A 144,179-nucleotide genomic window follows, 5' to 3' on the forward strand; every position below is an offset into this window, starting at 1 on the left:
ATAGATAGATATCCAAGACGGAGTAGCACTAATCAGAGCAGACTGGGCTATGGTTTCAGACAGAGTTGAAAAGAGGTGCTGCGGCAGTATGAGAAAAATAAAGACATTTTTGAACATTAAAGCATGTAAACATGTCACAGTAGAGGCCCAAAATACAAAGATGAACCTGAAAATGAGAAAAATAGTTCTTCTTTAATTGGTAATTTATTATAAAATTGATGAAAGTGCTGGTAATGTAACAATGTGCATAGGCTATGCCAGTTTTGTAGCAGGTACAGAGAGATGAGATTGTACCTTCTTTGAGTGTTCTTCTTAACAGGTTTCTGACGCCGCCTCGTCGATTGATTTATTGGACCCTGTCAAAGGTAGTCAACAATAGCACTCATTCATTTTTTATATTGCTGAGAGCCTGAAAGCCCAGGGTTTGATCTGAAGTGACAGCATCAAATTATGCGTTTTACAGTTAAAAATATATCAATGTAATATATTTCCTGTGATATCTTTTCAGAGGAAATACTTCCTTTTGATTTAACTTGAAGGTCTTTCTGGGTTAAATGCTCTGTGTAGCTCCATCTCAGCATGGTGCACGCAACAACTGGAGCATCTGACTGATATCACTGAACAAAGAGCACTTTCCACTCATGCCTTGTATCATATAGAAACGTGCCCTCTAATAGGACAAAGAGAGATTAATGCCACAAGCAGTTAATACGTGTGAGAACTGACTCTCAGCTGAACAAATAACTCATATACATTATGGAAAGTACACCTCTGTTGATGAGTATATGAACTCTATTCTCACTGACACTGAACACACCAATCTTCTTTCATTTTTGTTTTTATATTTTATGACTAATTCTGGGATCTGTATGTGTGCTTTGTGCTGGGCAAATTAATTGTCTGTCACTCCTTTGCGAATTGTGAAGGTGGGCATACAAAGGTGAGCCATGCAGGACAATTAATTTCCCAATTTTACCACATAAATACTGGAAAAGATTATATCTAGTGTAAGGGAAGAGTTTATGAATATTATTTCACTCTTGATTCCCTCAGCATATTGAAACTAGATCAAGTCTGAGGTTGTGTATTCAGAACGTTTTGCAAGCCTCAGGCATTCACTTTGGGAGTTTTTTTTTTTTTAAAGAAACATTTAATTTTCACCCCTGCCACCCTGAAGCTGTTTGAATATTTGTCCTCTTTTTCATTAAAGTCGAGACACTACAAAACATTGTTTTTTCGTGCAGTTGCCTACGACATATCTTCTCTCAGATAGTGTCAAGAACACATCCAATAAGTACATTAAAGTGTTTATTTTACTAACTTGGTCTGTTTGCATCAGTAGATCCTAAATGTACCCTACAGATATCACCAGATAAAGCAACATTTGTATATCAGAAAGTGTGTAACAAAAAGCAATTGTCATGGTGTGAGTGTTTAATTGATAAGATAATATCTATTTGTTTTGTTCACCCCAATGCAAGGTATTGGCCTGCAAAATGTATGGAATTTACAATAAATATCTCAGTTTAAAACCTTCCACAATAATATGTGAACAAAATGATAAAATCTTTTTGTTGCCCTATTCACATGTATTCTCTCCCCCTGCAACACATTCAAATGTGCATAAATAATGAAACTAATTAATACTGATCTCCAGCTCCTCCATTGGAAAGGAGCATGTCAACTCGTATTTCCCTTTAAAATGTGACTCCTCTGACTCACTGCATGTAGAGAAAGAAATGTTGGGCTCCTTTAATGTCTAGTATGTTTGATTCATTCAAACTTGACTGGCTACATGTAAGCATTTGATCCAATAACTTACCCCATGGTTTATTCACTAAGCTATAACCTCAGCTGCAGGACAACTTATCACTCAACAGTCTTTATTTGAAGTTATTTCACAGTATGAAAAAGTAATAGTTGTACTTATGAATATTACAGATTTAACAGCATGATATTGGCCCCGTTGGAAGCTTAATCTTGGCTGCTAATATGGAATAAGTAATCAAGGTTAATAGTTTTATTTAGAGTCCCAGAGAGCTGCGAATAGGGCCAAAATAGGCCTTAATATCTACAGCAGCACGCACGTTTGTGGCTGTGGTTTTTTGGACATCACAAATGGCTGGTGATATTTTATCGGCATGCGTGGAATCATTTATCATCTGCACTGCAATCAGCCAGCCAACCCATAAATTCTGCAGGTCTCAGGGAGGAGTGCAGAATACATAAATGAGGTGGGGAGAGTGGTTAAGGAGTCCCAACTTTTACAGCTAGGCGCTGCCACAGAGCCCACCAGGAAGGGAGAATGTTTATGGCACCCCTGGAAAGAGGTTTAAAATGACTGGTGAATAGCCTACTTAAGTTTATTGAATTCAAAGTTATCTATGGGGAAATTCATACATACCAGCCTGTGCGGCCAGTTGCAGCCACAGAGCCCACAGGGAAGGGAGAGAGAGAGACCCAACAATCCCACGGCCAAATCCCACTGTGACATGAATAACAGTCAGTACACCAGAGGAACTAAGCTGAAGGTGAGAATACGGCAGACAACGGCAACTCACCAATAGTTGCAACACCGCAAGACCGGGAACCTCCGGAGGAGCCAATCCTCCTCAAACGCACCGGGCGTCAGCTGCACTAAGACAGAGTAGTGTCAAGCCGGGTGTCGCTCGAGTCGTGCCCATGAATAAATGACAGAATGCAAGATGTTTTACCTGTCTGGTGGAGAGTGTGATGTGCGAGCTGCCACGCCAAACAATCCACGCGGCCACAAAGGAGAAGCGGAGGGGGAGGGAGCAGATTTGTCTCCTCCACTTAAATAGCAGGTGCGCAAAATAGCAGGTGCGCTGGCATGGTGCCAAGCAGCGTCACAGAGGGAGGAGACGTGACGTCTGGTCACATCTACCCCCCACTTTTGCATCGTCGACCCGACGGTGAATATGAGAAGGCTAATACTAGCACCAAGGCCTGAAAACGGCAGATTGGGAATTAGACACGGGGGCCCCGAAGTGGACTCGCTACGTTGTCCTGAGGGCCTGTAGACCGAGGAAGATGGTGAACATTTGAGTGGTGGCCAGCCGTAGGGCGAACAGTTCGACGCACAGCCTGATGGTTAGTACTGGGCTGATCGGTTGGGGACACTGAAAGACCTGGGAGGAGGCAACCTGCAGGGTGAGGCGCTTCCTGAACAGGCCTGGCCTGCAAAGGGGTTGCAACAGAGGGACAAGAAGCACCTGGAGATACTGCGGGTAGTGAAGAGTGAGTCTCCGAAACCAACAGCCAAAGGTCGCTATCGGCAGAGGAGTGATCTGTTAAAACAGTCGACACGGGTGGAGGTGGAGGAGCAGGTGCGCAAAATAGCAGGTGCGCTGGCATGGTGCCAAGCAGCGTCACAGAGGGAGGAGACGTGACGTCTGTTCACACATGGATGTATAATAAGAACTGGATACAGCGTGGGAGGCGGGGCCTCATTAATTCCTATGAGAGTTGCTCAATGGCGCATGATGACAAAATGGCCCAACTTTTGAGAGAGCGAAACGTCACAGATTACCCGGCATGCCTGAGAAGTACCCGTATGTGCACCATGGCTGTATAATAAGAACTGGATACAGCGTGGGAGGCGGGGCCTCATTCATTCCTATGAGAGCTGCTCATTAGCGCATGATGATAAAATGGCCCACCTTTTGAGAGAGTGAAACGTCACAGATTACCCAGCATGCCTGAGAAGTACCCGTATGTGCGCTCATAGAGCATGCGCAACTTTAACCAAAATGCTCGTTCACATCAAGCACGTCAATTTGCGTACACGTAACAGCACCGCGCGTTCATGACAGCATGGTAATGGATTGTTGTCATCATGGATTTGATATGAACGAGGCGGCAGTTAGCAGCTAGCGGCTAGCTAGTAATTATGCTAATGTACACATCAATCGTTATGTACTTATATTACGCTGTAACGGTGTGTCCACACAGCAGCTTTGACCAAATCTTGAAAATCCTGGAGCTGGGCGTGTCTGACAGCTTGGGGATTTCGCGACCAACAACCACATGATGAATATCACATGAATATCCCGCCCCCGACATACAAAGCAAAAAAACCCGGTTCTTCTACACTATTGTCAAATAGGAAGGGCTATGATGAACATTTATTTTTTGAACATTTTGAACATTTATGAGATTAATGTTTATGGTGCTATTTTATGCTACATTCCATGCTGGCTAATGATACTGTCTATGCTTGCTAGCAACGAAGTAAACTAGCAACGAAGTAAACTGGATATAAAATCCCCAAACAAGCGAAAACCTACCAGTTTCACCCACTGCCTCTGCCACCTCCCTCCATGCCTGGTTCCTCCGGTTTGTATCCCGGTAAGTAAATAGGGACTGGTCATAAAGAACCGGGTGATTTGCTGCCGCAATAACTAAGTTCTCCTCCATTTTTGTGGAATATAGAAATGAACTGCGGGTCTGGTTCTCCCAGCTTGCACGCGGTTTGATTGGCTAGCGCTTGAACTGTCAGATTTGCATAAACGGATCTGATTGGCTGTCGCTTCCAGCTCAGCCTCAAAAGTTGAACATTGTTCAACTTTGGAATCCTGAACATCCTGGAAATCCTGGAAATCTTCGCCTCGCCCCCCCACAATGCAGTTCGGCGACAAGCGAGGGAAAGTGACGTCATCCCCATTCAAAGTCAATGGGCGGAGACGCGCTGGAAGCGGTGGACAAATCGCCAAAAGCTGCTGTGTGTACGGGCCGTAACAGGATCTAGTGATATCCAACAGAGCTTCATTTAGCATGAAATAATTATTGCACTGTATATATATATTTATATAGGCCTACAGTGCAATAAGCTTCTTAGTGCAATACGAAGCTACAGGGACGTTAATAATGTCGGTAATATTAACTATATTTAATACAACATTTACGGTACAAGATTTAATCATACAGCCCATGTAGTATGATAATGAATTACAACAAACATGTGCAATATATCCATTATTACAGCTCCGTGGGATGGCAGTAAGACGATATGGATCCGTTCTTATTGTGCATCCATGGGTAAAGATAAACGCAACTCACATTGGTTTCTCATACAGCATCTCTGTAAACTACGTGTATTCACTGAATTTCACTCTCTGCCTTTAACGGCTCGTTGTAGCTCCAATAGCTCCAGCCCCACCCTCCCTGTGAGCACAGTGTGCTCTGATTGGTCGGGACACGTAACATGAACGTGCCGGGTGGCGCGGTCCCGTGGGTTAGATGCGCGTTCATAATGCAGAGGGAAATAACTCTCAGAATAACGTTATTAGCAAATGTTTACAACTTGAGGAACGAATGTTTTTAATAAGGGCTATACAAGTGTTCATATTGGGTAGTTTATTTAGTTTTTAAAAAATTATCCAACGAGTTACAGACCACTCTTTCCCCATGTAAGTCAATGGGAAAAAGTGTTTCCGGGCCTGGCAACCAAACGGAAGTGTAGTACCGCCGTTTGGCCAGCACGAATATTTTCATCTGAGTCCGGCGCACTTCCTGGGGGCTTGATGTGCACTCATAGAGCATGCGCAACTTTAACCACGCCGCCCAAAAGGCTCGTTCACATTAAGCACGTGAATTTGCGCACACGTAACAGCACCGCGCGTTCATGACAGCATGGTACTGGATTTATATTAACGAGGCGGCAGTTAGCAGCTAGCGGCTAGCTAGTAAATTATGCTAAGTTACACATCAATCGTTATGTACTTTTATATTACGCTGACATCAGGATCTAGCGATATCCAAGCAACAGAGCTTCATTTAGCATGATACTTGTGTGGGTTGTACATGAAACCACTTGGTAATATATAAAAATGTATATGTTGAAGCCTGTTATGATCAATTGTGAGTTAAAACTTTATCTAAAAAGTAAAGCTGATGATGGATTACTGTGGTGGAGTTAAAATAACAATAGCCTATTTCTTTTTTAAATGTGATGGAGTAAAAGCACAGTAACTGTGATTATTCATGTTAAGTAGCCCACAAGTAACTAAAACAATTGCAAGTGCAATAAGAAGCTACAGGAACGTTAATCTACGTCGGTAATATTAACTTTATTTAATACAACATTTACAGTACAAGATTTACATCATACAGCCCATGTAGTATAATATTTTACAAATGATGAATTACAGCAAACATGTGCAATATATCCATTATTACAGCTCCGTGGGCTGGCAGTAAGGCGATATGGTCCGTTGTTATTGTGCATCCATGGGTAAAGAGAAACTCATGTAGTACTGAACACGTAACATGAACGTGCCGGGCAGCGCGGTCCCGTGGGTTAGATGCGCGTTCATAATGCCGAGGGAAATAACTCTCAGAATAACGTTATTAGGACATTTGTACAACTTGAGGAACGAATGTTTTTAATAAGGACTATACAAACGTTCATACTGGGTAGTTTATTTAGTTTAAAAAAAATTATCCAACGAGTTACAGACCACTCTTTCCCCATGTAAGTCAATGGGAAAAAGTGTTTCCGGGCCCAGCAACCTAAAGGAAGTGTAGTACCGCCGTTTGACCAGCACGTATATTCTCATCAGACTCCGGCGCACTTCCTGGGGGCTTGGTCCGGAGGACATCATTCGGCTCGTCACCTGCTTCAGGGGGCACAGCGCCCCCCATTGACTCGGAGGAGCCGATGCAGCTCGGCAGGGCCAGAATCTCACCGGAGGAACGACGTCGCCGCCTAGTGGAGGCAAGATGTTTCTACTGCGGTCAACAGGGGCATCAACAAGCCATGTGTCCAGTAAAAGAACAGGCTCACTGGTGAAAGGGAAGACACTGGTGAGCCAATCTGACTTTTTTGACTTCCCTCCACGCACATTAACTCAAGTTATGCTATGTGAAGGTAATCAGGTTATTGAACAGGGGGCACTTGTAGATTCTGGAGCCGATGAGAGTTTTTTGGATAAAGAGCTAGCTCTTAGGCTTAACCTGACGTTGACGCCATTACCTTCGCCGTTAAAAGCGAACGCGTTAGATGGGCGCCTACTATTCACAATGACTCATTGCACCACACCTGTAAAAATGACAATCAATGACACTCATGTTGAGAACATAGTTTTTCATGTGTTTAAATCAGCTCAACACCCGATCATTTTAGGTTACCCTTGGTTACTTTTGCACAATCCTGTCATTGATTGGCGGTCAGGGAAAGTACAAGAGTGGGGAATGTTGTGTGTACACGATCAGAGTAAGTTGATACTGAGGAAAATCTCCACTTCTAAAGCAGACTGTCACAACGAACCTCTTTCTGACTATTTTTCTGATTACCCTGATTTATCAAAGGTCCCCACATGTTATCATGATCTAAAGAAAGTCTTTAGTAAAGCTAGGGCGAGTGCACTACCACCCCATCGGCCTTATGATTGTGCTATAGACTTGTTGCCAGGATCCACGATTCCCAAGGGCCGTCTGTACTCCCTGTCAGCTCCAGAAAAGGGGTCCATGAAGGATTACATCGACACCTCACTCAAGGCAGGACTCGTCCGACCGTCTTCCTCTTCTGCCGGAGCGGGTTTCTTCTTTGTGAAGAAAAAAGATGGTTCTCTCCGTCCCTGCATCGATTACAGTCCACTGAATGACATCACGGTAACAAACAGATACCCCCTCCCTCTCATTGACTCTGCTTTTGACCTATTGCAGGATGCTAAAGTGTTCACAAAACTGGATTTACGCAACGCTTATCATCTGGTAAGAATAAGGGAGGGGGATGAGTGTAAAACTGGATTTAATACCCCAACAGGACATTACGAGTACCTCGTAATGCCTTTCGGGTTAACTAACGCCCCAGCAGTTTTCCAGGCGCTGGTCAATGATGTACTCAGGGAGTTTTTGAACGTGTTTGTCTTTGTGTATTTGGATGACATTTTAATCTTCTCTCCTGATAAGGAGACTCATGTGCAACATGTCCACCAAGTACTACAGCGCCTACTGGATAATCACCTGTTCGTAAAAGCAGAGAAGTGTGAGTTCCATGCATCAACTGTCTCATTCCTGGGGTTCATCATTTCTCCTGGACAAATCCTGATGGACCCTGCAAAGGTCAGTGCAGTGGCAGACTGGGCCACCCCCACCAATAGGAAGAAGGTACAGCAGTTTTTGGGGTTTGCTAACTTCTACAGACGATTTATTAGGAACTTTAGCTCTGTTGCTGCTCCCCTTCATGCACTGACCTCACCAGGGGTTAACTTTGTGTGGGGCCTCAGGGCCGAGGAGGCTTTTAATGAGTTAAAAAGAAGGTTTACCACAGCTCCCATACTGACTGTTCCTGATCCTCAACGACAGTTTGTTGTGGAGGTGGATGCCTCCAATGATGGGGTGGGGGCCATTCTCTCACAGAGAGCGGCTGGGGATCATAAGATGCATCCTTGTGCCTTTTTGTCTCGCAAACTATCTCCCGCAGAGAGAAACTACGACGTCGGAAACCGAGAGCTGTTGGCAGTCAAGATGGCTCTGGAGGAGTGGAGGCACTGGCTTGAGGGGGCGCCACAGCCGTTCTTGGTTTGGACCGACCACAAGAACCTTCAATACATCCGCAAAGCTAAGAGGTTGAACTCACGCCAGGCCCGGTGGCAACTTTTTTTTAACCGTTTTGACTTTACATTGTCTTTCAGACCTGGGTCCAAGAATGGCAAACCTGACGTCCTCTCACGCCTCCATGACCCAGAGCCCATGGGCTCTGGGTCATGGAGGCGTGAGAGGACAAGGACCCAGAGCCCAGGGCTCCAATCCTTCCACTCTCCCGTGTGGTTGGGGTGGTGACATGGCCTATAGTAGATCAGGTGAAATGTGTCAATGGTGAGGGGCCGAAACCTAGTGGCTGTCCATTGGACAGGCTATTTGTGCCTGAATCCATGCAGTCACAGGTAATTCATTGGTCTCACACATTACGGCTCACTTGTCATCCAGGGGTCAAACGGACCGTATTCGTCGTTCGACAGAGGTTTTGGTGGCCTTCCTTGGTTAAGGATGTCTCCGAATATGTGCCTGCCTGTGTAGTTTGTGCCAGGAACAAGACGTCATCAAAATCACAGATGGAACTGCTGCAGCCTCTCCCCGTTCCCAGCAGGCCCTGGTCTGACATTTCGTTGGATTTTGTCACGGGTCTTCCTCCATCCAAGGGTAACACCACTGTCCTCACTGTAGTGGACAGGTTCTCTAAGATGGTCCATTTTATTGCCATGCCAAAGTTGCCGTCAGCTAAAGAGACTGCTCAGGCGTTATTGACTCATGTTGTCCGTAATCATGGTATTCCCAGAGACATTGTGTCGGATCGAGGTCCTCAGTTTTCCTCCAGGTTCTGGAAGGAGTTTTGCACCCTCCTGGGAGCGTCCGTCAGCCTCACCTCAGGTTATCATCCCCAGTCCAACGGACAGACGGAACGGCTTGATCAGGAGCTGGAGACGTGCCTGCGCTGCCTGGTTTCTCAGAACCCTGCAACCTGGAGCGAGCATCTGACATGGGTGGAGTATGCACGCAACTCTTTGCCCACCTCTGCTACCGGTCTGTCTCCCTTTCACTGTGTCTTTGGCGCCGAGGCATGACAGGGGGGGGGGGGGGGGGCGCGAGAGACCAGGAGGAAAAATGGTTATTTAAAAAATAAAAATAAAAATCATATTTTGAAAAATTATTGATTCGAAAATAATATGATACAGTACTATTACGTCTGGGTCTCTGTGTTTCATTAAAGTTCGGCTCTGTGTGTGTGTGTGTGTGTGTGTGTGGAACAAGCCATTTTGTAGCGAGCTAGCTAACGGATATAAGGAGTTTTTTCAACAACAAAGTGGAGGAGAGTCCTCTCCTGTGAGGGACTCTATCAGTGTTATCTCAGTGGGTCTCAAACGTTTTGGCCACGATTAATGTAAACAATTATTTCCGAGGCACACGTTTATATGATCATTATAGTTATAAAAAAATAAGAGAATAAATGAAAAACAGCTATGAAATACTATATGACATTAAAAAAAGAATAACGTTTAAAAGGGTGATTTGTAAAATATCCATAAATAAAAAGTAAATCTGTTTACAGATCTGTTTCAAATGGGTGTTGAGAGATGTATCCATAGATCTCTTCATTTGGCTCTCAAAGTGCACCAGATTGATGCTTTTAACTTCAATATTTAAAAATCTTCCCGGGGGAGCATGCCCCCGGACCCCCCTATGTGAGATCCACACACCACCTATAAAAATAGCACTTTACCTCTGCTTACACCTATATGCCGTAAGCTGATATCGAGCCTTCATTGTAACAGTCGCGGGTACATTGTGTGTGTGGGGAGTGTTGCAGTAGAAATTTCCACTGTAGCGCCCGGTACATTAATGGGAAACCCTAAATGTTTGAGCACCCTCTATGAAACGTCAAGCTACCCCACAGCACCCCCAAAATAAATCTCTGGCGCCGCCACTGAGCCTGACTATTTGTGTTGGGGGGGGCCCGACTTTTTTTTTTCTCCAAAGGGGGGGCCTGACAGAAAAAGTTTGAGAACCACTGGATTAGTGTATTAGTAGTTTTTGTTTTGTTGCTTTATGTATTCAGTGTGTTATGACCTGTCTACATTAAAACACTTTATTTTGATACTTTGTTTGTCTCTGCATCGTGCATTTGATTCCACGCCCTTGTACAGCCCTAACATGGAGTTAGGGTTTCTTTGTTTAAATTTTTCCCATGGAACCAATTTCAAAGTGAAAATAAACTATCATCTATAGTCCAGCCTGTCCTCCTACAAAAAACGACCATATAGGCCGATTGTTCATGCCCTTATTACGACCCAGAGACACGTTTTAAAGTGTATGTTGTTTCTTACACGACCACTAGAGCACGTGTAAGAAACAACATGCTCCCGGCCCATTCATTGCAAACGCTCCGGAGGGACGTTTATTCACAAATAACCCTCTCTGGAAAATCCTAAATTGTGGAATAGTTTGGCAATTAAAATGCTTTTTGATTCGATTTCTGGCGAGAAGTGTATTATATTGTACTCTCAGAATCCACGTCCAGTCGATGTGTAGGATCTATAGTTTGATAGATATTACGAAGATGATTTGAGGTCTCGCCAGGATAACGTGTATGCATGCAGCTTCCATGTAAAGTTAGCGTGGGTGAAAACAGTTTTTCCGGTCTCATTATTTTCATAATAAAACCGGATATCCGTCCGCCTGTTCCGCGGCCGTCTTCATGGACTCCACCATGGCGTGGAACTGGGGTCCGAACAGCCCGTCCGGGCTGATTGGAGCGTCCAGTAGCACTTTTCTGGCCGTCTCCGTAACAGACGCCTGCTTCAGCCAGAGGTGGCGCTGGATCTGTGTCACCCACGCGGAAATCCTCGCCTGGGAGACAGCGACGGACGCGCACTGAATGAGCGCCGTGCTGGCCGCCTTGCTGATTTCCTCTGCCTCGGTGGTGGACCGCTCTACCAGTGTCACCACCGAGTTGGAGAGCAGCGCGATGTTATTCGCCGCCGCGCTGTGGTGACGGAGAGGGGGAAAGCATGTTCGGCCGCCAAGCTGGCACCCTGCTCCGACTCTGTCTCCCCCGTCCGGGGGAGAGGAGAGAGGGGAGAACCGAACGGTGAACCGTGGAGGGAGGCGAGGCAGGAGTTGCTTTTCTTCGGACTCCTGCCCGGCACTCGGCCCCAGGGACACGAGGCCCCGTCCGCGGTCTCGTAAGCCTGGACGGGCCAATCGTCCTCCTCGGCCACAGCAGCAAGAGCGTCCGCGCTCCGCTTCCTGTCGCCCGAGGGGACACGGGCGCAGTGTGTGCAATGCTACCTGCTGGTTTAGTATTTAGTATTTATTTATTTATAGAAGGACCATGCATACAAAAACATTAATCTCAGCAAAGAGAAGAGATGCAATATGCCAGATTATAGCTAATAGCTCATTTCCATGTGGTCCTCAGACAGGTTCATAACAATCAATAAACAAATAATAACATTGCATGATCTCTATCAGTCAAACAATTTTAAAACCTGATTTAAGTACAGCTCAATAAATTAATACATAGTAGGCTACACTTGAAATACACTTAGGCCTACATGATCTCGGTCACTCAAATAATTACAAAGGCTGATTTAAATTCAGGTTACGAACATAACACTTAGTAGCCTACACTTCAAATACACTTAAATACACATATTTAAGATATAGTATGACAATACAGTTCAAATTAAAAAAACTTAAAAAACTCAGATTACAGTGTAATTAATGTTGGCATGACTGGTTGCTTAATATCATTTTTTTTTTGCACCATAGGAAAACGAGTTAAAATCAGTACAGGTTTTAAGTTCAACTGCAAGAGTATTCCAGTGCTTGATGGCCGTAAACGAAAATGCTGATCGTCCAAAGGCAGTGCGCCTCAGAGGGATGGTTAGATCTGCATTTGATGCAGATCTGGAGTTTCTGCAACTCTGCTCACGGCGAAACTGAAAAAAGCCCCTCAACGGTGGTTTTGTAGAATTGTGAATGATTCTGAATACCAATCGAACTCGGGAAAGTAGAACAAGATATCAAAACTGAAAAGTTTGTATTTGGACAGTATATTGCAATGATGGTGTTTTAATGACTTTCTATCCATAACTTTTAAGGCTTGTTTATAAAGAACCTCAAGTGGTCTCAGTCTTAGTTGCTTGGGACCAGCAGGTTATACAGTAGTGAAAATGTGATAGTATCATGGCATGCAAAAAGGTTTTCGATGCTTCTATGGTTAATGAGTTCCTAATATGTTTAAATTAGGGCCGGGACTTTAACGCGTTAATTAAGATTAATTAATTACACAAAAATTAACGCGTTAAAAAAATTAACGCATTTTAATCGCACTTATTTTTGCACCGCGGAACGTTTCTCACTGGATGAGTTTCAGGCGTACCGATTATACTGGAGCACCAACTAACGTTCATGACTTCAGACAACAACAAACCACAGTGAACAACAGTGGGAAATGTTGTTTTAAAAAACGGACGGATGGAAGCGTCGATAAGAGCACGGTTGTGTGCAAATTATGCAAAAAGGAATTCGCATATCACCGCAGCACATCAAGCCTCAAGTATCACCTCAATGCAAAAACATATAGCAGCTAGCGTGGAAGCTAGCGTGGACGTTAGCCTCTTTTATCGCGTTCACACCAAAAAGAGCCGGTACTCAAATTAGTTCATGAGAACCTTTTTACCCCCACGAAAGTCCCTGCTAGAGAGCAGAGAGCTGCTAGAGAGCAGGGACTTTCGTACGGCTCTCTTGTGAGAAAAGAGCTATATTTCTGATTGGCTGGGCGGATTGCAAACCACGCCCCGTTAAACTCCCAAAAAGTTTTGTGAAGCCGCCATTTTATTATCCTCGCATTAGCATTAGCCCAGCGCAGAAACGCAGAGAGACTAACTTATGGCAACACAAAATAAAACATGGGAGCGGTGGAGATGAGGAGGTGTCGGCGTTCTGGCGATTTACTCGGAAGGCTGCTGGGACTCCCAGCAGCTTCTACTGAAGCCAGTCCCCAACTCCGGGGACTTCCGGCCGGGGACTTTGGGCGGCAGTATACGCCGTGAAGTGGTTTGCGGCCTGCCAGTAAACCCAAAGCAGAAGAAGAAGTGACGTCAGCGGCTTCATTTGCCTAATCCACCCCCAGGTTCAAAGAGTTCTCATGAACTAAATGTTCATGAACCTTTGTGGGAAAAGTACTGCGGTGCGCCTAATGGTATACTAAAATCCATGTGAAAAAAAATTGCTTCTCACTGTTCTTAGGTCAAATATGTATATGCGATTAATTTCGATTAATTAATTACAAAGCCTCTAATTAATTAGATTAATTTTTTTAATCGAGTCCCGGCCCTAGTTTAAATTTGAAAATGTTATATTTCAGCTTTCTAGTCATGCTTCTAATATGGCTTTCAAAAGTCAAATTGGCATCCAAGATCACTCCCAAGTATTTGACCTCATTGACGTTTTCAATTATTTTACCATTCACACGAAGCTGTGGATGCGAGGTTGTTTTTTTCTTATTCGTGAAACACATTGTCACTGTTTTGTTAGTGTTTAAAGTAAGACACGAGTCATTTAACCATTGAGCAACTTTGTGCAGCGTCGACGAGAGCTTAGAGGCAACCTGTTCAGCATCTTTCCCATGTGTAAACCACCGTGTCGTCAGCATACATCTGGATGTCCACATCCTCACAAACAGATGGGAGATCATATGCTGAACAACAGCGGTCCAAGAATTGAGCCTTGTGGCACTCCGATTGAGCATGGCAGTTTCTGACAGTTTATAATTTATACGGACACAGGTTTAGAGCCGCGTATGCGTGCTCTGACCCCAGGCAGGATTCGCATACTGCTTTTATCTCTGCTGGTCATAACTCATTATGAACCCAGAGCCACGTGAGGGACAATCACGGACGCAGTTGTTGTTGCTCATGATGATTCTCAATTGCTGTGCTTCAGTAACTGTGCTGGTTTGCTGAAGAAAAGAGGGAGCAGATTGTCGGGCCTCCTTCCTATTTATACCGGAAGGAAGCCCGAGGGTGGGGCCCACCTTGCGGGTGGGCGTGGACTACAAGTGTTTCAGTGCTGCACGGGGGCGCAGGGGGATAACCCAATAGCGATAGCCTTAGAGGGCGAAGCCATATACGAAATAGAACAGGAGGTGAACACTTTTCAAAATTGTCAGTTATTGTATGTAGGCCTAGCTTAATTTATAAGCGATTTATTTGTATCAGTGTGAAATTATATAATATAAAAAGATAGTTGTCTTTTCAAACTGTGGGGATATAAGGGGGTAACTGGCTTTTAGAGGTTATGCTTTTAAAAGCATTTTAGAATATTTACAAAAAGAATATTAGAATATTTCACTAATTATTATTATTCATTCATTTATTTTTGTTGTTAATATTATGTATAGTTTTTTAAATGTTCTATTCATATTAATATTGTTTTGAGAGTCCTTTATTAGTGACGTATATCGGACCATTGAATAATTAACTTGTGTTTGTTTATTTTCTTAACACTAGCGCTCCCTGCACGAGGCGTTACCAGTCTGCCATCACCTGTCTCCTCGGTAGGTTGACCTAAAAAGCTCCTTAAAAGTTCGTTTTAATGCCAATAGTTCATTTTCTTGAGCTCCCTCTTTTAACACTAATTGTTTCTGTGACTTTACTGGCCGTGTGTAATTTATTATAGAGCAATTTGTAGAGTTTATCACCGTCAATACTTTGCTAGCTTAGCTGTTTACACTCATCACTATACGTTAGCTTCACAATACATCTCAATGTGGCAGTTTTCTAACCAGCAGTAAGCTAAAATAAAACGTTTCTAAATGTATTTATGTACATATGATGTATTTATATGTTTCCGGAGCTACATTAGTTGGCACTACATTGGCTTTGGGAAACCTCCTTTAATTCTGCTGTTAATAGAATAAATAACAGTTTTGTTCCTTTTCTATACGTCACACAACTGTGACACATGCTTGATTAATGATGCGTTTACAGGGTTTACAGACACTTGTGGCTGTAGGGCAACTATTGCAAATGCTTTACAATATGCAATATTTACAATTGTATTTTATTCTTATGCATATATTGAGGAAGCCAATATGTTTTCATACGTGAGTCTCTATCTGTAGTTTTACGTTGGTCTTTGAAGCTCCTTTAGGTACATGTGATAATTATGGTGGACTTTACAAATAAAATTGGCATGACTGTAATTCATTGAAAAGGGATCCCTCCTCTTGAGGTGTCTTTTAGTTATTTCCTCATTAAAGTTTTGTTTGGGGTAAGTTTGTAATTATCCGCATTGAGGGTGAGGAGATGGAGGGTGAAGTAAGCTGTAAAGCCCCTGGAGGATCATTTGTTTGTTTAGTTTTATTGGGTTATAAAAATGCAATTGACTAGTAATTTAATCCAGGTATTGACTGTAACATCAATTTAGCCATTAAATAAAAAGCATTCTTCTGCTATGAGTTTATCTTCAAAACTGTCCATGTTCTACCAACTGTTTTGATTCTTAATAAGGCTCATGTAGCATTTTGATAAATTAACAATCCCAATATGTTGTGTCATTACAGCTTTTCCGAGAAGCTGGAATTTCTTGTCCATTGAACCGCATTGTTTCCTCCAAAAATAAACCATCAGCTGTTTTCCTTCAGCATGGTAAGTGTCTGCTGCCTGTGCTAACATTCATATTGTAATTGTATCTCTTAACTCTGTGTAGTTTCCTATATTGCTGGATATATGGCTACCCACACTACTGTCTGTCCAGCAGCTCAAGTGTATGTATTGATGCTACTATTTTGATCTAATCCCTTTTGATTTAATCGAGCATTTGTAGGGATAGATTGTCTTATTGTGGCAGAACTTTGGGTTGTTATTTTTGCATTGTGATACTGTTAATCTGTGCAGTGGGAAACATTAATATTGGTGTTTCAGTAATAAATGTAATGGGCATTATTGTTTTTGCATTTAAATTAACTTCAAGTTGTTGTTTTCTTTTATTTTTAGCGCTTTTCTAAAACTATTGCAAAGTAAAAAGCGAGGGAAATGTACTTACTTATTTTCTATATTATCGGGTTACTAATTTCTATATATATTATTTCCTGTTCCTGTAGCTTGTAGCCTGGGTAGTAATTTCCAGAATTGACTGAGCTGACACCCTGACAATCACTGTTTTACTCAGCAAGGTAAGAGTCCTCTAATAATTAATACCTTTGCTGTGCACACTACAGGTTTTCATTGAAAAAAAAATAATTCAAATTGCAAATAATAGCTAGACAGCTCCCGGCAGGCATTGGAAAAATAACAAAAATACAAATATATATTTTGGAAAACTTTGGCACTTCAAAATGGATGGCACCGATATTGTATAATTTCCTGTTAAAAACACAGAGGATGTTGATTTCTTATACACAAACTTCAAAAACATTATACTATAAATTAAAGTATATAGTGCACACTGTGTATACAGTTAATAGGTACAATACAATTGACACACAATCTAGGCTCTGTTCAGTCGATATTTATGTGCTTGTAAATATGCTGTCTGCTGACACTGCTGGCTGTTTATGCCGCTCTTGTGTTGTTATTGCTGCTCTTATGCATGTACACCGTTGCAGTGGTATCCATTCTGATTTCATTTGTTTCTCTGAATGAGCTAATTTTCCTCTGGCTGTGGTTTGGCACGTGGTTTATTACGCTTTAATGAGGTTTTTTTTTTTGCTGTGTTCAATTATGATAAGGATAAGTATGTCTGAGTAGTGAGTATTATGGGCTGGATAGGCTTTGCATTCTAGTCCCCTCACTTGTTTGGTGGTGTTGTTGTTTTGTAATCAGCCCTGAAGCTAAGAATAATATGTTATGTTTGCTCCAGGGATGTAAACACCAGTGTTTGTTGTTGCCATATAGTTATTTTCTGTAATATTTAGACAATATTTACAGTTCTTCATCATATTGTTCACTTAATTCTGAAGCAAATGTTATTGTCTGTGTAGCTTGGAACGATATTACTTCACTCTTAAAAGACCCTGGTCACTTGAATAAGGTCTTATTGCTTATGTTAACATGCATATCAAGAGTTTATGATTTGGCTCTGTTAATCTGCTTCTAGTTGATTATTCATGCTGCTGTTTATATGCAGGATATTTGTGTTATTTGGTATTCATTTTAAATGAATCTTCTTTTTCTTGTTGTTTTGCACTTTGAATAGTGATTTTGAAAAATGTGATGATGGATTTTGTCATTTTTTCTCGTTTCCTCTGACTGCTCACTTTGGTTGAGGTTATTGTATACACTTCACCCATGTGATTTTTATTTTTTATTTTAGTTATTTACTCAGCTACTTTACTTAAATACTTTTTTGTCATACTTTAATTCAACTTTTTGCTACTTTTTAATTCTAGTCCACTACATCTTTGCTCATTACTACATGTATTTAACAAAAATAGTTACCAGCTACTGTTTACACATAAAACACATTACACTTGATATGATTATATTGCAGTATGGTACCAATATCCATCCATCCATCTTCTCCCGCTTATCCGTGGTCGGGTCGCGGGGGTAGCAGTTCCAGCAGTTCCAGCAGAGAGCCCCAAACTTTCCTTTCCCTGGCGACATCAACCAGCTCTGACTGGGGGATCCCAAGGCGCTCCCAGGCCAGCGAAGAGATATAATCCCTCCACCTGGTCCTAGGTCTACCCCTTGGTCTCTTCCCAGCTGGACGTGCCTGGAACACCTCCCTAGGGAGGCGCCCAGGTGGCATCCTAACTAGGTGCCCGAACGGGCACCTAGTTAGGACACTACCAATATATTTAATACAAATCTAAAATGTTCTTAATACTAACAAACTAGAACATTTAAATGATCTTACATGTATTTGTAAACAATTAAATAAGGAATCATTTAACATTCTATAACAATATAATACTTTCAACACAGCCATGGTGCATAATGGGTTCTTTTACTTTTGATACTTTAAGTACATTTAACTGGCAATACTTCTAATTAGGTAACATTTTGAATTCAGGATTTTCAGAACAAAGTATTACTGCTTTTACTTAAGTAAAGGATCTAAATACTTCTTCCACCACTGCATCTCAGGTGTTTCTGTGTCACAAACCATCTGAGTAGCCATCATTGGAAACTGTTTAGAAAAGGGAAGGCACTTTCAAAAATAAAAGATTGGATTATTATCTGATAGGATAATAACTTAGTAATTAACTACATCTGAAAGCAGAAGTCCAGGGCAAATAATTTCAAGTCTCTTCAGTGCGCATGTCACAAAACGAGATGCATTGTGGGACATGTAGTTTATGGGCAACCTGCTTCTGTAAAGTGGCATGTAAACATATAAGAAACGTATTATATTCTTTGCAAGCTCTTGCAGGGCCACATAAAATGAAGTTGCGGGCCGGATTTGGCCCCCGGGCCTCGAGTTTGAGACCCCTGATCTACGCTAACCTCTCTAGGAGCCGCTACCATTGTTTCACAATAACTGTCTTTTCTTTTTGTCCCATCACAAACACCTTAAACAACGCCGTTCCTGCCAGTAGCTCCTTGCATATATTTGTGTGTGGTCTTGTGATCCTGTAATTCTAGCATAATGTTGTGCTTTTACGAAAATCCACCTGCCAAGCAAGGTAATGACACTTGCTTTAGGGATAAAAACATGTCCATCCTCAGTGGACTGAATCAAGAGTCAAGTACACTTAAACACCTCTCAGCCTAACTCTAAGCATTGGAGACATTTTTAAACTCAATTCATCATGTTTGTGTGACAGCTTGCTTTACTGTTAATCATCTAATCATAAATGTAAGGAAGCTGCTTAGCCAACTTTTTATTATTTACACTTCTGCTCCATTACCAATCTAGAGCCCTAAGCCATGTACTGATTCTCATCTGCTGCTTATCAACACAACATCATCATTTATAAAAAGAGTTTGTCTTATTAAAAAAACGTTTTTTATTTGTTATGTGCACAACTTAAAGGGCACCAATCATGCAAAATGCACTCTTGTACATCTTTTATACATGAATATGTGTCCCCGGTGTGTCAGGGAACTCACCAAGTGTCAGAAAACACAACCCTCTCTCTTTTCCTCTATACCCAAATCTCTAAAAAAGGGGCTGTAACGGATCTGATACAGACTGATCCAGATTTGAATTATTTTCGACGTCACAAAAGGGTTGCTCCGCTTAGTGGTCAATTCTCCACCTATCAGGGGAATGAGAGGTTGGGCCACGGCCGGCCATTGCCGCTTGAAAGTGCTGGAGACGCTGTAGTACATATGCCAGGCCTGTAAGTGGCGCTGTAGTCTGCCACAAAAGCAGCGAAGAAGACTTCCCGCGCATGGTTGCCATGGTTGCCCTTCTGTTTATTCTCCGCTGTGGCTCTTTCTCCGACCAACTCTTTCTCCCTCCCCGAGGCAAGTGTTTGCGCCTCCTCCTTTAAAACAAATGAATAATGACTCTATATAATCATAATCCTTCATGCCGATCTAGATCCCTCCGCTTCGCGTCGGGCTCCTGATCAGCCTGTCGGTGTTCTTTTCCCCATAATGACCGCGTCGCTGCACATTATCCCGCTTATTACAGGGCCACATTCTCAACAAAGTAACGACATGACTCCCAATATTAATTGAAATGCTTTTATGGATTTAGAAAATTATTTTATTGATTTAAAAAATAGTTGTATGTATTGATTTAAATTGACATGCATCCGCTAAGAGAAATAGTCCGTTGTTACTGTTTGAACTAACGTAGCAACGGCAGGAACTGCTTCGATAGTGTTTTTGAGGAGCTTTTTTGATTTCAGATTTGAAAACATCGTTGCTTGCTTTAAAAGTAGCACAATTCATTATGTCAAACCTTGGAAAGTATCTAGATATCCCTGCGCTAATGCCAAAGTAACTGCACACTGAATATGTGTCGCCGTTTGATGTCTATGTCTGGACCGCTGCGTAAAAAGGAGGGTTTCTGCCCCATTACTTCTCTTCTTACTTCTATAAGAATAAAACGCGGGGGACGGAGATCTCTTTTTCTCCCCCTCTTTTGACAGCCCAGCAGCTGATCTCAAAGCACGCTCCCCTCTCCTGCAGGGGGGCATGGTCAGCTGCAGCTCACAGAATCAGCCCCCTGCAAAAACAGCACTGGAAAGAGCAAATAGAGCGAAATGAGGCATGGCTAAAATGCAGGATCTGTTTGGTATTTTGAAAAAAACCACTATATTTATATACTTTATATAGGTCTGGCCCTACAATATATTGGTCAAATATAGCATGATATGTCCCCTTTAATAATTCTCTGCTGCTTTTCTGGATTGTGCTTGCTTTCTGCTGCGTGTCAAGTGAATTGGTGGGTGCAGATGTATCTATCCTATATCACTATAGGCTGTTCCTTTTAATGGCTAAAAACACTCTGTTGGAGCACATAGTGCCCACAGTCTCAATATCATCTTTGAACTTAAACCATATTCACATAATCATCCGTTCTGTGAGAGTTGGCAGATTGAAGTAATAGATTGTGTGTCCTACAGTAGAGAGCCACATTCATTATATCACTGACTCTATGATGTGAGAGCATGTTTAACATATAGATTGAGATGACAGACGGTTCCAAAAGGCCCTTGAGATGACCTTGTTCTTTATTAAAGGGTAGTGTAACAATGATAATACATGTGACACTTTAATGGTTTTCCCTTATTAAAATCCCGCTCAAATTACATGAAAACCTCAGAGCAACTGTGTGGCCGTGGACTTAGAAAATTCATAGGTGGCATGTCAGTGGTTTGATCACAAATATATCTTAATAATTTATCTCTCAATTTAAATGGTGGGTATTGGAATGATTTTTAAAAGAGAAGAAATAAATGTCTCAAGTTGTATTTAGTTTGAGAGGCTACAGTATATTGTCTCCCATAAATCTTTCATATAGCAACACAGATTTAAAAAATCCTTTAAATAACAATCAACAGGCTAAATTCTTATTTATTAAATACTTTTCAACATAGCCTTTTCTTTTATAAGTATTTTTCAGTTTAGTTTACAAAGCCCCAGCTTGTCAGTGTCTTCTCCTTAACATTTAGTTCCCAGGGTATTATTGCACTGATAATTGAGAGCAAACACTCTCAAATACACTATTGGTGTAGAGTTACATTTTTGCTTTAACCAGAGACTGAGTGGAGAACCCCCAGGCATGCCCCTCAGTAGAGGGGCTCAGTTTGAGAGCCTAGTGGAGGTTCAGTAAGGATAGGGGCTCAGACCTCAGACTCCAGGCTGGATACCCTGCCCCAGGGCTTTGGCACATAGGGACTGTTGACTCTGCGTGCCACCAACACCTGCCTCCGCTCTCTGCTCCCAGAGCCTGGGGTTTCCCTCTTCCCTGAACCATCGTAGGGCCCAAACATATTGTTGTGGTAAACCACCTGCCTGTCGCTCATACGAGGCATCATTGCTGCGTTATCTGGGCAGTGACTTGTACAGGGAAACAAGTGACACATGTCCTTGGAACTGTCATAGAACTGGGGCGGTCCCTGGGCAAGTGGCCCTACATACACCGGTAAGTCTGTGTACGAGTTCAGGTAGGTGGAGTAGTGTCTGTGCACCACTGTGGAGGAGGAGCGGCGCAGGGCAGCGGCATTCTGCAGGATGGCTTCCCTGTAAGAGGGCAGCCGGGTGGACTCACAGTACTTGAGCTTCTGCTTGTAGGGGTAGGATCCCATATGTGCCGGGTCCAAGTAAGCAGGCTCAGCAGCCAGGGGGTAGCAGGACAGGTTGTGCCCCAGACTGCCATATAGCTTGTGGGGCTTTGGGTTGGCCACTACCACCCGAGGAAAAAGGTCAGGCATGTCTACACGGGCGGAGGATGCAGATGTTGAGGGCTTTGCTTCATCTACCTGATGGATCCTGTCATTGCCCCATGTTGCTTTGAGGAATGAGGCGCGACGGTTGAGTTTGTCCTTCCCCAGGAGTGGTACGTCTTCCATTTCAGGCTCCAGATAGGACTTCATACAGGAGTTGCAACTTCTGCTGGTGCCTGGATAATGTCCCGCAGTGCAGCCAGTGGCAGCACCCACAGGGGCATGGTTGTTAAGGAGGTGATTGGCCCTCAACTCAGCAAGGCAGGACCGAGGTTCATCGTAGTCAGCTCTGGCTCTGGGATCTGCAGCATCAAACACATAGCTATGGGTCCGCCTCTTCCGGCTCACACAGTCAGGGGGGTAGCTGAACTTCCTCCTCAGTGGTCCTCTATCTACGTAGATATCGGGCACCTGGAACTCTCTGTAAGGAACAAAAGGTGACGTGGGGTGCCGGGCCGGGTTTTCCACATACAGCCTGCTGCTGTGGTGGGGGTTAGAAGTACCAGGGGTAACAGGGTCCCGAATGGCGATGTGAGGACTGCTGAGGCTGGAGATGGGCAGAGTCCTCTCTAAGACATGCTGACTGTTGCGGCTGGGAAGCGTATATCGTAGCGGGGTGGGTCGGGTCACCACTCTGGGCTTCTCCAGGAGTGGCTGGGTGGAGGAGTCCCCATAATGAATTGGAAACGTGGGTGTGAGGGCTCTCTGAGGGTATTGTGAGTGGTTGTCTGAGATGCTGGAGATATACGGCAGACGACAATGAGCCATGTCTGTGGTTGTAACTCTAGGTGGCAGGCCAACCCGCACATTGTCGCCCCCCCGCCTGCTCCAGTGCTCTATTGTTTTGGTGGCATTGTCTAGAGAGTTCTCCACTCTGGCAGAGGACACCATGTCCTTGGCTGTCTTCAGCATTTTTAGCATATTGGCTTGTGTATAGTTGGTAGTGACGTCCGGAGTCTGTAAGCTCCCATTGTGGTCAGTATGTTCTACTCCACTGAAGCAGCTGTAGATGCCCTGTAAAGTAACACATGGTGAAATTATTATCTTAAAGAGGAATATGCCATCATATTTGTATTGTTCTAGTGTGACATTTTTGACATACTTTAATGTTCAAAGAGTGCCTTATTTTTCTCATACTGCCTGTGCTGCAGCACCACTTTTCACCCTCTGTCGTGAAAAGAGCCCAGTGTGCTCTGATTGGTCAGTTGGAACGCTATCGAAGCGCAGGTGTTAAATAGTGATGTCATTATGTTGCAGAAGAAAACAAAGGACTCCGAGGTGTTTCAGAAAGGGGAGTGTAGTGTGTAGTGTGTAGTGTGTAGGAGAGAAATTCCCCCTGGAGTGAACTTTAGGATTTTAACATTTGCAGATAATTTGCACAAACAAAAACCTATAGAAAACACTACAGAAAAAGGAAAACCCCAAAAAGCATAAAAGGGTCTCTTTAAAGCCAAATCAGATGCCAGAGTCCACCAACAATCTACAAAACTCTCAAAAGACTTTCAATCATGTTTTGCTACAGGCACAGTGACCTTTTATTGAAGTTTCAGAAAAACAGCTGTTCCTAACAAGTGACTAAAAAAACTACTGAATATCATCACGACAACACGAGTACACATTTAGATTAGCCGTGGTAATGAGCAGCCATGCGACCGTGTTGTAGTTTGTTTATAGCTTTTTATATCTGCCGATTTTACACTGAAAAAAATCACAAAGTGGTGTTAATATAGGGATATTATCCTACTGAACAAAAAGTGTTACGTATCATAAAGGTGTGTTTGCCACAGCGCTTATTTTTTTTGTCAAGGGACCCCTTGCGATTCTAACTTCTGTGTCGGCCTACATGAATACATCGTCACTGCACGACTCTATTGTATGAAGATAATGAGGGCATTACATAATCTGTAAGAATGACTTACTCTGCTGATAGCTAAAAGGAAGTCCAGGCGCTCTGATTCGCGGACTGAATGTCGTAGTTTCCAGTAGAGCAGATGTTCCCAGGAGAAAACCAGTAGGCTCAGGCCCATGGCCACAAGCAGCATGTAGAAGACCCCCGCCATGTTGTCAATGTCCAGCTTGCTGCTCATCACCTCTTTCTTCTCATTACGGCAGATGCCTGTGAGCCAGACGGTCTGCAGCTTCTGAGTGTCGCCTGTGAGTGAGGAGCACAGTCTTATTTCATGGGATAATTAAATCCTTATAAAAATAAACAGCACCCAACATTCAACTCGATGAGGTTTTACAGTTTTTCTGCTTGATTTAGTGAATCCCTCATCACTTTCTTATAATATATATATTTTTAAGGAGACAGCAGTTGTTTGTCCTAAAGCAAAGCAAATAATAGCTGCACGAAATGTTTCAGCTTGTGATACCTTAAAAGGGACCTATCATGCAAAATGCACTTTTGCACGTCTTTTATACATGAATGTGTGTCAGGGAACTCACCAAGTGTCAGAAAACACAACCCTCTCTCTTTTACTCCTTACCCAAATCTCTAAAAACGGGGCTGCAACGGATCTGATACAGACTGATACAGATTTGAAAATAGTCTGACGTCAGAAACGGGGTGCTCCGCCTATATGGGCAACTCTCCGCCTATCAGGGGAATGAGAGGTTGCCGTGGCATGGTAACAGCATGGTAACAGCATGGTAACATGACGCTCGTGCCTCGCCCACCTCCTTTGCAGGGGGGCGTGGTCAGCTGCAGCTCATTTGCCACAGAATCAGCCCTTGTGAAGACACGGCTGGAATAGAGCAAATAGAGCGTAATGAGGCATGGCTAAAATGCATGATCTGTTTGGTATTTTAAAAAAAAACAAATTTTGCAGACATGTTTTATATATGTATGGCCCTACAATATATTATTCAAATATAGCATGATAGGTCCACTTTAAAGGTGGGGTAGGTAATTCACTTCAGAAACACTTTTTGTTAGGGCTGTGCAATTAATCGTATTTGAATTGCGATTACGATTATGGCTTGCGACGATTAGGAAAACAGCATAATTGACAAAATACGATTATTTTGCTGGGTGCGCTTTTGCCCCTCCCTAAAAGCCCACTCGGCCACGTGGGAGTGACATGTGTTGTGAGTGTTCAGTGTGAGCGAAGATGTCAGAACAAGAGCAGCAACTCGTTAAAAAGAAGGGTCGCGGGGAGATTTCCAGTCGATCGCGGGATGTGTCTAAAAATAGAACAACAATATTCTGTTTTATCGTTAATGTCCTGTAACATAATCTTCCTGTGCCAGAATAATGCACTTGAACGCATCAAAGCTTTGGCCGGCGTCACCCCATGTGTCGGGGCGTGGCTGGTGGGCAGTGGGCACTAGTTTGCTGACGTTGTCCGTGGCAACAGGAGTGACAGTCCGCACACACACAAGACCGTAATTATGGCAGAAGCAAAAAAGCCCAAAATATATAATTTTCACTCCGAGTGGGAGGATGATTATTTTTGTATCTATTCCAATTCAAAGTCCATCTGTCTCATCTGCAATGCGAGCGTGGCTTTATCGAAGAAGGGTCATTTAGGAGCGGCATTTCAAAACAGTGCACAAACGCTACGAGACGGATTTCCCTCCTAATTCTGAGTGGAATATGTTGAATATGTTTTACCAAAATGTTGGCTATGTTAAGGAGTTTTCAGTAGGTTGTGACAGTGCACTGCAACATATTTGATTTAATTTATTTTGGTCTAATTTATTTGTATTTATCATATTAATATATGTTTAGTATGGTTTTGGAAGTGCGCTCCAACATATTTGTTGATCTTGTTTATTGGTAAAATATTATTTGTTTTAAAGTTCAATGAATAATCGTCAAAATAATTGTGATATCAATTATTGACCCAAATAATCGTGATTATGATTTTTGCCATAATCGCACAGCCCTACTCTTTGTTATATTCCATGGAATGCTCTTAACATCCCGATAGCAATGAATACTAGGGGTGCACCGAATGGGAAATTCTTGGCCGAAACCGATACCGAAAATAGGAAACAGTTGGCCGAAAACCGAATGCCGAAAGGCCGAAAATGATTAATAGAAATATATATATATAATGTATACATTTTTTACCAATGTTGTTCAGCTACCTGATTATGGAAATAGACATGATTATGGCAAAACTTAACTTAACTAATAATCACTATTATGGGTCCATAACACATTTATTCAGCACTTTTGAATGCATACAGTACATTTATATATGTCATGTATTATTGCTAAAAAACATTATATCGCAGTCTTAGTGTCGCCAACTCGTTTCTAATATGCAAAGACAACAAATTCGTCTATGATGTATTTTCGATCAGACGAGATCTCTCTCCCCCGTCTGTGTGCGAGGGGGCGGGGCAGTTTACACACACGCAGCTGCTACATGCAGCGGAGCACACTGCGGAGATGGCGGAGAGAACGCGCTCCGAGGTGTGGTTAAACTTTACCTGTCTCGATGTGGAGAATACTTGTTACCATAAGTGCAATAAGAGTTTAGCATGTAAGCACGAGCAATTTGTCTAAACATTTAGCAAAAGTGCACCGCATGCAGACGGAGGAATGTACCGGGTTCGACCGTCTTTCTAGCAGCTCTGTAGCTCCATCACGAGTAACGTTTCCACGTCAGGTGTTATGTATGCTAGCAGCAACACACGGAGTTAACTACATTATACAAACATGGGTTAATGATTAGAGGAAACTGAGTTATTTAGTTTGTTAAAATGTCAGCTATTCTGTTTACAGTCTGTCATCAGATTATTTAATACGATTTGTTAAAGGCTCAGGGCAATCTCGATGACAAAGGTCAATGTTCCCCCCCCCCTGTGAGCCAGCCGCGAGCATGGTCGCCGCGTCTTTATTACGTCATCACAACAACACGTTAGATTACCAACGTAAGCCTGTTCTGACATTCGAGTGCTTTGTGAGTGTATGTATATTGGTTTATTGTAAGGTTAGGGTCATTGTCATAAATGTTTATAAATATCTATTCTTATCCATTTATTCAATTTACTAAGTGGTTATACCTCGATTATAGCAGTGCTGGTAATATTCTGTCAAATGTAATAATAATTGCACATCTATGAATACTTTACCATCAGCCAGGAACTGGAGCAGGGCCAGATCAATTGGTCGTTTCCAGCGTGAGTCCTTCTGCAGGGCGATGCCATAACCAGTGGTGGCAAACACTTTCCCACTGCCAATGGTCACCAGCTTGCAACCCTCATCTTTGCCAGCCATGTAATTCAGCACAGCAGCATCGTAGATAAAGGCATCCAGTTTCCTAGCAGGAAGAGAAAAAATAGTTTTTCTCAAATGGGCATTTTGTAACTGTTTGCACCGCTTTGGCTCGCAGTTCTTCTGTAAATATATTTGTACGAGTGTTGGCTGACACCTACCCTGTTTTGAGGCTGTTCAGGGCATCCTCTACTCCCTTCTGGTTGTATTTGACCATGTGGGAGTGCATCTCAGGGTAGTTACTCCTTATGTTGCGCTCTGTGCTTCCATTTGGGACCGTACCAAAGCGGAACGGAGGGTACTGCTCCTGTGGCTTTTGAAACTGTTGAGAGAGGTAAAATGTCAAAACATGTTTTTGAAATCGATTTATAAAAGTTACATTTTCTATCAGTTAGTAGTAGCGTATGTTACGTGCCGTGTTGTGTTTGTGTGTGTCTCTCTCCCCCTGATTGTCTCCCTCCTGGTAGGGCTGTCCCGAATACCATTTTTCGGGCTCCGGATATTCGTTAGTAATCAGCAGCGAATATTCGTTCCGCGTGGGGGGGTGCATAGTAATCAACAGCGAACCGCTTCGACACGAGTATTTCGATGTATTCACCGCATTCTTTTTGTTATTCTACAGTATTGTTATTTTATAGTTATTTGTTAATGTATACAACCCAATTTGTGTTCTTTGGAATTGAAAAGGATATTGCATTGTGTGTGTTACTTTCGTTGCAGTTGTATATGTCTTAAGTGTAATTTGGCTTGACTTCCTATTTTGTATGGACATGCTTTTATTTTGAAGGAGAGTTAGCGCTGTTGACAGGAAGTTGTTGTTGCTATGGAAACAATGTGACAGAGATTAATGGAGAAAAAGTAATATCTACATATAAAGACGGAGAAAGTCAACAATAACGTGTATGGTTAAGTGTTAGCACCCCCCGAAGAGGCACAAGCTCTTACGTTGATATTGGAGATTTCAATAAATAAAAAATAAAAATAAAAACGAATATCCGAATAACGAAATTGAAACCCAAATAGTAGCCTACTCCAACGAACGAATATTCGGATATTCGGGTACAGCCTTACCTCCTGGTGCAGCCTCTCCCTCAGGTGCTCCCAATCCGGAGTAAAGGACGTCCCATTGGTCTTAAAACTAATTTCCCTGCTTCTCGTGGTTTCCTTGCGTCTCTCCATGCTTCCCTGGTGGGAGGGACTAAACGCAGGGAAACGACGCAAGTGAGGGACACGAGAGGTTTCTCAATACTCAAATTTCCCCTCCTCGACTCCTCGGTCCTCCAGTAGTGACCCGGAAATGAATTTCAGCGTGCCATTTTGAAGGACATCTCATTTCTCTAAATGCACACCGAGGATCGAGCGTCGAGGAGGCTCTCTGGAGGAGCTATAACCGAGGAGACACTGATGGTTCCTCCACGGCTCCTCCGTGGATCCATTTACGGGAACGGTGGAGGCGTGACGCACGGCCAGACTTATCTCAGCCAATGACAGCTCTGCATGCATCCCCTGGATATTATTTTAGAAACTGCTTTCATCGCGTCGTGATGTTTCCAGAGAGAACAGCTGTGAGGTCCGTGCAGAAAGCAGAGCAGTGTGTACAATATATATCACTCAGCATAACAGGCCTACTCTCTTTATTTGCTTTAGTTTAGTAGATATCTACAAACAAAGAGTCGATATTTTTCTAAGACCATTTAGTGCTTCACATAATAAAATACACAACGGCTGTAGCCTGATTATGCTTTAGGAGCTGTAGGTGTGTGTGGTACAGTGTGTAGGTGTGTGTGTGGTACAGTGTGTAGGTGTGTGTGTTGTACAGTACGTAGATGCGGCGGACAGATGGGTCTCAGTTGGTTTGGTGTCCTATGCTTACTTTTAATACTTGTAAATACAACTTGTGGCCCGTAATTTCAATTCCCTATTTTAGCGACCAGAGAGAGGGGGGGAGGATATATCCAGTCTCTGATTGTGTTACGTTATTATGAGAGTGCTCTCATACTTGTTTGATTCTGAAATTGTATATATTTGTATAAATATATATGTGTGTGTGTGTATATGTCCGCATCTGTAGCCTGTTATTGTCTCATTATACCGCACTGTCAATTAATCAAAGTAAATATATAAGTCATCATGAACACATGTGTCCATCAGACAGAGGGCTGCTGTGCCTCCTGTCATCATTAATGGACGTCTCTTTAAAATGACCGCTCAGAGGAGAGGAGTTCTCATTTCTCTAACCGCCTGCTGCTTCCCCTCCTCTCTCCTCGGTTCCCCTCCTCAGTCCTCCGCTCGCAACTCCTGTGGGCGGGACTAAGTATCGAGGATAGGAGTCGAGGAGGGGAGTCGAGGAGGGGACATTTAAGAATTGAGAAACCTCTAAGGATTCCATTTAACCGACCTGAGATGCAGCCTGGGTGTTTCTCAATGTCGAGGAAGACTCCTCCAGAGCCACTATTTCAAGGATGCTAGGTCATCGAGGCCCGCCGAAGGACTGTTCCAATGTCCAGGATCCTTGGAATTCTACAGAGGCCTGCGTCCTTCGTTGCGGGAAATTTCGAGGCTGCCTGTTCCACCATTCTTCGTTTTCCGAGGTTAGGAAGGATTCTTGCCTCGCTTCTGAAGGACCTGACTCGGAAAGGCATGTCCTACGAAGGAAGCGTCCTCGACATTGAGAAACACCCTCTCTCTCCTTCTCCTCTGGGCTGCATGTGTGCAGCATGTGTGGTGTAGTGTCGTGTCTCTGTGTGAGGCCTACTAGTTTAACCTGTATTTTGTTGATTGTTAGGAGATGTGCTCCAGTGTATCTTTGTGTATTGTTTTACTTTAGTCACTTTCTTTTAGGAGAAAGTTGTTCTTAGTTTACCTTTTTAAAGTGGACCTATTATGCTATATTGGAAATATATTGTAGGGCCATACCTATACAAAACATGTCTGTGAAGTATTTTGCTTAAAATACCAAATAGTTCACCCATTGTAACCATGCCTCATACTGCTCATACCCCTCTTTTGCTGTCCTGTTAGAGAAATGCGGATTTTGGGTCCTTAGCTTGAAAAAAAAAAAAAGAGGCGGCGGAGCTAATGCCTGATCAGAATTCTACCGGAGATAAAGTTAAATTCTGCTGTGATAAAACGCCATCCTGTTCTAAACCACATCAAAGATTATTTCTGAAACAGTATGGAGCTCAAATGCTTTTTCTCTTGCGGGTTTATCACAAGGTGAGTTCCTTTTTTTATTTCCTGCTTTTTAAACACGTGCTCTTTAGTACAGGTTAGCTCTGAGTGTTAGCGAGGCTTGCTAATGTAAACAAAGACGAGATTACGTCCAAAACACGTCAGGCATTGTTTCTGATAGCAACTTTGTGTGGGTCCGCTGCCGAATTGACGTCATATCGGCAGTAAATCTGTATCCGCTCGTTGTACACCCTTTTTTAAAAGATTTGGGTACGGAGGAAAAGAGAGAGGGTTTTATTTTCTGACACGCAACAAGCAGCTTTATTTGCATGTCAGACGCACCGGGGACACATATTTATGTATAAAATACATCACAAAGTGCATTTTGCATGATAGTTCCCCTTTAAGTTTGCTTTGCAAATTGGCTGGTGAGCCCTCTTTTTCTTTTATTAATTAAAAGACCATCTTGTGGCTTCACAAATCAGTTTCCTCTCCTTTTTTCTCTCGCCCGGTTATTTTATATTTTGTCACTTCCCTTTGGTACCCCTAGTCCAGGAGGGAACGTAACAGCGTACAAAAGCTTGGTTGAAAACCTTTAGAATACATTCATATAATGACAGCCACCACCTAAGAAATGTGGTGATGTCAGCCTCAACTCCCAAGTGCTTTGTGCTAGTTATCCAGCTGGCCTTTTGCTCTACTACACATCAAACTGTACAATTCAAAGACGAACAGTCAGACACTGTGTTCAAAGACATTCAAATATCCTTGTCTGCTGTAAGAAATGAACTTTTGTTCTTTTGCTTTTGGCAGTGCTATATGCATTTAATTAGGTGTGAGGAGGCAAGTGAGAGAGTGAAAATGCAATTGTGAAAATTGTACTTTTTCATTAACCTTATGCAAATATGTTCTCAGTACAGTAGCAGAGGGAGAATTTGAGTTACGTTTGTGGATGAGAATAGGGGTAATATCGTCTTGACATCAACCCAACATCTTCTGCATTCTGACATTAAACCTTAAGCAATCTCAGAGTTTTTTCTGAAGTCTGACTTTAATCTCAGATCTAGAAAAACATATCACTTTTGCTCAGATCTAATCCTCTCCAATAGATTGTGTTTATAGTGCAAAAAGGGATACAAACCTTGTACAACCCAATATACCCTACGACCTCCCGCTAAAAGATGATGTAGTGCTACAACAACTTCCTGACCTTGACGTTTATTAGGAACGACTAATTATTTGCAAGACCAAAAATGTCTGCATTTACTCTGAACAACTTAAACATTGCTAGTACTGTTCTTTTCAATGACAACATGAAACACTTTTGGCATACACCTTATTGTACTACACAGGACAGAGATGTGGTATGGCGGGCACAAATGGAGGGTCGAAGGAGGTTGGGCAATGTCAGAGTTAACATGATATGTTACCCCATCACAAGGACTTATAAGTAAAGTGTCTCTCCGGTAGGGATGAGGTCTTAACACAGCACACTCTCCTTAGAGTCTCTATGCTAGTCTTCATCACTCCCCTCTCTGATACAAGGTCATTCTCTGTGGCTTCATCTTGTACTTCATTTACATTTACTTAACCTGAAGGGTGCTGCACAGCTGGACAAACAGCAGTACAACCCTGCATCCCCTCCATGCTGCTATGCAGAATACTGTTAAAAAATTGATGGAATCGCTGTTGAAATGGCTCTATTTCTTTGTCTGCACAGCGATGTTAATGTATAATGAGAAGAGAATGACTGCCAGAATCGTAATGAGCAATGGACAGCTTGCTCTTTTCCTCAAATGCCTCTTTAATCCCTTCAGTTGCCTGTGAGCAAAGTTTCTAGAAACCATTTCTTATGCTGGAGGTTTAACATGGATTTACATGTCAATACACTTATAAAACACATCCTCAGGCGAGACGAATATGCATAAGATAATACCAAAGAATTGTAATAACCGTCTGCCCGGAAAATCCACTTGTGTAATACATGTAATTTTTTTACAAACCCCATACAAAGAACCCGGGGATGTAATTCAATTTCACCACTTACTCTACGAACCCTTTTATGTTTTACGGGGAAAGGAAAAGTCATAGCCATGACATTGACACTTCTGGATTTTTGCCTTTCATAGCTGTATCTCACACTGTTTACACACCCACAATAGACCACTTTGTGTTTTTCCTAAGCTGTAGATCAAACACAACATCACGCCTGATAACACACACACACAGCTCTGTCATTGGCAATGACAGAGCTCTGTACCTTTTTGTCACTGAGTCCGGAGACTGTGTCGATGTATTGCTCCTGGATCATGAAGGCTGCCAGGTTGGCTGTGTAGGAAGCCAGGAAGATGACAGCGAAGAAGGCCCAAACCAGGACCATGATCTTACTAGTGGTGCCCTTTGGATTCTCAATGGGGACCGAGTTGTTGAAAACGATTCCCCACAGCAGCCACACAGACTTCCCAATAGTGAAGGTGGGACCTCCGGGATCTAAACAGGACGAAGTAGAGTAGACAGTATCAGTCTATACATGGTGAACAATGTTGGAGGAAATGCACTCGTCTATTTACAATGGTCAAGATCAGAATGGTCCCTATAATGTTTTTATACTTCCGCCTTTTTGTAAAACTTTAGTCAACTAAAAAAACTAAATTAGTTAAGGTTGGGGGCTACTGCGGTTGAACTAGCTCAGCCTGTAAGGACTTGGTTTAGCAACTTAAGGGTTGCCTGTTTGAAGTTGTGATCGGAAAATACACAGTGCTGTCTGGTAGCTGGAGAGGTGCCAGTTCACCTCCTGCCATTGAGCAAGGCATCAAACTCCAGACTGCTCCCGGACGCAGAAACAATAGCAGCACCTTCTCTCTGACACCTCTCCATTAGTGTATGTCTATAGGTCCTGTTTGTCTTAATACAAAGACAGCTAAATAAAAACAGACGCAAAACGTCCTAAAATACATCAAACGGAGGTGAGAAACCATGGAATGAGTTTAGTCCCTATCCTTGCCTTTCTTTATCCATTATAAGAAGCTTTATAGACCACATGGCTTCGAAATGAAACCGCAGTCAATTTGCCGGGCATTGATCCAATATGTGGCCACTGTAAAGAGGCTTGGATTTCACATACTCTCCGAATTCCCTCAAAACTTTCAAGACTTTACTATCTGTGATCTTTCTATGTAGAACTTCAGGGATGACGATATTGAAATAAATTAATTCAAGCACATACAAAAATAATTCCATATCGTCTGCAGTATGACAAAGGTGAATTTAAAAACAAACAATAGTGTGTGGCAAGGAGATACTCCATCTAATGTTTGGTTCTGTTTCATGTGCATACAAATGGAAAATGTAATTTAGTTTGCAGAGGAAAAAAGAGACTCGGCACACTGATTGATTTGCAGCCTAAAGGCTGTTTGTGCTGATCTGAATCTGTCAATCTGTTCAAGTTCAACAACAACAACAACAACAGAGAGGCAAGACTTACCTTTAGCAGTGACCAGGCTGCGGTTGTATCCAACTGGACTGCAGTATTCAAATATGAAGACTGTGATGGCCACAACAGTGAGACACATGACGAACATCATCACCCACACAGCTGGACTGTATGGTTCTTTAGGGGAAGAGGACATAGGACACAGTCAGACAGAAGAAAGAGTTCACAGAAACACTCAACCTTCAAAGCTCATCTGTTGCAAACTGGCAAACAATGACAAATTATTATCATCAAACTATCATACATTTTTTCATATAGGAATTGCAAGCAGCTGCATTCCATCCCACCAATACAAGTCCAATAACACTAATTAGTTAGTAATGCATATTGTATTCATGTTGTGAGGGTACATAATGTGACATTATTAATTTATCAGTTGAACAACTGTAATGAGCCAAGAAGGCCAATTTTCATCTGTTGACCCTGGCCAGAAATGTAGATTACACTGCACCCTAATAATGTATTTTATTATATAAGGAATACAAAAAATAAACATTAAACACAAACACATACAAATACAGTTTAATATAAAAATAAATAACCAGTTATGAAACATTTCAAAAATGAAACATGCCTTAAAGACATATTACTGATTATTACAATTAGAAAGAGTAAGTTGAATTAAACTGTGACTGTTTCAAGCAAAGAGATACATACCCACATATGTATTCATTACCACAGACAAGTAGGAGTCTCTCACCTAAAAAGGCAGATGGTGAGACAGTCCCATTACTTCGGGCCACCATCACACTGATCCCCGTCTCCACAAAGGGCACTGAGAAGTCTATAATCTCTGAGCGCTCTTCGTTTATGGTCAACGAGCCAATGGCCATGTCGGCCCGCTTGTAGAACACCTGTCGTGGAGGGGAAGACAATGGAGATATTTCTTTAGGTGAGATGAGAGTGGCAACAGAGTGGATGTTTTTGTGGCATTATCATAAATTGGACCCAGTGTAACAGCATCTGACAATATACTGGTGACCTTTCAGACAAATCTCATCCATCAGTGAAGCCAAAACCCTCGGCCTCTGTCCCTGAGGGTGATGTACTGTCTGGTTCTTCCAGCAGCCACACTGGCACTACTCCAGGGGTACTCAAATACAAATCTTAAAGGTCCAAACTATTTTTTTTAATAAGACAAAGGTCCGTTTATGACGGTCATTCAAACTTTTAAACAATTGCAACAAGATTCTTAACACGAGGTTGCAAAAACAAAAATAATCTGTATGCAGCAGTTTTCATTGTTATTGTGTTTGTGCTTGATCCCTCAGAGTCGCAGTGTAAGAGCTGCACAGTTATGAATAAAGGCAGCTGCACCCTCTTTCATTCAGCATTCCCATTATTGCTTTATAAATGTCTTGCCCCCTTGTGTGTCCACTGAGGTTTGTCAGGCCCAACACATCTTCAACAAACTCCCCCTTTGCCTCATCATAAAAACTCACAAACACCAGCAACTGAGCATTGTCAGTGGACTCACCCACAGCTAAGGAAATGCACTGTGCATTTTTTTATTCCATCACAAAGCTGATTAATCAAATCACCAGCCAGTATTTATGTTCTTCTGGTTGCTGTGGAATCTGAGAGGGGGATTTGCTTGATTTGACCTGTTATTTCCTCTTTTTGTTTGCCTTCAAACATGGTCTCCATCACTTCAGTCATGCATTCTTTTATACTCAGTTATTATCCAGTGGAAAGTCCTTACCTACTGGCCTAGTTCAATCAAAGTGGTTACTTCTTTTTGGCTGGGCAGTGTAGTTTTACACACCGTCTTATTTGACTTTCTCAGGACTTAAAACTGTTTTTTGGGGGCAGACCCCCTCAAAGAAAAAAATATATTTACACACGTAAGGTCATCATCTTAACAGTTTTGTATGCTCATCCGTGAGCAGAGCATCAAGTTGACATGTCTATTACAGCTGAATGCGGCGATTACCATTTTGTTCAGCAAAACTTCTCACAACATTATTAAGATCCAAAGCTTTAGTGCGTTTTGATTCAATGCTGAGTACAGCCAAACTTGACAGTCTCTTCTCTGTCATTGTAGACTGCATATACCTCATTCCTTCAGTAATTGGGTCCGAATGCTTCTCGCTGACGGGATGCTGAATAGAGAACCGCAGTGACGCATCCTAAAACCCGGAAGTAAGTTAGCATTTTTACCCCGTCCGGTTCCTTCGATAAAAAGCAATGCAATTTCTCCATAGGATTTTGGAAAATAGCTCCAAATAAGGTCTGTGTTTGACACACATTTAAGAGACAGATCACGTTTTGTTCTACGACATTAAATACATCAGCAGTGACCCCGCTGGTGATTTTTGAAGAGTTTACGTGTCTGAAAAACGATGGTTGTTAACAAGTGGCTGAATAGGACTACAGAAGTTGTCCAGGCCGTTTTACGTCATTACACCGAACACGTAAAACACTCCCGCTAAGTTTGTTTGCCCTGTTCTGCTTGAAAGCAAGTACCTGCCTCCTGCAAACTGTTCAAACAAACACTTCAACTTGTACCATTTACAATCTGTATGTTTGAATATGGATCTTAAGTTGGCGTGACGTTGAAGCAGCAACCCTGCTGTGCAGTGCTACTCAAAGTGTGGTCCGCGGACCACTGGTGGTCCGTGAGCGCCCCCTAGTGGTCCGTGAGTATATTGGTAACATTTCATATTTGAAATAAATACATTTATTTCAGTTTTCCGCACTCTCGCGGGAATATATCCGCAGTGGAGCAAGGTTAAGTTTCACTTTCGATTGCATGATATAGCCCAGCGCAACACCTTCATCACACATGTTGCCACTTGTTTGTACCATTTTCAGGCGATTTGTAATCTGTTCTAGAAAAACTGTGTTTTTTTAAATATTTGTGGAGTCAGGTGGTCCGCGAAAAAGTTTGAGAAACACTGCTCTAGGCCCTCTGTGAGGGCCTAAGATATTCTACAAAATAATATTTAAAAACATTAAATGTTATATATTGTTTTATATATTTTTTTATATATTTTTTTAGTTATATTTTTCATTAGTTTTACCAAAATAACTTGATTTAATTGTATTTAAAATAACATTTCCAAAGAAATAAATCCTTCGAATCTGCCTATTCAGTTTCTGTTGGAATGTGAAGGGTTAAATGAAAGAAGCTCGTCTCTGCGAGTCTGTGAAGAGAGGAGCTGTTGGACGTCCAGGCGGTCCAGCTATGAATTCACAGAGGGCCCCGCTATAGTAACTGAACGAGAGAGTAATGTCAAATGACAGTACAATTAACCAATCATATCTTCCCTCTAAATGGGTGGGTGTTATTATCGCGGACTTTATGACAAGTTCCGCCCGCTGTGAAACTTTTCTTGTTTCCATAGCAAAAACAACTTCCTGTCAACAGCGTTAACTCGCCTTCAAAATAAAAGCATGCCAAATTACACTTAAGACATACAACTGCAACGAAAGTAACAAACAAAATGCAATATCCTTTTCAATTTCAAAGAACACAAATAATAGGGTTATTTACAGGCGTTGTTTTGTGTGGTAGAGCAGTGCTTCTCAAAGTGTGGTCCGCGGACCACTGGTTGTGTGAGCGCCCCCTAGTGGTCCGTGAGTATATTGGTAAAATTTCACATTTTTTATTAATTAATTAATTTAAGTTTTCCGCACTCTCGCGGGAATATCTCCGCAATGGAGCGAGCTTAAGTTTCACTTTCAATTGCATGATATAACCCAGATAAACACCTTCATCACACATGTTGCCACTTGTTTGTACAATTTTCAGGCGATTTGTAAAAAACGATGTGTTTTTGGATATTTGTGGAGTTAGGTGGTCCGCGAGTGTTTTTTTATTGGTTAAGTGGTCCTTGGTATGAACAAGTTTGAGAAACACTGCTTTATAGCATAACGTTAGCATTGTGCTTCTTGCGACTAGATTTATGCTTATCCAGGCGCCTTGGAGGACTTCTTGGAGGAATTAGATAATCTCCTCTCACACATCCCTGAAACTGGCCCTCCCGCTGTACTTCTCGGAGACTTCAACCTCCAGACAGGGAAGATAGACGAACTAACATCCCTGTTAACCGCCTTTGCTTTCTCACTGTCTCCATCCCCACCGACTCATAAAGCTGGCAATGTCCTTGATCTCATATTCTCAAGGAACTGCACTACTTCTAACCTCTCTGTAAACCCGCTCCACACATCCGATCACTTCTTCATTTCATTCTCTCTACCCCTTTCCAAACATAACAAACTAATCTCTTCTCATCCTGCACTTGTCCGCCGTAACCTTCGTTCCCTCTCCCCCTCTACCTTTGCCTCGTCGGTGCTCTCAGCCCTCCCTTCCTCTGACTCGTTCCAACTCCTGCCTTCAAACTCTGCTGCAGAAACTCTCCTCTCTACTCTCTCATCCACTCTGGACTCTCTCTGTCCTCTCGCATGTCGGCAGGCTCGTCAGTCCCCTCCTGCTCCCTGGCTAAATGATGCACTGCGTGCTAATAGAACCGTCCTTAGGGCAGCAGAGCGGAAACGGTGGAAATCCAAACACCGTGACGACCTCCTAACCTATCAGGCTCTCCTCTCCTCTTTCTCTGCTTCGATCTCTCAGGCAAAAAGCACTTTCTTTCAAGATAAGATCCAATCTTCCTATTCCAATCCTAAAAAACTATTCTCCATCTTCTCTACCCTCTTGGACCCTCCAAAAGCCCCTCCACCCTCCTCACTTCTGTCAAGCGACTTTGTTACCCACTTTGAAAAAAAGGTTGATGATATTCGCTCTTCTTTTTCTGACTCACCTTTACTCACCGCTGGGTCACCAGACCCTCCTTCCACCAACACACTAACCTCCTTTTTCCCTCTCTCTCCAAGTGAGGTTCTTACCCTCATTACCTCTGCCCGCCCTACCACCTGTCCTCTGGACCCTATCCCTTCAAACCTCCTTCAGACTATCGCTCCTGATATTCTACCGTTTCTCACCCATTTCATCAACACTTCTCTAACTTCTGGTCACTTTCCAAACAGTCTCAAGGAGGCAAGAGTAAACCCTCTCCTAAAGAAACCTACTCTCAACCCATCAGATGTTATAAACTACAGGCCTGTCTCTCTCCTCCCGTTCCTGTCTAAATCACTTGAACGCGCTGTCTTTAAACAACTCTCCTGTTATCTCCATCAGAATAACCTTCTGGATCCGCACCAGTCTGGTTTCAAGGCAGGTCACTCCACAGAAACTGCTCTCATTGCTGTCACGGAGGAACTGCACACTGCCAAAACTGCATCCCTCTCCTCTGTCATCATCCTGTTGGACCTGTCTGCTGCATTCGACACAGTGAATCATCAGATCCTCCTTCGCACTCTCCAAAAACTTGGAGTTTCAGGCTCTGCACTTTCCCTCCTCACCTCATATCTGAAAGACCGTACCTACAGGGTGACTTGGAGAGGGTCTGAGTCCCACCCTTGTCAATTAACTACAGGGGTACCTCAGGGCTCTGTTCTTGGTCCCCTCCTCTTCTCCCTGTACACAAACTCACTCAGATCAGTCATTAGCCCGCATGGTTTTTCATACCACTGCTACGCTGACGACACCCAATTAATTATGTCCTTTCCCCGCTCAGAGACCCAGGTCGTCGCACGCATCTCTGCTTGTCTAGCTGACATCTCTCAGTGGATGTCTGCTCATCACCTCAAGCTCAACCTTGACAAGACTGAGCTGCTCTTCCTTCCGGGAAAAGATTGTCCCACTCTTGACCTAACAATCAACATCGGCACCTCAGTTGTTTCCCCGACTCAGACTGCAAGGAATCTGGGTGTGACCCTAGATAACAACCTGTCCTTCACTGCAAACATAGCTGCCACAACCCGTTGCTGCAGATACACGCTTTACAACATCAGGAAGATACGTCCCCAGCTGACACAGAAAGCGACGCAGGTTCTGGTCCAGGCTCTCGTCATCTCACGCCTAGACTACTGCAACTCCCTCCTGGCTGGTCTACCTGCATGTGCCATCCGACCTCTGCAGCTCATCCAGAATGCAGCGGCTCATTTGGTCTTCAACCTTCCTAAATTTTCCCACACCACTCCGCTCCTCCGCTCCCTTCACTGGCTTCCGGTAACTGCTAGAATCCACTTCAAGACACTGGTACTTGCTTACCATGCTGCGAATGGATCTGGCCCTTCGTACATCCAGGACATGGTTAAACCGTACACCCCAGCGCGTGCACTACGCTCTGCATCAGCCAACGACTCGCTGCGCCCTCGCTGCGAGGGGGACCCAAGTTCCCATCGGCAAAAACACGTGGGTTTGCTATCCTGGCTCCAAGATGGTGGAATGAGCTCCCCATTGACATCAGATAGCTTGCACATCTTCCGGCGCAGACTGAAAACTCATCTCTTCCGACTCCACTTCGAGCGATAGAACTATTAACAAAGCACTTATATACTAATAAAGGACTGGCTTATCTAAAGCCCGTTGAGTAGCACTTGAAATGTTTGGCTCTATGAAACCTGATGTACTTATATGATTCTGTTTTCTTCAAGGTTGTGTCTTCCTGGTCGAATGTACTTATTGTAAGTCGCTTTGGATAAAAGCGTCAGCTAAATGCAATGTAATGTAATGTAATGCTTAGAAAATTATAAAAGTGTAGACATGTGGATATTATCCGGCTGAACAAAACGTGATTTTCCTTTGTTTTCTGTCATGTTTGTATTAATGTTTGGAACTAATTGAAGCAGGTCACCATTGTAAAAGAGGTCTATGATCTCAATGGGTTTTATCTGTATAAATAAAGGTTTTGAATTGAATTGAATTGTGATCCGTCTCTTAAATGTGTGTCAACCACAGACCTTATTTCGAGCTATTTTCCAAAATCCTATGGAGTAATTGCATTGCGTTTTTGACGAAGGAACCGGAAGGAGTTTACATCCGGGTTTTAGGACGCGTCACTGCGGTTCTCTATGTGATTGGACCGATGCGTTGACAGACACACACACACAGACAGACAGACAGACAGAGCGCTGTTTGCAGTGGACATAGCGGAGAATTTTGACTCGTTGCGTTGTCTCAAAGATAACACAGATAATACAGATAATACATATGAAAAGTATAATTTGCTCAGAGTCCAGAGACAGTTGTGGTTTGGTCCGGATCCGGATCGGAGTCCGGACTTTGAGGATGCCTGCACTACTCTATTGCCTATCCTAATGTTATCTTGCCTTTTTCCACCACTGGATTGTGTATGCATTAACCACCATCTAATCCCTCTCTAATGCATTGTAAAATAGTGGAGCATACAGTATAGCATAATGCCTATTACATAAGGCATGCTGACAAAACATTAGAAACAGGAAGTGGAATTAATCACTGCAGACTAAACGTCCTTGGCGATCTGCAGGGTGTCAAACACTAACTTTTCGAAGTTGTTTAAAACAAAATTAAAGCTTTATTACAGCATCCCAACAAAACCCTAAATCCCCCAAAAAATTATTCAGCACGTTCTCTCAAACAAATTACTGTATGCAAGCGAATACATACATCGACAGGTAGCATAGTCTTGTGCCAGTTCTGGCTTTGACAGCGGTATTAAAATACCACTAAAGCTGCAACAATTTGTCTTCTTAACAATTAGTACATTTTCATACAAAAATGTCTGAAAAATACTGTTTTCAGCCCCTTTTATTATAAAGATTCCTGTTTTTCTCTTTTTATCAGATAATAAGTGCATATTTTCAAAAGAGAAACTAAGGGAACTTTGGGTTTTTAGCCTTTGCAGATTATTTACATGCACAAAAACCTATACAACACTCTATGGGGAAGGGAAACCCCCCAAAAGTATAATAAGGCCCCTCTCAATTGACATTGACACCTTGAACTTTGAGGAACACTGACAAACTTTTTCCCCAATTTTCTTAGATTTTTAAAATAAAAAATAGAATAAAAGAGTCATCGAAAATAATATAATTGATAGTTGCAGAGCTAAATATCACTTATACAATCAGAAATGTAATGTATATATATTTTGGGATACTGTTTTGGCTATCCATATTTTATGTATCCTCAAAAGTGGTTGCCAACATAGAAGGAAACCCAAATTTGGTTGTCTATTTTTCAAAATAGCTGTCAACTAGCAAACTGTTACTTTCGAGGCTTGCTGGCCAAATAGGAAGTGATCCTTTTTTGTTCCAAAGCCCTTGTCACTATTTTTCCCAGCCTATTCGGCCCTCCCACACCACGGTTTATCATATTGATGGAGAGCTAGTAGATTTACAGTCCAGGCACTCCGCCTCATGCAAGCCATTAACTCTCCTATGCAGGTTGATGCCTCATTGAGCACAATAGCCTTCCGGTTTTAGAAAAAAGAGGGGAAAACAGGCCGACTAATGTTGTATACTCCAACTCCTCAAGAGGAGGGCCGGCCGACTCTTGCACAGGATATTTTTCATAAGGACACCTGCCCCTCCTTTCAGCAGTCCCTCCCTCACCCACCACGATGACCTTGGAACCTAGTACTCATTAATCACAACTCCAAAATTGCTTTTCCTTATTATTGTTTTTTTCTGAAGCAAATAAGTCTAAGGAATTGAGTCTCATTTCATTCTTACTTACTATAAATGATACAACCTTTACTTTCACAATTGTTTTTCATTCTTATACCATAATGAGTAAATTAATGAGTTTTACTCCTTATACAGGAGTAACAAAAATACATTCCTTTTTGACGATACAGTGTAAGAAAAATTCTCAACAACTCCATCTGTGCTTTGCAGATTTTGTCCACTCAAAAATCCAAGAAATTAAGAAATGTCTTTCTTGGAAGAACCTTAACTTTGCGAATGAGCAATAGCCTACTACATTTATGAAGTGTCCATAAAATATTCTTCTAAGAACCTCTGAAACTATCATTAAAAAACCTAGATTTATGAATGATTAATCCAATTTAAATACTACCAAAGTATCTTCTGACATCTTTGCAGTGAATATTTGCAATAATGCAAAGCAGCTAACAGAGGAAGAAATCAGGCACATATGGGGCTTTCACACCAACGCGATTCCTGTTCTAGCTCCGTGCTAGAGCTTTTCTGGTTCGGAACCGGTTTTTCTTTTCAGCCCCCGTTTTGTTCACACCACCCAGAGCCCGACTGGTGCTGCTGCGTTATGACGTCATCATTTAAGTCGCTTACGGCGCTAACTACAACAACAACAACAATGGGGGATTGCGTCGGGTCGATGATCGTGTTGCTTTTAATCATACGAAGCCAGATTAAATTAAATAACGACTTCTCCAACCTTATGCTTTTCTCCAGAGTGCCGTGGTTAATTGTTTATTAATGTGTTTCAGCGGCATTTACCACTGCAGTGCTGCTCTTCCATGGGAGTTTATTCTCCCGTTAGCTTCGGGTTAGCTCACACGGCAGCGGCTGATGTAAAGTGTTCACTGTCTGACTGTCACACAAGCAGCTGATACATATCCCCAATTCCCCATAAGTGAATGTGTTTCAGTATGAATTGACGCTGTTTGGCATCACAACGCTGTTATTAAAGTTTCTCTGGTATAAAATGGGTGATGTTAGCATAGCAACCGAAGCTAAACTGAATATCTTGACTACTTGTTGTTGCTATCCTATTGTGGCATAAGCCGTTTTCTACAGGCACATTTTACCGGCGTATTTTTCATTATGATTCTACTTGTGATAGTCGGACATGACAACCTGTGAAGCCCATGTATTGATTCCATCCGATAGCTGCTATAATACAAAACAAAACGTCTGCCTGCTCTCCACAATGGTCAAAGTAAGGTACAAATCGGAGCGCGGTTTAAGCGTGCCGTGACCCGCCTGTTTTTGGTTGCGTTTCCACTAGGCGTAGTTCCGGCTCTCCAAAATCGAGGTTCTTTCCCGGCCAACAACCAAATTGAGTATGCTAAACTAGTGAGAGAATCGGCCCATACAGACATAAATAAACCAGTGACTGTATTCACCATGACACAGACAGTCTGTGGTTTGTACTTGTTTAACTTTTGTCTAGTTTCTGAACAGATATGAGGAGCTGTGAGCTCTGAGGGCTAACAGCTAACGGCTGATGTTGGTTTTGTGTTTCGCATTGAAGATGACTTCACTGCTCCGCCTACACTGCGTTACTATAGTTACTACCCCAGTTCCTAAACTGTAATGGAAACACAGCATAAAGTGGGCCTGGCCTACCAATGCCTAACTATACCGTACTAAGCCGTGCGAGTCCCTGCAGTGGAAATGCGCCATAACTGCTGGTACTTCTTACCTCTCCGATCATCCCATTCCAAATGCCTCGGACCAGCTTGCCATGCTTGCCATTGGTGACCAGGTAGAGGTCGTAGGAGAACTTGATGGTGCGGGACAACTTCTTCAGGGTGTCAATGCAGAAGCCTTTACAGCACAGCTTAGTGTACGGCTCAGTGTGACCCACAATGCTGAAAGGCAAAATAAGATGGAAAAACAAAGAATGTGTTGGTTATAATGATCAAAAACAGAAGTTTATTCTTCAAGTTTCATGTGGAGGTCAGTGCAGTGTCTAGCTCTATGAGAACTGATTTCTTTTTTCTCACATTATTGGTTTATGTTGACCCAGACTGCTCAGTTGTCATTGTTATAAATGATGCCATTAAACTCTCATTATATTTTATCAATTAAATTGGAAATCACCAATAATTATATCCAATAAATAATTTTGATTGTATCATTGGAAATCCGAGTATAATCAAGGCTCATAGGGAAAAATAAACAGTCTCATATGCAACATTGAATAATATTTAAATATGTAGGGTTGATATCTGAAGAAAGGAAAATTCTAACTTTCAACAGTCCACTACATTTGAGAAACCGCTATTTTACAAAACATGCATCATGCATATAAAAAAACCAATAACAGTTTATTGCATAACCGTGATAATCAAAAACACCTGTGTGCTAAAATGTTATGCATTTTTACAGCTAGTCCTTACACAGATTTCAACAAGAACATTAGAAAGAATGAGCGAGTAAGATATTTAAAGCAGATGATAGAGTTGATGAGAGAACAAGACGCTCTGACGTCAGTTTGTTGGAGGGGTGTTGGGAGGGGTGCAGGAGGGACCGTAGGAGCCACTCCACAGGCTCGCACATTGTGTCACGGCCCCGACAGATGGACAGACAGCTGGGTGGACCAAAACAAATCCAACGTAAATTAATCACAACAAACAATGGCAGACAGGAGTGAAACTCTTTGCTGTATTGTTTGGACTGGATAATTACAACGTGGCCATAGCCACCATTCTCAAAATGTCATAACGTAATGTAATGTCATAATGTATTCAATGAAAATCTAAGACTTCAGTTTTTCATTGCCAAGATTATAGGATATGAATTCATGATTAATTGTTTGGTCTACAAAAAAAACACAAGGATCAACATAACAATTTCGAGAACTAGAGCTCAAGCAATCAAATGGGTCATTTGGTCCAACCAATGGTCCATCAATCAATCAATGTTTATTTATAGCCCAATATCACAAATGTTACATTTGTCTCAGTGGACTTCACAGTTTGTACAGAATATCAATATGACAATACGATAAACCATAACCTTAAAGGTCCAATGACATGGCCATTTCTACTGATCATATTTCCATTGTTGAGGTCTACTAGAATAGATTTACATTGTTCAATGTTCCAAAATCACATTGGTTTCTCATACAGCATCTCTGTATAGTATGTGTATTCACTCCTAAACGGCTTGTTGGAGCTCCTGCCCCCCCCCCCCTACCTATGAGTCCACTGTGCTCTGATTGGTCAGCTCTCCCACTCTGTTCTGATTAGTCCACCACCGTTACAGCGGAACATCAGTGATTATGTGTTACAATGGCGTTTGTTAGCAACCAGGAAATGACACCAGTAATGACAAACAGATGAGAATGCTGCGTGGGGTCTGGGTGCCGTGTTGGCGGGACGTTGCGGGGCTCGCTGCTCCGCCCTTTGAGGATCGAGGAGCGGACAGTGTGAGCTGTATTACTGGTGTCGTTTCCTGGTTGCTGCGTGGGGTCTGCGAGAGAGCGAGACATCGCGGAACTCAGCACACACAGCCAGGCTGTTCGCCACACAGTTTGCCACACACTCACAGCCTGAGAAAAGATAAGGCTGAGTGAGTGTGTGTGCCGGACGAAACTCCGCGGAGTAGCGCGGCTGAGAAAAGACAAGGCTGAATGAGTGTTTCTCCGCGATGCCAACTCGTCTATTACCAACGTTCAGGGAGCTCTGTGGAAGTCAATGGGACTCCCTGATAGTTAAAAATCAACACTAAAGGTTCCCCCACTGCGTTTGATAGTGACGCCAAGGGATCCTGGTGTGTGAGGAGCTCCACGGAGTGGTCCATTTGGACCAGGAAGAAACATTTTAGAAAAATCTTCAACGAGGCGTTCTGGGGCAGCATAGACAGGTATTTTCTGTGTTAGAGTTGTACTCGCTACAGGGTGTACTTCGAGGGTTTGTGACTTTGCAGACGAATCATAAATCTAATCGTGAGATTTATGATCGATATATTTATGATTGGAAAATTATAAAAGTAGGGTAGACATGTGGAAATTATCCGGCTGAACAAAGCGTGCATTTATCTAACAGGTTCGTTTTCCACAGACCTTATTTCGAGCTATTTTCCAAAATCCTATGGAGAAATCCCATTGCTTTTTTGTCGAGGGAACCCATGCGCAGCTTACTTCAGGGTTTTAGGATGCGTATACCGCATAATCAGCAAAATGGCGCAGATTTTTAAAAGGCCGCATATTTATCAAAAGGCCGCATAATCCCCGCATTTATCCACACAAAGTTGAGGGAAAAAAAGTAAACTCGTCTTGACGTGAAGTAGTGATGATGATGATGTAGATGACGCGACGTCATCAGCTCGCGCATCACAGAAGGTAAACAACACCGTAGAGTGAACGTGTGGAACTCACACGAGAGAGAAAACACCAAGATGAAAAAATCTAATCCATCTCATTTACCGACGAACATTTCTGCGAAAGACCGGGCAAAGCAGTACCCCGATGTCTTGCACGAAAGTGGGGGGAAACTATTCTGCAGCCCGTGCAACTGTGTTGGAGCCAGTGGCGACTGGTCATTAGGGGCAGGTGGGGCACAGCCTCACTCAGCCCCACCTGCCCCACCGAGTGTCAGCAGAAAGTATTAAAATAATGATTACAACAAAATGCAAAAAAAAAATTAAAAAATATATAAAATATATTTTAAGATCATGTTTAATCATCTGATTCGTCTGTACATTGCTGTTTTAGTACAGTATGTGTTCTTCTAATTAGTGTCTAGTGTGTGCCTATTGAGCTGTTTGGAGCCATGTGGGACAAAACTCGATCCTGCCCCTCCCTCTCACTGTCTAAGTGAACGGTGACTGTAAAAACTACACTGCGCATGCTCAGAGTATTTTCCTATTTAATGTGTGTGGCAAAAAATAATGACGTAGAGGGGCATAGAGCTGCCATCCCCACCATACGTCATCTCACATAATTTAGAGCTGATTGGCTGTAAGTATGTGTGCCGCGAAAAGTGTGGTGTGTGAAGAGGAGGAGAGAGACGCGTCCTAAAACCATGGCCTTAAACCAGGAAGTAAGCTGCGCATGGCTTCCCTCCACAAAAAAGCAATGAGATTTCTCCATAGGATTTTAGAAAATAGCTCAAAATAAGATCTGTGGGAAACGTAGCTGTTAGATAAATGTACATTTTGTTCAGCCGGATAATATCCACATGTCTACCCTACTTTTATCATTTTCGAATCATAAATCCATCATTTAGATTTATGATAGACTTTTGAAACTACAAGAAGATAAGGAGGACTTTTACAAAAAAGTAATAGAGATTTTTGTCCAGAAGGATAGGCAAATGGACTTAATCTTCAAGTCAAGGTAAGACCACCATTTTATTGAAAATGGGATCTTACTAAGAGAGAACAATTCAATATTTAAATGATAAAATTACATTTTTTGGGTATCCTTCTGTTGAACTGTCTGTTTAAAATTAATTGAAGCATCAGACTAAAGAGGCTTTTGAAAATAATATTATATTTTGATTTAGGTCAAAATATAATATTTGTAAACCTGAAGAGTCGGTGCCAGTGCCTCGCCAGCCATGAACCTCACTGCAGAAGCTTATATATAGACGTCTGAGTTTTTTGTGCCCCACCACTTTTGTACATATAGAAACGCCACTGGTTGGAGCATAAGAGAAAATCCACAGTGACGACCCACTTTGATTCATTCAAACATTCGAAAATGCTTTCTGCTGCTGCGGACAAGAAAGCCAAACAACTCACGTTCACCAAGGCATCATCCTCCAAAACCCTTTCGAGGGCTACAAGAAACGAAGTGAGAAGCCTACAAGATTGAAGCTGGTCAGATAACGAACGAGTAAATGAAAACAGAATGAGGCGGAGGCGGAGAAGTGTGTGTGTGTGTGTGTGTGTGTGTGTGTGTGTGTGTGTGTGTGTGTGTGTGTGTGTGTGTGTGTGTGTGTGTGTGTGTGTGTGTGTGTGTGTGTGTGTGTGTGTGTGTGTGTGTGTGTGTGTGTGTGTGTGTGTGTGTGTGTGTGTGTGTGTGTGTGTGTGTGTGTGTGTGTGTGTGTGTGTGTGTGTGTGTGTGTGTGTGTGTGTGTGTGTGTGTGTGTGTGTGTGTGTGTGTGTGTGTGTGTGTGTGTGTGTGTGTGTGTGTGTGTGTGTGTGTGTGTGTGTGTGTTTAAAATAGCCCAATTGCTTTTACAATAAATAAACATTGAATGTGTTTAATTGAATAGTAAAGGGGTTTAACGTTAGTGGCAGGTTGTGTGTGAGAGAATAAATAAGACAGCCCATTATTTTAAAAAACTTTCCGCATATTTCGCAACTTCCCGCAATTTCACCACATAAAATCACATAAAAACCCTGCATGTTTAAGCGCATAATCAAGGATTTTAGCCTGCATAATCAAGGATTTTAGCCCGCATAATCAACAGTAGCGTGGCGTGGGGAAAAAATTAGGGGAAGCCAATAATACGTCCTTTCTTTTGGGTCGGGGATGTGGTGGTCAATGTAATAACGTAACCAGATGAGTGATTACAGCACCCGGTATCATTTTACACTAGGGCTGTCAAGTTAACGCGTTAATAACGCGTTAACGCAAAAAAAAATTAACGCCACTAATTATTTTAACGCGATTAACGCATGTGTATTTTTTTTTCTCGGCCGCCCCGTAGTTTCAGAGCGCATCGAGTTTAAAATACCATCTACAAGCTGATGCTGACAGCCCCGGTCCTGCCGCCCGCTTGTGGCAGACCACACTTCCACGCTCACCGGCAGGCACCGACTGGCCATCTGGAGGACCGGGAGGGTGTGTGTGTATGTGTGGCACGAGCGAGCGAGAGAGAGACCTTACGTGCATTGTTGTTGTTAGCATCTGGTGCTAGCTAGCTGCGCTAATGGATAGAAGGAGCTGTTTAAATTAAAACAGAGGAGCGACATTTCGCCACAACTGTGCCGAGCACTTGACTTTATGCAAGAAGCCAGACAGTGGGACATTGTACGAAAAGTCAGCACACTCAGCACGGATAGTGCGCAACATGATTGCAGCGTCCAGGCAGCTACCGTTCGAGCATATGCCTTGAGTTGCACATCGCGCCAACGATCCATCACACACACACACACACACACACACACACACACACACACACACACACACACACACACACACACACACACACACACACACACACACACACACACACACACACACACACACACACACACACACACACACACACACACACACACACACACACACACACACACACACAATTTGTATTGTATTATTGTATGAGAGAGGTTCCAGGTTGAATTGAGGCGAATATTTGTAATGTTCAGAGGTTGTTGTGTTTAATATTCATTTATCTAACAGGTTCGTTTTCCACTGACCTTATTTCGAGCTATTTTCCTAAATCCTATGGAGAAATCCCATTGCTTTTTTGTCGAGGGAAACATGAGGGAAACCGAGCGCAGCTTACTTCCGAATTTTAGGATGCGTCACTGCAACACTAAGTTGATGTGATTTGATTGGATTGTGAGGCAAGGGAAGCCAGCCACCTCTGGCTTCCCTTGGCATGGCCCTGACCAATCACAGGTTGGCAGGGGCATCACGTGAGCCTCATCTGATTGGTCAATCCCTCAATTTTTTTCATCAAGGGAAGCCAGATTCGGCTGTCCTCCTCTCGCAACAGTGAGTGCAATCTACTGTTTCACCATAACATCTAGAGGGGCGCTGTTTGTTTCACTCTTTGTATAATACTCAATGAGAATGGGGGAGAGACGGGCCGGCAGCAACACACAGCAAAGGAGAATTATCGAAACAAAACAAAGTGTTTTTATTTATTTATTTAAATTATAACTACAATCCGAAAAAACAGGGGAAGCCTGGCTTCCCTTGGCCTCCGGGAGAAAACGCCACTGATAATCAAGGGTTTTTGCCTGCGTTTTTCTGGAGGGTCTATATTATGCAGGTGTCAACCACATTTAAAAAAAAAATATGTAAAATGTAAAAACTGTCAAGCTGTCGGTTTGCATTGAAATGTATTTGTTGTAGTTGTTGAATCTACTGCGGCACATCTGTTATTGCTGTTCAAAAGCTATGCATTGCATCTTTTAAATATTCTAGAAACATAGCAACACCCAGACCCAAGTTTGACCCAGACTTGGATTTGGTGTGGACTACAGTATGCTAAACTGTTTTAATGAGAGTAATACCGACCACCTGCCAAACTGCCTGAGTGACCCTGGCATAAAAAGACAGGGCGTACCTGCTTATACAGTACTGATATCCAGACAGAGCATGCAGCTCAAGCTTAACGGACAGTTTCAGGCTCAGCATACAAAGTACAAGAGGCTGACGTAAGGGTTGAAATAAATTCCCTCTTACTTACCAGCAGGATTACCAGGAACGTGGGGATGAAAATGTCCTTCAGTTTCACACTAACAGGATGATGTCAGTGAGTCAGGAAGAGGGCAGAAGATAGCCTAGTGTACTGCTTTGGTCTGTGATTTTTTTTTTTTACATTACATGTCATTTGTTAGATGCTTTTATCCAAAGCGACTTACATACATTGAGTACTGTGGACAATCCCCACAGGAGGAATTTGGGGTGAAGTGTCTTCAGGGACACAACGACATGCTGACTGCAGTGGAACTGTGAACTCGCTACCCTGATTCGAAGTCCATCACACTATCCACTGAGCCACAGCCTCCCGATTTGATTTATAGAAAAAGTTTTCTTCTTCGTTTCCTATTTTCTTCACTAGACCAAAAGCAATAGACTTTACTATCTTTAATGGGCAAACTAACTGAATTTGTAATCCTCGCAATTTATGGGATTTTATAATCCCATCAGAGGGGAAAACTTGTTGAACGTATATTTGTTTATTAGCATCCTGAAATTCAAGGCATTTGATTCTGATATTTTGGTTGCTTGTTATCATTAGTTGGAAGAATAGCCTGCAGGAAGCTTTTTGGTGTTTGCGTATAACAAGAAGCTAATTTGGTCTAAAGATGTAAATACACTTTGAAAAGGTCAGAATCCGCTCTGGTGGCACAAACTGACCATGTGTTTTACTTTGTGAGCAATCAGTGATTCATAGACGTGAGAATATTCTGTTTGTAGTAATATCAACCATTAGTTGTAGTTAAACACTAATACAGGCCACTGCACCGAAAAAGCCCATTGGGTGGTGAGTTTTCCCAGTGAGCAAATTAACTACTGCTGTGTATTGGGGGATGTATTCCTAAAACTCGAAAAGCTTCAGAATTGCTGTCTATCTCAGCCTAGCAGAATATTTTTAGAAAAACTTGACGATCCATTTTCTCTGTTTATGTATCCACATACGGGTTATGGTCCCCCATTAGACTTGTATTTACTCTCAGAGAAACCCAAACAGACACACCTCTATAGCGCATAAGGTGGGCAGTGTGAGGTGATGCGGCAGCTAACTAGTGAGCCATGGGCGCAATGCAGAGAGCACTAATGAGTCACCCCTAACCTCCCCCAGACCTTCAGTCTAATGGACTCTGCAGCCACACATCACGACTGGGAGGCAATGAGACGAACAGGCAGAGCTGAGCCACAACAAACCCAAACAAATGAACACTTCAGAGTCAAACATGGCTGCCAGCAGACCACGAGTAAACACAGCGCTCCTAACATCCCCCAACTCACCAGCTGCCAGGGTTCATGTCTGGCCTTTAAGTTGGCTGGCAGAATGTGGGATTTGGAATTGTGTTAGATGTATGTGTGAGGTATTTATTCAAAGTGCGGATATTGTTTAAGTTTATTGTAAAAACAATATCCGCACTGTGCCCGGTTCCAACTGGAAAGAGGTCACGCCAAGCAAGTTCAAGTGGCGAGATCCCTGTGTACGGCCAGTTCAATGATCGGCTTTGAGCCGGCTTCCAAAGCTGACCCAGAGCCAGTCACAGGGCACCGCCACTGAGGAAAATAGATAATGGAACAAATAGTCTTATCTTTAGGTTGGACAGATTCTGATTTGAGTACAGCTTTAATTGCTCTTTTTTTTTAAATATTTTGTTTTGGGGACCTTTCTACGTTCATTAGGCATTGGACAGTTGCAACAAATGTTTGATGTGCATCTTAACCACTTGGTCACCAGGACGTCGCTAACTATAGCCACCCTATAAAACTGGCACACACACATTCACACCCTGAAACTGCCTATTATCTTGTATCTGTTCTGTTTGTCATTCCTCTGAAGCAGATCAAAGTAAGGTCCCTTGCAAAAAGGCATTTCACTTGTGGTAACTGTTTTCTAACCCTAGCCTTCAGGTCGTAAGATAAGCTTTTTCTTTCTCGTGAAGTTGTACCTCCTTAGACCTCTAAGAATTATTGAAATAACAGGGACTTTCACTTGTGAAATAGTTTTAACAGTCCCTTCACACACATGCTCTGATTAAGGCTCCCTAGACCTCTTGGGCCCTGAGGCCTGTTGGGTAATCAATTCATGATAAAGTGTGACTAACCAGTGAGCTTGTAAACGTGAGAGTACTACACTCCCTGTATATGAATGTATGTGAATGTATATGCAGTATACTGACGCTACGGGACACTATTAAAGTTACTACAACTTTTAAAGCATTGCATCAACGTTGCTAAGTCGAGCTTTGTCTTGCTTCGATAGTCTGGGGAGCTCATATATACAGCAACACTCGGTCTCAGCTTCAATTAAATCAAGTTATGTTCTAGCTTGCATTGAACGCAGTTAATGTATGATGACATTATCTTCCCAGGTCAATACAACCCTTCTACAGGGCATTACCTCTGAATTAATCTCCGCCACTGTGCTCTAAGAGTCTAAGGGAAAAGAGTCTGCCTGCAATACAAAGGCATTCAGGAAGAAGATTTTCCCGCCCCTGCTGGAGAACATGTATGGCTCAAAGGAAAAGAGCTGGAGTGATCTGCATTAGGCTGCTTCAAACAGGTCTGAGACAGGCACTGTTGGCTGTTTGTCAGGCCTCTCTGAGAACAAATGAGGGAATTACACAGATGGTATACCATGCTGGCTCCGTATATGACATTGAAGGCGGTTGAGGGATTGGAATGAAGAGCCTGTCATGACCAATGACTCCCCATTCAGAAAGCACTGATGTAGGTCTGAGTTGTGTACACTTTGAGTGGTACAACATTAGGGCGGGGAAGATAATTAGATAAACAAAGGTGACCCTGCTGCGAGGATTAGAGAACACGATTCCATATCGGTTCAAACAGAGGCCAAGTGATAAATTGGCTGGCTGGTATCACAGATGTGTCATTATTGCCACACATGTCTACAGACGAGTAAAAAGGGATTGCAATTCATAAAAAAAAAATGGTTTCATGGAATTGGTGCTGGTGTTGCTATTTCATAGTTTGAACCCGTACGCTTAGCAAGAGCATGATGTGTATTTCTCTAAAAATAGTAATGTTTTTTTGTTGTTTTATATCATTGTAATTTGCTTATATTTGGTTTTTAGAAAGTTAAGTGAACATAATTAGCAATTATTCACTTTGGGGTTTGTGAGAGTTCAAAGGGCATTCTCACTATTTTCTGAAATTAAACAAATTAGCTAATCGTAAAAAAAAACAGTCCACTGACAAATATTGATTGAAAAGGATCTGTAGATGCAGCCATTGTCTTAATGTGCCCACATAGCTTTCTTCAGTCCGACTGTTAGTAGTGCAGAAAGCATTGTTGTCTTCAGCAATCGTCGCAACATATGTTGGTTAGTCCTCCCTCCACTTGGGGCAGATTTACAGTGGACTGTGGACTCTGTGCTGTAAATGTAATGTAAATTGAATGTAAAATGTAGCATAAGAGTCACGACGCAGGACGAAGCAGTCAGCGGTGTAAACAGCAGAGGCTCTGGTAAGGAGGGTTAGTGTGTGTTGGAACAAGCAGCAAGGACACACACTGAACATTTAGTTCTAGTTTCTATCATTCTTATCTGAATATAACAACCCAATAAATACTTCACAGCAAATGGAAACACTGAAAATGTGCACATTACGCCCTCATCATGAAATTAAAGCTTTAATTTAGGTTTTTCTGGGGTAAGAATGTATATATATTATAGGTCTAAACTGTAATTGTTGATACAAGGCTGGGCTACTGCCAGACTGCTGTTGTTTTCCTCCGATTATGAGAAAGGAACACACATTGCCAGCGGTAATTAAGCTCCATGTTTTGCAATGAAGCCGGCATTCGGGAAGTTGCACTCCGATGGTCCCTCCTTTTTTTCCTTTTATTTTCTCTCTTCCGATGCGACTAAGGGTCCATTCACACCTAATAGTCAGCTTCTCTGGTGTGCACCAGACCACAGTTTGTTAGGGTGCATTCACACCAGCCTTTTATAGTTCTGCTGAATCGAACCCTGGTGCGTTTAGCCGCTTGGTGCGGTTCATTTGGGTCGGTGTGAACACAGTCCGAGACCTCTTAAGTGAACTAAACAACCGGACTCTGGTCCGCTAAAATAGGTGGTCTCGGAATGCTTGCTTGCGAACTCTGGAGCGGTTCATCGCTGGTGTGAACGCAGTCCGCACCAAAACATAGGAAGCGTAGTATTTACGTGTCACAAGAACAGTGGCGGCGCCAGGGTATTTTTGTTGGGTAATCTATGGTAGGGCTAACCCATACAGTGGTGGTGCTCAAGTCAGTATTTGCAATGTAATTACATACACGCTATATCGCCCCCATTGACAGTGAAACGCCACCCGTGAGGTTTAGATTATTTCCCTGTCTCAATCAAAATGGAACTGTATGAAATAAAATGGCACATTTGTCTTGTAGTAAATAAAAAGGGAATCAGTGAACGTGATGTATGATAGTACACGTTGAAGATCCAATGGGGATACTGAATGGCGGTTCCGATTGATCTCAATCAGTAAGGCATGACGCAGACCCAACGTTGCGTTGCTCTGATTGGCTGTAGGTCTATTCAAATTGCATTCGGAGGCATTTTGATCTGACCGCGGCCGCGCTAATATTATAACGCCAGAACATTTCCACACCTTTAGTGTATAAAACTCTGCCACTACTTAGACTATTCCTTGCACCCCTCTTCTAGCATAAGCCCGAATGGTCTCAACCATATTGCATCAGTAATGTGCACTTGTTGTTACAGCAGTTTGTGTGTTGTGGACACGACCCGTATCTTTTCGCAATCCGTGTTCTCAACATTTAGCATTTTGCTTATTATTTAATTTAATTTGCTTACTTTAACATCATTTTTCGTGATGGGGCTAAGCCATTTCTTGGTATGGCTGTAGCCTACCACAGCCATACCCTGGCGCCGCCACTGCACAAGAACGCGGATGTCTTCAAAAATCTTTAGCTAAAGAGTCTTTCAAGACATCCGCGGTTGTTTAGTTAAAGAGTGAAGCAGAATTAAGTGTTGAACAGTGTTGTGTAAAGTAAAAATGCTCCGTCAACTACATAAAATTAAGAACACATGAAGCTTAGCGCAAGTTCAAGCAGCAAGACCAAGCTCTTCATTCATATTACACGTCACTTCTTTACCCTCTCCTGCCTCATTAAGTGATCGGGGGCGTCACTCCCCAGCTAACTCATCACTCCTCTCTCCATTCTCACAAGCCTATCGTTGCACCCGCTAATCCCTTTATATCTGCTCTTCCCTCTTGTCAGCTGTCATTTCAGGTGACAATACGCAACAGCAGCAGGGCTTCGTCCCAGCTCCAGGCATATATTCATCAGCTCCGCAGTCTCGAGGATTAAGCTACAGGCGGCATTCCCCAGGCGGTGTTCCCCAGTCGGCTAGCGGTTCCAGCCGGCCACCCCGCAAACCCGGATGCGGGAGGAAAGGGCAAGGAAATCGGGCTCCACGGAAGTTCCTCCGGCTAATGGAAATGGCCTACTTCACGCAAACAATTGACGCACGCCTTCAGTCTCTCGAGAGGGCATCACCCACCGGCATCAGGGCCGCTCAAATGCGGCGCTTCCGGCCTTCACGCGGAACGGGCCCTCATCCCATGCGAAGCTTTACCCATTTATGGCTTCAACCACAACCCCTCTCGCAGGCAAGCAGGGCTTAAACTACACCCCATTGAAGCTACTTCTCCTCCCAGCTCAGTAGCCAGTACTGGACACTAAGTGCGTCATAGGCGGCTAGCAGGTTCATTGCACAGCCCAGGCTCTCGCCCCTTTTTCCCTGCGCCTCACCTCTAAAACAGGCGTCAGGGTAGTGCTGGCAAGAGGCAGTTTGCAACAAATTCTCGAGATGTTCGTTATGCATTACTGCTTTAGTTCAGGGTTATGGTGAGTTCCAGGCAGTGTCGGGTGTAACGTTACGTGTTACAGTATGGAGTTTCAGTACACGTATTACTTTGCCGTACGAAGTAACGTAACTCATTACTAATGCAGTTCGGGTAACTACTACCCGTTACAATGTTCAGTAAGTAACGCAGTTTCAAGCTTCAACACAGTCACGGATACTGCCCCATCCGTTGGTTTTGGGGGGTTTCTTTCAGGGAGAAAGAGAAGTTCATGTAAGATGATAGAAGACAGTCTAATCACCCAATCAAGCACATCAGCATCTATGTCTCACCGTGGTGTAAATAAACTGCTAATTAAGCTAGTCCTATATCATGGGTCATGTTTCAGTATTTACCTAAGCATACAGTACATCATCTTATGCTGCGCATATTGCACTTCATTTATATTTTGGTTTCATGCTCACATGGCTTACGATAAGCCAGGTTATGATATTCATGCATCACTGTACTCAAGCTAACAGCTCTCATGCATTACATTGTCTACATCTCCCTCTTCGCCCGGACATCGGCTCGCGCCGGCAATCCAGGATCTCTCCAGTTTACCTATGGTAAACATGCATATAACTGGTGGTGGTGTCTTAATAGCATTTCAGGGCTTCGTTCAGGATAGGTGCAGCCAACCCTGCCGCCAATCAAGGTATTTCTTCCTCATCCCTACAACAACTTGGACGGTGGTCCTCCTCTGCCTTCACATCCTACATTCGCCCGGACATCAGCGTTGTGCGGCCATCCGAAGATCTCTCTAACCTGTTATTTATGCATTTTAGTGGTAGTGTTCATTGTGTTAATGTTTAACCCTGCATCGCAGGTCATCGACCATCGTGTCGGCAATGTTTAGTGGTAGTGTTCACGTAAGCCCGGCGCTGATTCCGGCCGTCGACCTTCGGGTCAGCATCTTATGATGTACAGTAAGCCCGGCAGCGATTCCGGCCGCTGTTTAGTGGTAGTACGTAAGCCCGGCACTGATTCCGGCCGTCGACTCTCGGGTCAAGCATCTTATGATGTACAGTAAGCCCGGCAGCGATTCCGGCCGTTGTTTAGTGGTAGTACGTAAGCCCGGCGCTGATTCCGGCCGTCGACTCTCGGGTCAAGCATCTTATGATGTACAGTAAGCCCGGCAGCGATTCCGGCCGTTGTTTAGTGGTAGTACGTAAGCCCGGCACTGATTCCGGCCGTCGGCTCTCGGGTCAAGCATCTTATGATGTACAGTAAGCCCGGCAGTGATTCCGGCCGATTGTTTAATCCACATGTTAATCTCTCATTTCATCCACAGATCACCGCAGTCAGCCCACAAGGTAAGAAACTCATTACAGCTCAGTATGTCATACTTCACTTCTTTGGGGGTTTCTTCGGAGCGGTTCTTCCCCTCCTGAATGATAATCCTGCAAACCGGGGCCTAATCGCCAAACACCATTCCATTCTCCTGTCTCAATTCTGGCAATCATTATTTCATTCATATTACGTGTCCCAGTATTAAATATGTATTTCATACATCAACGTCTCTCCTGATTGAAATGTCGTCGGTGAAACGCCTCTCCTTACTGCAGAACGTCTCTCATTATATGCAGGGTTCGTACGGGTGCTTGATATCCTTGAAAATGCTTGAAATTTGACGTGGTGTTTTCAAGGTTGGGAAAGTGCTTGAATTTTGGGAATGGTGCTTGAAATTGAGATAAAGTGCTTGAAAATGTAAATGCTTTACTTTTACAATAAATGTCTGTCTGACTGAATAGTTCGCTTATTAGATTAAAAGAATATAATTGCTTCGCTTCTACATAAAACAGCTCCGCTGCGGCCTTCCCGCGCTTTGCGCGCGACCTGCAAGTGTTTGTGTTACGTGTGACCTGGGCATTCTGATGAGAGTGATAGATGACTGTGTGCCAGGAGGTTGCAGTTTCAACGAGCGTTGGCTAGCAGAAGACAAATACAAGCCATGGCTAAGACGAGGGTCAAGCCCACGAGTAGCCTCCTGCAAAGTTTGAAAAAATAACGATGCGAGAGTCTGCGCTGACGAGCCACATGAAAGGTACGCCGTAGTAGAGCATTTTAGATTAGGCTAACGTTGCATGTTACGTTTGTTTAAGCTAACGTTAGCTAGCTGAATAGCGAACTCGATTGAGGGATAATAATAATTGCAGGGGACAATCATTTTATAGTCACGAAATATAATCTATTGATTCGACACTAGGGGTGTAACGGTATCCGTATTCGTCCCGTACCGTCACGGTTCGGCACATGCAGTCACACGACGAATACGCCTAATTTTTACGAGTGGGGAAAAAAGTCTGTCATTCAGGGCAGTATCCATTACACTATTTATAATCCAGGGGGCGGTATTGCGCCTAAAAGCTGTTTGCCAGCCGCCCTTAAACAACAAATGAAGAACAAGAAGAAAACACAACAAAACGAACAAAATACAAGAAGAAGAAAAGTTAGTATGGCAATTTCAGATAACACAGAGGAGCAAGAACCCATTTGCTTCTTTTAAATCAGCTGTGTGGGAACATGTCGGGTTCCCTGTGGACTAAATAACGATGAAGTGTGCGAGTGGTGGATCGGACGAGGACGGTGTGTCGACGTTGTTCGATAACGGTGCGGTATGCTAATGGCAACACACGCCAAACATGCTAAATCATATCAGAAGGCATCACCCAGATTTGCCAATCACCAGAGCCCGGCAAAAGACAACAGCAGTTCAACAGCTTATCCCCGCTGTTTTTAAGAAGACAATAGACATGAAAGCCGAGACCAAAATAAATAACAGAAGCTTTTGGCATAACGACTTTGCGCTCTTGAAACACTTTCTTATTATTTATGATGTAATATTTTCAAGACATTCTTTTTAGATTTACAGCTTGATGAACCTTTTAGTTTGACATCAGCCATAATAGATAATATGGCCATCTGAGTGTGTGTGGTACTGTTTGTGGTTTGTTTTTAACTGTGTAATAAAGTTAATTATTCAAAATGTTAGAGTTCCTTATTTTTATACTGAAACTTGCACTACTGTTATAAATAAAAAACAAACCTGGAATTATGCATTTGGGACTTTTTTTTGCTTTTTCTTGTTGTACCGAACCTGACCCCCAAACCGAGGTACGAACCGAACCGTGACTTCTGTGAACCATTACACCCCTATTCGACACAGAGCGATTTTGAAAGCAATGTATTTCTACTGGTAGTATGTTTCGTACCTAAACCAAATGTGACTTGCTCTATCGAAATCAGTCACATTGACCCGAAGACACATTTTCGTTTGTATTACTGGTCTGGGGGAAGCTCGCGAGTGTGTGTGTGTATTTTTGCGTTTGTGTACCGGGGAAACACTTACAAGAAACACCGGCTGTTGTTATGCTTGCTGTGATGTTACAATACTCCATTCTCCGCTTGTAATTATGCCGTTACAAGCTTCAAAGTTGTATTTATCATCTGAATTTGCCGAAACAAGTTTAATGTTCTGAAAGCCAATACTTTGTTTATTTGAAAACAGATGAAAACAAACTGTCTTTTATATAAAATTGAAGTATTATACAAGTAAAACTACATTTTGCTTTAATCCCATGTAATTGTAGAATGAACACAGTCTTCCTTTGAAGATGTATAAGTCAGGTGTCTTGAGTAGTCAAAATTACCTACAAATCATTGTACACATTTGTAAATATTATTTTCCACTTGTTACCATTTTGAGTCTATTTGTATGCAGCTCTGCGTGATTTTGTGGCTACAATTCAGACTAATACACTACCAGAGGTGGAATAAGTACTCAGATCTTGTACTTGAGTAAAAGTACAAGAACTCAGATATTGTAGTGAAATTATAAGTACTCAGATCTTGTACCAGAGTGTAGGAATACTCTGTTACAGTAAAAGTCCTGCATTCAAAATGTTCCTCAAGTAAAAGTAGAAAAGTATTATCATCAAAATATAGTGAAAGTAGCGACAGTAAAAGTAGTCGTTGTGCAGATTGGTCCATTTCAGAATAATATATATGATATGTTTTATAATGATTGATCATGAAAGTGTTCTCAAAGCTGGTAAAGGTGCAGCTAGTTTGAATGACTTTGTGTACTGCAGGGTAGCTGGTGGATTTACTCCAGGTGGAACTAAAGTCTGATTCAACACTTGGTTAGATTTCACATCATTCATCCAGATCTGTGAAGTAACTAAAGGTATTAAATACATGTAGTGGAGGAAAAGTACACCATTTATCTCTGACTTATGTTCACTGCCAACCTAAAAGTACCTCAAAAATAGTAATCAATAATGTATTGAAAAGTTATTTGGCTGATTGTTTTATATTGGCTCAGCCAGGTTATATGGGAGGTCCAGTCTACGTACAGGTCACTCATTTTGAAATATTAAACTTTGTTTTGTTTTCTTTAATTTTTCATCCTCGTGTAGTATGCTATCACGAAACACACATTTGGTTGTTTATAGCATAAAGAACATCTGATTTAATGTGAGGTAGGGAAATAATCATTTGAGTATGTGTATATAAATATGTAATTTACAACATCTGTAAGCTGCTTGAAAAGCTGGAAAATGCACCTTGAAAATGCTTGAAAAGTGCTTGAATTTGACTTTGGAAAAGGTGTAAGAACCCTGTATATGTGTTATAATGTTTTTTAACGCACATTGTCTGATTATATCATCATATGCGCGGGCCGCTAGTGTCTGTTGATCTCCAGATTAACAGCAGCATGAGAATAACCTGCCGAAAGTGCCGATGCTCCATGGCGGAGGCTCCGGTAGAAATTGCCGGGATTTGCGTTTTTACCCCCTTAATGTCTGACTAATTGTTGAACAGCATTTCCGTGCACATGACTTGTGTTTAAAGTTTATAGTCCGTTTGAGTTTTGCCCGTGTGAACGCAAACCGAACCTTCTGAAAAATGAAACAATGAAACAAACTGTGGTCTGGTGCAGAGAAGCGGACTATTAGGTATGAATGCACCCTTTCATTTTTCAGAAGGTTCGGTTTGCGTTCAAAGACAGAGCAAAACTCAAACGGACTATAAACTTTAAACACAAGTCATGTGCACGGAAATGCTGTTCAACCATTGTATATCCGATATTGTAAATAACACGTCCCGGACGGTGGGACGTGTGCTTTTTCGCACACTGCTCTTTAACTAAACAACCGCGGATGTCTTGAAGGACTCTTTCGCTAAAGATTTTTTAAGACATCCGCGTTCTTGTGACATGTAAATACTACGCTTCATATGTTTTGGTGCGGACTGCGTTCACACCAGCGATGAACCGCTCCAGAGTTCGCAAGCAAGCGTTCCGAGACCACCTATTTTAGCGGACCAGAGTCCGGTTGTTTGGTTCACTTAAGAGGTCTCGGACTGTGTTCACACCGACCCAAATGAACCGCACCAAGCGGCTAAACGCACCAGGGTTCGATTCAACCAGACTATAAAAGGCTGGTGTGAATGCGCCCTAAGACTTTTTGGGGGCAACCCTATCTGGATCACAACCAAAACTACTTTTGGATATCTATATCAGAAAAACCTGGTAATTTGTTGCTCAGTATTCTCACATGCTGATGCATTGTTAATACAAAAACATTTGAAATTAAATATGTATTGAGAGGTTCCAGAGTCAAATTGGGATTCAAATGCGAATCCCAATTTGCATTTGGGATTCTGACTTGTCTAAAGTGTTTGTACTTCAGCAGACCACAGTACCGATTGATTCTTATTGACTTTATCTGCCTCTGCCTTGGATTTTCTTGCACCTCCATGAACATTAGCCCGACAAACTGTAGAGTTATGCAATTTATACCAGCAGGATGATTTGGTCAGCATGAGTAATGAAGCACTATAGTCTTATAACACTGAAGGGACGTGAGCCTCATCTTGTGCCCCCTTCATCTGGTTAGCACTATTGTCAGTAATGGATAATGGCCAGGGCTTCTTTCCCCCACTAATGCACACCAGTCTCTAGGTGTTCAGGATTGATGACGAGGCCAAATCAACCCATCTAATTGATACCCTACTATGCAGCACATATATTTCCCTGACTGGTTCACAGGGTGATGCCTGGGATATTACGCTCTGGCCAAGCAGCCTAATGAGTATCCCACCTCATTGAGTGATAAGAAGTCATGCCTGGGCTAATGGCACGGGAAGAGCATCTTAATCTCATACCTAATGGCGCTCTCAAGTTGAATACAAAATCAATTAAGATGGGTTTGCATTCGGGATCGTACAGTGATATACTATAAAGTGGTTTTGCATAACAGGGATTCTTTGTGTTAAACAATTGATTTTCTAATGATAATGCATTAAACATGGTCGCATTCCTGGCGTACAATGGCAAAAATAGATCTGACAGCGCAAGAATATATTATATAAACAACTACTTTTTTTTTGTTGAACTCCTGTTGATCAGAACAAACACATCTGGAAAATATGTATTTTTAGTAGCGGTTTAAAAAACAGTCAGTCAGCGATATGCAACTAGACAGTTCTAACAGGGTATTCTTCCAGTGAAATGGGAATTGAGCTCTAGCTAATTCCCAATAATGCTATATCTAACTTGCCAACTGGCCTAAATGATACTTGGCCGTTGGCTGGTTCAACTCAGCAAGCAAGTACCTGATCTTACGATCATTTGTCAATAACATGACCACACACTTCAAATTTGCATGCATTTTGGTAGTTCATGAAGGTTGATAGATTAAAATGTCCTCTCTTTGGAAATGATATCACTACATTGTACAACTCAAACTCAAAAATTACCACCAATTGTGAATGCAACATCTGTTATATAAGCCTATTGGCCTAATATTTCTAAATCAGGACCCCCAGTTTTCAGAGCATGTTTCTTTCCTAACCGTGACAGTTCAATATGTGGATTTGTCTGCTTTAATAACAATAATAGCTATCAACCACCCGAAAATGGTAAATGGTAAATGGACTGTACTTATATAGCGCTTTATCCAGTCTTTAAGACCCCTCAAAGCGCTTTACATACTACATGTTGTTCACCCATTCACACAGAGCAGTGTATGTTACTCTAGGAACTAACATGCATACACATTCACACACCGTTGGCCATGCCATCGGGAGCAACTCAGGGTTAAGAATCTTGCCCAAGAATACATCGACATGTTGACTGCATGGGCTGGGATCGAACCCACAACCTTCTGGTTGAAAGACGACCGCATTCCCTCGCAGCCACAGTCGAAAAGGTTTATGCAAATCAATCCTTTAGGCTCTGAGTGTGTTATGTTGAAATGGGACTTTTTCATTGTTTCTTATTGCCAACATCACTTACGACTCCGTCTTGTTGGACTGTCGTCTGCAGGGTACAGTGTTGCTGACGCATGTACCAGTCATAGGGTCCACTGCCTCCACAATGACAAAGGGCCTCTCCTCCAGCGTAGCCACTGTCAGATGCCTGTAGTCCGACACTGGCTCCAAGTAAGTGCCATACCGTGGCCACACGGGGTATCTCATTTGCAGAATCCCCATCTCGAAGGTCCCCACCTGAATGAGTTGAGAGAGAAGCGGTGAATCAACTCGAGCCAGTGAGAAATCCCTGCATCTAGCTCCAGATGGTTACCATACAGCCATATTGCCTCACGCATATCTCCAATGAAAAGTAATGACACAACTGCATAACATTGTCTATCTTGACCTCCAATCTTAATACAGTTGTCACCAATTCTCCGACTGTATACATTGTTATCGCACATCCTTGTGATATGTGCATGTGCAGCGAAGTGAGATTTTGTTCGTAGTCGATTTGGAGGGAAATTGATTTTCGGGTCACATCTATGGGATGAAGAGAGTGCAATTACACATCTCTGCTATACTACCAGTTAGCTAATTTTAATTCGATGTTGTGGGGAAATGAGCTGAATACATAATCAACTTCTGGAATCAAACATTTGTTTGAAGAACCCGTGACCTGTTTAGGACTACGTTCCACAAATGTGCTCCTCCGATTCACAGCTGGGAAATGAAGCAATGAAGGTCGCAGAGGACCAATTGGAGCCCAATTAGCCAGAATGCGGACTCATCCCACCGATTTCTGACTTTATTCAGAATCTGATGGGGCTATTAAATGCTGCCTCGGCTGCCATAATTCAACAAGTGCATTACAAACTGATTTTACATTTGTGAGCATTCACGAGACACAGTAATGAGAAGCAGCCAGTTAATTTAGACGGAGGTGATTCGTCAACAAAACGATCCGCTTCTCTGATTGATTTAATTAGCTGCTCTTTACTACATTGTATTTAAAACGTTTTATCACATGTGTAGCAAAGGCAAAACTCTGCAACTAGAAAAGGCTGAAATGAAATAAGTTTACTAAGATTGATTATGCAAAAAAAGTATCCAGGGATTGCCATTTACAATGCAGTAATCAACCAGAACTAATGATAGATCAACTATATGAATATATGGAAAATATAATTAATATTTTCATTGTGCTGTGAAGGTAAAACAAAACACCAGCATTAGCTTTCGACTCAAGCGTGCTGCTGGACTTCTGCCCCGTGTAGAGAGTGTTTTCAGGATCGGTTAATGAAATCCAACATTCAATGCTCTTGTGAGGCCGTTGTTTATATTTGTGACTTTGTTATACTGCTGCTACTCCTGTCCACTTTCAAAAACACACCACGCTCACTCACTCACTCTCGCTCCACAAATGCACACGCTACACACGTATCCCATCCCCTCTCTCTCTTAAAAGGGATAGGCTGCCCTAGATCGCAATTACCTACAATTATAAGTTACAGTAAAACATCGGCATTGGCAAAATTGTTACTGTTAACATCGGAATCAGCATCGGCTGAAAAAGGTGAAATTGGTGCATCCCTACTACTTACTTTGAATACTACGCAAGCCATTACTTTTCTGGGAAGGCTTTGCTGGAACTTGGTCCCATTCAGCCAAGAGAGTTTTAGGGATGTCCAACACTGTGTTGGGTGATAAGGTCTGGGTCGCAATCTGTGTTGTAAGGCCCTGACAGAAAATGCTGATTATTCAACGTCATTGGGCAACTTTTTGCCATGTTTTTGCGTCGTGTCCTGCACTGTCTACATTTTTTGCCACTTCCAACGTCCTCTGTAGGCAATATAAATTACTCTTAGTTTTAGATTAACTGTACAGCATTAATGAGTCCCTATTTTGCTTTTTGGGGTTTTCTATTTCTTGTAGTGTGTTACATACGTTTTTGTGCATGTAAATGGTCTGCAATGGTCTCCAGAAGGAGTTTCTCCCCCACACACTCCCCACCTTGTCTGAAATGCCAACATTGGACTGTTTTTGTTTAACAAAGAGCCTGAAAATGTAACAAAATAGTATGAAGAGATGGTATGATTGTCCATATTGGGCAGGACTCAGCACAACGTGGTATGCTAAATCTGGTAATACTAATGCCAATCCAAAATGATGGGTATTAATCTACTTACTTTTGCTACTACAAAACCATCCATTATTCTTGGAAGGATTTGCAGGGACGAGAGCATCAGGGAAGTCCAAAACTGTGTGATTAGGTCTGCGTCGCAATCTGTGTTGTAAGGCCCTGACAAAGCCGATTATCAGATGTCAGTCGAGTTTGGACGTCGTTTAGCTCTAGGTTTGTCTTGCGCTGTATTTTTAGATTCTATATATATATATATCAGTTTCTCCTTTTGAATAAAGAATACAGACTACCACTCTAGGGGGAGTAGTCACCTATCACAAAGGCACACAACATACGTAATAGCTGGCTGTTGGCTGTATTCTTGGTGGTGTGCAACTTTTTTGCCAAGATTCAGGCAAACATGAGGCGACACAACAGTTGGCCCTGTCACAACTTATTTGATTTTGCTTTGGTGTGTCAGGGCCTTTAGTTCATTGCAAAGGTGTTGGATGGGGTTCAGATCACAATTAAGTTCTTACACATCAAATTGGGTAAAAACTGTTTATTTATGGACCTGACTTTGTGCATGGGGGCACTGTCATGTTGAGATAGGGCTCTGTGATATGGCACATTTTCTATCTTGATATATTCTTTAATATCTCTATAATGATAAATATATATATATATATATATATATATAGCATGTTTTCTGGTAATTCAATCAAGAGTCTACTGTATATCAGGGGTCTGCAACCTTTTTGACCAAAAGAGCCATTTTGCCCCCTTTTCCAACAATGTTTTTTGTCTGGAGCCGCAAAACATATTTGATAGCTTGATAGCTTATAAAGTTGTATTTATTGTTATATCATAGACAAAAACTACATTTTCTTTGCATTTATTACATTAGAAAACTGTTTACCTCTACTAATAAATAAAGAACTCTTATAAGGAGAATACCAAAAAATACACAGGCCTAATTTAAAATAAATCAACACAGCACTTGGGGAGTCCTCTGCACATTTGAAAGAAAAAAAATACAATTAAAATGGACCCACTTTGAAATAAATAAAACCTATAGCTGCACCCTAAAAAGAGTTAACTGATTGAATTATGACTGAAGATCGTCAGCTGTCTTCCTCTCCCGTGTTGTTCCTCGATACGTAAAGGCTGCAGCACCTTTGGCAACTTCTCTCTACATATCAAACATACCGGTAAACCAGCATTGTTTGCTTGAAAGCATATAACTGGGGAGAGCTTGGGATCAGGTTATTCATCTGCAAGAAAAGGCGCTGACCGTCGCAGGATGCATATTTTAGTTGACCTAATGAAAAACGTTTTGTTTTTTATTTATGTGTCACAGTATCACCTCAAAATAGAAGATACGAAACATTTTCAACCATGAAACAAAATGTAAATAGTCCTACAAATACTTGTTTTTCTTTTCTTTTATTTCCTTTTTTGTCTAAGCTCAAGGGAGCCAGAGCAGAGGGCTTAAAGAGCTGCATGTGGCTTGAGAGCCCCAGGTTGCCGACCCCTGGTCTATATGAATAACCGCAATGAAAAGCCTATTTGTGTATTTGCCTATTTGTCATCTTCAAAAATGTTGACCCAAAGTTTAAAAAAAAATAAGATATCTCTTAATTTGAACCAAGACGGCAGGACAAAACAACTAAAAGAGCTCCAAAGTTACATACAATGGTTGACACAGGTGTCCCCCATACTGTACATACACTTCTCATTTGTTTATCCATTTAAGATGTAGGCAAAATCTAAACCCAAGTAGTAACCAATATGAAATGCCTTATTAATTATTTCCTACTACTGGGGATACAAAGTCTATTCATTTGTATCATCTGTAGAATATAAATATGTTTTTATTTTTCACAAGTCAATAACCCCTTTATCAGTCACTTCCATAGAGTAATCTATATAGTCTTGACAAGAGACTTAATCTGCACAGTTTACCATGTGGGAACAGATGTGTCACAGTTAGGAGAAATAAGAGCTGAGAAGAGCAGTTTCCCCCTTTTTGTTTCATTTTCTGTACATTATGGAAGTAACCTGTGTTCCTAGTGTCCAGACGTGAGTTTGCTTAAATATATGTGTGTACTTAATTACTTTGTATTAAATAGTAGCAGTCTGTATAACAAGAAGCTGGAAATATGAGAAGTGAAACATTTGTATTAAGAGTAGTGGAGATGTGAGAGATGAGATATCCTTATTTGGACACCGCGTGGCAAACATCTGGAAGGCAGCAGAGTAAAATGAGTGTGCGTTAAACATGCTTAGGGAAATGAGTGTGCGTTCTGTCAAAGAGTCCTATTGTTTGTGTAAAGTTCTACTATTTCAAAAGCATTGCTGTGGGAATGCTTAAGAGCAGAGGTAATGTTTTCTTCGTTATTATTGATATTAAAGTAACTTACATGTATTAGCCAACTATAAACAACTATATCTTAGACATATCTTAAAAAACCCAAGGGTGTGTGGAGCTGTGTGTATTGAACTGATGGGGGAGGGGGCCGTTGAGAGGGAAGTCTATGCAGAAAATGTGTGTGTGTGTGTGTGCAGGCTGCAAGAATACGAGACAACGAACACCAGATGTGTATGTTTTGCCTCAAACTTAAGAGACTCTTGTTTGCGGGTCAACTCGGGTGGCTCGCGCTGATTCGCTACGACAGCCCATCGTTTTTGTATCTCCCAATAGATGTCTGGGAGGAGTTGTGTTGGTGGCTCCTCCCAGACATCTATTGGGAGATAACTACATGTAGGCCTGTTGTGTTCTTGGTCCGGTCTCTTTTTTCTCCTGCTGCCAAGATAGTAAGATCTCCCAGCACTAGGAACAGACCAGGAGTACTCCTTATTTTGTATTGTTGTTCTTTTACCATTAAAACAGATTATTGTTTATCCTTTATCCTGGTGTTTCAAATTCCTTCTTTTATAATTTGACCAGCTCATCAAGGGACGCGCGGAGCCGAGGTGGGCTTCAGACCACCGTCCTCATTGCTCCAACAACATGGACTATACTTCTGATAGTGAGTAAGTTGGTGTAAACGGGAGCTAACTCAAAGCCAAACATTAGTCTGTTTATTTCACACACATTCAGCTGTGCTTCTGTAAAGGTCATGATATTCCTGGAGGGCTCAACAAAAACTAATTCTGGACAAAATGTTTTTCCTCCCACATAATCTCTGCTGTTTATGCAGGACGGGGGACAATCCTTTCTGATCACACCAGTCAGTAAAGCTTGTAATGACGGAATCATACAAATGAAAGGGAGGGGGAGTGCAATCCCAACTCTCTGTGGACTTTTCAGTTATTCCTCTCTCTTGCCAGTCATATTGATCAGTCTGGCTGTTTGTCGAGCGCTCCACTCATGGGCTTTTAGTCCAGTCAATCAGAATTTATAATTCTAGGAAAATATACCGAGATGAATAACATCACGACCCTGTTCAGACTGTAATGATCTCACCAAATAAACACATTTTACACTTCATATTGAAAAGTTAACTCAGAGAAAAAACACTGCCACTCCAGTTGCATAGTACGGAGCCCTGGAGGGTTCATAGAGAGAACAATAAATAAAACGAGGCCACGTTTTATTAATTTGTGCGCACGAGATGTAATTTGTGGCCTCAATTGAAATAAAACGAGGCCACGCTTTATTAATTCGTGCACATGATATACTTTCTCGTTCGCACAAGATACTTTTTATGGTAAAACACATCGAACTGCCCGATTATTACGCCATATTATTAGTTTTATGAAGAATATGTCCGGTCGCCAGGGCGTGTGTGTGTGTGGGCATTTGTTTATGTTTATGAGTGTCGTTCGTTCCGGTGCACTCCGGCAGGACTATAGCACTACATCGAGATTGAGATTAAACACATTTCTTTCACTTGGGAATACACATATAACTATGGAGAACCAGATGTGTGTAAATTACTGTTCATGGTCATTTGAAAACAAATGCCGGTGTCGGACACACACAAGCACACCGAACACGCACACACAGAGCGGAGCTGAGCACAAACACATACACACATCATGCGCATCTCCTTCATAAAACGAGTAATAGGTGGAATACTCAGGTAGTTATATGTGTGTAGATGTGTGTGTGGTTAAACGTAGCAGCCTCGATCTCTATTCAGCTGTTCTAATGAAGGGAAACACAGTGAAATAAACCGTAAAAGGCACAGCTCTTTGCAGCTGGTGCTGCTCTTCTCAGATTCTGCTGAGTTACACGTTACTGCCCTGTACGACGAAGCCAGTTCAACAGACCCTGGATATGTTTGAGTTACCCGGCTTAACTAACCCTAACAAACGCGATCTTGCTAAGCGGTCCTAAGAAGCTGGTTATCAACTCAGTAAATCAACCAGGGTGTCTCTGTCCGGCTGAGAGCGCATTCATGTGAAAGGGACGGGGTTAGCGACATTTGACCAATCACAAACATGGAGAAGCGTGCTGACAGCGCAGCGTCATGCTTCATGAATGAATAGCAAATCCTGCTTCGTAGTACAGGCCACTGGTGCCGCAGAGATTTCATAAATTGAAGGACGTTTTCCTTCTATAAAACAGCTGTGGGCAGCAGATACTGTGAGAGTCACGGACATGAATTAATAGATCAAAGCAGACTGGTTTACAGACTCTCCTGTTTTGCGAATCCGGTGCTTAAACAAATAGCTCTAAACCCCTGGCCAAAATGTCCCTAAATGAAGTCCGAGTTTGAAATATATCTCAAATAATGTATGCACTGCCATTTCTCCACATAAACATAACAGTCTGCAATGAAACGGTTGTCTCCTCTGTGCTCCACTTCCTACTTGGCGCACCGGTAACTTTCTCGTGCGAACGAGAAACTAACAAAATACTTTCTCGTCCGCACAAAATAATATTTTGTGTGAACGAGAAAGTATATCGTGCGCACAAGATACTTTTTTTCCCCTCCATGAACCTTTAGGGGCTCCGTAGCATAGTAATATTACAGGAAATCCATTGGGAAAATACTTCATATTTTTGGTTTATAACCGGCTAGTTGGACTGTAATTTAAGTGTTTGTGTGTGTGGCAGCCTGAACATTTTAGCTTTTCAGTCCCCTATATATCACCCTGCCTAATAACATCAGTGACAGAAACACTCCTTGTTTTCCTACCAGGCTTCTTTACTCCATCATTACTCTCTTTCTGTCATGTTTTTCCTCCATCTTCCCAAGTTACCTTGACTTTTAAATCCGGGAGGAAGTTTTGACACCAGCTGAACAACGACTCTTGGGAAATAGCAAAACAACTGCATTAGGTAAGACCATTGAGGTGATTTAGGTTTAATAAATACAAAAGTTGAGTGTGATGCGAGTTATCGGCCTGTAAAGTGTCAGGCTGAGGCCGGTTACACATTGGTGGTGCATGAACGTAAAAGAGAAGCTGCCCTGTAAACATATACAATAAGAAGGCTGGCAAAGAGGCAATCAAAAGATGGAATTGATATTCAGCTCTCAGAGAAAAGAGGCCTCAGGCAACAGAAAGTTAAGCACTGCAAAGGTGTCGCTTCACACACAACTCTTCTGAAATTAGCACAATGTAAGGCTCTGAAGGGGTGAGAAAAATACTTTATTCTACCACTAAAGGTTTATGTAAAGGTCAGCGTGATGGAGATGAGTGCTAAAATCGGGTTGAATGAGGGGACACATTTGGGTTCAAGTTGCTGCTCAAGAACTCCTCTGTCAGTAATGGAAAGTGTTTCTGTTTGACCAAACCCTTATGCCTTATACTAGCCAAACCTGGCTATCTAAGTAAATCTCTTCATAGCAAAATGACCAATCCAATCCATGTTACTGTCACTGGATTCAATTTACATTTCAAAGTCTTACAATTGGAGGAGACGCTTTTACCACCAGAGCCAACTCTTCTGTTTGTCTTTGATAGCACAGCACAGAGGACGAGGATATTAAGACGGCTAAATAAATCCCTAATCTACTGGCTCGCAGGGGAGAGCAATGCCCTTCAACATGTACGTCTATCAACAGGACAGGAGGCCCAGATAAAAGTGAAAGTTGTTATTAGAAACAGCTCAACAGGAATACAAAAGGAAGGAAGAACAAAGGCTTTAGTTTGAAGGTGATCAGTCTTTATTACCTTCCTTCTGTAACCTGTTCCTGCCTTTCATTCTTTGATTGATTGATTTAATATTGTCTCCATTCTTGACGCCACACAGTTGCTGCTGTTTTGTGCACTGCATCTTGCAGAAGTGCAGGTAGGCAGAAAAAGAAAAGAAAAAATATTTCATATATTTTCCTGATTGATATGATGAAGACTGGTATGCAGCATCTGTATGTGTTGTGTCCCGTCAAAAGTGTTGAGTCGAGTCATGTTTCATGTTTTTGTTTAGTCAATTTTTGTATTGTCTCCCACTTCCTATTTTGTTTTGACACTCACCTGTTACATTTCATTCCAGGTTCCTTGACTCCCTACCCTTGTGTGTGTCTCCCGCTCTCATGAGCGCCAGCCCCGCCCCTGATTGTTTCCACCTGTGCCCAGTTACCTCTTGTTTAAATTCTCCAGGGTGTTTCTCAATGTCGAGTAAAGCTGCTCCAGAGCCACTATTTCAAGCATACTACGTCATCGAGTGCCGCCGAAATACTGTTCCAATGTCCAGCATACTTGGAATTCTACTGAGCCCGGCGTACTTCGTTTGGAGACATTTCGAGGCTGCACATGTGTAGACTCCACGGTCTTAAAATCCCCACAATGCTTTGCGCACGGACCAATTTCCCCAAATCTGGCGGAAAATGTAAGGCGGGGCCTCTCATATGACGCACACCTGCGCACTTGCTAGCCTGTTCCAGTCTTTGTTTTCCGAATGCCAGGAAGTATTCTTGCCTCGCTTCTGAAGCAAGACGCTCGGAAGACATGTGCTACCAAGCAAGCATACTCAAGATTGAGAAACACCCAGTCTCCCCTTGTTTTGTGTCAGTTTGTCTTGTCCTGTCCCTATGCAAGTAGTCAGCGTGCCTGCGATTACTCATCTTGCCTCAAGCCTGATTTATGCTCTCAAGTTATTTTGTAAGTTTTGTTCCTCGCTTAGTGAGCGATTTTCTTTGTGCCTTTTTTTAGCCTTTTTGTCACCTCGTTAAGAGTGTCGATCATTTTTTGTGTACACATTTTGGAAATTAATGTATATTACTTATACTTTACCTCTGTCTCCCGGGTCGTGCATTTGAGTCCTTTTCCCTGTGTATCCAAGTTCGTAACAGTATTATACAGTAGGGCTTTTCTATTGGCATCTATGCCAAGCCGACTCTAACATGAGGCATTGATTTACATTGCTAACAGTTTAAGCATTGTACTGAGTTGTGCCCGATATGGACCATCATACAATACTATTTTAGTAACATGTTTAACCACTTTGATTATTCAAAATACCTAGTCCTTTTTTTGTTTTTTCCAAAGAAAATATTAAAGATATTAAATATTATGCTCATTGTCAGGTTCATAGTTGATTTTGTACTGTCACATGCTTACATGCTTTAATGTTCAAAAAGTGCTTTATTTGTGGGAGAGAAACTCCCTCTGAAGGGAACTTTGGGATTTTAGCCTTTGCAGACAATTTACATCCACAAAAACCTTTATAGCATACTATAGGAAAAGGAAAACACCAAAAAGCATAGTGCATCTTTAAAGTCAATCTCATCACAGTCTTTCTGATAATTCAGCATAACATTAATAATGTTATCCCTAGGTTTACTGCTTTGGGGGGGTGCTGCCAGGGCGAGATGAGGGCAGTCCGATGAGGGCGATCCCTGCAGGGGGGGGGGAGTTACTTTGGTTCGAGAAGTGAGGGGGATACAAACAGGGGGTCTGTGGGCCCTCCGCAATGGAAATAGTTCTCGAGTTCCTGCCTTGCTAACAAAATATTTGTTAGGACTATGGTGCAATCCAAGAAAATGTGTAGTGTATAATGCCTGGCAAACTTAGTATCCTGTCCATGTGAACCTGCTTTATTTGTGAGTGGATCTCACATACTCTAGGGGGGTCCGGGATCATGCTCCCCCGGGAAGATTTATTTTTAAATATTACATAATTAGCTTTTGAAGCACCTGGGGCTGTTTACTATTTTTGGATGTTTAACTGAACACCCATACAACCAGTGGAGGAAGTGAACTCGCTCCAGTCAGGACGTCCACAACACATCCACCCTCCTGTGGTTAAATTAATCATTCTCCAGACAAGTCAATGAAGCAACATATAAACGTGTGTGCATGGGTTTTCTTGTAATATATTTTTAACGAGATGGAGGGTAGGAGGTGTGTGTGATGTTGTACTTTGTGTGGGGAAACTATCCTTTTATTAAAATGGTGCTCTGACTCTTCTCAATATTCTTTGCAAACAGACCAGTGATGTATGAAATGACTGCCTTTAGCAAGATCAATGAAACCAACAATGTACCTGCCGAATAAAACTGCAGGTACAATTTGTCGTTTAGCAACAGTCAAATAGAAAATACATTTTTTGTGCACACAAAAAATGATCCTTTGAAGGAAAGAAACCATAATGTTTTATCAAAGGCTCACCTTGTCCCACTGTCTCTCTCTGTCCAAAGTGATTATTGTCATGGCTGGATTCACCAGGTAACCGTTATTGTTGAAGGAGAAGTCATTGTGTTCCCAGGTTACATTCAACATGTGCCTACAGAGAAACAAAGAGAAAGATGATCATAATTGACATTTAAAAAAAAACACAGTATGCAATTTCCTGTAATCAAAACACCATCTATACTTTCTTCTTGATGGACTATACTGTATATTTCAGTACTGTCCTGAATCTGAACGTTTAAACACCAAAACCCAGAAGATGCTCATCTCACCATCATATAACAGAAAAAGTGTCTTGGCTCTATAGTATGACTGAAGTACGAACTATAACATTGATTTCTATAACATTCTGTACAGAACTTTATGGTCAGCAGAGGACGAACCCCTTTACTTTGATCAACCTGAAGTTTCTTCCGGCACCACCATAGGGTTGACTTTTTAGTTCCTTTTTGAAATATCTAGACAACTATTCTGGTTTGCTTTTTATTTTGGTAAAGATATAGACTTTCGCCTCAGGAACTTAAATCCTCTTTTCATGCCCTCAGTTTTCATCAAGAGACATGATCAACATTTTAATTGACTTAATACTTTGGTTCAGAGTCGTTCATAGTCCGTCAAAATCTGGTGAAAGAGATATAAGGAAGGATTTTAGGGAATTTTTCCAAATTAGGCACAAACATCCAATGATGAACTGATTATAGTCAAGGCCAATGTGACTATAATAGTTTTACCATAATATAATGATGCCATGATTTTAGTTTTTGTAGCTCATGCAAACATCACAATACAGTGGGCATTTAGCTCATGTGCGGCCTCACATAGGCACAGCGTAGTCTCATTTGTATTTAAAACCATTTTAAAAAAACGTTTTTGTTCTATTTAAATTTCATACATATTGCATTTATACTGTTTGAAATGTTTCCCAAATTGTGGGAATAGCATGTTACTCTTGTGTCTTAGCCATTTTAGGCTGATTGGATAAGTTCACAAATGCCTTTTCATCGCACAGAAAGCTGTGTCGTTGTCATAACAGAGACACAAGGTTTCCTGACAGCTTCTGCACCGTGATACAAAAACTGTGATCTCCTTTGATTCCATTGTGTCCTCACTCACTTCCTGTTATATTAGACCTGCGACGCGGCTCTCTCACCTCAGCCGACACTCCAGCAGAGGTGATGAAAGCCTGCTGGGAGGAGAATAGCCTTCAGCTCTTGTCTGTGTGAAAAGCCTATTTAATCTTGTAATCTGCAATAATCCCATTAACAGGTGAGCTGACTCATTATCAAAAGCTTGTGTGAAAAAAAATCTCCAATCAAGTGAGGACAAATCTGAGAACCGCAGGGGATGGTAATGTTTGATCTGGCTGGAAAGAGAATAAATGATGAACTATAAAGTTAATGGAAAGCGCTTTGTTCTATCTTCCCGACCTTCATGTTACAGACGAGAGCTGCTGCTACGCAAATCAAGCCTGCTGGGTTTAGGAAGTCTAACAGAAGGGGAGTTTTACAGTATCAAAGCTGAGATAAGGTTCACTGCACTACATTCTGGACGTTTTGGGTTTACAAAAGAAAACGTTGTCTACCCTACGGCTTTGAAGACTCCAAAAGTAAAAAAGCTTCTGACATCAGAGAGAGAAAGTGATGTTTCATAATGCAAGAGTACTGTCTGACGATGTTAGCATCCTCTTGGTGACCATACAACAACATGCTTTGAACACACATTGGCCTGTATGACCTTGGTTTATATGAGCTAAAAGCTGATTTATTTTCTGGCTCTTCCCTCTGCTGATTGAAACATTTTCCCTAAAAAAAAAAGTGCTCTACATTGCGTAGCACAGATGGCGTCAGATGGCTCTTTTGGACATGATTTAAATAAGGAGAAACCCCACCCTTTATCGTCATCAACACCAACCCACCCAGCTTTCAAGGGATATAGGGGAGCGCTAAGTGCTGAGGACAAGAGCTGATAGATAGCAGTGAGGCTGAGGACACAGTTTGGGAATGTGACAGTCGCCATAAAATGTGCTTCACAGCACCAAACAGATGGGAAGTCATGAATAAATAAACAACATCTGAACTCTTTTTCTCACCAGGTCCAACAGATGTAAGTCAAAGACATTACTGTTGTAACCTCATGATTTATCAGGATTTAAAGAGAATCATTTTCCCAATGTAAACATCAGCCAACATTCTTCTGTTGTATCCCAACAAGGTTATGCAGATAATAATCTACGCATGTAAATCGAGGCAATGGAAGAGCATATGACCTCCAAGGGGCATGACAAGTAATGACTGTCCTCTGTGAGAAACAAAGGCAGAAGTAGTGCTATGTCACCAAAAGACTGCAGATTGCCTACTAATTGTCTGCATTGCTTTTTTAAATTCTTGACAAAAGTCTTAATCTCAAGCAACAACGTTTTTTATGATCCAAGCCTATCCATTCATAAGAGTCATTATTAAGGAGAGCAGTGACCTAAGACCTATTCTACTTTCTAGGTATAAGGACTAAATAATGTCATTAAACAAGCTTTAGTCCTGAAGATTATATTTGTATTGGATTTGACTCTTGCCTAGTTACAGTAACTTTAATATTCATTGTAGTCAGGAGTTCAATTTGAAAAATGAAAGTATCCATAGAGTCTAGTTCATGTTTAAACGCATCAAATCAACACACTTGAGATAGTCTAGAGCTACATGGGTTCATACTGTATATCACCATTAGCACCATTAACAGCCATCCACTACAAAGTTGTTTCTGTGGGACGATCCTCCACTCAGTAACTCACTGTTGTCATTTATGACCACTGACTTCAAGTGGCCCAAGTGGCTATTTTTGTTCAATGTGAGTGTAGTTTGCCAAGAGAACCACCACAGGCCACCAACTCCTTTTTTAACAAGCATCACAATTGTGTTAGTGCCTTTTTGATGTAGAAGAGCTGTACAAAGAATTTATGTCCAACCCCGCTGTCAAATATCCTTTTAAACATTTACAAAATGTAAAATACTTTGATCTATTCCACAGAAACTATGAAGCATGAGTTTTCCAAATAACAGTGGTATTCAAATAATGGCCATGAATTAAATGTCAGCAGTTGACTAACAATACAGAAAACGTGCAGTTTCTAAAAGAATGATGAAACACATAGAGGGGAAAGGAATTGAAAGTGTACATTTCCATTGTGTGTGTTTTTATTAAAAAAAGTGTTTGTAATTTTAGTTATATTTATACTGAACTATTGGATTAAATATATTTCCAATTTCTTCTACTTGGCTGTTTCGTAGGTCGCTGCAAAGTGACTGTCAGTACAACTTTACATTTTCTGCTCTTTTATATGATTAAAGACTTACTAAGAAAGAGACTAATGTTGTCTTCTCAGCTGCCTAAAAGCTTTAATGTGAAACATGCGTTCAGGAAGTGTTGAGTTGAATTTTCAGTTCCTGAAAGCAACTAAAAGTGGACTGGTTTTGTGGAAAAGAACATAGTCGTGAATTTATCAAGACAACATGTAAACATGGACAAGAATCAACAGCAACAGGAGCAGATAAAAAAACAAGCTCCCCACTAAAATATCATAACATATATAGTGAATATTAGAAATACCTGAACAGAGTGTCATTACTAGCAGATGGCTTGACCGGGTTGTGACAGTCACTTTGGCCCTCGGGAACGAAGCCCCTCTGTGTCTGAAAGCTCTGCACGCCCTTCACCACAATAGCCACCCCGTCCCGCACCCTCTTCCTCAGGCTCATCCTCCACCGGTCTGTGATGATGCTGATGAGCCCCACAGGGAAGCTTTCAGGCGGGGGCATGTCTGGGTTCCCCATTGCCAGGCTGGGGATAATCCAGATATAACCCGGCCCAACCAGTCCGGCCTCTGCCGCCATGCTGAACAGGTACTGAGCCTCTTCATGGGAGCAGTACACCAACAGCACCTGGGCGTCGATCTGTTGCAGTAGCCTTCCTGCACGTAGGTCGTTCATGCCATCAGCAGACATGTCGAAGGTAAGCACGTCCTGCAGGTCCCATATGAAGTAGCTGGTGTCGGTGAAAGATTTAACATAATCCACGTAGGTTTCGTAGCCTGGGTAGAGGCTGGTGATGACTACGAAGCTGTCCCAGTTGTACTCCTCCATCACCTTGAACATGCCGTTGATCTGCTGCTCGATGGAGGATCCCAGCTGCAGGAAGTTGGAGCCCTCGCCCTGTAGGAAGAGGGAAAACATCATATCGATGGGTGATGGAAACCATATAAAGACCTTAATGGTTAGTTAACTGCATGCAATTTTCTCCTGACTAACAAGCAGAATTACCACATCCTAATTGAATTTGTATAATATGCAATGGGATCTCTAGAGGACCCTCTTTATACACACTAGGGAACACACGCAGAATTTGTGCTCAGACAAATCGCATATAGAGAAGTGTGTTCCCCAACCAGTAGGGTCTTTAGTGCAGCTTTGACAGGAGTTAAGTGATTCTGCTTTATTTTGCTCTTGCAGGCGCTGTAGACCCCATTCATCACTTAAACTCACACGTCTTACTTTTGCGCAAACACTGGCCGTCATCAAGACTTGCAAATTCAGAGGGATGGTACTATCACTAGCCAGCTCTGGCCCTACCCTACATTTCCTTTTTTTCTTCTGGAAATGCAATGACTTTGAGAGGGGGATGAGGGCGTTTTATCTTCCAAAAGTGGTGGGAAACATGCTTTTCACTGTCTTGTGGTGTGTGATACTTTTACCTTTAAATACGTTTTTTCGTCAATGTAGGACTCAATTAAAGAGTTTTTACAATCAGTTGTCAAAGTAAAAAACGCAATGACATCATGGATTGGGGTGTGGCCAAATGTTCCTGGTAAAATGCCTGAAAGAAAAAAACCAGACACTGTTTCTTGGCTGTGATTTAGTACCGATTTACCCTTTAAAAGTGTTTTCTCATTTTCATCATTTTGAACGTAAAGGCAAGAAAACCTGGCCAGTGCACTTTACTGAACCATTTGTATTTGGTGAAATGTCTAGAGTCTAAGTTTTGCTTTCATCCACAAGGTAGTTAGTAGCAGGTAGTTAGTATTATGTAGTAAGGTTGGCTTATTCAAAGGGGCTTTCTTTAATTGGAAATGCTAGATACAAGCTAAACAGTTTTGTGTGATGTGTTTTCTTACTTTTTAAAAAGGCATCAACAGGTTTACAGTGCATCTGCAACTATTACTGTAGCTTTAATCAAAGCATAAAGATGAGCACATTGAAGGAATTTCTCCTAATCTGGCAACCCAAATGTTGTATATCCCAATCTCTAAACTTTAGGATAAGTAAATGTTTCTTAAATATTAACCAATGGATAGTATTTATTAAATAAAAAAAGTATTAAATGCAATGCTTCTAAATTCACGAGCCAAAAGAAAAGGAAAGATCTCTGTACATCAGAGAAATCATCAGAAGAAGACAAACGGAGTAAACGCTAACGGGAACATGGTATGGGCACTTCAGTATTTAAAGACTGGTTAATGGAAAATAAATGTGAAGAAACTTGGACAGTTACATAAAACGTAGTCATTTTAAGTTGAGTTGCTGGTGCCGCATTTCCAGCCGTTGGTACACAGTGGAGTGGACTATTTAATCTTAGCGGAAGCAACACCAGCATGTGAGCCAAGTCGTTTATTTAATACGTAGTCGTGCTTCGTGTCGGGATCCCGATCACCAAACATCTTGACCAAAAACATTTTTATCAACAATGTATTAACAGACTCTTCATCAACTGCACACTTAATATGGAAATGAAACCATAATTAATGACTACATCCAATAAGCAATGAGTCACGCATAAGCAAAGGTAGATTTATAAAAAGCAGAATTAAATATAAAATATACCATGCTTGCAGTCGTCTTAACCATGGCCTCATCTCTTTAAAGTAATTACACAGAGGTATCACGATTAATGTGACAGTGATGATGGATTGATGCGACTGTGCATGTACAACCATTCATTTCAGCAGAGATTATTGATTCTCTAGCAGATTCCTATTACTGTGCCTCATCTTGTGCTGCATTGCTCTGCAAAACAAACACTGTAATTAAATGGTGAGTCATTTGCAGAACGTGACTTTGGTGTGAGGGTATAGAGTTATTAGATGTATAAAATGCAAAATAACCCTTGCTTTTAATCTAAAGTAGAAATATATGTTTTGACTCATCCTCCCTTGGGCTGATAGGTAGGTCCCCTCCTGACCCTGTCCCTCCCTTGGGAAAAACCACTCCACCTTGAGTGCCGGGTCTTCATAGCTGAGAATTGAAGGGGTCAGGTATCCGGAGACTGCAAACAGGCTTGTGATCTGATTGCGCCTGTCTCCTTGTTGTCCTTGAAAGAAGTTCAGTGGTCTTGTGATGTATGAGCATCTTATGATTTCAGACGTCACAGCTAAATCCCTTGACTTTGTGCCTCTGACTGTACTGTGCTCACACCCCTGGAAATATGTGCAGAAATCACTGCTGTTTTTTCTCACACCTCTCTTTTTACACCCACCAATCAGAGAGGAGGTTTTTCAAGCATTGTATTTTTACGGAAATAATGCAAATTACACCAAAACCCACAGAAATAATATATAATTACATTGTAACTGTGCCAGCGGTTTTACAATGCTATAATGTGGCAACTATTTTTAGCTTTCTTTTATGTTTAAACGCTTGCCCCCAAATGACTGATTACTGTAATATTCACAAAAATGAAATGCGGTTATCAGCGTATTCACAAGGAATTGGTTTCAGCTCAGTGTAAGGGACATGCTGCAGACTAAGATGGATTAGTCTGCAGTGGAGGCAGGCTCACTGGGAGCAAGGTTCTTATGCAGGTTAGTCACGGAGGAGCTTGAGAAGATCGTATAAATCTACTCCTTTTCTCCCTTTCTGTTCGCCATCCCACAGCAAATCTGTTAGTGTTATTGCGTTATTCCTATACGTGCTGATTCTTCGTCCTGCTTCTGCAACGCCTTTCAATCAGTTTGCCTCGCGACAGGTGCTAAGGTGTCAGAGCGTGCAAGTGTTTGTGTTTATGCATGTGCTTGTGTATGCTTTGTGCATACTCACTAGCCCAAGGGTCTGTCAGAATAAAGCCCCTTGCAAACTACGATCTCAACAGCTCAATTAGCAGAGAGCAGACTGATAGCGCAGTCCAAATGAGCCTGGGGCATTACCAAAGGCTCAGCTGCAGCTCAAAGCCTGAAGTCACGACCGCCCTGTCGATGTGCAGAGCATGTACGGTACTGTGCAAGGCATATGGTTATAGGGAAAGAGATGAAACAGTCACAGTCGGTTACACAAAATGTAATATGAATTCCTCACCAGTAGATTTTCAGGAGCAAAATGCAGACCCCTGTAGGCTTGGAGTTAACAAGTCTTATAGTTTTGTATCTGAATACATCTAAAGGCTAATATATGAATACACTTTCCACATGGCCACACTTGGAAGTAGCTTCTTCTTGGTTTCATCCCACCTCTCTTATCTGTTATTACAGCAGGGTATTTTCTACCAGAGATGGTATTTAATGACATAGGGATTTTTTTTTAAAGACTCACTATCTACGTCCACATTTATCGACTATATGTAAACATGTTTTTCTGTTTTGGTTCACACTAAATGTGTATTCACACCAAGCCACTGGGAAGTGCGCCAGCTGTTGAAACAAATTCTGAAGTGGCTGAGCAACTTGATAGGAATGAACGTGGCCCTGCCTCTGAAGCTGTACCAGTTCTTTTTATACATCCATTGGTTCACACCATTGTTGTTTGGAAATAATGTTGCCAGCAGGCTCATCACAGTTGGCTAATATAAACTGTGATGCATAGGGCGAAAACTATTACATTTTCTATTACTGTATGTAATGTATTTTCATATTATAACAGATCGCGAAGAACCAAAGTACTTTACCAGGTTGATACAGATATCTAAAATCTAGAATAGAGACGATTAGAGTGATTGTAGAAATACTGAAATCTCCCCTGGTTGATGAATCTCTATCGTCTCACGACATACAGAATAATATCATAGTGCACAATACTATGGATAATGTGTGTTAGATTATGACCTGGGTAAATGTAAATGGATATCAACCATTCAGTCAGTAAGCTCTATTGCAGTGTTGTCCACAGAAGCTCACAGTAATAGTCTACAGTCCCAAAGAAGATTACGACCATTGAGTGGAAGCTTAGCTTCTCAAGGCTGAGATCACATTCACAAGGGTAAAACATACAGAATAACTCATATCACTGTACCAACACACATCCAGACATTCTGCACTACAGTTCAGTCAACTCTTTTGACCATCTCAAATTTTATCAAATTTGTTGCGCTGAAATCTCGCGATGTCCAGTTAAATGAATGCTTTGCAGCTCGAAGATTAGTGTTTAGATGCTTTAAAACTGGTCTGAGTTGGAGATAGATGAGTGTAAAGCAGTGATTATCTCTAAACCACAGCTGTTTCTGTGTCAGCGTAACCAATACTTCTTCTCAGATTTTACTGGACCACTACACAAACTGCTGTGTTTACCTGCACTAAAATTCCTAATGGGTAGCTGAAGGTTATTTAAATGACTCAGGTGAGGAGTGCGTATTGATAGACTTGGACTGCATCCAAAAATCTAAAAGAAACAAGAGATTGCACTCACTTAGCTCAAAAGAGGCTGAAGCCAAATTGACATTATGCATTGTGCTTTATTTGTTGTTGCAGTGAATGGCATTATAGCGGAAGAGATGGAAGTGGTGTATGGTTCCCTTGGTCACATGACTAAACTGCAGCCATATCACTGTTCCTTCTGGCAACGGCTCTTTGCTGCGACATATGTCAGCCTCCGCGGCGCAGCAGGAAATGCCCTGGAGTCGCTTTCCTATACTGTTGACGTCACGTAGATCCTGCGCGGCAACCAGGAACAGTCCTACAACTCCGTGGCCATTTGCCACTTTAAAAAAAACCATGACACTGTATACATGGCATAGAGTAATACTCAATGGAGCATTAATTTTCTCTCTGTATTTGCTAGGATAAAAGGAAGAGAAGTAGAGTAATAGGTATTTTTTCAATTTAAAACGTCTTAGATTACATATTTTTTGAATAATCTCGCAACACCATGTTCACTTTTAGCGTGAAAAATACAGTAATGACAAGAATAAAGCACCTGGCACGGTTGATTGGCAATATAAATTACCCAAACAGGTTTTACAAGAAAGCATTACATTAAAATCTGGCTTATCGTACTGTAATACCAACAAACAGACATATGGACGGTTTAAAAAGGGCTTTGCAAGTACTTTCCTTATTTTTCACTAATACTCATCTCCCAGACAATTATCATAAAAAGTTTTAAAGGACCTTCTTTCTCTAGACAGGCTTTATATGATTTTAATTTTTCCTGACGTATCATACCTTTTACACTGTTATTTGCAAGTGGTCAAATTGGATTTGTTCGTCCACTATCTATCTGCATTGAGATCATCTATATAAAGTATTTATATGTATTTCAAACCACGGTTTGGATCAACATTTGTATTTGTTCGGTGTTCAGACTTTCTAAAATCATTCAGAAAACCATAAAAAACAACAACCGATTGTTACGGTAAGGACTTCCTCCAATTTCTAACTCGAAACATCAAAGAGTGTTGGTTGCCCCGTTAACACTGTACTTGCTGATATATAATTTATTTTGTCACTATATATCTCTCTTCAACATTACCCTGATGATCCTGATCTGAACAGTATATAGTTTAAGTTACTCTTCACAAACTGTACATGTATACTGGATCACTGCCCCCCTGGCTGCTTTATATTACTCTTCTCTACTTGCTTTGCCTCACTTTAGACAGGTGAAACTGCAACTGTGTCAGTGGTTTTTAAATGCAGCGGATGGCAGAGGAAGAGAAAAGCAAGTTTAGGTCTGAGCCAAGACAGACAGATACAAAAATAACTGCTCTAGTTTTTTAGAAAGCCTCTGGCAAATGTTCCTGCGAAGACAATCAGAGTTTTGCTCTTGTCTGACTTACATTTGGTCCACTTTACAATGCTGTGCCTCGGAGGATGTGATCTGTCAGACCACAAGATGAATGGTTCAAAGAATGCTTGTATTTTAGGTCAGTATATTGAACTAAATGCATAATGACAGAACAAGTGGATTTTGTGCAACTGCATTTTGTGTGTAACTGAAGGAAATCACTGCATATATTTATATGATCAGAGATTTGTGACAACATTTCCTGCATAATACAACAAAACAAGTTTATTCGACATGTTTGGAAGGATTTTCCTTTAAAACTAACTGTCTAACTGACTGCCCTAATAGTTTTTTCACTGTCCCGATTTCATGCTCCAGGAATTGATTAATCAAAACATAGACTAAAGTCCAGCACCATTCAGCTTTTGTAATATGAACTCAATCAATCTAATGTAACCCAAATAGTTTTAGACACAGTAATCTAGCCAAATGTTAACCATACAGGTAGCAGATTAGAGTCTATGTTGTTAATATCATGTTTTTTTTTAGACTGATGAAAAATTGCTTATTTCATCGTTTTTGGAGGACTTTTCAAGCTCTGGGCTGTTTTGTTCTGCCAAAGAAACAGCCATTATTAATGATATTGGTATATCCACTGTTTGCAAATAGAGCAGACTTTTGGGAACCGATTGATCTGCTGGCAATAGTAAAGTACCTATCTTGGATTTTCTGTCAATGTGAAATTGACAAATGCCTGCTAGAATCCTAACTAGAAGAGATGCATAAACAATAAGCATTATCCTTAGTGGAGAGAAATGTAATACTTACTGTCTTAATCTTAACATTAGTTTCTTCTGATCTTTTGCTTTTTATAATTTCCTTACATTTCCTCATTGGGATAGAAAATGAAAAGGGGTTGATGCTTAGTGCGCCCTGACGTTGCCGATCAACAAATCGGTCAAACAAAGTGTCCTGAGGATACACTGTAAAATATTACCATGATTTTACAATATTTAGATGTAATATTTTACAATAAATTACTGTTTTACCACTTTACAGTCTTTACCTGTAATGTTCACAATATAATACTGTAATTTTGAATTTCACAGTGAAATCAATACAGGCACAGTTAATTACTGTGAATGTACAGGATCAATGATTACCAGGATTTCACAACATGTTACTGTATTATTTCACAGTAAAATACTGTATTCAGACCATCCTCTGTGATAACACAACAAATTAAGTGATTTTCTTACTTTCATCGCTCTTGCTTGGCTTTAAATACTAATTTCTTTCTTTGGTGCAGGTTTTACTTAAATTGAAAGGGGCACCGCTGCATGTGCATTAAAATAAACGATGCAACATATAAATCTATGTAACATTTAAATGGTTGTCTTGGCTTATTGTTTTCAGGTGCTTCCTGGGCATTAATCCTGAGACGGGCTAGAAAGCCAAAAAGAGGCATGGCAATTTAAACCCCCATGTCAGCACATTCTTCAGAAAAATTGTTGACTTCGAGTGGATGTCTGTAGACATGTGTTACGTGCTCCCCGCCTTGTTTTCTTTCTGTCTCCCTGCTGCAGGTGCACCTGGTCTGCCCCTGGCTCCGCCTCTGCCCAGGTGCACCTGGTCTGTCCCTGGCTCCGCCTCTGCCCAGGTGCACCTGTCTGCCCCTGGCTCCGCCTCTGCCCAGGTGCACCTGGTCTGTCCCTGGCTCCGCCTCTGCCCAGGTGTTCCAAATTCCACTCAGCCGTGTATATATAAAGAGAAGCTGGAGGAGAAGGATGTCTCGCCTAACGCCGGGAGACACTCTCCTTAGAATACCTCTTTGCCAGTTTGAGCTGTAGGCCATATCCTTCAGACCTCTTTTTGTTTCCCATTTCGCTTGTGTGAGCAAACGGCTGATTATCAATAAATGCTCGTTACCAAGTACCGGTTATTGCGTGTATTCTTTCATGTTGCGGGTCTCAGCACCAGCCACTACGCGGAGTAGAGGTTGGGGCCGTAACAACATGTCCAAGACACTGTGAAATGTACTTTGCACTTCAATGGAGTAATACAAAGTTAAAATGGGCATTTTCTTTGTTTTTCTTTGTTGATTGAGCTGATTGAATTGTGTAGTTATGGTAAAATCCCAGTGAACTAGTCAGATTTACAATATATTATCGTATTATTTACATTTTTATATTTACAGTAAATTACTGGCTACTGTGTTGCATTACTTCTACAGTAATAGTGTGAAAATAGAGGTAATTACTGTAATTTATGTACAGCAAGGTACCATAATATCACAGCTCTGTACTGCTATATCACAGTAATTCCATGGGCATGGCAACTGTAAAGTCACAGTATTTAGTTTTAGTTTTATTCTAATTTACTGTAAAATATCTACAGTAATTGACTGTGAAATATTCACAGTCAATTACCGTGAAATCCATGCAACTAGTAGCCAGTAATTTACTGTAATTTTACAGTCAAACATTTTACAGTGTCGAAATCAGTTTATAATTTGATGCTATCACTTCCAGAAAGATCAAACCCTGGGCTCTAAGCGATATGTATGAAAAGTGAATGAGCGCCATTGTGTTAGCTACCTTTGACAGAGACCAATAAATCAATCGACGGGGCGGCGTCAGAAACTATTAAACTAATACATGAATTAAAGAGGACATATTTTTCAAATTTTCAGTTATATCTTTGTATTTTGTGCCTCTACTGTGACATGTTTTCATGCTTAAATGTTCAAAGATACATTTTTTCTTTGGGAGAGAAACTCCCTCTGGAGGGAGCTTTGAGATTTTAGCCTTTGCAGACCATTTACAAACACCTATATAACACACTAAAGGAAAGAGAAATCATCAAAAAGCATAATAGGGCCACTTTAAAGCATTACTGCCAGAATAGGTTGTAACTAATAAATACAGTACTTGAGTCACATTATACATTAAAGAAAGAAGAAATATGCATGTATTAATTATTTGCGTTAGTACTTAGTGGTCCATTTTTTTCGACTTATAAAATCCCGGCCCTTTGCAAAATGGAATGTGTGATATGCTGCACTATAATAACTTTTGAAAGACTATGCCCAGAGGTAAAATCCTACTAAACCAGCTCTCTTGGCACAATCCATAGTTGGTCCCTTGGATGGTAAGCAAATGCTGACAGACCCCCTCTTTCTACTTCTAGATAGCCTGCTATTGGCAGCCCCTTTTCACTGAGGCAGCATGTCACTGAGAGCTTGTAAAGTGGGCTAGGCAATCTCAACACTATACGGTTGTGTAGTTGTCTTTTCATTGATAATCATATTCTTTTTTTCAAATCTGAGATGGGTGAATTCATGAGACACATTGTGTAGTTATAAAACATATTGTTAACATTTCCCCAAATATAGCCTTAGATCTAGACCATAAGACTACATGTTTGCGTATTTATCTTAGCAAAGTACATTTTACGCACAATGTAGGGTGCCTTGCTCAATTACATACAATTAGGGAACGATATCGGCCGATATTCACTCTCTGCCGATCGATCGCTGCTCTCTATAAAGGCCGATCGTGAGAGCCGATCACATGACGTAAAATACATGACACTTTTCTCTGTGCATGGCAAAACAAGCGCCAGTGAATGAGCCCCATTAACTGAGTTTTAAACATCACTTTAAATGGAAGATTCCCATAGCCCCCACCCACCCACTCGATCGGATCGGCGATCGGTATCGGCCGATACTGATTCAATTACTGATTTTTTTTTTCTTTCAGAAAAGGCCTTGAGGTTTTAGTTGTTTTACACTTAACAGCATTAACAAAAAACATTTAATTATAATGGGACACTGGGAGGTGTACATGTCAATCAGAGGGGTGGGTACCTCAGTGGGTACCAGAAGATTACATTTTGTTACCAACTGGGTTCATCCTTATTAATAATGCATGCACTCACTGTTCTGTGATGCACTTTTAATGCATTCACTATACACCATTCAGTTATGTTCTCAACTTTGATCATTGGCTAATTAATGATAAAAAAAAGCCACATAAATTAAGGGAATTACTGCACTCTATGTATTGTCTCATTGTGTCAAACTAAAAAATAAAATGCTGCAGGACTCCAAATGGAGAAATAAAGAAAACTATAGGCAATTCTAATTCTGACTAAAATATAAGTTAAAGGTCCCATGTCATGCTTTTCTGGTTATTTCCCGTCCCCTTGTGTGTTATGAAGGTTTTTATGCATGTAAACGGTCTGCAGAGTCAAAACCCTCAAAGTACACCCTGTAGCGAGTAAAACTCTAACACAGAAAAGACCTGTGTATGCTGCCCCAGAACGCCTCGTTGGAGATTTCTCTTTTTCCATGTGTTTCTTCCGGGAACCGCATGACGTCATGCTGTTCCCGGAACCAAAATGGACCAATCCACGGAGCTCCTCACTAGGGATGGGTATCGTTTGAAATTTATCGATTCCGATTTCGATTCCGGTTCTGCTTATCGATTCCGGTTCTTATCGATTCCCCGTTTCGATTCCAAAATTGTAAAATAAAGAGGTCAAACGTTTAGATAACAAAAATATATTTATTCTTAAAAGCTTTAACTGAAATTGTTACTAAAAAATATACATGCAATACAAATGTATTGCACAATAGCTGTGCTTTATTTTAACTGAGCTATGCCTGTGGCAAGCTATTAACAGGCATTACACTTTGCCTTTTCTTTTTCTTTTTTAGTGTAGTGGAGCCTCACTTCAGAGTGTTTACCGCGACCTATCTTTGGTGTTATGAAGTGACTGAGCTCGTGAAATGTCTACGGGAGGGCGGGGGAGCATCGCTGCGGGGCAAATGTGGACCTCTGTCGCCTGTCAGCGCAATTTATATGATGCCGTTTAAAAAAATGAAGGGCGGTGCCGGCCGTGCAGACGGACCCGCTGGAATACAGGGTCTACCGCGTTTAGGAACCGTTAAGCAGAACCGAAATTGTGTATTTTGTATGGGTACCCGGTACCCGACATTTTCTTATCGGTTCTCATCTGGAACCGAGTTTCGGTTCCCAACCCTACTCCTCACACACCAGGATCCCTTGGCGTCACTATCAAACGCAGTGGGGGGACCTTTAGCGTAAATCTTCAACTAACAGGGAGTCCCATTGACTTGCATAGAACTCCCTGGTTGGTAATAGACAAGTTGGGATTGCGGAGAAATGCTCTCCGCAGACCCATTCTCACAGCGTTATAAACCTTTTTCTTACTCAATATCAAGCCACACTTGGTTTTACTTCGGCTGTGAGTGTTTGTGTGTGCTCAGGATGGGTTTCGCGCTGTCTCGCTGTATCGCCGACCCGGAAACCACACCAGTAAGCAAGCTCACTGAGCAGCGAGTCTCGCAACGTCCCGACCAATCAGAGCACACTGGGCTCACAGGGGGGGGGGGGGGCAGGAGCTCCAACAAGCCGTTTAGGACAGAGAATGAATACCGGTGAATACACATACTTAACAGGGATGCTGTATGAGAAACCAATGTGAGTTTGGAAAATTGCACAATATAAATCTATTTTAGTAGACCTCAACAATGGAATTATGATCAGTAGAAATGGCCATGACATGGGACCTTTAAAGACTTATGCTTTCCTTTGGAGTTGTGATCCTTTGAAGAGAAGACACTCATTTATGATGTTTACTAAGTTTATTTTCACTCTATGCTGCTGAAATAAAATAAAATAAAAAATCTGATCTCATTAGCAAACTCCTCAACAGCAACTTTTTTAATTGAATTGAACTCAAGTACTATACTTTGCAACACATTTGTGGTAAATTACTTGAATCACAGTACTAGTGCCGGGTACTTTAACCGTTACACATTTAGTACGTTTAAGAAATACTTTGCAAGTCCTTTGCCTAAATTTATATTTTTTACACTGCTATTCTGCCACTTTAACGTCAAGTGCAAGATCTAAATATGTACATGAGACTTACATTATATCTGCTTCATCACAGAGGCCTAATCTATTAGTGTTTCAGGATATATGAAACAATTCCCTCACACAATTCCAGATTGATCTGTCTGGATATTTTATAACCGGCCTCTGTTGCTCTACACCTGCCTACTTCCCTTAAAGCTAATCATGTATAACAGTTACCAACCAGGATTATGGCAAGAAATGATGGAAAACCAATGGCTTTCAGCCGCTAGCGTATTCATTTGAAAGGCTATTATTTAACCTATAACATGAGGAAAACTGTGTGTGATTTACAACCTACTGTAATGGTTGACTGCAGCTGATGAAATCTCTATTGCCCAGATTCAACTGCTGATGATCTGTATTCAGGCTGTAATTTCTTGTTCATTACAGTTCTCAGTTTAGCTGCAGTATGTTACGTGAGTTGCTCACTGTGAATGATATTAGTAAGACATTACCTGAAGATCTAATCAGGGTCATCAGACTTAAAAGTTGTATTTTCTTTAGACCTTGCAGCCTGACATATTTCAATAATGTTTTCAGGGCATATTTAATGCAAAGGAAAGTTGTTGAAAAGTAAATTAAATTGTTATAGTTTGATGACTTTAGAATTGTAATCTTAAAGGGTCCACAAGTAAAACCCAAACTAGCCCTTCCATAGCTTATTCCCTGTCCCACCAGTGTGTGGACATTCATGTATTGTGGCGTCCCACAGGGGTATGCTATTGGACCCCTTTTGTTCCTCATCTGCTGCTTCATCATTCGTGTCTCCCTTGCTTTTAGCTGATGATGACAGCTATGTTGCTTTCACATTATCATGTTATCATACCTATTTTTTCTGCAAAATTGTTATAGTTGATGACCTTGACATTTGAATTTAAAAGTGTCCACAAGTGAAGCGCAAAGCAGCTCTTTCTTAACCCTTTCCCTGTCCCTTCCGTCACACTGACCTTGTAAGGCAGGACAACAGCAGAGCCTCCACTGATGCCCACGATGGGGACTGCCGTCTGAGTGGAAATGAAGTCCAAGATCTGGGCCACGGCCTCAGAGCCAACGTTGTCCTCGAACACCACTCCATGGACGCGGTTGGTGGAGAGGGTGTCACAGATGCGGGTTAGCAGTGCCCGTGGGTTTGTGTTGTTGACCAGCACAGTGATGGGGTTCACTTCAAGAGGCAGGTCCATGAAGTTTTCCCGGCTCAACCGCCCTTTAATTTCCGTCTGGTAGGCCGAGCCACTGAACACCACCGCCACGTTCACAGCGGGAGTGGGAACACCGAAAGGCCGGCCTGAGCAGAATGGCACGGTGAAGAACAGCAGCAGCAGCAGCGGCGGCGGCCACCACGGGGAGTCGCTCAAGCAGCCTAGACGAACGCCCATCTCAGTCACCTACTGCCTGGAGGTGGGGTCAGAGTGGAGGGAGGGGTCAGCAAAGGGATTGAAATGTTAGATACACTGCACCAGTTGTTGTCTTTTTCTGAAATGTTGTGATAATACGCAGTAATGCCTATTTGGCAGCCAACCAAACTGCCTTTTGTTTAGAGTTGGCTTATTTTGATCATTGACCTTTTAGCTTTATCTCGCTTAGTGTGCTGGTCAGCCTGCAATAACTAAGACAGTGTAAGAACCCATTAACAGGCCCAGAATGGTTTATATTTAGAGTGTGGCCATGGTCAGGCTGTTGTGTCTTAGGGTGGCAGCTGCCACCCTGCTGCTGTTGTATTCTGCGGGCCAACCCAACAGATGGTGTCCAGTGTTTAATGCAACAAATGTAGAACAAGAGGGTTTATAATTTTTTCTCTCGTCACATTGCTTTTGAAGCTGTTGCTTAATTTCTTTCAGTGGTCTCCAAAGCATTCAAACTAAATCTACCAACGGTCTGCAGGCATGTGTTTGGCTATACTGATTAATTACAATGTGTTATCTGTTTGAGTTTTTTATTAGGTTAGGTTATTTTTTCTAGTTTCTAGATACTGTCCTTTAAATTATTACGACAAAAAAAAGTTTGTATACAAAAGAATGAAATTCAAAGAATTTTAAATAATCCAAGCTCTTTGTTCTGCATTGCACCACTAATGGACTGGAATTTAAACCAGTAACCCTTTGCCAAACTTTTCGTATTTCTTCAAAAGCCCTAATTCCTGTTTCCTGCCATCTGGAAGATAATGGGGGAGAAACACCACGAGAGAGCTTTGGTATGTCAATCCATGTAGCGTCAGTTTAGCTTTCACATTGTAGCCCGACAGCGGTTTGTTTGTTGCTGTCAGACAGACTTAGGCTCTTTGTCAAATCTGTCACAGTAGTGTTTGTGGCCCTGAGAGAGTGCTGCACACTGGTCCCCTGTCACAGAGATCTGATCCACCATGTGATGGAATCCCAGTAGGGTGAATATATTGTAATCCCTTGGTAATCCCTGCCAGGCATCATGGCCTACAGTAGGGCTTGATTGTAGTGTATCAACTTATCAAGAAATGTGGATAGTGCACAAGGCTCACTGTAGCTGTAGCATGTTCTACTTCCTGTGTGGGACTTAGCCATGAGCTCCCTTTAAAGAACAGGCATGCGGGTAAACAAGCCCGGTTGTAGAGGATCATCACTAGAATAGTTATCATAGAATGTGTTTCCAGTCATGCTGAAATCCACATAAAGACGTTGCACATTCGTGGGAAACTGTATATGCTATGTCCTACATGTGATTTTCCAGGTAGGCTTTGGCTCGTAAATAATTTTATAAATTGATTAGTCCCCACTGTTAGAGGGCATCATGACATTAGTCATGTTTCAGCTGTGACAGCAGCGGAATGGTTTGGGTTAATGTCTTTGATGGGGAGTAACGTACGTGGTGAAAATGCTTAAAAGCTTCGACCTCCCATAGGTTTAATCAAGTCATGGAAACAGCTGAGGCAGACGTATGAAGGTCGTATCCTGGGGTTGTGGATATAGAGTTAAAGCAACAGGAAGTGAGTCATCAATAATTATTTGACAAGGCTTTTTAAAGTCAACACACCTTCATATACCAAGACAATTGATAAGTTTGGGAAACAGGGGCTTCCAATATAACTTATTTAGATTCTGGATAGTGCTATCACTAAGCCTTGTGATGCAGCTGAATGGCAGATTGGTTCTGATTTGCTTGGCCCTGACCCCTGAAACAAAAAGTCAACTGAACCTGTAAACTGCACCAATTCACAGAGGATTTTATACTGTGCTTGGGCTAAATCCTCCGGAAAAAAAACATCCTGTGTAAACAACCGCTTGAGGCTTCCCTCTGATGTCGGGGATCAAAAATCGCTGTGGCTTGTGCATGACAAGGTACATCCTCCACACATTATCATGACACAGTGTATTTGGCTCTGAAGCCTGGTTCTAAAGGATACAATGTGCAAACTGTAGTCTGAGCCGTGAGCAAGAGACAGGTTGCTGTTTGCGTCATGACACTGCCACTTACTGTGTGTGATGACAGAGGGACTGACATCGTTTACTATAAACCTTGCTATCCTTATGTTATATATAGACATGCTGGTAAGACTCTTTTGATGTATTGTAAACATTAAACAGGCCCTATTGTACTTTTTAGAGTTTTCCATTTCCTGTAGTGTGTTATATAGGTTTGTGTGCATGTAAATTGTCCCTCCAGAGGGAGTTTCTCATCCACACACTCCCCCCACTGCCTGAAAAGCCTCCATTAGACTCCTGTGTTCACTTCCATACCATAGTGACATCTCTATTTAACACCTGCACTTCTATTGTCTAGCACCCCAACAGACTGTAAATTATAGTCTAAGGGGCGGAACATCTTTTAGCAGTTGAACAATCACAACAGAGCCATCCAGCTAACCAATCAGAGCAGACTGGGCTCTGGTTTCAGACAGAGGGTGAAAGTGGTGCTGCAGGACAGACAGTCATAAAAGCATGTAAACATGTCACAGTAAAAGCACAATATACAAATATGAGCATCATTTGTCCTACAGTATTTAACCTATTAACAAGTACATGAAATACATGATATGGGCTATTTTTTAAGGATTTTGGCCTTAGAAATAAGGTATGGAGGGGAAGGTTGTATGTCTAAGCTTTCCTGCCATGTTTGGGAGTCAAGTCCCCATAATATCTCCAAAATGTGTGTCCCCGTAACATGATCAATATAAGTACACACACAGCAACTCCATCTCCCAGTGGCAGATCATTTAAACAGCTGAAGTTGTTCTAACCTCTCTTGCTGGGTCACGCCAATGTTAGTGGCCTGACGAGGAGACATTTAATGAAATGTTACTGATGAAGTCGCTTCAAAATAGCTCACCTTTTATTTGTGCTGTTCTGTTGATAATGTGAACATTATTAGAATATTTCAATGACAAATAAGATTAAATAAAAACTAATGTGAGAGAACATTTTTGTAGTACTGAACAATCTTTGTATTCTCTGTCTGCAGAGTTGTTTGACTAACAAACATTTATGATGTGCTTATCTCCCTCTAGTGGGTGACATATGGTGGAAGAAGTCTCTTTACAGAATTAGCTGGCATTTAAAAAACCTGTATAGGGCTTTATCGTACTATACCGTCATTCTTACCATCCTGCGATACCTTCACTCTACTGACATATATGTACATTTTGATAAACTAAGCACGTATTAAAGCAAATAGTACATCTGCATGTTCTGCCTCTATGTATGCTCGCTTCTACTGTATCTTTAATATTGTTGATAAGTTGAAGGAATTGTTTGCGCACGTTGACACTTCCTGCTCAATATGTATGGCTTTCACAGACTCGTTGATGAGAATACAAGCACAATTTAATACACAACTGCTGCAGTATGTTTATATTATAATCTCACATACAGTATTGGTTTTTATTCATGGTATAATTTGCCTCTCATTTATTTTCTTATTTATACTGTCTTTGATCATTTAAAAAAAAACTGCGTTTCACCTGTGGGCAATTTATATTAGTTTTTCTACATTTTTATATTGAAATGCCATTGCTTTACTCTGTCAGTATTTGCTAATGCAACAGCCAGGCATCCCCACAATGCAATTCCTATTCTCATTTTGTAATATCCTGTAAATTCCACAGCTCTTAATTTTCAGATTTTTACCATATGAATTTGAATAAAAAGCTGCAACCTATTGACGAGTCGCTGCCTAGCCATCCAGCCTTCCACCTGATTTCTGATCCAGCTCATTAACGTGAAGCTGCAGCAGTAAATACATCTGGCTGAGGAGTGAGGTCTCATCAATAGCCACAGTGTTTAATGATTACCTTTATATTCCTGGCATGACGCCTCGTCTGCAGCTGTTTAACAACGTGCACCTGTCCCATCTTCTGCTACATGATCAATTCACTTAGCCATGCATCTGCAGCCTGCTGCGTCAATGGCTCACGTGCTGATAAACTCGTCATATTCTGTGTCATTATCAGGAAAAACTGCTGACCATCCATACAGTCCACAGCATTGCCTTATAGGTGAAGTTGTGATACTGTACCAAGAGCCATTTAGTAATCTTTGACCTTTATTGACCTCCATTGGTAAACTATAGGAAAGGTGATTTGACTTTGTCATAAACCAACATACACCTGGCCTCATATCACCCCTCCACTAAACGATGCTCTGTAAATTGACACACGAGAAATTAGGGTAACACTTTATATTAAGGTACACAAATTAACCATCAACTAATTGTTAATTAACAGTTAGCAGTATATTGGCTCTGTATTAGTCATTATAACACACTTATCAATGCCCTATTCTACATGGCCATATTCTACAAGTAATAGGCCATAAGTTGAGAGTTTTTCCTCAATAACCCTCTAATTAGTGCTTATTTATCGCAAGTAAGGAAGTTGTTGTACATGAGTTTTGGTCTTAATATGCTCTGCTCAATATGGGCCTAATAAGGTAGTAGTACCACAAGAATAGTAATTCTCCCATAATGACACTTAACAAATATGATCTATTCTTATGTAACAAGACATGAAACTATAAGTGTTAATTGTGTCTAAATAACTCAAGATTTGGTATTTATATCTAAGAACATGTTTTGGGGTAGGCTATTGACAGTTCAGCTACCAATAGCAAGGTGATATTATATATCACTATTATACCAGTATGTTTCATATTTGCACATTTATATTTTTGTAAAAAGTATGCTGAAGGTTAGACAGGAAACCGGGTAGGCTACTGGAAGTAGGAGAAAGTTAACTGAATAGCATGGCAGTAGACTACTACTAATTTCCCCAAGTCCGTCAGAAAGCAATGACCGTAAGTGTAAGCCTTACACTTACACTGTAAGGATTAGTAACATGTATTGTGTTTATGTGATGACATTTGGAGATGTTTAAACTCAATGAGAAAATGCGTTAGCATTCATGCTAGCATTCACGCTAGCGTTAGCATACATGCTAGCGGTAGCCATACTTGCCTGTATAGAGTGGCGAAGTCACGCCCATGTACTTCCGCCCCATGGGACTTTATTTTGGAAAAATTATGTATTGAAGTCAATGGGGAGAGAAAGATTATCATTCGATCCCGTTTGAATTGTGCCACGAATTACACATATTACATTACATTAGCCTACATTACATTGCATTTAGCTGACGCTTTTATCCAAAGCGACTTACAATAAGTGCGTTCGACCAACAAAATACAAACTTGAAGAAAACAGAATCATATAAGTACATCAGGCTTCATAGAGCAAAAACATTTCAAGTGCCACTCAACTGGCTTTAGGTAAGCCAGTCCTTTATTAGTATGTGCTTTGTTAATAGTTCTATTGCTCGAAGTGGAGTCGAAAGAGATGAGTTTTCAGTCTGCGCCGGAAGATGTGTAAGCTATCTGCTGTCCTGATGTCAATAGGGAGCTCATTCCACCATTTTGGACCCAGAATAGCAAACCCACGTGTTTTTGCTGATGGGAACTTGGGTCCCCTTCGCAGCGAGGGTGTAGCGAGCCGTTTGGTTGATGCAGAGCGGAGTGCACGTGCTGGGGTGTACGGTTTAACCATGTCCTGGATGTAGGAAGGGCCAGATCCATTCGCAGCATGGTACGCAAGTACCATTGTCTTGAAGTGGATTCTAGCGGTTACCGGAAGCCAGTGGAGGGAGCGGAGGAGCGGCGTGGTGTGGGAGAATTTAGGAAGGTTGAAGACCAGGCGAGCAGCTGCATTCTGGATGAGCTGCAGAGGTCGGATGGCACATGCAGGTAGACCAGCCAGGAGGGAGTTGCAGTAGTCTAGGCGTGAGATGACGAGAGCCTGGACCAGAACCTGCGTTGCTTTCTGGGTCAGCTGGGGACGTATCCTCCTGATGTTGTTCCACCAACACACTTACCTCCTTTTCCCCTCTCTCTCCAAGTGAGGTTCTTACCCTCATTACCTCTGCCCGCCCTACCACCTGTCCTCTGGACCCTATCCCTTCAAACCTCCTTCAGACTATCGCTCCTGATATTCTACCATTTCTCACCCATTTCATCAACACTTCTCTAACTTCTGGTCACTTTCCAAACAGTCTCAAGGAGGCAAGAGTAAACCCTCTCCTAAAGAAACCCACTCTCAACCCGTCTGATGTTATAAACTACAGGCCTGTCTCTCTCCTCCCGTTCCTGTCTAAATCACTTGAACGCGCTGTCTTTAAACAACTCTCCTGCTATCTCCATCAGAACAACCTTCTGGATCCGCACCAGTCTGGTTTCAAGGCAGGTCACTCCACAGAAACTGCTCTCATTGCTGTCACGGAGGAACTGCACACTGCCAAAACTGCATCCCTCTCCTCTGTCATCATCCTATTGGACCTGTCTGCTGCATTCGACACGGTGAATCATCAGATCCTCCTTCGCACTCTCCAAAAACTTGGAGTTTCAGGCTCTGCACTTTCCCTCCTCACCTCATACCTGAAAGACCGTACCTACAGGGTGACTTGGAGAGGGTCTGAGTCCGACCCTTGTCAATTAACTACGGGGGTCCCTCAGGGCTCTGTTCTTGGTCCCCTCCTCTTCTCCCTGTACACAAACTCGCTCGGATCAGTCATTAGCCCGCATGGTTTTTCTTACCACTGCTACGCTGATGACACCCAATTAATTCTGTCCTTTCCCCGCTCAGAGACCCAGGTCGTTGCACGCATCTCTGCTTGTCTAGCTGACATCTCTCAGTGGATGTCTGCTCACCACCTCAAGCTCAACCTTGACAAGACCGAGCTGCTCTTCCTCCCGGGAAAAGATTGTCCCACTCTTGACCTAACAATCAACATCGGCACCTCAGTTGTTTCCCCGACTCAGACTGCAAGGAATCTGGGTGTGACCCTAGATAACAACCTGTCCTTCACTGCAAACATCGCTGCTACAACCCGTTGCTGCAGATACACGCTTTACAACATCAGGAAGATACGTCCCCAGCTGACTCAGAAAGCGACTCAGGTTCTGGTCCAGGCTCTCGTCATCTCACGCCTAGACTACTGCAACTCCCTCCTGGCTGGTCTACCTGCATGTGCCATCCGACCTCTGCAGCTCATCCAGAATGCAGCGGCTCGTCTGGTCTTCAACCTTCCTAAATTCTCCCACACCACTCCACTCCTCCGCTTCCTTCACTGGCTTCCGGTAACTGCTAGAATCCACTTCAAGACACTGGTACTTGCTTACCATGCTGCGAATGGATCTGGCCCTTCCTACATCCAGGACATGGTTAAACCGTACACCCCAGCGCGTGCACTACGCTCTGCATCAGCCAAACGACTCGTTGCGCCTTCGCTGCGAGGGGGACCCAAGTTCCCATCGGCGAAAACACGTGGGTTTGCTGTCCTGGCTCCAAGATGGTGGAATGAGCTCCCCATTGACATCAGGACGGCAGATAGCTTGCACATCTTCCGGCGCAAACTGAAAACTCATCTCTTTCGACTCCACTTCGAGCGTTAGAACTATTAACGAAGCACTTTTATACTAATAAAGGACTGGCTTACCTAAAGCCAGTTGAGTAGCACTTGAAATGTTTGGCTCTATGAAACCTGATGTACTTATATGATTCTGTTTTCTTCAAGGTTGTGTCTTCCTGGTCGAATGTACTTATTGTAAGTCGCTTTGGATAAAAGCGTCAGCTAAATGCAATGTAATGTAATGTAAAAGGACAGGTTGTTATCTAGGATCACACCCAGATTCCTTGCAGTCTGAGTCGGCGAAACAATAGAGGTGCCGATGTTGATTGTTAGGTCACATATGATGTTTGTCAATCTTAAAAAATCATTTCCATGTCAAAAAAGTCACAGTTTGTCTTAAAACTGTTGAAATATAAGAATATGAACAATACGCAACTAGAAAGACTACAAATCCCAGATTAGCTAGCTGTCATTAACGTTATACATTACACCCGTGTTACTCACCGAAACCTTGTAAAGCCGGTCCCACATGCTGGAACCGACTAACTCCCCATTTGTGTATATAGTACAGTTCTCAACATGGCCAAACGTCACCAACACAAAGATGGCCGTCACGTTAGCACATTTTACCTCTTTCTTTCAGAATGAAGCGAAAAGTATTAAAAGAGGTGAAAATCACTATAAGTCTGGCCATGTTGAGAACTGTACTACATACACAAAAGGGGAGTTAGTCGGTTCCAGCATGTGGGACCGGCTTTACAAGGTTTCGGTGAGTAACACGAGTGTAATGTATAACGTTAATGACAGCTAGCTAATCTGGGATTTGTAGTCTTTCTAGTTGCATATTGTTCATAGTCTTATATTTCAACAGTTTTATGACAAACTGTGACTTTTTTGACATGGAAATGATTTTTTAAGATTGACAAACATCATATGTGACCTAACAATCAACATCGGCACCTCTATTGTTTCCCCGACTCAGACTGCAAGGAATCTGGGTGTGATCCTAGATAACAACCTGTCCTTCACTGGAGATGCGAGCAGAGGACCGAGGAGGGGAACCGAGGAGAGAGGAGGGGAAATTTGAGTATTGAGAAGCCTCTAGTGTCCCATGGAGGTCCCCCGGAAGGGGAGGGACTTCGCCACTCTATGGAGTGGCAAAGTCACGCCCATCTACTTCCGGTCCATGGGACTTTATTTTGGAAAAATAATGTATTGAAGTCAATGGAGAGAGACAAGTTATCTTTCAACCCCGTTTGAATTGTGCCATGAATTACACATATGATGTTTGTCAATCTTAAAAAATAATTTCCATGTAAAAAAAGTCACTGTTTGTAGTAAAACTGTTGAAATATAAGACTATGAAAAATACGCAACTAGAAAGACTACAAATCCCAGAGTAAGTGATGTCACAATTGTTTTTCTCCACTAAGAGATAACTAAGATCAGCGCCATATAGATATAATCTATCTATACGGCGCTGGCTAAGATAACTTTAACAAGATGCATGTGTGCTTAGTACCAGGTTGTTATCATACCAGCAATGGGTCTTGCTCGTTCTTTCGCTTCCCGTCTGATGAAAGGACCAGGAGTGGCTGGATCAAGTTAGCTACCTAGCTAGTAGCTAGCACGTTAGTTAGCATTACAGCCTTGTCATTTTTATTAGCCTTAATATGAAGTAACATTAAGTAACCCAAAATGTTAAACAGTAAGATTCGTAGTCATATTTCGTGAACCCTTTGAAGAGTACTGTCACCGGTGTGATCATTCTATAATACACAATTTAAGCCCGGGGAGAAATGCTAACGCGAGCATCGGCGATCGCCGATCTTTTCTACTTCATGCTATCTGCACAAATGGTTGACATTAAACATTAAAAAGACCAGGCAGTTCAGAGAGAATCAAAGGAAGGCAGGCAGTTTTGCATGACATTCTTCTGGACGTGTTTCATTGTGGTGATAGTGAGGGTGGTCAATCGTTTTGTTGACAAGACAGTAGTGACGGCTATCTTGGTGACGTGTGTTGTTCTGCGAGACCAGAGATGTAGTTCATTGAGCGTTTCACACAAACAAATGCGTTACTTCACAGTTTTACAACACATTATTTTTTTTTTGACTTGCAAAATTATCTTTTAAATTGACAAACATCATATGTGTAATTCGTGGCACAATTCAAACGGGATCGAAAGATAATCTTTCTCTCTCCATTGACTTCAATACATTATTTTTTCGAAATAAGGTCCCATGGAGCTCCCCCGGAAGGGGAGGGACTTCGCTTGGGGGGTGAATTTTTTCTCAACTCATCTGTTTAATTAATATTCAGTCTTAAAGTTATGCATAAATTAGGGTGTGGTGTGGTCACATTGAGTGACAGCTCTGTGCAGTGACTCCTGCTGTAAACTTCTCTTTCTCTCTGCTAGCAGCTCCGTGATGCTACAGGGACTCTGCCTGCTCAGTTCATCCGGGGGAGATAACTTGAACTCGGCCGTGTTTGTTTGTTCTTCATGCTTATATCGGACTATTGTGACTCGCTCTGCAGTTAAAACAGACGGTGCATGAATGCGGTTTTGCGGTAAGTGAAATCCAAGTACTTTTTTGTATGTGTTTATGATTTTAATCAGCTATGTAATGAATGTTAAGGCTTGGGTTAACGTGTAAGGCAGTGGTAGCTAGCTACATCTGAGCTAACGACGCTAATCGTAGCCTCCAAGTTAAAACGAAATAGAGAAGTGTTAAGCGAAATAGAGAAGTGGGATAATACTATAGAACAAACGGCTTCTGTTTGAGGTTGGTCAAATAAGGTCATCCTTGTAAGTTAGAGAGATATTTGATTAGGTAACTCGCTAAGGTTAATTTAAATTCGCTATGCTCGAGTATGTTGACAAGCTAACGTCAAAGTAGTGTTGAAAAGCAGTGTAGTGTATGTGAAATCAACCTCACAATAAGATGTGTGTATATTTCAATTATTAATGTAATATTTCAAGATGATTACTTAGATATTACAATATGGTTTGTTGAGCTGTAGTTCATTATTGAGCTTACACATTAACGTCAGTCATATCTGAAGAACGAACCCAAACCTTGTTGTTTTTATTAATTGTATTACCAAATTGGTATCAAATAAATAGTAAGTATTGGTAATACCAATACTTATTTATTTGATTTTCATTACACTTGTGAAACCAACTAATTGGGGCTGTAGAACGTGAACATGTAACTTAATGCCTGCATTTAAGGACGATGAATAGCCTACTCAATGCTTTAGGGATGATTTGTTAAAAATATTAGATCAGACGTTATGTGTGCTTCAGTTCAAATTAAGCCTATTCATTGCATTTCATTTGTTCTTCCAAAAGTACAATAAAAAGGACCCTGACTCAGACAATACACAATCCAACATGTTCAACAGAAGAGAATCAGTTATATTGTTTGTACACATGGTACTTTACATATATATATATATATATATGTTTGTTTAAAGTGTCCAAGGGATGCAGACAGAACTGGACTCAGCAGTGAACTTCAGCACAGGTACAAAGACTCTTTTCATACTGTACAAAGAATCAAGAAAGATATTGGTTTAAATAAATGAAGTATTGACTTTAATACACTTATATACGTAAGGGATAATGTGCAGCGAGGCGGTCATTATGGGGGAAAAAACACCCGACAGGATCCCGATGCGTAGCGGAGGGATCTTGATCAGCAGCATCCAAGGGTGTTGGAGTTATTTAGACACAATTAACACTTATAGTTTCATGTCTTGTTACATAAGAATAGATCATATTTGTGAAGTATTATTATGGGAGAATTACTATTCTTGTGCTACTACTGCCTTATTAGGCCCATTGAGCAGAGCATATTAAGACCAAAACTCATGTACAACAACTTCCTTACTTGCAATAAATAAGCACTAATTAGAGGGTTATTGAGGAAAAACTCTCAACTAATGGCTTATTACTTGTAGATTATGGCCATGGAGAATAAGGCATTAATAAGTGTTTAATAATGACTACTAAAGAGCCAATATACTGCTAATATGCATGTTAATTAACAACTAGTTGATGGTTAATTTGTGTACCTTAATATAAAGTGTTACCGAAATTAGTATATACACGAGTCAAGTAGCTAAGCAAGGAACCATCAGTGACCTCCAGTGAGAAACTTCTGCATCACCGTACAAAATAATTATGTTATTATGCTTTATCAATATTGGCTTTAACACATGGCTTGAGAATTGAAACGTGTTGTGACTCTCTTAACGTTGTCCTTGTACTCCATGGCTGTCTTCCTAGGATAAACTACAACAGGCAGTGGTTTTCTCAATTACTAAATACAACATGTTGATGTTAAACTGACACGTTTCCCAGAGGCATCATGAATTATGGCTCCTATCTAGTTATACTCCCATAAAACTTCACAGCGAGGGAGTCGAGGTGAATAAATGGGATGAATGCTGCTTTTGTTCCTTTCTCCTATCAGCAGTCAACATAGGTTTCTTCTTTTCTTCTTAATATGACAGGTTTTTCTAACAGTTATTACGTTTTTTTGTGCCAAACCTAGGTATGAGCTGTCATGACAGACATAGTTAAAACATATTGTGATTAGAAAGGTTTGAAAGTAAAACAAATCAGCCATTGAGTTATTTTCTTGCCATCAGTACATATACTTTATCGATTCCTTAAGAATCGTGGTGTCTCCCTTAGGGATAAGGTGAGAAGTTCGGTCATCAGGGAGGGACTCGGAGTTGAGCCGCTCCTCCTTCGCGTCGAAAGGAGCCAGTTGAGGTGGTTCGGGCACCTAGTTAGGATGCCACCTGGGCGCCTCCCTAGGGAGGTGTTCCAGGCACGTCCAGCTGGGAAGAGACCAAGGGGTAGACCTAGGACCAGGTGGAGGGATTATATCTCTTCGCTGGCCTGGGAGCGCCTTGGGATCCCCCAGTCAGAGCTGGTTGATGTCGCCAGGGAAAAGAAAGTTTGGGGCTCTCTGCTGGAACTGCTACCCCCGCGACCCGACCACGGATAAGCGGGAGAAGATGGATGGATGGATGGATTCCTTAAGAGGGCTATAACCGATCCCAGCAAGCATTAGTGAGAGAATGTGTATTCCAAATGTTTTACCCGGTGTAAACAAATACATTTAGCAGAAAACACAGCCTGAAATAAAGATAGAAAATGTGACATGCTTTATAAATTAGGGTTTTATTGCACGACTACTAAATTAATTTAAATCCGTTTACCTGATACATTTTTGACTATTATTAAGATCAATTCGTTCTGAGCCTAATGGCTATTTGACCTCCACAATAACAAAGAGTAAGGACTCATTTATCATAATGACGTTTTGACCGTCTCTTCTCTTTTTGCTTCCACTTGTATGAATATGTTTAATTAATATTTGATGGAAAAATACAGCCATGCTAATCTTCTTAAATCCACAGCCATTTACCTAATCTGTTGATTCATCAGCATCATAAGTACAGAGAGGTGACAGGCCAAAAAACTAAACAAAATTACCAATAGTTTGACATAGTTGGCATGTGTCCACTCTGTTCTAGTCAATGTGAAATCAAAAGGATTTTTTGAATTCAAATTCCCTACAAAGCTTCTCTCCACTGGTCTAAATGTAATTTGTCCAAAATATCGTGTGACCCATCTCTGATAAACAAAACAATATCTGGAGCCAAAATCATAGATATCTGTGCAACCCTGCGTCTATCTCTGACCTTCCCCGGCAGGTCCTGAACGATCTATTTTGGAAATGCTGAATGAGATTTTAAACCAGATTATTATACATCTCCCTGGTTGTCCCTGATATCCCTATCTGATCTAAAGATATTTGTTCAGAATACAAAAGACACAAGACAAATCTCCTCAGCGTATCATTTCTCTGTGAATGGTTTGGCTGCTCCTCTTAAACATTTGAACAGCTTGTAACATTAGGTATAGACCACTACAGAGTCACAAAAACACAACAAACATCCTGTTAGCTCAATTCAAACCCATCATGAGAACGACTAGTTATTCTTCTGTCTGAATCTGGCACAGCTCCACGTAGCCTGACATTGAGCAATGGAAATTGAGTTAATTAACAGGGCAAGACCATTTTCTCCATTGCAAAAGTCCAGATAACTCACTTTACACTGTAAAAATCCCCAAGAAAAACTACCAGAACAATGATGGTTTTATGATGACATTTACTGGCTTTAATCCCTGATGGGAAAGACAGGATGGATGGTAATATGCTGGAGGCTTTAAACTTAAGCATCCCTACAGGTATTAGTCTGAGAGTAGCAGTAAAGATATGCTTGATCCTTCCTTTTTGAATAAACGTGACGAAGTCGTGTGCTTGCTACTCAATCTGGACTTTTGTTGCTGAGACATTTAGGGAACAAACACTGAAGCCAGAGTTGCATTTAGTAAACCTTTATGGGACAGCAGAGGGTACAAACTACTCCTGCGTTCGTGCCATTGCATTTGCAAATATCAAATAAAATATGAATGGACAAAAGATTGCACTCCTCTGTATGTTCTTTCAATCCCCGAATCTTACAATTCTTTTTTCAGCCACAATCTGAGAGAGGCTTGAAAAATGTAATTTGCTTTTGATGTTTGCTAATGCCCTTCACATTAAACAACACCTGAGAGAAGTCTGTGTGAATCAACCAACGGGCCTACAGGTGTAAATAGTGAATGAGATGCTGAAGTGCCTTAAACCTGCATTCTATTTAACAGCCAAAAGGGGAACTGGTTGCAAAACTGGTTGCAGATTCTATAGAAGTCTATAAGAAAATTATCATCAACATCTGATTAAATACCTTGGTAATGAGATATGGTCTCAATAGGTAGTTTCAAGTCTTCATCAATGCAGCATGATGTTGTTTTTTATAAATGATGGTCTCCTTAGAGTAAAACACAATATGCTTTAGGGTGGGCTTACCTTGTGATTTACAAGATGCTAACAAGGCAAAATCAGGTTTGGGGTATGTCTATGTTTTCTTCTTAAAAGTGTAACTGTTTCACAGTTTTCACTTTTTTAAAGGAAATTGTTACATTTGGTAGCTCTAAATTGTACTTAGCCCCACCCTCTTACGGCACTTCTATTTTCCAAAAACCAAAACGCCAATGACCAAACTGCCAAATTAGTCCACACATCATTATGTTACTTCACAGTAGCTATATCCTTCTTGTATTCAGTCTTTGGTTATAACATAGCAAACATGTTTGTTTGTATTTTGGACTCTTTTGACAAAACATCATTGGTTCCTCCATTTTCTGAAGGGCAAATAAGATTCCTAATTCCTGCAGTGAGTGTGAGAAAGTTCCACTGTTGGCCATATCTGAACCTTTCCGTTGATTTACTGCTCTATTCTTTATGGTACAGTTTTCTATATCATGGTCATGTGATAAATGGCCACCCCACGCTGTCATAAAAAAGACCAAGCCATTGTCCAGCAGCGTTTTCTTCCAAGGTTCACCCAAAGTGAAAACATAATGGTGCCTTCTCAGGCCAAGCCACACGTGATTTATGCTGACCCATGATACAGAAGCACACCAAACAGATTCACTCTGTGATATTAGTTGCTGTTTCTCCCTACACTCCTCCCCATGGCACTGTAGCATTTTTAAGACATTCACGACTTTACATTTACAATACATGACAAGTGATTGATCTGCCACGGGATGAAAACCTATGCGGAGAAATATCAATAAATCTGATCTGATCTTTACTGCTCTCTGACTGGCTGGTGGGTAATCCTAAAATGTCTTGTACATTTTCCACATACAGCAACAGGAATCAATTGAAGGGTATTCAGGCTTTGGCTGGTATCTGTTTGCATTAAAGGATTTAAATATTCAGGGGAGGAGTGGAGCTGAACTGAGCAGTTGGATTTTCTGACTGTATAGTATCAGAGCGGCCGTGCTCAGCAGGTTTTAAATGCCACAGCAGATGGAAAGCTGTGTCGTTGTGCTTTATTACAATTCTGCCTTTGAAATCCCATCTAGTGCTGAAGCAAAGCTCCCTGCCCAACATATGTAGTTACTATGATTGTGTATGTCACACTGTCTTTACATTAAAACAATCACAACTGAATAGTTTGATAATGCAGTAGGTGAATCAACACAATTCAAACAAGATCATCAAAGAAAGATTTGTTTCTCTCAAGAACACAAGTCCTTGTGCTTGCCAGTCATTGGACAGATGTTTGCTATATATCTCTCCTCTCTGTTTTATCACTTTTACTCCATTTAGTGCAACATTCCATCACACGGCTCTCTCTTTGCCTGCACGCCGTGTAGCGAAATTGAACAGATTGTATGTGCAAGTGTTTGGAGCGTAATAATGTTTGCGGGGCTGCAGATTACAATGTCATTGTGAATCTAATCCATTTTGCCACAACACATGGGCGGATGTTTACCTGAAGCTTAAGGACCTAGACAAGGCGATCGGATATTAATATTCCTACTTTGACCCTGCTGCCTGACCTGGATATTAACCCGCAGTGGAAGGTGACCCGCAGTGTGAAGGAAGAATTCTTCGGCAGCCTCATGTGGAGCAGGGATCAGTGTAAGACCCTGGTTAAGCTGAAACTGCGGTTGCCCGTGCAGAACAAGACCACGCCCCGCCCTCCACCCCCGCCACCTGTCCAGCTGTCATCAGCCTGCTCTCCCAGTTGACTCGGTGGCTGCCCACACATACAGCTGACCTCTGACATACACACACATGTACACATGCTTTAATCCACATATGAGCATACCACTTTGTTTTTAATCTATCCTCTGTGTGTGTGTGTGTGCGCGTGGGGTCTTATCAGTGCTTTAAAATGTACTGACAATGTATCCTTCCTCTGTTCTTCCTGCTTATGTGTTTAAAGCAGCCACCTATAAAATAAACACGATGAATTTAAAGGGCCAGTGCATTTAAGACAACACTGCGTGCTGTTTGTGGTATTAAGCCATCCAGATAATTGTTTTAACCTTAACTTGATTTGATTTTCAAAATGAATGCAAAATCTCAACTGCTTAATGTTTTAATAAGATAAATAAAAAGAAGACAGCAAGGTCAACCATAATAAAATGTGCAATTCGTATGTCTGATGACAATCCTTCACACAGATCACAGAATATTTTAACAAAAATAAGGAGTATGAATCGTTTTTATCTTAACAACCTGTACGTTTGCTCGCCTCTTTTAAAATCTGAAATGTGGACCCTTGGGGCTGAAATGCATAAAATCTGATTTGCAGCTATCACATATTGCTCTCCTTAAAGCTTTGAAGAATATCTGTCCTTTGAACTGATATAAATATTCCACCTTTCTTTATCCAGATAGATTGAATTGCTGATCAAAACACCAAAAACAGCATCAAACATAGCACAACAAAGATAAAAAAAAAAAAAACCTCTTTCAAGCTGCAGGTGATTGAAATATATTTTATTATGAGCAACTCGTTTTAAAGAGAAGAATAATTGCAACCGATGTAAATGTCACAAATATTGATTTGAAATGTAATTAAATCATGATATAATATTTTTTATGAGGAGGAATGTATGAGAATAACAAAAAAAACATAGAATAAGACTTACCAGACAAATAAGTACTTAGTATCATGTACCAGAGCATTTTTGCAGTTATTGCTGTCTGGCTGCCTGACTCAGTGTTGTGTGACAGACAGGTCGTGTCCTTATAATTGTTAAAACATGTAAAACTGCTCAATGGAAAGCAATCAGAGCATGTCTCAGACAACTCAGCTTTTGCAGTTTTCTCCAGAGATGATGTATAGATTTTTTGCCGCGATAAACAGTCTCCAGGAGAGTGAAAAGCATTTTTCATATTTTGGGAAGGGTGTATATGCAACTCCGAGTATGAGTCGGCAGCCAAAAGTTGTGCCTGTTTTTAGCACAGCTCTCCAGGTCTGCTGAGCATGTTGGCTGTATTTGTTAGGTGTCGACGGAGAGTGACAAGAGGGATTGGGAAAGGGATAGAAGAGATGTGACAAAGGTAGGCCAGAATAAAAACCTAAACTACGTCACCATCTCAAGCTGCCTCTGCCAACTGAACCACCAGGACGCCGTGTCACTTTTTGTTAGACACTCCTGCAGAGCATCCAGCCTGATTAGTTAAGATTCATCACGCAAAGTCAAACTGCTCTTCCTGCTTGGACGCTGCGAGACGTACCGCATCCCCACCACCCTCCACTTTGCAGGCTTCATTTCTAAGGTTATCGGTGTCATCATCCTTCATTGAAACGCTCCCCACCGTGTCGCCGCTCGGGGCTTGAAAAATCAAGTGGCACACATGCAGCGTTGAATAGAAAGCAATTAGGCTAATCAATTTCATGTATTACATATTGCATATGCACCCACCCGTGCCACACAAGTGCACACACACTCAGGTTGGTATCGGTATCCACAAGAGGCAAAAATAATGACAGGGAAACAGAGGCGATGCCCCCCTCCCCACCACCACCAATTCTTCAGCCCACGGCGTGTCAGTTTTCCTTCTCAACAGGGACAGGACGTTAGACGAGGTGCAAGCGGCGATGCGCCATGAATATAAATGGGCTGGGAGTCTCTGTTGTGCCCATGAGCGCAGCCATAAACTTAGGGAGGGAGAGCAACACAGCCTGCCAGACTTCTTCAGCCCCGAGTTTAAAATCTCATCAGATAGCCCCACATAGTACGAGAGCACCCCAAGGACTTGTTCACCTGCATTATCGCAACATCGATCTGTACTTGAACACGTAAAAGTGGCCCGTCAAATTGGCGGGAAAAAGGATCACATGTTGTCGCAGCATTGCCTGATTCAGAATGAGATTTACTACTCCTCTCCTATGACCTTGGACCTCTGATGTCCTGCAACCTCCATCCCGCCCCCCGCAGTAAATATTTGACTGCCCTTGATGCTTGTGACTGGCTGTCAATCAGCATAATAGCCATTTGAAACAGTTGTTTATGCAAGCTTACCCCAATTTTTTTTTTAAACTCATGCGCCAGCCCGCCCAACCCCTCCTGCTTTTTGTCTCCTGTGTCCTGTCAGCCTCCTCCCGCTCCCTCCTACTCATCTGCAGAGACAGTGAAGACGGCGTGAGGTTCGCTCTTTTAAGAATTGATTAAGCACAAAGGCACTAAGTGTCCGTGGAAGAGCTGGACAGCTGACACAGCAGCTGCTAACCTAGAGATACAAACCCAGAGGTCGTGTTAGTCTGCCCGCAGGCTGCACAAAGACGCAAAGATGCTCCAATACAACAACTCAGCAGGTCGACATTTTCCTTGAAAGTCCGACACTCATTTAATAGGATGTTGCCCCAGGATTTGGGCGCTATGAAGGAATCTTTTTTCGGTGGACGCGCCGGCGCGTCCAGGTGCGCATAATTTTACGTAATTAATCATATATTTTCGATTATAAGGAGTAGAAATATGATTCAGATATCCGCGGAATCGCTGGAAGAGTAGCTTTCCAGCGGTATCTCCTGTGAGACTGTAACCAGGGCACCGCAGCCAATATGGCCGCTCAAAGCAGCTTGACTTTACACTGTGTGGGATTGGTGGATTCGTGTGTCCGTCAACGAAATCTCGGCCGGCAGCCATCATGGTCTGAAATGACCAATGGACATCGAGAAATCACTAAGGACCTACCCACCAAGTAAACAAAACATAAACCACGTGTCTCCCATCAGTTTACGTCTGTCAGGAGAGAGAGAGAGAGACAGAGAAAATGGCTAAAATCTTTTTTTACAGTTGCCGACTTCGCTAGAGATTTATTTCGCTAGCAGTAGTGAAGATAAAGCCCCAGAACCTGAAGTCTTCGACTCTTCTGAAGAAGAAGAATACAAAGACAACAACAAGGATCCATTTGGGCATGGGTAAGTGTACATATTACAGTAATAGTGTACTGGCAATGTGTGGGGAATACCGCGAAAATGAACAATAGGTTTATTGATATATATTTTTTATCGATAGTCATGAACGTTTTATTGGGACAAAATAGACTCCATTAGCAAACGTTTACTCTGTGTTAACGTTATTTTGGTGCGTAAAAGTGAGATTACATGTGTAGAGGATTAAATTAATCATTTATTCGTCCCACAACGGAGACATTTACAGTGACATGTTTTTGCCATCGATTATTTTATCATACTGTTCTGTACAGATGAGACTTTGTCATAGATTTATTGATGTGTGCCTGTTATTATTTTACCGTCCTGTACAGATGAGACTTTGTAATCAGATGAGACTTTGTAATCAGATGTAGCCTATGTATATGTGTGTCTGTGATTTTATACTGAATGTAAAGTAACTGGAAATACCTGTGTGTGTGTGTGTGTGTGTGTGTGTGAGAGAGAGAGAGATCGAGAGAGACTCCTTCTCCAACCTCCCAAACTTTCTTTTTATGTGTGCATTGTTATTTGTGCTTGAGCAACATTTTACTTGAACTTTATTTCAATGAAATTAGTTGTAATTATTGTCCTACATTTTAATTTGTTTTACAGAGATGTTTCACAGCTGCCTGGGCCTAGTGGCCCACAGGCGGCGTTTATCCAGCAGCCAGAACATCCATCTGTGCCTGCCCCCAGGTCAAGATCTACTGTGGCTCAAGGGCCTTCACCAGAGCCATCACCACCAAGGACCAGCAGACCAGCATCACTACAGCTGCCTCCACCTCCATCTGCGGCTGCCACCAGGTCAAGATACACCTCAGCACAAAGGCTCCACCACAGCCATCACCTTCAACCCAGCCAGCAAGGAGGTCTCATGGAGGTCTCGTATAACACTTGTACACCCCACCTACACAGCAGCCCATGCACCATCACCCCCACCTACACAGCAGCCAGACCCACTGTCTTGGAAGACAGACAAAGACCTTGACACTGTCTTGACATTTATAATGAATAGTTGGTTGAAAGTTCTGATGTTCAATATTGTAAATAGTTAGATTTTCCAGTTTCTTATATTTATATAAATAGTTGGTTGAAAAAAACATATTTATAATAAATTGTTGGTTGAAAAAAAAAGGTTGAATGCTCAATTTGTATTTGTACACATCACATGAACCTTGGTATGTAATATGAAGTCATTATTCAATCCTAATGTATCTCAGCCCCTGCTGTGGTGAAAGTAGAGTGATAAACACCTATTTTACTCAAAATTCGAATTTAATTTTTTTAATTTTAGACATGAATAACACATTTATATACAGTGTAATTCAAATATTTCACTGCTTTTGTGATCTTAAGACTTTGGTAACCAAATCTAAAACACCAAAACAATTCGATCACATGAGTAAATTTGTGTTTTCACAAAAGTTTTGAAGATTTTCCGAAAATCGGATGTCAAATTTTAAGCTTTTGAGCTACTTATCTCATCAAACAGTGCTCTAAGGTGAGTAATATGCATATATAGCAATACCAGAGATTGTCCTGAACATTTTGATATGTAACACATGGGGTGCCATGTTAGAAGAAATACATTTAAAAGGTGATTTAAGAAAACATCTAAAAATCGAGAAAATACCCTTAGACTCCAGAGGGTTAAGCCATCTTTGGCAACCACATGTTTTAAACTTTTTAACTTTAGTTGTTTCTGTAGATGCTCATTTCATTTAATTTCAAACCTTTATTTATCCAGATTGTCCCTTGAGATCATAGATCTCTTTTTCAAGGGAGACCTGCAATGCTGTTGGTTTCTTATTTTCTATCAGTACAAGTTCTAACACATTTTACAACAGATTAATTATTATTTTAAATCACTTAAAGTGTGAGATTCCCAGGTTCTCGACCCAATGGGATTATTTCAGATGCTTCATTATCACCTTATTGTTGAAGTCATTCATCAAAATATCTTGTCATTGACGTTTCTTTTGTTAACTTTCATCACATTTCTGCTCTCCAACCCACGTCCTCTTGTAATTCCACTAGACAAACAACAAGCATAAATTATTTCACATCCTTTATTAAGTATAAGCTAGGAGACACTGGATGAATAAAACAGCAAATGCAGCATCCAGCATGAGTTAGTTGACTAAAATGATTCAGCCAAAAATCAAGCAGAACACTAGAGTTCATGTAAATATGAAAATATCAATAATGATTAATAAGTTAAATTCATGGGAGGAGGCTTTGCTAGCTGCAATGCACCCATGTTCAGTATGTGTTACACTGCAAGAACATCAGATAAATACAGATTGTGTGACACACTGACTTTAACAGCACACCCAAAGGCAAAGCTAAGTTAATTACTATGTAAATGAATGTGTGTGTGTGTGTGTGTGTGTGGTGTGGTGTGTGTGTGTATGCGTGTGCGTGTGTGTGTGTGTGTGTGTGTGTGTGTGTGTGAGTGTGTGTGTGTGTGTGTGTGTGTGTGTGTGTGTGTGTGTAAAGTAGAGCTGCAATGATTAGTCAGCTAATAGATAACTCATTAGTAGAAGGAATGTTAAAAAATGCTGTTTTTATCCTCTCAAATATGTAGATTTCCACTGTTTTATTTCACATTAAAGAAAATATCCTTGAGTTTGGACAGACAAAGCCATTGAATATTTGTAACTTCTTTTTTTAGACCAAAACGATTAATTGAGAAAATGATCAGTAAATTAATCAATAATGCTAATTATCATTGCATCCCTTGTGTTAAATTCCTGCGCATAATGAAAGTAAGCAATGCCTCATCCTGTCCTGGTAATGTAACACTATAATTGATCACAGCTGTCTCTAAGGTTATATCAACATCTATTTACAAGACTAGTAACCCTGCATGACAAACTGTAAGTGATGCATGTGTTAACATGTCAGGTTTACGTAACCGCGGCTACCTTCGTCAGGACAATCTGAGGTTAACCTTGACAGTAAGGTCGTTTTGCCCTCACTTCTCTACTGAGGGTATTATATTAATGAGGGTCCTTTGACTATAACATATTAAGACTAACAATTCATTTTATTATCAATTCATCTGCAAATCATTTTCTAGATTAATATTTCTATAAAATCATAATTATTTTACATTTTTAAATATTTGATTCCAAAACACATGGATATTCAGTTTTTATGATAAATATTCTTAGAAAAGCAGGATATCTAAAATTTGTTAGAGGCTAAAACTGGATTTTGGTATCCATTTTTGCATGTAATTGTACTATAATCATTACTTTCTCATTACAATAGTAGGCATTTGCTTTTCTCTCAATGGACCAATCATTGCAGCTCCACAGTTTATGGGTACAGTGGTGTTTTGGGTGTGATGCCAAAACCAAATAAATGTGCTTAATCACTGAATGTTTCAGCTGTGTTATTGATCAGGCTCCTCCCTCAGCCTGACGTCCAGAAGCATACTCCTCCATCATGGTCAATGGTGTGTGACCTTGTGTAATAGTGTGTGTGTGTGTGTGTGTGTGTGTGTGTGTGTGTGTGTGTGTGTGTGTGTGTGTGTGTGTGTGTGTGTGTGTGTGTGTGTGTGTGTGTGTGTGTGTGTGTGTGTGTGTGTGTGTGTGTGTATTTGGCTGCATCATGCTGTGTGATGTGCTGAGAATCCTTGCATCTGTTTCTCCTGTCACATTTTGCCTTGGTGTGCACATAAAAACACACTCGCAGTCACACACATGCTTGTAGCTTAATGCTCTCATATACATAGAACTACATCCAATTACTGGAACTAGGATATGGTTGGCATAACATAATGAACAGCCATTTTTCACCTGCCTAAATGGTGACACACTGTTCACATCAGCTCATTCTAAACTCCCTTTTATTCAAGCCAATGGAGAAAAAGCACATTTCATCAGGGCAGAGTTAAACCTCCACCTGGAGGGATGGATGAATGGAAGATTTTGTCAAAATGATAACCAATAAGGAATAATTAACGCCACTAACTGCTGATATCTGACGTCTTTTATCTTGAGGCAATTTCATCAAATTTGGCACAAACATCTACTTGGACTTGAACTGTTTTTAATCTGGTCGTCAAAGGTCACTGTGACCTCACAAACATGGGTTTAGTCATGGTTCAAGAATTCATATGCTATTAGTGTCAATTTGTCAAAAGTGTCTTAAAGGATAAAGTTATGTTTTTTTTGGACACACTCCATCTTATGAATCATAAATGAATTGTTTGCTTCAGGACTGAAATAATATACATCTGAAAGAAACAGTTAACCACCAGACATATGCAACCTGTGATGAGGTAGGCTCTCTTTGATCTGGCCATACAACTAAAAGATTTTCAAACTCCGTTGTAGAGAAACCGTTCATGAATATTTTTCTTAGAGATTGCTTCAGTTGTGAGTAGATGTATGCTTCTCAGATGGTTTCTTTCTAATAGTTTAATAGAGAACAGATACAACGATGAAGTATTTTATCTTGTCAATCCTATCTTTTGAAGCATTTGGCAACCCTTCACATATATGTCTTTCATTAAGATTTAAGATTGTCTCACCCTAACCCTAGATGTTGGGAATCACTTTTCTAAAGACTAACAAGATAATATTGTCTTTGTAATTTGGTTGAACTGCCCCTTTAAAATCAGGCAGGTATATCTAACCCATCCTAAAGATGATTATAACATAATCAGTTTAATTACATATCCCCCAGTGAAGATCCTTTCGAATGCGTTACACATTTGTATGCTGTGTAGATAAAACATGCTTTTCCTCCATGCGGTACCCGACTAGATACAACTATAGATAAAAGTAAGATGTGTTTATTTTGTAATTAGGGTAAACTGAGCCTTTAGATTAAATGCTGGATAATTGCCAAAGAAGTGGAAATGAGAATGAATTTTTGGAAACCATCACTCTGATCTATAGGACGTCCCAGTGCCAGAACCAATCAAATCAACATTTCAATACATTCATTGATCTCTCACACTCATATCTCTTACCAATACGTTTCAGTTCGACAGGCGTTTGCGGTCCATGACATGATAATCTAACTGGTACTTTGAGATAAAAGGCCTGTTACTCAGTCACATCAGCTGTTATGGATGGATTCAGCCGTGTGTTGAGCTCGCAGTGCAGACGGCACCTTGACAATGTCTAATCAGGACACACATTGCTGATAAGCAGCTGCTTCTACGTGTTATTACACTTTGTCGCTGATGATTTAGCCGCAATCATGTGGCAGTGTTGATAGGAAATATGGCTTTGTCCCTGTTCTGCTCTGCTGCTCTTTTGTTGCCTTTTTATTTATCGCCTCGCCTTGATTGTTTCTCCGGGTAAACCTTAAAGGTCCCTCACCTCTACAAAGCTATCAGATGAGTTCCTGTTCATCATTCACTGCTTTCACTTTCAACATTCCAATTACAGATATAACAAACTAGGATTTCAAAAAGAGAAAACTTGTTCTGTATTCATGGAGCCAAAGTGCCAGAACGGATCATTCAGTAATTACAGGAACCTCTCCTTCTCTGGCATCCTGAAAAGTCACTCTTCAGTGGCAGTTCAATTTCCCATGCAGCAGCGGCATCATCCAGGGTCCGGCAGGCAGGTATCAAAGCCCCTCTCAGCTGCTCTAACTGTTTACAATGACGCATCGATCCGCTCTGCTTAATCCCCGCGGTAGCTCGCTGGGTTAAAGCAACAGTTACAGCCACCACACACACCTACAGCGGGCACAAAAGCCCAACACAGTGTGCCGTCTGATCCCCCCGACAAGGATCCTGTCGAGCCCCGCTTTTGATCTGAGGTTCTGCGCTCAGACAATTCCTCTATTGACATTCAGACGAAAGAAGGAGGATGGGGAAGGAGAGGGGTGCTACTTAAAACTACAACACCTCTTCAAACACAAACAAAAAGAAGCAGAAAGCATTTCTACACTCAGTTTTTGAAATTGGAAAACCAGCATTTGGGGATTTTTAACCTTAAGCAGACAGATAAATGTGGAGAGTAAAGTGATGACACATCTAAGTGCAGCACTAAGTGGAAGATGAAGGTGATCTTACCTGTGTCGGCAATCCACATCCAGCCCTGGCTCGTCACCACTCATCCCGTGTCTGCTGCTTCAGCCGTCCTGTTCCCGTTTTCTCCCCTTTTTTTTACCTCCTCCTCTCCTGTCTTTTTCTCATCCTTCTTTCTCTCCCCTTTGGCCCTCTTCTTCTCTTCCTCCCCTCCTTCGTCCTCTCCCTCCTCCCTTCCTCTTCCTCTCTCCCTGCACTTGTTTGAGTCTATTTCAGTGGCAGCAACAGAGGAGCCCGCTGCGTCGGTAGCATGGTTTCCAGCACTTTGGCAGAAGGTCACATTATCACTCGCTGGTGAAAAAGAGGGGAGGAAAGAAGAAGAGGAGGAGCAGGAGGAGGAGGATGGATGGAGTGATGGAGGGAGATCGAAGTGAACAGGTGCCGGAGGAGGAGTAGGAAAAAGGAAACAAATGACCAAATTGTTGTTGTCTGTCTGTCTGTCGGCTAAATGTTCCCGTTGAGAATTAAAGTCGAGACAGCTATCTCAGGTGTTCAGGTAAGATGTCCCAGAATGCTTTGAGGAAAAACCTGTCAGTGTGCACATTTGTGTGTAAAGCCGTTGCTTTTTTAAGGTCTTCAGCAGCTGCTCACCTCTGGGGAAGAGATAATTCCTCGCTTGGCTGGAATTTAAGACTTCAGAAAAGCTCCGGAAGCTGCCAGAAACTTACACCATGTTATATATCAGCGCAAAACAAACTCCTCAGCCTTGTCCTTGCCCGTGACTGCCCAGTACATAGAGACACAGATGTACTCCATATTTCGGGCCGAGACACATGTCCGCGCTGTGAGTCCCATCTATCACAGATTGTGCAGGGTGACCCTCGTCTTCTTCGCCCTCCTCTGGTGCGAGTTGTGCTCTTGTGGCCGCTCCATCAAAGTAAGACAAAAATGATCCAGCTGCCCAGGACGAGGCTGTTGGCGGCCGGCGACAGATGGCCGGGGCAGGGGGACAGATGCGAGTCAGCCACTGGAGTTTGGGAATGTCGTCTAAAATGTCTGTTTTGCGCTGTTCCGCCCCCTGCCTCCCCTTGAAACACACCTTGCTTGTTTGGTCTGCACTTAGCCGCACTTGATGTTCCTGTTGGTCTTTTCCTACCTACGCCCCTCCTTCCTCCATCCGCAGATCTGTCACTCTGGCTTCACTGGCCAGCTGTAATCCTGACTCCTACACTCCGTGTCACAGGAAGGGCTTGTGAGCTCTAATCATTATGTAGTAAGGATTTATCCACTCATTCTCTCTCCCTCCTCCCTTGCTTCCCTCCCTCCACCCCTTCCATGTATTTCCCTCCCTCTGCTTTACAACTATACAAAATACTACAGCCTCTTTTTCAGCCATCACAGTATAATGTATCATCTCTCCTCTATCTTCCCCGGGACCCATTCATTTGTCAGCTTGTTCTTTTTTTTGGCTTCTCTCTTTCCGCCCCGTGTCTTGTCTGTCTTGCCGCAGCTCACATCAACAGGTTTGTCCTTGAAACGTTCTCTGGGACAAACAGAATCAGTGCTCACCTTTTACTTTGTATCATTGACTTTATCTGTTGAAATAAGAGCTTTAAGATGCAGGATGTTTACATATATGGGTGTGCAAGTACATTAATCCACTGTATGTGAATAGGGTTGGGGTTAGGTTATAGTATGTGAATGTACGATATTTACAACTGACCTATCAGAGAGAACGGCCATGTTGGTCCTGCTCAGTCCAAGAACAAAAATATTTGGAAACCCATTCAGGTTATTCCAAAACCATTGGCATTATTCTGCCTCCATTCTTCTGGCTTCAATCTTTCTATTGACTTTGGAACAAGGTTGCAGGGATTGGCTCTCATTCAGTAGCAAGAAGGAATGGTGCTGTAGAAAATGGGTTGTGCCTAATGCCAGAGGCTCTGCAAGTTGTTGCATTTAAAGAGTCCATATTATGCTTTTTGGGGTTTTCCCTTTCCTGCAGTGTGTGATATAGGTTTTTGTGCATGTAAATGGTCTGCAAAAGGCTAAAATCCCTAAGTTCCCTACAGAGAGAGTTTCTCCCCCCCCCGCCTGAAAAGCCTTGATTGCCACATGATGTTAAACCTTTCTACCTCAGTTTTATTATAATACATAAGAATTGTGTTAAAGCGATTCAATATGTCGACTATTATGACATTTAGTTTACAGTTCGTTCCTGGCATTGAGGAGTACATATTTTGCCGGTATGAGTATAGTATAAATATGGCTCTAGTGAGGTTCAACACTGATGTTCGGAGATAAGGTCTAGCTGCTGTTCTAGTTTTTGCAAAGTTGTTGGATGGGGTTGTGAGGACATCTGCACAGTGGTCCAATTATTTACACCAAACTTGGGGCATTTCAAAAGAAAGTGTAAGAACAGGAAGCTATACTGTTGTCGAAAATTGTACTATATGAAATATATATGAAAGATTAACAAAAAAGCCTGGCTTTTTTCAATGTTCAGATTTCTGTTTTTGAGATGCATGCCTTGAGTGAACACAATTATATTTGGATTACATTGTTTGCTTTGTATTCATTACAATTAATCAAATGTGGTTTTCCGTCGATGGAACAGGAAAAACCACTGCACCTGACCTGGATTTTGGTTACAGTGCTAATGAAAAATATAGTTCAAATATTTTCCAAAATGTTCAATTTGGCAGCAATTTCATTAAGTAATGTGCAAATAAAGCTTAGTCTTTTGCCCACATATGCTATTCAGAGCCTTCTTTTGGAAATCCAAATGGTCTTTTTATTGTACAAAGGGAAGGTATATAATAAAATACATAAATTACATATTTTATTGGTGCAAAAAAGAGGTGGAGCAATCATCCTATCGCTTGTTAAGCAGCTTGATTCTGCTGGGTGTCCTGCACCCAATTAACCTTTTACTAGTTTTCATGAAGCGCACAACATGTACATTGTTTTCCACAGATCTGAAATATACTTGTGGTGGTAGCCGAGAACGGGAAGGGGGGGGTGCTAGTGGAGCACGCTCATGAACTGTTCGCCGGAGCCTCGCAGCGGAGTTACTGCAGAGCGCATAAAGCAAATCCTTCACGCGAATAGTAGAGTGAACAGGTACAGGAGGGGTAGTTAATCGATCGCAGATAGCGTCGTGCTCGCGGACGGAAAAAAAAAAGATTTAACTTAAATGGGTTGCGAAATATACTTTGGCGAACGTTAATATACCTGGGCGGTAAAGTCTATGTGTGGGAAACCCTGATGTATAATGCATGACATAGAGTTTAATTGGCAATGCAGCTCACTAAAGGTATTCAAGGAACCTCTGACATGCTGCAAACGGTACAATGACCACTGGAGAATTTCTTCTTCTCCTACTGTGGCCATGCTGGAAAGCATCAGTTTTGACCTTGGCCGACCTTGGTCATAATCCAACACGTGTACTCCACCTGCCCTACTCTCATAGCACAGAGCCTCGCTGTTGATGTCTACAGGATGTGTAAAGTTTAGATTTCTGAAAGGTCACGCTGCTATTCAGGACAAGAAACAGCAGTGAGGGGGACTTGACTTTAACAGACCAGTGTAGGCTGTCAGCAGGTGCCTCACGTCTGTCCCTTTTTCTCTCAAACTCACCACAAACATGCTGTCTGAAGCAATATCAGCTCCACTTTCCTGATGGGGGGGGGGGTCAGGACATGAGCCCCCCCTGGAGTTCAGGGAAGAGAAATGCACCTGCTGATTTGCAGGACAAATGATTGGCCAAAAAATAAATAAAACACCCTCTTCGGTGCTTTCCAATGCCCTAATCTTTAACATCTTATAATTGTATCCTGCTTTTACTTCTCACCAGAGACCTTCAATAAGCACATCATCATTCTGTGAGCACCCATTTATGCACTTCCTGGTCACATTTACATATTGCCAAGCTGCAAACAATCACCTTCCCAAAGACATTACATGTTAGACGCTTTTATCCAAAGCGACTTACATACTCAATACTGTGGACAATCCCCACAGGAGCAATTTGGGGTGAAGTGTCCCAGGGACACAACGACATGCTGACTGCAGTGAGGTTTGAACCTGTGACCCCCTGATCCGAACACCAACTTACAACCCACTGCACCACACGCCTCCCAACTAGACAATTGCAAACTTATGGAGAGCACAAAAAGCCATTCATCTTAATTTCTGTGTCCCCTGTGGAATGAGACCCTCGAAAAATGAATCCTTTCTCCCAGGCAGGAGGACATCAGTGGTATTTTTATGAAGCTGTCAGAGCCGCACTGAGAGATTTGTCGGCAAGGCCATATTTGTTTCTCTGTGGCCGATGGTGCAGGCCGGGCAGCATGACCTCAATCGATTGCTGTACCATAATACATTTTAATGGATCCCCTGCTTGGGTTCAACAGCTTATACAGCACACACTAGGTGATCGATAGGACATACAGATGGGACTGTAAAGAAAGGAATAATTACGTGTCCTCTGAAGTTGGGTGGGTTTCAGGAATGTATTTGGTTTTGAAGATAACAGCTTCTACCTGAAGACCAGCCTAGTGTTAGCCGCGGATCGACCTGTAACAGCGCAACCAAGGTTAGGAGGGTTACTTTAAAACGTATTCTGTTGCAATTACTAGTTAGCTTTAAAGAAAATCTTATTAGTAACGTTATCTGAGTATCAAATATAACAGCAATGTAACCTGAAATGTTTTCGTTACTTTTGGATTACCTCAATATCAAATGCAATGCAAATAAATACAAGAGAAACAAAGTAACAAAAACATTTTTATAACTTAAGTGTATCATGTAAGACAACAGAACAATGTGACCTTAGATAAAGAAACCAAGATATTGAGGATCAAAAACTATTGTATTAAAAGGAAAACCTGCCTTTCATTTAGCATATGCAGGCAGTACTTTATACACCAACAATGAAACACATGAGCACATACTACAGTTTAAAAAAGCAGAAATAAAATCTGAGGTAACAGAAAATGCTCTATTTTAGTTTAATACATACAGTTAAGCTCACACACACTATTTTATGAACTTATAGTTTCACCTGCTGAGTTAAAATAAAAAAATAAACCAAAGAAATTGAAAACCATAAAGCAGATTCAGGCAGTAGGCGTATACAGATTAAACCTTTAAGTATTAGCCTACAGAACAGTACAGTTTACAGAGAAAAAATACAATCTGATCCTTTTACAACAAACACTATATGCTGTTTTTTGTTTATAGTAATATTGTAATCCTGCGAGTAATCCCTTATGTTTAGAAATGTTACAGTATTACGTATTTGTGTATGCAACTATGGGGGAATACATTTACCTTTTTTTTGTATCCTGATTCCGTAATCCAATTACATGAAATCAGTTTCTCGCCAAGCCTGACTGCAACGTCATGGCCATCCTTACATTACTTGTACGATGATGCATATAAATAGCCTATTCTGTCGAAAAATGAAACTTCTGCACTTTTACGCCATAAGGAAAAAAAAATGTCATGGCATGTGAAAGTTTGTTTGAGGTTTACATTTTTTTTTTTTTTAAAGTCTCCTTTTCTCGATCAAAATGTTACAAATATTTGCATGTCTGGCAGTGCAAATTGGCTCTTATAACTAGCCTGGTGGGTGCAACCAACCCACAGCCAAGCATCCATAATGATCACAGTCCGGTGGACTCATTCTCTCAAATGAATATTTAACGTAAATGTATTTCTATTTGCAACAAGCGAAAATAGCTCGTATCTGGACATTATTTTCAAGCAGTTCTTCATTTGAACCAGACTCATACTTCTCTCTGACACAGGTTTCTCTGATGAGCCTGGATAAGTCTCCTCTCTGCAGACTGACACATTTCTGGATGCTGTTGCTTAGGGATGGGTACCGAAACCCGGTATTAAACGGGCCCAGGGGCTACATTTTTTAAAGACCGTGGTATCGCTAAGCTCCAGCTTTATCGGTTTTGTTTTCGTTACTGTAAAAATGTAAAACATATATAAAACAGGTTTCATATTTATTATTGCTACACAAAATGTTATCTTGCACATTTATAGAACCAACTACGTTTTTTTATTTGCAAAATCATTATTTCCGCTCTCTTTACTCCAGAAGAGGATCTCTCTCTCTCTCTCTCTCTAGAGGTTTCTCAATTCTTAAATTTCCCCTCCTCGACTCCCCTCCTCGACTCCTATCCTCGATACTTAGTCCCGCCCACAGGAGATGCGAGCGGAGGACCGAGGAGGGGAACCGAGGAAAGAGGAGGGGAAGCAGCAGGCGGTTAGAGAAATGAGAACTCCTCTCCTCTGAGCGGTCATTTTAAAGAGACGTCCATTAATGATGACAGGAGGCACAGCAGCCTCCATCTGTCCATCAGACACATCTGTCTGATGGACAGATGTGTTCATGATGACTTATATATTTACTTTGATTAATTGACAGTGCGGTATAATGAGACAATAACAGGCTACAGATGCAGACATATACACACAAATATATTTATATAAATATATACAATTTAAAGTATGAGAGCACTCTCATAATAACGTAACACAATCAGAGACTGGATATATCCCCCCCCCCCCCCCCCCCCCCATTTAGTGTGAAGCACTAAATGGTCTTAGAAAAATATCGACTCTTTGTTTGTAGTTATCTACTAAACTAAAGCAAATAAAGAGAGTAGGCCTGTTATACTGAGTGATATATATTATACACACTGCTCTGCTTTCTGCACGGACCTCACAGCTGTTCTCTCTGTAAACATCGCGTTGCGATGAAAGCAGTTTCTAAAATGCATGCAGAGCTGTCATTGGCTGAGATAAGTCCGGCCGTGCGTAACGCCTCCACCGTTCCCGGAAATGCATCGGCGGAGGAGCCGTTGAGGAACCATCAGTGTATCCTCGGTTATAGCTCCTCCAGAGAGCCTCCTCGACGCTCGATCCTCGGTCCTCGATGTGCATTTAGAGAAATGAGGGCCCAATCCCAAACCACTCCCTCGACCCTACCCCTCCGTGATGGAGTGAACTCCGTCTGCAGCCACACTCGCAGCTCAACGAGGCTCCCTCCTGTCAGATGGAGGGAGTAAATACAGCAGCAAGCTTTGGGACGGCCTCCCCTCTCTCCGGCAGAAACAGGAAATGACGTAACTGTATGTAACAACGGTTTCAAATCAGCATCTCTTAGACAAATAGTTTAAATGAATAACTCAAATAAAACTCCAAACATCTTTCATTGTGTTTCAAAGCTCTTTTAGTTTTAAACCTGATGTTTATAAGCTTCTTAGTTTTTGCAACGGTCTGCAAATATACACAACTTTATAATAAAATGCACACATTTACCTTTTTCTAGACTAAACACAGGTATGATCCTAAGTTAGAAACATATGAGGTTATCATGAGGTTGTTAACATCGCAATTTATCAGTGGATGTTTGCTGGAACTACTTGTTAACAGCGTGTTTCCTGATGGACACACACAGCGTGACTCCGGTCAGGTAGAGACCGGTCTCAAGTCAGCACCGCTGCAGACTCGCTGTTTGAGGGCTTGATAGCCCACTCCCCCTCCACGCTCGTTGCTTTGGAACAGCCCTCATTAGGCGCTTTCACACTGCGGTACTTTTCCCACAAAGGTTCATGTGAACTTAGTTCATGTGAACTCTTTAGTTCTCATGAACTAAGTACAGATCGCGTTCACACTGGAAAAAGTCCCTGGGGGTGGATTAGGCAAATGAAGCCGCTGACGTCACTTGTTCTTCTTCTGCTTTGGGTTTACTGGCAGGCCGCAAACCACTTCACGGCGTATACTGCCGCCCAAAGTCCCCGGCCGGAAGTCCCCGGAGTTAGGGACTGGCTTCAGTAGAAGCTGCTGGGACTCCCAGCAGCTTCTACTGAAGCCTTCCGAGTAAATCGCCAGAACGCCAACACCTCCTCATCTCCACCGCTCCCATGTTTTATTTTGTGTTGCCATAAGTTAGTCTCTCTGCGTTTCTGCGCTGGGTTAATGCTAATAATGCTAATGCAAGGATAATAAAATGGCGGCTTCACAAAACTTTTTGGGAGTTTTACGGGGCGTGGTTTGCAATCCTTCCAGCCAATCAGAAATGTAGCTCTTTTCTCACAAAAGAGCCGTTCGAAAGTCCCTGCTCTCTAGCAGGGACTTTCGAGGGGGTAAAAAGGTTCACATGAACTCATTTTAGTACCGGCTCTTTTTGGTGTGAACGCGATAAAAGAGTTCACATGAACTAAGTTCACATGAACCTTTGTGGGAAAAGTACCGCAGTGTGAAAGCGCCTATTATGGCGGACCCTCCGCGTGAACGCGCAAACGGAGGGGTAGGGTGTAGGGGGCAAGCCCCCAGGAAGTGCGCCGGACTCAGATGAAAATATTCGTGCTGGCCAAACGGCGGTACTACACTTCCGTTTGGTTGCCAGGCCCGGAAACACTTTTTCCCATTGACTTACATGGGGAAAGAGTGGTCTGTAACTCGTTGGATAATTTTTTTTAAACTAAATAAACTACCCAGTATGAACACTTGTATAGCCCTTATTAAAAACATTCGTTCCTCAAGTTGTAAACATTTGCTAATAACGTTATTCTGAGAGTTATTTCCCTCTGCATTATGAACGCGCATCTAACCCACGGGACCGCGCCACCCGGCACGTTCATGTTACGTGTCCCGACCAATCAGAGCACACTGTGCTCACAGGGAGGGTGGGGCTGGAGCTATTGGAGCTACAACGAGCCGTTAAAGGCAGAGAGTGAAATTCAGTGAGTACACGTAGTTTACAGAGATGCTGTATGAGAAACCAATGTGAGTTGCGTTTATCTTTACCCATGGATGCACAATAAGAACGGATCCATATCGTCTTACTGCCATCCCACGGAGCTGTAATAATGGATATATTGCACATGTTTGCTGTAATTCATTATCATACTACATGGGCTGTATGATTAAATCTTGTACCGTAAATGTTGTATTAAATAAAGTTAATATTACCGACATTATTAACGTCCCTGTAGCTTCGTATTGCACTAAGAAGCTTATTGCACTGTATATAAATATATATATATAGGCTACAGTGCAATAATTATTTCATGCTAAATGAAGCTCTGTTGGATATCACTAGATCCTGTTACAGCGTAATATAAGTACATAACGATTGATGTGTACATTAGCATCATTACTAGCTAGCCGCTAGCTAATATCTGCCGCCTCGTTAATATCAAATCCATGATAACAACAATCCATTACCATGCTGTCATGAACGCGTTACGTGTACGCAAATTGACGTGCTTGATGTGAACGAGCATTTTAGTTAAAGTTGCGCATGCTCTATGAGTGCACATACGGGTACTTCTCAGGCATGCTGGGTAATCTGTGACGTTTCACTCTCTCAAAAGTTGAGCCATTTTATCATCATGCGCTAATGAGCAGCTCTCATAGGAATGAATGAGGCCCCGCCTCCCACGCTGTATCCAGTTCTTATTATACATCCATGGTAGGGGGCGGTTTGGGAATGAGCCGAGATGTCCTTCAAAAATGGCGTGCTGAAATTCATTTCCGGGTCACTACCGGAGGACCGAGGAGTCGAGGAGGGGAAATTTGAGTATTGAGAAGCCTCTTCTCTCATCTGTGTGCGAGGGGCGGGGCATCTCACTCACGCTGCAGCGCCTTGCACACAAATATCTGCTTGGGACGGAGAGGACGCAGCGTTCTAATGTATAGTGATACTCTAAAAGGCTCAATGTGGACAATCCTCGTTAGCAATTAGCATATTCGCCTTTGCGCGGTAAAACAAGCAATCTGTCCAAACATCTTGCTAAAAGGCAGAGAAATGCAGTTTTCGACTTCCATTTACGTGTAAGGTATGAAAAGTACTCAAATATTGTACTTAAGTAAAAGTATAACTGTGTAGGAATACTCTTTTAAAATTAAAAGTCCTGCATTGCAAATTTTACTCAAATACAAAAGTATACGCATCAAAATATGTAGTACCAAAAGTAAAAGTACTCATTCTGCAGATTGGTCCGTTTCAGAATAATATATATGATATGTTTTATAATTATTGATCATTAAAGTGTTATCAAAGCTGATAAAGGTGCAGCTAGTTTTAATGACTTTGCAGGGTAGCTTGTGAATTGCAGGTGGAACTAAAGTCTGATTTAAGAGTTGATTATATTTCACATCATTAATCCAAATCTGCAAAATAATTAATGGTATTCAGTATGGATGCTCTGATCGGCAATTTTGGGGCCGATCGCCGGAATCAGTATCGGCCGATACCGATCGCCGATCCGATCGAGTGGGCGGGGCCTATGGGGGTCTTCCATTTAAAGTGATGTTTAAAACTCAGTTAATGGGGCTCATTCACTGGCGCTTCCACAAACAACAACCAACATCATTATTACATTTAAATGAAGTACATTATTCAAGTTTACATTAACTTTGGATAATAACACGGGAGAAATGAGCGGACGCGCTCTCTTTTCCTCTCTCTCCCTCCTGACAGCCTGTCAGTATCTCATGCAGCTCACTGATCCAGTAATGAGTGACCCGACAGTGAAGAATAAATATATTAATAACTAGTTTAGCTTGTTCCAGAGGTAGATAAAATAGCTAAGTGTGTTAGGTCTAACTCTTAGTGTGTGTTTTGCTCTGCTCACCGGTCCGTCACAGCGGGTGGACCTGCAGGATTTCTGCTCAGACACGTTGCATACCGCTATTTTATTGTCATTTTCGGACACCTTAAAATACTGCCAGACTGGTGAAGCCATTTTGACGCGCTTGTTTTGCCGCGCACAGAGAAAAGTGTTATGTATTTTACGTCAACATTTTACGTCATGCGATCGGCTCTCGCGATCGCCATTTTTAGAGAGCACCGATCGATTAGCAAAGAGTGAGTATCGGCCGATATCGATTATCGGCGGCCGATCGATCGGAGCTTCCCTAGTATTCAGTGTTTCCCACAGATCTGAAATATACTTGTGGTGGTAGCTGGGCACGAGGGGGGAGTTTTAACAACATTAACATGAACCTTTCTGTTGGTCGCTTGTTAGCAGACCCTTCACGCGATAGCAGAGCGAAAAGGTACAGGAGGCATAGAGCGAGGGATCATTGTCCACTAGTTAATCGTTTGCAGATGGCGTCGTGCTCGCGGTCGGATACAAAAAAAACAAGAGTAAATCTACATGCTGTTACTTACTGCATGTAATGTGTTCTAGCAGCCCAGAATCCACACTATACATTAAAAAAAGCAATGGTAATTATGTTTCCAATTTGTTTAGTTTTTCCCTTATAAAACATAACAAAAAGAACCGATAAAAATACTGTTCAAGTACCGGATTGTTAAACAGTATATGTAAGAGTAGCAGTAGGCTATTGTTCATATCTTAACGACACCCATCCCTACTGTTGCTGTAGGCTGGCATTCATGGTAAACTACAAGGCTCTGCAGAGCAGGTGGGCTGAGTGAGGAGGAAGTAACACATGTCAGGGGCGGCAGCAGAATAAGAGGCGGGCATATGCTCTCTCTTTGTGGCCTGGCCTTGCCGCTTCACCGGACAACATGGCAGAGATACACATCTGACCCAAAATAATATCCTCACAGATGGAAAAACCCAACGTCGCCGTGGCTCAAACTCCTGGCATTTACAATCACGCACTCGTCTTTTCCATCTGGGTTTGCTTGAGGCTATTTTAAGAAGTGTTCTTGTGACTGAGTCGCAGAAAAGCAGCGAGGTAGAAGAAAACACTTGGCTGTTAGAGATCCCAGGAGGAAGGCCGAATTTATCCCCGACGTCTCTGAGTATTGACAAGTTGCATCTCGGCTTACACCCTGAAAAGGGTGTACACAGAGAGGCTCTCGGTGCTCTCCGTCTACACTGCTGCCGATCGGCAAAATAAATCCCACTCAACCATTGTTAATTCTCAAGAATGATGTTTATTAATGACTTGTGTTTCAAATGTCTCGATTTATTTGCCCTCTTTCTAAGAACGAACAACATGTGCTTGACCTACATTCTGCGGCAGTGGAGTTTGATAATAGCAGATATTGAGTAAGTATTGATTTTGCTATTTTTACGTCACAACAAGTCTGTGAGACTGTTTTATTTCAAGGTTTTTCAGGTTTCTATGTTACAAAGGAACATTGTCTTATTGGTATTTGAGTGTGAAGCAAGCAACACTGAAGTAAAGTCATTGGTACAGTATGCTGATAAACAATGGTTATAAACAGTTTATGTAACATAGACGTTTTTTACCTCAAACTTACCAAAAGTTACTATCCACAAATAGATAAACAAAGGTATTGGCCATCATTTAAAGAACCTCTTCTGATGCTTTCCAGAAAAAGTTATCTCATGTGATTGTTGGATAAATTACTGTCCCAGTGTGTTTTTTTCAGAACCTGGCAGTGATGAGTTCCGAATGTTTGTTGTGTGACTTAGAAACAGGACTAAGATGGTGTCTGACAACATTTTTCTATACTTTTTAGGACTATTCCAATCTTTACCTTTCACAAAATCAAGGATTTTGTGTGTCTAACCAAACCTCTTCATACCAAATAGTTTAAGTAGCCTCAAATTAACGAAAAATTAACCATAGAGTTGGCAAATAGAAAAACACTCAATGATTCAATTCAAGATTCAAGGCTTTATTGTCATGTGCACATTAGCTACAGTGTAGATATGACAATGAAAAACTTAAAGGGGACCTATCATGCAAAATGCACTTTTGTATGTCTTCATACATGAATATGTGTTCCCGGTGTGTCAGGGAACTCACCAAGTGTCAGAAAACACAACCCTCTCTCTTTTACTCCATACCCAAAATCTCTAAAAACGGGGCTGCAACGGAGCTGATTATTTTTAGAATTTTTCTGACGTCAGAAAAGGGGTGCTCCGCCTATACAGATGTAGCGCTTCATTTCAGACGCCTACCCGTGCGGGTCCGTGATCTGCACGGGGTGGGCCCCTGCTGAAAGGAAAACCCCCTGCAGGACTTGATACGCCCCCTTGATAAATACATTTAATTATAATGAAACCAGCTGCAATGGTTCATGGATCCACCAGGGGGAGCCATGATTAAAAAGCTGCCACAGTGGAACTCATGTGAAATAAACAGCTGATAGATCTACAGGTATCTGATATAGCGGATATTTGTTAAGATCCATATGTCACGGATAGGATCATTTTCTGTGATAAATAAGAGTCATGTAATCATTTACAAAACATCACCATGTTTTTTTTTAACAAAATAATGTTCTTTAATCCACGTAGGTGTAAGTACAAAACCATCGCTATGTTTTTTTGTCAGGAAATGCCGACCGGCTCAAACTAATGATTTTTAATCATCATCCTCACGATCATTTAATGTATCATATGTTCGCCAAATTGAAATGGATGCACTAATACATGTAGTTTAATCCACGTGAGTTTACAACAACAAAAATAATCGTTTTGTTTTTATATCACATCCGACCGTAGGAAAATGCAGCACGGCTCTCACTACCGATAATCCTAAACCCACGGGCAAACAATAATATGTACAGTGTTAATAGTTTACTGTATTATTAGTGTCTAATATTACTGCTATAACAATCACACATTGAGTTGTTAAAATCAGACCGTTGTTTTTTTTTTAAACAGTCTGAATGAAACGTCAGCTCTCAGGTGATCAGCTGTGTGTTTACACAATAAAATATGCATAGTAATTTAATTAATCCTTCCAACACACATTGTAAGAACAGTTCTGTTTCATATGAGTGTTGAGAGCTGTATCCACAAATCTCTTAATTTTGCGCTCAAAGTGACCAGATTGATGCATTTAACTTCAATTTAAAGAAAAACATCTTCTGTTGTAACAACAATAACATTATAAATGGTAACATAGCTGAACATGGTATTGCACATTTAGCTTGTTACTAGTGTTACTGACCTGAGATGTTTTTATTACATGAATTAAGGTGACGGAGGCTTTTTAACATAGACTTTTCAGTGTCCCACATTTTGCACAGAACTGTCCCACATTAGGACATGCAGATGGTCTGAGACAACTTGGCACTAAGAGTAGGCCTACTGATATGTCTACCATTTATTTTATGAGTGTAATAAAAGTCTGCATTTTCTCTTTTGGTTTGATTAGGACACTTTCTGGGGATTTCAGAATGGTACTGGATTTTGATTTATTGTATCGGCTTCATATCGCAATATATTCCCGAAGTCTGAAATGCAAAAATGTCCCACATTAGGGCAATTCACCCTACATTTAATCATTCAAACACAATCATATTTTGTTTCTTTTTAACGAAATAAATGTGGTTTAATCCACATAATTTACTGTGTTAATTGTTTACTGTAGTATTGTTTAACTTGAAGGTGCCTGATGTGAACATTTCCAGAAGAACGTCTCTTGAATGGCCTTTGTATGTATACAGTAGGCTACAGTATAGCCCAACCATTTACACCTTCCTTTTTTCCCGTCAAGAGTTTGAATTGGAGAAGGGTAATGGTTATCTATGCTGCTTTTAAAGCCTATTAACTAATAACTGTGTGATTTATATTGCTTTTCAAATGCATATGGCCACCCATTGGTCCCAATCAGGTGCACAACTTTAAGGTGCATACCGCCACCTCCGGAGTCGGCTTGACTCGGTTTGCATTCATAAAGAATGCACACATGTGTTTAATCATTAATATCAGATATGTACTAAGTAAATACATTTGTCTCAAGATTAGATTCAACTTTATTGTTATTGCACAGATGACAGGTACTGAGACAGTGAAATGCAGTTTAGCTTCTAACCAGGAGTGCAACAAGCAGTAAAGTGAAAAGTAATGTACACAATCTACAGAATAAAATATAGAATGAATTAAATGATGAATAAAAAGCGAGGGGTATGAATACACTAGATATACACAGCAGCCTGTGAGCAGTATGAACAGTGGGTATGAATACACTAGATATACATAGCAGCCTGTGAGCAGTATGAACAGTGTGTATGAATACACTAGATATACACAGCAGCCTATGAGCAGTATTAACAGTGTGTATGAATATGTTAAGATATATAAAGTATGAAAACGGTAAGCAGTGCAAGCATAGTATAAAATATATAGATATTAATTTCATGATAAACATTGTGGAACAATGATGAAAAATGTGAATGGAAGTGGCAACGTAAAACTGACACAAAACAACAACAAACTTTTGCAGAGCCAATGGAGAGTTTCATCAGCAGCACGGGGTAAACACCACCAATGAGCGCTCAGCTCGAGATACCAGCGAGTCGAGAGGGAGAATGATATCTGTATTTTCTCTTTTGGTTTGATTAGGACACATCCTGGGGATTGTGTTTACAAACATTGACCATACCGTTCACCAGCCCCCACCCCCCATGTTGCCTATGCTGTTGCGAACTCTTTGTTTAAAACTAATTGGCCATTGGAATGTGTGGAGGAAGTCTCCCAAGGGGGATGGTCACATTCCCCCCCCTCCTGTGATCTCCCAACCCCCAGTCTGTAGGTTTGTGTTCGCATATTTAAGCTGTCGCACTTCCTGTTGTTTCTGTCGCGCATTGCCGGTATGAAAGGGTCGGAAATATCAAACATTTAATAAAAGTGAAAAACAATGAACAAGACTTAACGTATTCATAATAATTAATTATATTTATTCCGTTTGGATGTAGGATTTTTTACTTTGTTTAGAGCAGTGATCTTCTCTGCAGCAGAGAGCTAAGCGCTGTCAGACCGGACCTAACCCTGAAAAGTATTATCATCTGAAAGTAATCATTATGTTATTAATATTAAATACATATAAGTATTTTTACAACTTGTATTTAGAAATACTCTGTCGTAATTATTGATGCATAAATGTGTTCATCCATTCAAAGTGGCATCTGCTATAATGGGGTTAATGTATGATATTACTTAATAATACAATACATTATAATACATTATATGATAATTACATTTTAGTTTTATTCATTTCTTATTTCATAGTTTCTCATTATTATTATTTTTATTTGTATCGCTCATCTTATTTTTAATTTTATTAATCTGTGTGAATCTGTGCTATCCTGTTTTTCACTCTCACCCTGTTGCTGTTTGAACTACTGAATTTCCCCACAGGGATTAATAAAGGTCCATCTTATCTTATCTTAATGTATGAGTTGATTTACTTCGATCTACTGTACTGTGTAAAAACACCACAACAATATTACAAAAAATATACTGCATAAAGAAAACTATATACTTTATTGGATCTAAAATATTGATGTTTTTTCATTATAGTAGCTTGTGAAAACCATAACAAATAAGTGATTAAATGCTACAGTATTCAACAAACACAACTGCAGAGCTGCAAACATTGCAAACAGACTAAGTTCTACAACACCCAGTTGTCTTTGTGTATTTGTGAATGAAGCGCCAGCTCATGGTTAAATCCTGTAATTGAACAAATGGGGAAATTGCGCAACGCCCTCTAGCAATTTGGCAACACCCCCAGCCACTGGGATCCGCTGGGCTTTTGGTTGGGACACACCCATTGAAGTCCTATCTGGAGTGCTACATCTGTATGGGCAACTCTCCACCTATCAGGGGAATGAGAGACCACTCTAAAGCGCTGGAGACGCTGTATGTCAGGCCTGTAAGTGGCGCTGTAGTCTGTCACACAAGCAGAATCAGCCCTTGCAAAAACAGGGCTGGAGAGCGAAATGAGGCATGGCTAAAATGCATGATCTGTTTGGTATTTTGAAAAAAAAACTTCACAGACATGTTTTATATAGGTATGGCCCTACAATATATGTTTCAAATATAGCATGATAGGTCCACTTTAAGTCACAGGCTCCTCCAACAGTGCAACATGAATATAGGACATTACATTACATTGCATTTAGCTGACGCTTTTATCCAAAGCGACTTACAATAAGTACATTCGACCAGGAAGACACAACCTTGAAGAAAACAGAATCATATAAGTACATCAGGTTTCATAGAGCCAAACATTTAAAGTGCTACTCAACTGGCTATAGATAAGCCAGTCCTTTATTAGTATATAAGTGCTCTGTTAGCAGTTCTTTGTTAGTAATTCTATCGCTCGAAGTGGAGTCGAAAGAGATGAGTTTTCAGTCTGCGCCGGAAGATGTGCAGGCTTTCTGCTGTCCTGATTTCAATGGGGAGCTCATTCCACCATTTTGGAGCCAGGATAGCAAACCCACGTGTTTTTGCTGATGGGAACTTGGGTCCCCCTCGCAGCGAGTCGTTTAGCTGATGCAGAGCGTAGTGCACGCGGTAGGGTGTACAGTGAACCATGTCCTGGATGTAGGAAGGGCCAGATCCATTCGCAGCATGGTACGCAAGTACCAGTGTCTTGAAGTGGATTCTAGCAGTTACCGGAAGCCAGTGAAGGGAGCGGAGGAGCGGAGTGGTGTGGGAAAATGTTGGAAGGTTGAAGACCAAAACAATAAAACATAAAACAAATTAAACTATTAAAACACATGAAAGATCATAGAAAATGTTTGTAGTGCTCATTATTGTTTGACACGTAGATTTGAAAAAGGATTCAGATTATTTTCTTATGCAACAGTAGCAATACAATAATACAGTAAACCATTTCATCTGAAAGTCCTGCATTTAGAGTTTTATAAATGTGAAACTTAACATGCATTTGTATGTTTTTGGAACTCTCAAGAATAATAAAATGTGCCTGATTTTGATTTAGTTAAAGATTACATGCTCTATTCAAACAAAACATTGATTATGTTTAAATGACTAAATGGTAGACAGGCAAAAGCAATCTGACACAGGGTTATTGCAGTGACTAATTATGCGGTAGTGTGTGATATAGGTTTTTGTGCATGTAAACCCCCCCCCCCCCAACTGAAACGCCTCCATTGGACATAAAGAGCTTTCTGAACATTAAATCATGGAGACATGTCACAGAGGCACAAAATACAAATATGAACCTGAAAATAGCATAATAGGTTCTCTTTAATTGTTGTTATCCTAATGCGATATCTGTCACAGCATGGATTGAACATAAACCATAACAAAATATATGAAGACAGTATTTGTACAAAAAACAAGACACATGGCCTCATAATACAGCAAAACATTAAACCGATAGTACATCCAGCCATTATCATCCAACATTACCATACTAATGCAGTTAGAGTAATTCAAGATGATATTAGACTTCCTTTCCAACTAAATGTTGTATTCCCTTCCTCCAGGTCTGTATCCAGGTCATGTAGTCATATCGAGGCTGGGCAGTGTGGTGACATTTAGCTCTTCACGCCTCTTTTTAACCAGCTATCAGGGTAAGTAGCTGCAGCCTGGGCCTGCGGGCCCCTGGGCCTCCTGAGGCTGTCTGGTGACTCCGCCCAGACGCTGGCAGCGTCTCGGTCAGGGCCCGGAGAGCCTGCACACAACCAGTCATGCCATTAAGCATCTGTGCACTCTGGGAACCCATGCCAAGCAGATAACCTGTTTTCTGATGGAAGATGTGAACAACTACATCGTGCTCAGGACTCTAGTCCATTCTCTGCCTTTCCTGCCATATGTCGCCCAAAAAGAGGAAAGTCCATTTAAATATACTGAAAATTAGGTTCTGCTTCATCTCTATCGAGCGTGTTTGTGTCCTTGTATACTATCTACCACCTGCAGTGTGTACACAGAGCTGACTTACAATCTGTTTCTGATAAACCTCCGTCTTTGTCAAACACGCATCCTGTTGGCCGAACACAATAACACACGCCAGTGTTATCCTGTAACACACACAACTGCACACCAGAGCGGGAACATGTTTGCAATCCAAATCCATTAGCTAAACTGTCACAGTGATCGGAGGCCTCTGCGTTTCTGGGCGGACAGTTACTGGGGCTGATGTATGTGGAGAAAAGTTTCAGGGAATATATATTTATATATATATATAACTGTAGTGCAGAGGCCCTGTTGCTCACAGAGTCCTTCAACAAGACATCACAAACTGCTACGTTTAGTTATAAAACCCCAGCTAAAATCTATAGGTCAGCAAATTGGTCAGGGCCGGCACGAGTACATTTACTCAAGTATGGTATTAACTACAATTTCGAGGTTCTTGTACTTTCCTTGAGTATTTTTAATTCATGCTACTTTATATTTTAACTCACAATCCAATATTGCAGTTTTATTCCTATACATTTATCTGAAAGCTTTAGTTACAAGTGACATTACACATACAGATTATTACCTTAAACTAAATATAAATCGACTAATACATAAACATTTTCATATAATTATAAATGACAAAGCTCCACGTATACCAGATGTGATGAACACATCAATGCATAAGTAATCATACTACCATCATTTAATAAATATGATGGGCCATATTGCTTAACCCCACCCCGCACTCCCATTGCTCCCCGGGCGCTGTACAATAGTACTAGACTCCTGGTACTAGGATGGGTTAAATGCAGAGGCCACATTTCACTGTGTGTGCTGTGTGCTCTGCATGTGTGACGGGTTTTATCCCTCCGATTCTATCTATTCTATCTTAACAAGTGCTTTTTACGTTTGGTACTTAAATACTACAGTATTTTGATGTCAGTAAGATTTCATAATTTAAAAAAATGTGGTATGGTTACCTTAACTTAAGTAAAAGGACATGGCTACTTCTTCCATCACTGGTGAAACTATATGTCAACAAATAAAGAAATGTCCGAACATTTATCCGGATTTGCACCGTCTCACAACTTTTTCAGATAACATAAAACATCTTGGTTTTGCTAGTAGTTCAAATATTATCATACTATATTTAGCTTTTGGGCACACTGGACTACTGTTTTTAACTTTTATAATTAGATGTCTCCAGCATGTTGTTCTTGATAGGCTACATCAGTGGTTGACCAATCAGAAGAGAGCCGGCCAGCTAACCAATCAGAGCAGACTGGGCTCTGGTTTCAGACAGAGGGTGAAAAGAGGTGCTGCCGCACAGGCAGTATGAGACCAATAAAGTGCTTTTTGAACATTAAAGCATGGAGACATGTCACAGTAGAGACACAAAATACAAATATGAACCTGAATATTTGCATAATTGCGCGCCTTAAATATCTGTATATACTGTTTATTAAACAGATATTTAAGTTCTGATTAGAAAGTGGAAACTCCAAACAGGTTTAAAACTGTAAGATAAAGAAAGAGAAAAAGAGCTCTCATTAATATTAAAGAGGAGGCTGTGGATAGTGTGCTGGACTTCGAATCAGGGGGGTAGCAAGTTCGAGTCCCTCTGCAGTCAGCATGTCGTTGTGTCCCTGGGCAAGACACTTCACCCCAAATTGCTCCTGTGGGGATTATCCACAGTACTGAATGTATGTAAGTCGCTTTGGATACAAGCGTCTAATAAATGACATGTAATGTAATGATTGCTCTTCACTTTCCAGTGCAATGATCAACACTTCTTTTTGTTTCCAGTGCAGTTGTGTTTCCTCCTGTCTGCTGTGGCAGGCTGAGCAGTCTGATTAAGGACGTTCTCTGCCGGTCAGCGTCACTTGTTAGCACCGTACCCGAGACTTTAAACACACATGCTGCGGCTGAGAAGTATGTCCTCACACCTGTACAAACATCTGCTGTCATGAGCAGTGTGTCAGCGCCCTCTAAAGGCCGCCCACAGGGATAACCTGACACCAACAACCTGATTTGATTCACTATCCAAAACTTTAGCCCCTTTGGCTAAAATAGGGAAACATGGAAGAAGAAAAAAACATGCAATTGTGAGGTATCCACAATTGTCCATGCTCTACATCAGGAATGGGCAACTTGGATGGTGGTGGGGGCCACATCATTTATGTACTGGCCACCAGGGGGCCGCAGATTCACTTGGAACACACACACACACATTCCATGTATTGCATATAATTATTAACAAATATACTAAGTCTGACATCTTCATTGACATTTTACAATCTTTCAGGGAACATCCTCTAATAAGCTCACTAAACAAATATCAGTTCACAGAAATGTTATTTAATTTGTACAAGTGGCATGTTTGTATTGAACAGGTTATTTAACAGTGGAATAAAACCATTTTAAACTATTGGAGAGCACGGAAATTATGTGTGCATTGAGATTAACCATTAGATGACATACACATGAAGTCATGAACACTAACCCAGACATTAGTTGTCTAACTTGAACCTAAAACACTTGTAGCCAGTCTCTGCATTCCCCTTATTGTGGAATAAGGGGAATGTCAACACAGACACCGGTCAGCCCGCACTCTGCTGTTCCTCAGCGCCGCTCCCCCTCCCTGCCGCTGAAATTATGAATGTAAGGCGTATAGTAATCATAGATAACATGGCAGGGTCCGTGACAGTTTGTTTTCATCTCATTTCAAATAAACAAAGTGTTGGTTTTTAGAATATTAAACTTGTTTCACCAAATTCAGATGATAAATACAACTTTTAAGCTTGTAAAGGCATAATTACAAGCGGTAACTTAACGTCACAGCAGGCATAACAACAGCCGGCGTTTGTCTGTTACAATACGCACAAACGCGTCACAGATTATTCCGCGGTATTTGGCTGCCGAACAAAATCATGTACGCAGCTCTCGAAGTAACTAGGAGTCTAGTGGACGGTATCAGTACTACAAGTAAAACAAAAGAACAATTAATTACGTTGTTTATCAATTAATCTGAGGGCCGCAAAAAGAGGAGGTGGGGGCTGCGTGCGGCCCCCGGGCTGCCATTTGCCCATTCCTGCTCTACATGCAGGGCACCCACCTGCACAGGCCTTGTTTGGCTTTGGTTCTACTAGGGCAGCCTTGCCAACTAGTCCTATAATCCACAGGGTGAATAAAAATGGATTTGGCTGGAACAGACGCTCAGTAAGCCGCCCTAAACCAACAGGCAGGATCGTCCACAACAGATTCTCTCCTGTAGCCTCATTTTTTACAGGTCATACATTTCTCTGCTGTAACGCCAACCTACACACATTTTTACACCAAAACGTTTAATCTGAAATGAGATTCAGCATGAAAATAAGGGAAACAAAGCAGCCTAGCCAGCATTTTTCACTTGTCCAAATAAGGATCCCATTGATTATAATTAGATATGGGACAATATCAAATGTTTTCCAAAGTCATAATAAAATACAAAACACAAGTTTAATTCAATTTGTTCTCCTTTTTTTTGTATATATAGGGGGACCTCATTATCTGTGATGCAATTAAGGATATTTAGTTTCTTAAGATTTAGGGTACAGTGATCCTGTTTTAATTCCATTTTAAGGGTTTGAGGCACATTTTTATCATTATGGCATCATAAATGGCAATTGTATTGATCAGGAAAATCGTTACATTATTCATATGATTCCATGATCAGTCTAATGGTATGAGAAACCTCTGAACATTCTTCTTCATGACTGAACGCTTGACACTCTTCATAATGATTTAGTTTTTCCACCAGTAAAGCACCATCACTGCACGTGTTAGTGGAGGACTGTCAGTGTTTCCTGGCACGCCGTCCTCTCCTCCTCCGTCTCCAGAGGCCTCGGACAACAGACGGGTCACAGCGAAGCCACATTTTAAATCCGGTGTGCAGATGGACACCAGTAGTTGTTCTAAATCCTGGCACCGGGCGGCACAGAGAGGGCAGAGCGGATTCTTTACAGTGAACCACATGTTGGAACCTTTTTACCTGTGATCAGAGCTACCGCACTGTGTACGGTTAAAAGAATGTCCCCTTGTTATATTTGAACTATTATTTATGTTTTGTGGTTTTATGCTCAAATGCTCCATTTACAATTACAATAAATAAATAAGAATTTTTTAAATGGGATGTATTTTTTGATAATTCCAGTATTTTATTGGCTGAAATTATTCCAATGTGCTGCAGTTGAAACTTCAGGTGTCGACATTTTAAAATCTGTAATATAATTATTTAAGCTTTCCTGGTTGAAATTGTATTTAATTTCTAGTTTGCTTTATTATTAAGTAAACATTTATTATTTACCAATAGAAATAAAGGTAGAGGGATTTGTGCTGTCATCAAATACTTAACCTACTTGTGGAACCGCATTTCTTTTTTCCACCTTAATTAACAACACTAACTTAAAATGTGCTTAATTGTGTCTCAAAAGAAAACGTTTTAATACTGGTTCAGCACAAAATATCAACCAAGAGCAGTTCTTTAAAAATGATCGGTAAATTACCGGCTCTGAGATTGTTCTGGTCTAACCATGCCTATCACACACATTGTGTTGGTGCTTGCCAATATACGTGTGAGTGTTACATAGTGATGTCACTTTGTCACAGAAGTAAACAAAGGAAACCAATGGAGGCGTTTCAGGCAGGGTGTGTGTGAGAGAAACTCCCTCTGGAGGGAACTTTGACCATGCAGACCACACACACACACACAAACCCTAGAACACACAGGAAAGGGAAAACCCCCAAAAGCCTCATTTCTCCATCAGTTCCTGCTGCTGTTGATTCACCAGCTCGTGCCAACCATAGGTGCCAACAAAGTGAGTTTCCTAATGCTCACAGATCACCCAATCGTCCGCCTGACCTTGCATTACCCACAAGGGTTTGGGTCACCGGTCGTGTGCTCACTTAATTCCACAAATTGTGTCAGGAGCTCCTGTTCTGTCGAGCCCAGCACTTTGGTTTCCATTTATAGCGCAGAGCTTTTCAGGATTCTTATCATTATTTTCCCTAATAGATTGAAGGAGGGAAGGTGAGCTTCAGCCCGGCTGAATTCCTAATGACAGCACCTCCACACTGTTGTAATGGGTAACGAACCACAATCATATTAAGCCGGCTAGAGTGGACTGAGTGTCACGCAGGCCAGTATTTCTTAGTGCCTTCATGTTTGAGGGTGGGAACGCTATGCTGACGAGGCTGAACAACTGATTTAAAGCTTGTCGTGCAGCATGGCCTGGCCGGCTGAGGGAGATACTGCAGGATGCTTGGTATAGCATGTGTGTGTGTGTGTGTGTGTGTCAAATGGCATCATTGAGACTGAGAGACTTATTTTTGAGATGTATTTGTGTGTGTTTACAGTAAATCAAGCAGCAGAAACACAATACAAATGGGAAAAGAGCAAATTGTCCAGGTGAGACTTTAAAGAGGACATATTCTGCTCATTTTCTGAGGTTCTCACAGATTTGCAGTCATGTTTTTTAAATAATAAAAGAAACGGTATACATTTCCAAGATTGACTCCCAGTATAATTGTTGTACTTGCTGCTGTGATGTGAAGGGATACAGGGACATGCTGTTTTTTCTTGGTTGGAAGTCAAAGACCAATAGTGCAAAGCTGAAACAAACCCTGTTCACTAAATATTCACAATAGTTGATTTAATGTACAAAACTCATGTCAACTTAAATCTGATTGTATACATTTCTACAAGCGTGTGACTGCCCAAAAGTGTATTATTTTCCTCTTAAGCACGTAAAATATACACCATCTTAACTTTGTAAGTAAATCCCAAGTTCCTCCATCGTACATGATGGAGGAACTTGGTAACACAAGTACAGGAAGCGCAAGATTGAAAACATTTCATTGAATGTAATATTTAAATGTCAAATAAATAAATAAACAACCCAAACAAAAAGTTGTTATTTATTTTGTTTTCAACTTACTCCAGGGCTAAGAACGTTGTGGTTACACTGCACTTTTTCTTTGCTAGTAACAGCAGGAGTGGCAACTCCTGCCACAGATGGAAATGAGCTATTAGCTATAATCTGGCATCTCTTCTCTCTTGCTGAGATGCTTAACGTTATTAACGCGTTAACTTGACAGCCCTAATTTGTATGCATGGTCCTTCTATAAATAAATACATATATATATATGTATTATATAAGCACTTATATACTAATAAAGGACTGGCTTACCTAAAGCCAGTTGAGTGGCACTTGAAATGTTTTTGCTCTATGAAACCTGATGTACTTATATGATTCTGTTTTCTTCAAGTTTGTATTTTGTTGGTCGAACGCACTTATTGTAAGTCGCTTTGGATAAAAGCGTCAGCTAAATGCAATGTAATGTAATATATACTTCTTTAATATGAACTGTCCACTGTGTTGTCTCATTTGTCTATTTTTACAGTCTAACATCTGGTTCAACACAGTCTGGGACATTATGTGCGCCTCCAGAAACACTTTGACTTTAAGATGCTTCCATAACTAAAATGATGACACACTTGTTTCAGTGATGTGGTCTCATTCTCATTATGATCATCAGGAGGAGGATTTATGTGCAGGCTTGAGGAGTAACATTACATGAAACAAAATGTATACTTAGATAGTGATTATATTATTTTTTAAAGGTAACTAGTAATTGTAACAGATTACATTTGAAAAGTAACCCTGCACTCATGCTGATGTGTAGAATTAACTTTCAAAATTCGGAATATCCAAAATATCTCTAGGCCTTTGTCTCCCCCTTGTGGATACATTGTGTAATCACAGTTTGTTATGTCGGATCTAAGAGAATATCAACACTAAATAAGGCCATACATACAACATAGGTTACTTGAGAAACATATTTTGCCCTCAACCTGAGTATGTTTGCTTATTGATGGTGCAGAAGGAACATCAAATGCTCTGCTTGTGCCTTGGAAACCCCTGGTTTCAGTATCAAGCAGAGCCTCGCTATGTGGCTCCTATTCTTTTTCAAAAAGCCACTCGGCACTTGTTGTGAGTCCAAAGTAAAACTTCTCAGAGCGATGTAAATGAAGCGGCTGCAGATGGCTCTGAGCTGGGCCGGCACCGCAGTGTGAGCACCAGATGGTGGCAGAGCTGATGGATGCACTGTCTGAAGCTGCAGACAAGAAACCTGCTGCTCCCCAACATCCAGAGACACACACACACACACACACACACACACACACACACACACACACACACACACACACACACACACACACACACACACACACACACACACACACACACACACACAGAATACAGCTGATAATCCAACATTAGTTGATTTATTAGAGAATAAGTATCTTGTAATATTCTCTGTTGAGTTATATCCAGGCTTGGGGAGTAATGGATTACATGTAACAGGAATACAAAATAGGAAACTGTATTCCCTTACAGTTACATATACAATACATATTTTATATTAAAACAAATTGAGATTACTAGCAGGATTACAATGTTAATAAAAAACATTAAAGAGCATATAGTGTTTGATGTAAAAGGAGCAGATTTTATGTATTCTCTGTAAACTGTACTGTTCTGTAAGCAAATACTTTTAAGTGTGAATTTTATATCAGCAGGTGAACCTATATGTACATAAAATAGAATAAAGCTCAGATTGTATTTCTGCTTTTTTAAACTGTAGTATGCAGTGGTGTAACTATTGACGATGCAGCCAGGGCCCAGAGCCGGCCAGGGGCCCATGAAAAAAGAATATTATTTTTTAATATATATATAGATTTTTTTTGTGGGCCCCAATGGCATTGACCGGTTCACGCAGTCTTCAAAGTGACC

General features: G+C 41.5%; 1 protein-coding gene across 1 annotated transcript; it reads right to left on the bottom strand.

Moving 5' to 3' along the window:
- Positions 1-21,132: 21,132 nt before the first annotated feature.
- grin2ca (glutamate receptor, ionotropic, N-methyl D-aspartate 2Ca) lies at positions 21,133-117,856 on the bottom strand. Its single transcript, XM_034206171.1, has 13 exons — positions 117,746-117,856; positions 91,910-92,354; positions 78,641-79,242; positions 75,020-75,134; positions 64,377-64,588; positions 44,507-44,675; positions 34,970-35,123; positions 34,261-34,386; positions 33,037-33,266; positions 27,767-27,927; positions 27,464-27,651; positions 24,298-24,530; positions 21,133-23,392 (listed from the first exon to the last, which is right to left on the bottom strand). The coding sequence occupies exons 2-13, from the start codon at positions 92,336-92,338 to the stop codon at positions 21,776-21,778; spliced, it is 4,236 nt and encodes a 1,411-aa protein (XP_034062062.1). The 5' UTR covers positions 92,339-92,354; positions 117,746-117,856; the 3' UTR covers positions 21,133-21,775.
- Between the last annotated feature and the right edge of the window lie 26,323 nt (positions 117,857-144,179).

This window comes from Gymnodraco acuticeps, unplaced genomic scaffold (assembly GCF_902827175.1).
Source record: "Gymnodraco acuticeps unplaced genomic scaffold, fGymAcu1.1, whole genome shotgun sequence".
In the NCBI taxonomy this organism is placed as follows: Eukaryota; Metazoa; Chordata; class Actinopteri; order Perciformes; family Bathydraconidae; genus Gymnodraco; species Gymnodraco acuticeps.

What these genes read in the sequence shown, in the direction of transcription:
- grin2ca (XM_034206171.1), bottom strand. Translation starts at nt 92,338, where the DNA reads ATGGGCGTTCGTCTAGGCTGCTTGAGCGACTCCCCGTGGTGGCCGCCG. An exon ending in CCGGACTCAGTGACAAAAAG is followed by an intron (nt 27,928 to 33,036) that starts GTACAGAGCTCT and finishes CTCTCTCAACAG; the next exon opens with TTTCAAAAGCCACAGGAGCA. An exon ending in GCTCCAGTTCCTGGCTGATG is followed by an intron (nt 24,531 to 27,463) that starts GTAAAGTATTCA and finishes CCTCACTCACAG; the next exon opens with GCGACACTCAGAAGCTGCAG.